The sequence below is a fragment of the Lampetra fluviatilis genome, chromosome 25, assembly GCF_964198595.1.
Source record: "Lampetra fluviatilis chromosome 25, kcLamFluv1.1, whole genome shotgun sequence".
Lineage (NCBI taxonomy): Eukaryota > Metazoa > Chordata > Hyperoartia > Petromyzontiformes > Petromyzontidae > Lampetra > Lampetra fluviatilis.
Window position 1 is genome coordinate 6,215,400 of NC_136299.1, and position 137,880 is coordinate 6,353,279.

Sequence of the window (137,880 nt, forward strand, 5' to 3'; positions counted from 1 at the left end):
CTTACCAAAGATCCATAAACAGGGTACACCCCTTCGTCCTATCATCTCCGCCATTGACTTACCCACCTACAAACTGGCCCGATTTCTGTCTGAGACCTTACAACCATTTACTGGTAAGACCACTTCAGCTGTACTTATCGTTAATTAAGGACATCTCACTATCTCCAGGTGGTTTGCTCGTAGGTAAAGTCACGTAAAATAAAAATAATGAAATGCATAAATAATAAAATAATACATGCAAATAAAAAAATTACCACGACGTTTCGACCACTTTTATTGCGATCGAAACGTCGTGTTTATTCTATTTATTCTACGTGACTTTACCAAAAGAACCAAAGTTCCTGTGCCTGACACCATTGCAGTCATTGAAGATTTGGTCAAACAAGTGTAGTACGAGCATAAATGGGGTTGTTGCTGGACTCTGGCCCAATCACACGGCCCAGGGTATTGGGGGGCGGAGCCTGGTCTGCAGGGCAGTATGGGAAGGCCGGATCTGACAATCCGGAAGGGGAGGAGTCAGGGTCAGGTGGGAAAGAAGATATAAGTGGAAGCCCGGAAGAGATCGTGGTCAGTTGTTGGAGTGAAGAAGCGGGACCACGTTGGGTGGCCGCCGCGCCATCAGCCACTTGGCTGAAGGGGCTTCGGCACACCGTCGGCCAGCGGTGTGCGGAGCAGGGAGGAGTGGAGCGACTGACGGGAGAGCGTGTGCGAGGCGCACGCGAGGAGGAGCTGACGGAAGAGCGTGCACGGCACGCGAGAGGAGCGTGCGCGGCACGCGAGAGGAGACGCTGGTCGGAGCTAACGGAGGAGCATGCGTGGCACGCGAGAGGAGCGTGCGCGGCACGTGATAGGAGACGCTGGTCCCTTGTCAGGACCAGCGGGGTGTGAGGAAGAGTGGAGGAGCTGAGGAGGAAGCGCGTGCGGGGCGCGCGCGAGACGACGCTGGTCCGTGGAGGAGAATAGCGGGGAACGGAGAAAGAACTTGAATTAAAGACCAACGGAGACCAGCAGTGCCTGACGGAGTCTTTTATTACACTGGAGTCAGAAGTGGACTTTTTCAAGGCAAAATAACTTCGAGGAAGATGGCCGAGAACTTGAAAAAGCGTAACCCACTTGTTACATCTTCTGACGACGAAGAGACAGCCACCGGCACACGTCCTCCAGCGACCACGTGGCAGGACGCCGCCATCTTGAACATCGCGGTGGAGAGGCGGCCGTGCGCTGGCATTTCGGAGGCGCCACGTGGTGTGCATCCTGCTGCTAAGCAGCTGTTTTGTGGGAAGGAGCCGCAAGGAGAGGACGCCGACGCTGCTTCACCACCTTCAACGAGAGAGGCCGTAGCCACGGGGGAAGCCGCCGTTGCTGCTGCTGCCTGGGCGGGAGCACCCCCGTCCTGGCTCGTGTGCGAGACACCAGAGCAGTCAAGGGAGGACGCCGCGCTCACCGTCCGAGTTCTTCGAGGCATCTCAAGTCACCACCCTGCCGTCCTCTGCTCGCTGCAGCCCCGAGCGAGTCGTGACGATATGCGCACGGCCCTAGCACACACCTCACCCATCTTGCGTGTGCCGGGGTGCGATTGGTTGTTATGGCTTGAGATTGCGGAACGCAGTTCGGGCTGTGTGTGTGTGTTGAGGATGGACGCGCTGTCTGCTTGTGGTTGCTCTGTGTCAAATAGTGTTTATGCGTTGCGGCATGGGGATGTTATCTCGATGGCGAAGTTAATTTTTAATTCGGTTGCGTCGAGTCGCCATTAACATCCCGTGGGTTGCCGTGTGCGACGTGTTTATTTTTATGATTTTTTTTTGCTGCAAGGTACGACAGGGTTAACGGTGTGTTGTCTGCCTGCAGTTCTGCTTGCGATTGTGTATAATGTGGGACCTGTGTGGAACTTTGCTGCTTGTAATCGCGATATCCTGACTGCACGTACTGTATAGACTGTCTTTCTGTACGGATACGGAGTGCGGTGCATTGTTCTGACCATTGGGTTCGGGATTGTTATTAGTTGTGCGTACCTGTTCGGAAATTTGTCAATTCGTTGGGGGACCCTACATTTTGGTTGTATGGGTGTTCGTGCACACGAGATTGCATGTGCGTTCATAGGAAATTGCGAGTGTTGAGGGATGAGGGCGTTGTTGGTGGCTCTGCCTTCAAGGGTGATGGGGCCGTAAATTGCCGCCAAGTGGCGTCGCTCTTTCCGTTGATTGCGTGCGACCAGGGGTTGCATTGCGAGTTGGTGTGTATGAGCAATGTGTCTTGGTCAACTATGGGTTAAAAATTTCCCCGATACGACTGCTGTGAGCAGCGGCGATGCGTTGTATCGTTGGGGGTTGTTTAAACGTGACAGGGGATGTGTGTTGTGACCCCCAGCAAGGGGCAGCTGGGGTGCACGCACGAGAAAAACTGCCGAATTGGTCGCACGTTGGGCCGCCATTTTGGCTAGCGTGGGAAATCGCGGGGATGCGCTCGGCGCATGGGGCCGCCATTTTGAGCACGCGAGGGCGTGCGTACCGCTGCCATTTTGAGCGCAGGAAACCTCGGTGGGGGCGCTTCGCGTGTGCCGCCGCCATTATAAGGATACACGTCGAGCCGTGGGGATGCGGTTATGGATCTCATCCCTTGACTCTTGTGTGCGTGCATTGCGTGTTGTGCGCAATGCTGGCGTGTTGGCGCCCATCGGGGTAACAGCAGCATAGTGGCCCGTGTCTGACTAAGGGGGAGGAGTACGTGAGATGTCTGTGCTGGTCCTCAAGGGAGGACTGCTGATGGGCAAGAGCAGGAAAATTTTTGTTGTCACGTGTAAATAATATTCTTTTGCTAAAATGTAGATACTGGGGCATCCATCGCGTCGATTTTTGTGTATTTATTGGGTTTCTCCTCACGCCGGGCGGATTACGTTCATCTCCACTACCCTGGGGCCGGGTGGCTTTCGTGTACGACATGCGGATGTGCGTTCGTGGTGCTATGCCTCAGGGGGTTGGGTTCTCCTTCTCGTCACAGATCTTCGGTGCCTGCCACGCTGGGTGTCACCGGTTGTGCTAACCGGATGTGGACTTGAAGGGGGAGTGGAGCGCCTGTTCGTCACTCCTACTCTACCAGTTGTTCTCTGAAGTTAGACTTGAGCCAGGCGGATGGACCAGCAACACGGACACGCTCTAAGACACCGCATTCCTGATTTATGCGAGTCTGCCGTTCTTGCGTGTCGGTTACCGTTGTTGTGCATTGCCTTCCATTCCTTAATTCTTTCTTGCTTGTTGCACCGAGGACGGGCCGGTGTTCCGTACCGGATCCTAATCCCTTCCCTTTCGTTAATTGTGTTGTCATTGTACTCTCCGTTGTGTCTGGTGATTCCTGATTGTGATGCTGTCGCTCGCATTATTTTATCCTATTGCAGCCGGGACGGCTGGCTTTTTCATCAGGGGGGGGGGGTCATGTATTGCGAGCGTAAATGGGGTTGTTTGCGGGCTCTGGCCCAATCACACGGCCCGGGGTATTGGGGGGTGGAGCCTGGTTTGCAGGGCAGTATGGGAAGGCCGGATCTGACGATCCGGAAGGGGAGGAGTCAGGGTCACGTGGGAAAGAAGATATAAGTGGGAGCCCGGAAGAGATCGGGGTCAGTTGTTGGAGTGAAGAAGCGGGACCACGTTGGGTGGCCGCCGCGCCATCAGCCACGTGGCTGATGGGGCTTCGGCACACTGTCGGCCAGTGGTGTGCGGAGCGGGGAGGAGTGGAGCGACTGACGGGAGAGCGCGTGCGGGCGCGTGCTAGGAGGAGCTGACGGAAGAGCGTGCGCGGCATGCGAGAGGAGCGTGCGCGGCACGCGAGAAGAGACACTGGTCGGAGCTAACGGAGGAGCGTGCGCGGCACGCGAGAGGAGACGCTGGTCCCTTGTCAGGACCAGCGGGGTGTGAGGAAGAGTGGAGGAGCTGAGGAGGAAGCGCGTGCGGGGTGCGCGCGAGACGACGCTGGTCCGCGGAGGAGACCAGTGGGGTACGGAGAAAGAACTTGAGACCAGCAGTGCCTGACGGAGTCTTTTATTACACAAGGACTGAATGCTGATGTACCATTCATGGTGGAACACTGCCTCACCACACTTACTTCACCTGGAATGGAACTTTCTCCAAACAAGTTGAAGGTACCCCAATGGGTTCTCCCTGATCTCCAGGTGTAGCTAATATTTTCATGGAAAACTATGAGCCAGATGCCATCCAGGCATCCACACCAGGCTCTCAAGATGAATGGATATTCAGACTACACAATCCGTAAAGCTATCACCCCAACCGTTGGGAAATAACCATCTGAGGACCCGTTCATAACCATCAAGTTGCCATACATAGTAGGGGTCACTAAAAATATTTCCAAAATCATGAGCAAACACAAGATGCAGGTTCGATTTAACACAGTACATAAAATTCGTGATCTGATCCCATCTGTGAAGGGTGTGATCCTATGCAATACCCCAGCATCTACAAACTAAGTTGTGTCTGTGGTAGGAGTTACATTGGGGAAACTAAGCGACATGTCTCGGACTGTGTTCGTGAACATAAGGCAGATCTGAAACACGGTCGGACCAATACCTCAGCTGTGGCTGATCATTGTTTTAATGCGGTCGGCTCACACAAAATTGATTTCACCTTGATAAAGGTACTTTGCAAGCCCACTGGCTATCAACAAAGATTTGTAAGCGAGGTTTTGTCGCTCAGCTCTGGGCCAATCAGACGGCCCGGCGTATTGGGAGTGGGGCCCAGTAATGTGGGCATATGGGAAGGTCCATCGACCACCTCCGGTCCAGAAGATCAGGGGCGGAGCGTAAGGGCGGAACCGGGGGGGGGGCGCTAAGTGAACGGCGTAATCTGGAAGGTTCGGAAAGGGCGTGGTGTAAGTTGGAGACAGGATGACGTGTGAGGGGCAGTTGGCGTAGTCACGGAGTGGGACCACATTGGGTCGTGGGAGGTCTTCTGCACCATCAGCCATGTGGCTGGAGACGACTCCAAGCAATCCGTCAGCCAACGGTGTGCGGGAGCAGGGAGGAGGGCGATTGATGGGAAGGGCGCGCGGGGCGCGCAAGAGGAACAGCCGGTCCACTATCGGGACCAGCAGAGTGTGAGCGGCATAACAAGGAATAAAAGAGGGACGGAGACCAAGCTGTGTGTTGTCAGCATCATTTATTACACATATATATAGACACAGACACAATTTCAACCGAGAATATGGGTACAAACTGATCAATCATTGAAAGAACGTTACCAACCAGTTTAAGTCGTAATTGGCTTTGATGTTCCCATCCCACCAATTTCCGATGTTAGTTGTTCTTTACGCCCATTTCAAACTTGCGCGTTCACATGATTCAGACCAACACAGCCACTTCGCGCGCCAACTACCCCTCGGTTGCGTGCTTTACGATTTCTATTAACATGCTAATCTCTCATAAAAATGCTAATTCTTAATTTAGGAGCTTTCGTGACTGCAGGAATTATTCTTTGGTTCTTTTCTGTTAAGTCACGTCTAAAAATAAAATAATAAATTAAAATAACATATTACGACGTTTCGATTGCAACACAAGCAATCATCATCAGGTATAAAAGAAATGGCAACAAAAATCTAACTAGAAAACTATAGACAGACATACAAGCAGACAGACATCACAACGGCACACAGAGAGAGGACACAAATCGGCACAAAGAGAGGGGTCGTTTCTGTGACGGTCCCTTAAATATAGAGAGGGGGGGCGGGGACGGAGAGAGGGAGGGGGCAGAGAGAATTAGCATATCAATGAGTGTACGGCAACGTACTGCTGTTGCAAGTAAGATGACAATGTGGAACGGGCACGCAAAATTGAAAACGGGCACGCAAAATTGAAAATTAGGAGACAGGCACACGAAAATTAAATAACCTAGCAAAATATCGAAATGTGATGTAATACAACACAGAGAGTCGGTTAACACACAATTAACGCATAGCCTGGTTGATTACGTGTTTCAAAATTTGCTAAGTTAGAATTTTAAGTGTGAAAATTCCAAAGAGAGGACACAGGTAGAGAGAACAAATAGCCAGAAAGAAAAAGGATAAGCTTAAAACTTCCCCGTAGAAGTGGTTCAATCTTAATTTAGGAGCTTTCGTGACTGCAGGAATTATTCTTTGGTTCTTTTCGGTTAAGTCACGTCTAAAAATAAAATAATAAATTAAAATAACATATTACGACGTTTCGATTGCAACACAAGCAATCATCATCAGGTATAAAAGAAATAGCAACAAAAATCTAACTAGAAAACTATAGACAGACATACAAGCAGACAGACATCACAACGGCACACAGAGAGAGGACACAAATCGGCACAAAGAGAGGGGTCGTTTCTGTGACGGTCCCTTAAATATAGAGAGGGGGGGGGCGGGGACGGAGAGAGGGAGGGGGCAGAGAGAATTAGCATATCAATGAGTGTACGGCAACGTACTGCTGTTGCAAGTAAGATGACAATGTGGAACGGGCACGCAAAATTGAAAACGGGCACGCAAAATAGAAAATTAGGAGACAGGCACACGAAAATTAAATAACCTAGCAAAATATCGAAATGTGATGTAATACAACACAGAGAGTCGGTTAACACACAATTAACGCATAGCCTGGTTGATTACGTGTTTCAAAATTTGCTAAGTTAGAATTTTAAGTGTGAAAATTCCAAAGAGAGGACACAGGTAGAGAGAACAAATAGCCAGAAAGAAAAAGGATAAGCTTAAAACTTCCCCGTAGAAGTGGTTCAATCTTAATTTTGGAGCTTTCGTGACTGCAGGAATTATTCTTTGGTTCTTTTCGGCTCCTCCGTGGCCGGCTCCAGCCTCTAAGCCAATCGGGTGACAGGGAGTATCTGGGCTAGAGTTCAAGGGCAGAGCCGGAGGGTGCTAGTGGGGTACCATCTAGAAGATTCGTAAGGGGGCGTGGCTAGTAGTGGGGCTTGGTGACGCAGGAGGGGGTGATAAGGGGAAGCTGGAAGGGACTCTGGGTCAGTGTGGGAAGTCTGGAAGTGGGACCACGTCTCGCGCCTCCGGGACGCCATCGGCCACGTGGCGGTCCGGAGACGGTCTCCCTGCGCGCCGTCTGCCAGCGGTGCGTGGGAGCGGGAGCGGGAGAGTGAGCGAGTGCGGAGGATACCAACTCACGCCGCGCAACGCGTAGCGATGGAGATAGTGTGGAATAACGCGGAGCTGTCTAGCGGCGATAAATAAATAAATAAATAAGCAAATAAATAAATAAATACGACAGTCTATTGTCGTCGAAGTTTTTATTACACCTATCTACGTGACTTTACCGAAAGTGTTCTGCCTCACGGCAGGTGTCTTGCCTCACGGCAGATGTGGGGCTTATGTACACAGGAATTTCCTGTTTTTGATGCTAAGTTTGGTCACGTGACCAGGAAGTTGCGATTTAAGATTCCCGCTCAACCACGCGGGCGTCGGCCATTACACACATAATTCAAGATGGCGGCACACATCGCGTCCCAGTGAAGCCAGCCGCAATTGTCCATTGTGGGACTTTAAGAAGCATTGTCTGTAAGTTCGTTTATGTTCTTATAATATTGGCAATGCTGTTATGTTAGAATGACCGGTATAGTGATGTAAATGCCTTTATAATGCTGTTAAAATGTTACGATAACTACAAGGCCTAGTTAACGAAGCCTGCAACTTTCCTTATTGTGAATGTTACTTGTAATTTCATAAGTCGAGTCAAACTTGTACCCAAGAAACTTTATTGCGATCTGGAGAGCAAGGATGACAAAATGTCTCATTCATAGTGCAGGGGCTGCTCGATGTGGAGTGACGTCACGAGCGTTCAGACATTCCTGGGTGATTATAGTAGGTAGAATAGGTTTTTGAGTTAGATCGCGTAGATGTTGTTAAGCCCGCAACCACCCAACAGACTAGTATGGGTTGTCACGTAAACAGAACATGCCAATTCGTTACTAGTACAGCACACCGGTGTGTTGGAGAGCCAAGCCGCAACATTTACAATCAAAGTACGACGTTTCGCCAGTAATTAGAAATAGCTTCATCAGGCGATAGCCCGATTTGTGGAGAAGTCCACCTGTTTCGGTCCTGAACGGCATAGACGTGGTGACCACTTGGCTATCCATCACACCGGTGTGCTGTACTAGTGACGAAATCGCAGGTTGTATTTAGACAACCCTTAAAAGTTGGCCGTATCGGGTTTAACGACAGGTCTATATTTACGAGATCCAAACGAAAACCTCTTATAGTCAGCTTCCGTACCGCAGCGTGAAAAACCTCGACACGACCGCTACTCAGCACGATGGCACGCACTCCCTGCGCGAGGCAGACTCATTACATCTCGCAGAGGATCGCGCCTTTAAAGCATTTTTTTACGTGGCAAGTGCGAGTTTTTGCGTTGAGTCAATACCAATTTGTTTAACATTTCAACGAAGCTGGTTAGTAAGTAGAGGATCGCCTGTAGAGTGGGCCTCTATACATTGCTAGGAGTCATGAATAGCTCCAGGTGTCTATACGGGGGGTAAGTTTGCGACGAATTTCAGTCGGCTCTTGCTGGGGTTCATTAGTCACGTTGCGCAATGGACGTCCCCCACACGTGGAGGCTCTGCACCGACTGATGCAGCCAGCAGTGCTCGCGCTCAGGCCGTTACACGCGCAGTGTCTGGTCAAGAGCCACAGCGGTATCGCCAATTGCCTCCCCCCACAAGTCAAACGGGAAGATTCCACCCATGCTCCTAGAGCACGTGCGTCAATCGTCCACCTTCGCATGAGCAACGTCCATGAACCCCATGGTGTGAAGGCCACCAAGCTCCTCGAACCCAAGGATACTGTGGCATCATGAGACAAAGGACCTCATTGAAAAAGCCTCCAATCCCTCAGTGGATAAAACAGCTCATGGCTTGGCAACCGCTTTGCGGTTCACAAAATAACCTTTCACGTTGGAGGGCGGTGCAACTCACGCAAGTTAAACCACGAATCGGGACGCAGCATCAAGTCAAGATCATCTTTATTGAGCAATTGGGACAAAGGAGCGGGATTAGGGATGCCCAGAGCGTCAGAATTAACGACCGGCTAAAGCGGCTCCAAAAAGGGATATTTGGCCCCACGTGCGACCCGGAGGAGGAGCCTCCAACAGCCTCCGGCGTCAGAAAAGCTGCAATGGCGTTACTTGGGCTCCTCCGTGGCCGGCTCCAGCGTCTTGGGCTCCTCCGTGGCCGGCTCCAGCGTCTTGGGCTCCTCCGTGGCCGGCTCCAGCGTCTTGGGCTCCTCCGTGGCCGGCTCCAGCGTCTTGGGCTCCTCCGTGGCCGGCTCCAGCGTCTTGGGCTCCTCCGTGGCCGGCTCCAGCGTCTTGGGCTCCTCCGTGGCCGGCTCCAGCGTCTTGGGCTCCTCCGTGGCCGGCTCCAGCGTCTTGGGCTCCTCCGTGGCCGGCTCCAGCGTCTTGGGCTCCTCCGTGGCCGGCTCCAGCGTCTTGGGCTCCTCCGTGGCCGGCTCCAGCGTCTTGGGCTCCTCCGTGGCCGGCTCCAGCGTCTTGGGCTCCTCCGTGGCCGGCTCCAGCGTCTTGGGCTCCTCCGTGGCCGGCTCCAGCGTCTTGGGCTCCTCCGTGGCCGGCTCCAGCGTCTTGGGCTCCTCCGTGGCCGGCTCCAGCGTCTTGGGCTCCTCCGTGGCCGGCTCCAGCGTCTTGGGCTCCTCCGTGGCCGGCTCCAGCGTCTTGGGCTCCTCCGTGGCCGGCTCCAGCGTCTTGGGCTCCTCCGTGGCCGGCTCCAGCGTCTTGGGCTCCTCCGTGGCCGGCTCCAGCGTCTTGGGCTCCTCCGTGGCCGGCTCCAGCGTCTTGGGCTCCTCCGTGGCCGGCGCCGCGGATGTCGCAGTTTCGTCTCCAGTTAGCAAGTGGGCAGCTTCATTTTGAACGTGGTGCCGGACCTGGCATAGGGTCAGGGGACAGTACGCGGGTCATCATGAGTCAAGACGCAGCTTCCCACAACACTGCCATTCCCTACTAATTTAGCTGCACTCACCCGTGGCATGTCAGATGCACATTTCGGCCAGTCCTGGCAGAGAGATTCGCTTACACTCATAACAAGATTGTAGTTTTTAACAGACCAAGGCGACCGGCAGATGCACCACAGAATTCCACCGAGCTTTCCGAATCGTTTGTCACACGATGCGTTACTCACAGCCAGGTTCAGTTTCGAGATCTCCCCGGACTGGGCCACCTGCCGCCACGCTCCTGGGTCACCACGAATCGTCGCGGCGTCCACGCAGCCCCTCGTGGTCCCTGGGATCGGGGTGGGAATTGGCGATGGTAAATCAAAGCCCATGGATTCGCGAACTAGTACGACCGCATTCGTTGTTGGTAGGAGAAATGGCACAAAAATGCACGCAAGTAGCCACTGTAGAACAATGGTAATGGAGTCGGCATCGGGGACGGTTGGTGGTGAACAGTAAAAGGGGAGAAAGTAAAATAACCAAAATGGGTCTCTAAAACCATCGTAGCTTCGAGCCCCCTTCGATCCAAATCGATCCCTGGGTGCCTGGCAGCAGCGCGAGTACTCACAGCCTCCCAGCGCCATCAGCACCGCGCCCACCAGCATGAGACTCGCCGATGACTGCATCTTTTCGTAGTGTTGCTAGCGATGAGGCTGGAAAAAGCGAATCTGTGTCCCTCACACCTCCTCGCCACATCTCTGCTTTATACCCAGCGAGGTGCGGGCTTTTGGTGGGGGGGGGGGGTGATGATTGGAGCCACGTGCCCAATAAACTCGCGGCCAATGAGCGCGAGGAGTCAATGGCGCATTGGGGCGCGCGACCATCCCGGTGCGTGCGTCGTGGTGCTTAATGGCGCGACCAACGAGTCGAGCGCCTCAATGAGTGGCGCGGCAGGCACTTGCTCAGGTGGGGCTCATTCACTCGGCAACGCTGATGGATCAGAAACCATCCCCACCTACACCACCCCCCTACCCATGCCCACCTCCACCAACCACCCATCTCCACCTCCGCCCCACCTCCCCCACCCCCTCCAGAGAGGAAGCGGCGAAGTGACTTCTCGATGGGAATCTCGCATTGGTGGGTGGGGGGGACGGCGTGTGTTGGTGTCGTCATAATCATCATCAGATATTGATCAATCCACTGCTGGTGGAACGTCTCCCAGCCTCGTCGCCTCTCACGATGCATGCAGCTCGCGCCTTACACGGGAGCTGATCTCATTGGACCCTCTGTTTGCTTCTATATCTCAACAGCGTTACGGAGATCGCGTGACGTGAGGGTTCTGCCTTTGTAGTGAGGGTTGTAAGTTGACGCTGAGGAGGGGGGAGGAAGCGCCTCGGCCCCCCATGTGGAGTGACGTCAGCCGTTTATTATTATGAATGGCGGGGGGTGTCCATTTGGAGGACGTTACCTTATAATGATTATTAATGAGGGGGCTGTTCGATGTGGAGTGACGTGACCTGCTCATGATTATTAGTGAGGGGGGGGGTGCTCCATGTGGAGTGACGTCACCTGCTCATGATTATTAATGAGGAGGGGGTCCATGAGGAGGACGTAACCTGTTAATGATTATTAATGAGGGGGCTGTTCGATGTGGAGTGACGTGACCTGCTCATGATTATTAGTCAGGGGGGGATGCTCCATGTGGAGTGACGTCACCTGCTCATGATTATTAATGAGGAGGGGGTCCATGAGGAGGACGTAACCTGTTAATGATTATTAATGAGAGGGGCTGGTCGATGTGGAGTGACGTCATGCGCGTTAAGGACAGACATTCCTTGGTGATTTTACTAGGTATAGTTTTTTTGGGTTAGATCGCATAAATATGTCGTTAATCCCGCCACCACCAGACACAGACAACCAGTAAGGGTTGTCACGTAAACAGAACATGCAAATTCGTCACGAGTACAGCACACCGGTGTGTTGGAGAGCCAAGCCACAACAAAGGATTGAATTTCGCAGTCACCCCTAAACACATCCCAGTTGATGACATCATTGCCCAGGTTTACATAGCCCTCAAAGGTTTGGGATACATCATTACAGACGTGGCAAGATCGGAAATCGCTACAATCCTAAAAAACTCTAAGTCACCTATGATAAACATCAGTATGGATGAGCGCTTTGAGCTTTCTTAATAAAAAAAAGAGATGATATCGTCATCCTCTCAGCCGACAAGGGCAATGCCACAGTCATCATGGACAAAACCACATAAAATAACAAAATTCAGGCCCTACTTAATGATGGTAGTTATACTAAAAGTAAAAGAGATCCCACGAACAGCCTCGCTACGAAAACCAACAACATCATCACCGATTCGACATTTTTAATCGAACCAACCAAGCGGGTTTCCTTAAAACCCTCTGATGCTTGACCACCCAGATTGTATGGCTTACCAAAGATCCATAAACAGGGTACACCCCTTCGTCCTATCATCTCCGCCATTGACTCACCCACCTACAAACTGGCCCGATTTATGTCTGAGACCTTACAACCATTTACTGGTAAGACCACTTCAGCTGTACTTATAGTTAATTAAGGACATCTCACTATCTCCAGGTGGTTTGCTCGCAGGTAAAGTCACGTAAAATAAAAATAATAAAACGCATAAATAATAATATAATACATGCAAATAAAAAAATTACCACGACGTTTCGAACACTTTTATTGCGATCGAAACGTCGTGTTTATTCTATTTATTCTATGTGACTTTACCAAAAGAACCAAAGTTCCTGTGCCTGACACCATTGCAGTCATTGAAGATTTGGTCAAACAAGTGTAATACGAGCGTAAATGGGGTTGTTGCTGGACTCTGGCCCAATCACACGGCTAGGGGTCGGCACGGTTTGAACCGACTCAAACTGGTTTCAAATTGAGCAATCCAAACCAAACCAGCGACGACTGAACCAAACCAAACCAAAACCAAACCAAACTAAGCTAAACCAAACCTCTTAAGTTGGCTTGAACCAAACTAGTTTGAGCCGGTTCCACCCTGTCCGAGCCAAACCGAGTCGGTTTTCGTAGCCCCAAACCAAACCGAACCAGTTCAAACAGAGCCAAACCAAACCGATTTGGTTCGGTTCAAACCGCGGTTTGGTGGTTTGAGCCAAACCGTGCCGACCCCTACACACGGCCCGGGGTATTGGGGGGCGGAGCCTGGTCTGCAGGGCAGTATGGGAAGGCCGGATCTGACAATCCGGAAGGGGAGGAGTCAGGGTCAGGTGGGAAAGAAGATATAAGTGGAAGCCCGGAAGAGATCGTGGTCAGTTGTTGGAGTGAAGAAGCGGGACCACGTTGGGTGGCCGCCGCGCCATCAGCCACTTGGCTGAAGGGGCTTCGGCACACCGTCGGCCAGCGGTGTGCGGAGCGGGGAGGAGTGGAGCGACTGACGGGAGAGCGTGTGCGGGGCGCACGCGAGGAGGAGCTGACGGAAGAGCGTGCACGGCACGCGAGAGGAGCGTGCGCGGCACGCGAGAGGAGACGCTGGTCGGAGCTAACGGAGGAGCATGCGTGGCACGCGAGAGGAGCGTGCGCGGCACGTGATAGGAGACGCTGGTCCCTTGTCAGGACCAGCGGGGTGTGAGGAAGAGTGGAGGAGCTGAGGAGGAAGCGTGTGCGGGGCGCGCGCGAGACGACGCTGGTCCGTGGAGGAGACTAGCGGGGAACGGAGAAAGAACTTGAATTAAAGACCAACGGAGACCAGCAGTGCCTGACGGAGTCTTTTATTACACTGGAGTCAGAAGTGGACTTTTTCAAGGCAAAATAACTTCGAGGAAGATGGCCGAGAACTTGAAAAAGCGTAACCCACTTGTCACATCTTCTGACGACGAAGAGACAGCCACCGGCACACGTCCTCCAGCGACCACGTGGCAGGACGCCGCCATCTTGAACATCGCGGTGGAGAGGCGGCCGTGCGCTGGCATTTCGGAGGCGCCACGTGGTGTGCATCCTGCTGCTAAGCAGCTGTTTTGCGGGAAGGAGCCGCAAGGAGAGGACGCCGACGCTGCTTCACCACCTTCAACGAGAGAGGCCGTAGCCACGGGGGAAGCCGCCGTTGCTGCTGCTGCCTGGGCGGGAGCACCCCCGTCCTGGCTCGTGTGCGAGACACCAGAGCAGTCAAGGGAGGACGCCGCCCTCACCGTCCGATTTCTTCGAGGCGTATCAAGTCACCACCCTGCCGTCCTCTGCTCGCTGCAGCCCCGGGCGAGTCGTGACGATATGCACATGGCCCTAGCACACACCTCACCCATCTTGCGTGTGCCGGGGTGCGATTGGTTGTTATGGCTTGAGATCGCGGAGCGCAGTTCGGGCTGTGTGTGTGTGTTGAAGATGGACGCGCTGTCTGCTTGTGGTTGCTCTGTGTCAAATAGTGTTTATGCGTTGCGGCATGGGGATGTTATCTCGATGGCGAAGTTAATTTTTTATTCGGTTGCGTCGAGTCGCCATTTACATCCCGTGGGTTGCCGTGTGCGACGTGTTTATTTTTATGATTTTTTTTTGCTGCAAGGTACGACAGGGTTAACGATGTGTTGTCTGCCTGCAGTTCTGCTTGCGATTGTGAATAATGTGGGACCTGTGTGGAACTTTGCTGCTTGTAATCGCGATATCCTGACTGCACGTACTGTATAGACTGTCTTTCTGTACGGATACGGAGTGCCGTGCATTGTTCTGACCATTGGGTTCGGGATTGTTTTTAGTTGTGCGTACCTGTTCGGAAATTTGTCAATTCGTTGGGGGACCCTACATTTTGGTTGTATGGGTGTTCGTGCACGCGAGATTGCATGTGTGTTCATAGGAAATTGCGAGTGTTGAGGGATGAGGGCGTTGTTGGTGGCTCTGCCGTCAAGGGTGATGGGGCCGTAAATTTCCGCCAAGTGGCGTCGCTCTTTCCGTTGATTGCGTGCGACCAGGGGTTGCATTGCGAGTTGGTGTGTATGAGCAATGTGTCTTGGTCAACTATGGGTTAAAAATTTCCCCGATACAACTGCTGTGAGCAGCGGCGATGCGTTGTATCGTTGGGGGTTGTTTAAACGTGACAGGGGATGTGTGTTGTGACCCCCAGCAAGGGGCAGCTGGGGTGCACGCACGAGAAAAACTGCCGAATTGGTCGCACGTTGGGCCGCCATTTTGGCTAGCGTGGGAAATCGCGGGGATGCGCTCGGCGCATGGGGCCGCTATTTTGAGCACGCGAGGGCGTGCGTACCGCCGCCATTTTGAACGCAGGAAACCTCGGTGGGGGCGCTTCGCGTGTGCCGCTGCCATTATAAGGATACACGTCGAGCCGTGGGGATGCGGTTATGGATCTCATCCCTTGACTCTTGTGTGCGTGCATTGCGTGTTGTGCGCAATGCTGGCGTGTTGGCGCCCATCGGGGTAACCAGGCGGATGGACCAGCAACACGGACACGCTCTAAGACACCACATTCCTGATTTATGCGAGTCTGCCGTTCTTGCATGTAGGTTACCGTTGTTGTGCATTGCCTTCCATTCCTTAATTCTTTCTTGCTTGTTGCACCGAGGACGGGCCGGTGTTCCGTACCGGATCCTAATCCCTTCCCTTTCGTTAATTGTGTTGTCATTGTACTCTCCGTTGTGTCTGGTGATTCCGGATTGTGATGCTGTCGCTCGCATTATTTTATCCTATTGCAGCCGGGACGGCTGGCTTTTTCATCAGGGGGGTGGTCATGTATTGCGAGCGTAAATGGGGTTGTTGCTCGGCTCTGGCCCAATCACACGGCCCGGGGTATTGGGGGGTGGAGCCTGGTCTGCAGGGCAGTATGGGAAGGCCGGATCTGACGATCCGGAAGGGGAGGAGTCAGGGTCACGTGGGAAAGAAGATATAAGTGGGAGCCCGGAAGAGATCGGGGTCAGTTGTTGGAGTGAAGAAGCGGGACCACGTTGGGTGGCCGCCGCGCCATCAGCCACGTGGCTGATGGGGCTTCGGCACACTGTCGGCCAGCGGTGTGCAGAGCGGGGAGGAGTGGAGCGACTGACAGGAGAGCGCGTGCGGGGGCGCGTGCGAGGAGGAGCTGACGGAAGAGCGTGCGCGGCATGCGAGAGGAGCGTGCGCGGCACGCGAGAGGAGACACTGATCGGAGCTAACGGAGGAGCGTGCGCGGCACGCGAGAGGAGACGCTGGTCCCTTGTCAGGACCAGCGGGGTGTGAGGAAGAGTGGAGGAGCTGAGGAGGAAGCGTGTGCAGGGCGCGCGCGAGACGACGCTGGTCCGCGGATGAGACCAGTGGGGTACGGAGAAAGAACTTGAGACCAGCAGTGCCTGACGGAGTCTTTTATTACACAAGGACTGAATGCTGATGTACCGATCATGATGGAACACTGCCTCACCAACACTTACTTCACCTGGAATGGAACTTTCTCCAAATAAGTTGAAGGTACCCCAATGGGTTCTCCCTGATCTCCAGTTGTAGCTAATATTTTCATGGAAAACTATGAGCCAGATGCCATCCAGGCATCCACACCAGACTCTCAAGATGAATGGATATTCAGACTACACAATCCGTAAAGCTATCACCCCAACCGTTGGGAAATAACCATCTGAGGACCCAATCAAAACCATCAACTTGCCATACATAGTAGGGGTCACTAAAAATATTTCCAAAATCATGAGCAAACACAAGATCCAGGTTCGATTTAACACAGTACATAAAATTCGTGATCTGATCCCATCTGTGAAGGGTGTGATCCCATGCAATATCCCAGCATCTACAAACTAAGTTGTGTCTGTGGCAGGAGTTACATTGGGGAAACTAAGCGACATGTCTCGGACTGTGTTCGTGAACATAAGGCAGATCTGAAACACGGTTATTGCTCCCTTGAAAACTTCAATGATGACAAGCAAAATCAACAAAGGCCCTGAGTATCGGCGTCCTTTAAATAGGACAGGGGTGCTAAGAATCTCCGAGCTTGTGTCAAAGAACCCTTTCAAAGTAGCAACTTGGAACGTTAGAAGTTTACTTCAAGCAGGGAAACTAGCCAATGTCATACAAGAAATGGATCGACTTAAAATCAACATAATCGGTCTAAGCGAAACTAAATGGCCTGGAACAAAAAAGTTTATATCGAGCGAACACCACATCTTCTGCTCCGGAGGAGAAGAAAACACCAAACAAACATACGGTGTCGCCTTTATAGTACACAAGAAATTAGCGAATAAAGTCAACAACTTTTCCCCAGTATCAGAACGAATAGCACTACTACAATTAGCAGGCAACAAAGTCAACGTGAACATTCTACAGGTTTATGCTCCAACAGCAGATAAACAAGATCATGAAATCGAATCGTTCTATGAGCAACTAACCAACACGCTGAAGCCGCTGAAGAAGCAAGACATCACTATAATCCTCGGCGATTTCAATGCCAAGGTTGGCCACGGTCGAATGCAGAACATTGTCGGAGAACACGGACTAGGAACAAGGAATGAACGAGGCGACAGACTGGTTCAATTCTGCCAAGAAGAACGTTTCAGTATTGCTAACACGTGGTTCCAATTACCACCTCGACGACTGTACACGTGGACCTCGCCGCAAGACTCCGACAACAACATCGTCAGGAACCAAATCGATTATATCCTAATTAACATCAGGTTTAAGTCCAGTGTGATTACAGCAAAAACCTACCCTGGAGCCGATATATCGTCAGATCATAACCCAGTAACAGCTACAATAAGACTCAAATTGCGATCAATACAATGTACAAAGACGAGACGAGCAGACTTGGAGAAACTGAAGAACAGCGCCGATAAAAGACAAGTACAGCAACATCTCAACGATAGCATCCGCTCAATAACAACAGAAACAGCAGATGTTCAGGAGTACTGGCGCTCGTTCAAACAATGCATCACAGAAACAACAGAAGTCATGCTGGGACATCAGCCACCGAAAAAGAAACAACGATGGATGACACATTGTATTCTCGATCTAATGAGCCAACGAAGAATGTACAAAAACAACAACTTGGAGAAGTACAAACAAATGCAACAGAAGATCAGAGAAGCAATCCGACAGGCAAAAGAAAAGTGGATGGAAGAACAATGCGCCGAGATTGAAGAACTAATTAAAAAACATGACAATTTTACTCTGCACAAGAAGCTCAAAGAAGCTGGTAACATCTACAGACCAGCCCCAACAGCTACCTTGTATGCGGACAACAACCAACCAATCCTAAATAAACAAGAAAAAATGGACACCTGGACAAACTATATACACAAGCTCTATGGCGCCATGAGAACACCTGCAGAAAAAGACCAACAGATGTCGAAAGACGCTCTACACATTTTAACATCAGAAGTAGAACATGCAATCAAAACAGCTAAGTCAGGCAAAGCGTGCGGGCCCGACACAATCCATGTAGAATTGCTCAAACTATTAGACAGTAACAACATACGACAACTGACTAATTGGTACAATCAAATATACAATGGCAATCAAATTCCATCCGACTGGCTACAATCCATCTTTGTGGCCATACCAAAGAAAGCAACAAGCCGGAAATGCGAGGACTACAGACTGATAAGCTTGATGAGCCACGTGCTGAAAGTCTTCCTGAAGGTGATCCAACAGCGCATACGCTCCACATGCGAAAATGCATTGAAGAACACACAGTTTGGCTTCTGCAAAGGACTAGGCACAAGAGAAGCAATCTTCTGTCTACAGATACTACTACAGCGATGCTACGAACATCAGAAAGAAGTGTACATCTGCTTCATAGATTACGAGAAAGCCTTTGACTCAGTAGACCACGACCGACTAGCAGCTCTATTAAAACAACTGGGACTAGATAAAAAAGACATCAACTTCATCATTGCTCTTTATTGGAAGCAAACAGCCCAACTCCGATATGACAACGAATTGACAGACCCAACACCAATACAAAAAGGTGTACGACAAGGCTGCCCACTTTCACCCAGTCTTTTCAACATCTACTCGGAGCAGATTTTTGATCGAACACTAGCAGATAAAAACATTGGTATTAAAGTCAATGGACAATACATCAACAACATCAGGTATGCCGACGACACTGCACTGCTGGCCGATTCGGAACAAGACCTACAACAAATCTTGGACGAGGTTGCCACAGAGAGTCAAATATGGGGCTTACGAATTAATAAAAATAAAACAAAGGTTATGAAGGTCAGCCGAACTACAAGCGATATAACAATCAAGCTTGGTAGCGAAAAATTGGAACAAGTACACCGATTTAAATACCTTGGTGTAATCATTGACGATCAGTTGAACCATGAAGTCGAAATCAAGAGCAGAATTGAACAAGCAAGGCAAGCATTTATTAAATGGAAAACACTCCTTGCAGACCGCAACTTGAGTACATCACTGAAACTGCGCACACTGAAATGCTACATCTGGTCAATTTTGCTGTACGGAGTTGAGACGTGGACACTGACAATAACAGCAACAAAAAGGCTCGAAGCTTTCGAGATGTGGCTGTATCGAAGAATGCTGAAAATCCCATGGACAGCCAAAACCACCAATACACAAGTTCTGCAAGATATGGGCACTGACAGGCAACTGCTGAAGACCATCATTAGCAGGAAGTGTTACTACCTAGGCCACATTGCCCGAAACGACCACAAATACCAGCTATTAAAGCTAATCCTGGAAGGAAAAATCGAAGGGAAAAAACGACCAGGACGGCCAAAAACGACATGGCTCAGTAACATCAAAACATGGCTACAATTAACAACAGCACAAACTTTACACGCCGTGCTAGACCGGGACCAATATCATCGTGAAGTCGCACACGCCGTTAGGCAGCACTAAAGAAGAAGAAGAAACACGGTTGGACCAATACCTCAGCTGTGGCTGATCATTGTTTTAATGCGGTGGGCTCACACAAAATTGATTTCACCTTGATAAAGGTACTTTGCAAGCCCACTGGCTATCAACAAAGATTTGTAAGCGAGGTTTTGTCGCTCAGCTCTGGGCCAATCAGACGGCCCGGCGTATTGGGAGTGGGGCCCAGTAATGTGGGCATATGGGAAGGTCCATCGACCACCTCCGGTCCAGAAGATCAGGGGCGGAGCGTAAGGGCGGAACCGGGGGGGGGGCGCTAAGTGAACGGCGTAATCTGGAAGGTTCGGAAAGGGCGTGGTGGAAGTTGGAGACAGGATGACGTGTGAGGGGAATATAAGGGGGATCCGTAAGAGGCTCGGGGCAGTTGGCGTAGTCACGGAGTGGGACCACATTGGGTCGTGGGAGGTCTTCTGCACCATCAGCCATGTGGCTGGAGACGACTCCAAGCAATCCGTCAGCCAACGGTATGCGGGAGCAGGGAGGAGGGCGATTGACGGGAAGGGCGCGCGGGGCGCGCAAGAGGAACAGCCGGTCCACTATCGGGACCAGCAGAGTGTGAGCGGCATAACAAGGAATAAAAGAGGGACGGAGACCAAGCTGTGTGTTGTCAGCATCATTTATTACACATATATATAGACACAGACACAATTTCAACCGAGAATATGGGTACAAACTGATCAATCATTGAAAGAACGTTACCAACCAGTTTAAGTCGTAATTGGCTTTGATGTTCCCATCCCACCAATTTTCGATGTTAGTTGTTCTTTACGCCCATTTCAAACTTGCGCGTTCACAGGATTCAGACCAACACAGCCACTTCGCGCGCCAACTACCCCTCGGTTGCGTGCTTTACGATTTCTATTAACATGCTAATCTCTCATAAACATGCTAATTGTCACATGGCAGCCCTTTGTTTGGTGTAAAACCAACCACCGTCAGGTTGGCTGCCTTAACATTAACATTGGTTGCTGACATTTGGGCTATGCCCATTTCAAACCGTTATACTGTTAATAGTTTGCCTTTCGAAGACGACCGCTTGTGTTGCATATGCTGACGGTCGCCGAACGGTGGGATAGACTTCGTCGATTCAGCCTCTAAGCCAATCGGGTGACAGGGAGTATCTGGGCTAGAGTTCAAGGGCAGAGCCGGAGGGTGCTAGTGGGGTACCATCTAGAAGATTCGTAAGGGGGCGTGGCTAGTAGTGGGGCTTGGTGACGCAGGAGGGGGTGATAAGGGGAAGCTGGAAGGGACTCTGGGTCAGTGTGGGAAGTCTGGAAGTGGGACCACGTCTCGCGCCTCCGGGACGCCATCGGCCACGTGGCGGTCCGGAGACAGTCTCCCTGCGCGCCGTCTGCCAGCGGTGCGTGGGAGCGGGAGCGGGAGAGTGAGCGAGTGCGGAGGATACCAACTCACGCCGCGCAACGCGTAGCGATGGAGATAGTGTGGAATAACGCGGAGCTGTCTAGCGGCGATAAATAAATAAATAAGCAAATAAATAAATAAATACGACAGTCTATTGTCGTCGAAGTTTTTATTACACCTATCTACGTGACTTTACCGAAAGTGTTCTGCCTCACGGCAGGTGTCTTGCCTCACGGCAGATGTGGGGCTTATGTACACAGGAATTTCCTGTTTTTGATGCTAAGTTTGGTCACGTGACCAGGAAGTTGCGATTTAAGATTCCCGCTCAACCACGCGGGCGTCGGCCATTACACACATAATTCAAGATGGCGGCACACATCGCGTCCCAGTGAAGCCAGCCGCAATTGTCCATTGTGGGACTTTAAGAAGCATTGTCTGTAAGTTCGTTTATGTTCTTATAATATTGGCAATGCTGTTATGTTAGAATGACTGGTATAGTGATGTAAATGCCTTTATAATGCTGTTAAAATGTTACGATAACTACGAGGCCTAGTTAACGAAGCCTGCAACTTTCCTTATTGTGAATGTTACTTGTAATTTCATAAGTCGAGTCAAACTTGTACCCAAGAAACTTTATTGCGATCTGGAGAGCAAGGATGACAAAATGTCTCATTCATAGTGCAGGGGCTGCTCGATGTGGAGTGACGTCACGAGCGTTCAGACATTCCTGGGTGATTATAGTAGGTAGAATAGGTTTTTGAGTTAGATCGCGTAGATGTTGTTAAGCCCGCAACCACCCAACAGACTAGTATGGGTTGTCACGTAAACAGAACATGCCAATTCGTTACTAGTACAGCACACCGGTGTGTTGGAGAGCCAAGCCGCAACATTTACAATCAAAGTACGACGTTTCGCCAGTAATTAGAAATAGCTTCATCAGGCGATAGCCCGATTTGTGGAGAAGTCCACCTGTTTCGGTCCTGAACGGCATAGACGTGGTGACCACTTGGCTATCCATCACACCGGTGTGCTGTACTAGTGACGAAATCGCAGGTTGTATTTAGACAACCCTTAAAAGTTGGCCGTGTCGGGTTTAACGACAGGTCTATATTTACGAGATCCCAACGAAAACCTCTTATAGTCATCGCTTCCGTACCGCAGCGTGAAAAACCTCGACACGACCGCTACTCAGCACGATGGCACTCACTCCCTGCGCGAGGCAGACTCATTACATCTCGCAGAGGATCGCGCCTTTTAAGCAATTTTTTACGTGGCAAGTGCGAGTTTTTGCGTTGAGTCAATACCAATTTGTTTAACATTTCAACGAAGCTGGTTAGTAAGTAGATGATCGCCTGTAGAGGGGGCCTCTATACATTGCTAGGAGTCATGAATAGCTCCAGGTGTCTATACGGGGGTAAGTTTGCGACGAATTTCAGTCGGCTCTTGCTGGGGTTCTTTAGTCACGTTGCGCAATGGACGTCCCCCACACGTGGAGGCTCTGCACCGACTGATGCAGCCAGCCGTGCTCGCGCTCAGGCCGTTACACGCGCAGTGTCTGGTCAAGAGCCACAGCGGTATCGCCAATTGCCTCCCCCCACAAGTCAAACGGGAAGATTCCACCCATGCTCCTAGAGCACGTGCGTCAATCGTCCACCTTCGCATGAGCAACGTCCATGAACCCCATGGTGTGAAGGCCACCAAGCTCCTCGAACCCAAGGATACTGTGGCATCATGAGACAAAGGACCTCATTGAAAACGCCTCCAATCCCTCGGTGGATAAAACAGCTCATGGCTTGGCAACCGCTTTGCGGTTCACAAAATAACCTTTCACGTTGGAGGGCGGGGGTGGTGCAACTCACGCAAGTTAAACCACGAACCGGGACGCAGCATCAAGTCAAGATCATCTTTATTGAGCAATTGGGACAAAGGAGCGGGATTAGGGATGCCCAGAGCGTCAGAATTAACGACCGGCTAAAGCGGCTCCAAAAGGGATATTTGGCCCCACGTGCGACCCGGAGAAGGAGCCTCCAACAGCCGCCGGCGTCAGAAAAGCTGCAATGGCGTTACTTGGGCTCCTCCGTGGCCGGCTCCAGCGTCTTGGGCTCCTCCGTGGCCGGCTCCAGCGTCTTGGGCTCCTCCGTGGCCAGCTCCAGCGTCTTGGGCTCCTCCGTGGCCGGCTCCAGCGTCTTGGGCTCCTCCGTGGCCGGCTCCAGCGTCTTGGGCTCCTCCGTGGCCGGCTCCAGCGTCTTGGGCTCCTCCGTGGCCGGCTCCAGCGTCTTGGGCTCCTCCGTGGCCGGCTCCAGCGTCTTGGGCTCCTCCGTGGCCGGCTCCAGCGTCTTGGGCTCCTCCGTGGCCGGCTCCAGCGTCTTGGGCTCCTCCGTGGCCGGCTCCAGCGTCTTGGGCTCCTCCGTGGCCGGCTCCAGCGTCTTGGGCTCCTCCGTGGCCGGCTCCAGCGTCTTGGGCTCCTCCGTGGCCGGCTCCAGCGTCTTGGGCTCCTCCGTGGCCGGCTCCAGCGTCTTGGGCTCCTCCGTGGCCGGCTCCAGCGTCTTGGGCTCCTCCGTGGCCGGCTCCAGCGTCTTGGGCTCCTCCGTGGCCGGCTCCAGCGTCTTGGGCTCCTCCGTGGCCGGCTCCAGCGTCTTGGGCTCCTCCGTGGCCGGCTCCAGCGTCTTGGGCTCCTCCGTGGCCGGCTCCAGCGTCTTGGGCTCCTCCGTGGTTGGCGCCGCCGATGTCGCAGTTTCGTCTCCAGTTAGCAAGTCGGCAGCTTCGCTTTGAACGTGGTGCCGGACCTGGTATATCGTCAGGGGACAGGACGCAGGTCATCAGGAGTCAAGACGCAGCTTCCCACAACACTGCCATTCCCTACTAATTTAGCTGCACTCACCCGTGGCATGTCAGATGCACATTTCGGCCAGTCCTGGCAGAGAGATTCGCTTACACTCATAACAAGATTGTAGTTTTTAACAGACCAAGGCGACCGGCAGATGCACCACAGAATTCCACCGAACTTTCCGAATCGTTTGTCACACGATGCGTTACTCACAGCCAGGTTCAGTTCAGAGATCTCCCCTGACTGGGCCGCCTGCCGCCACGCTCCTGGGTCACCACGAATCGTCGCGGCGTCCACGCAGCCCCTCGTGGTCCCTGGGATCGGGGTGGGAATGGGCGATGGTAAATCAAAGCCCATGGATTCGCGAACTAGTACGATCGCATTCGTTGTTGGTAGGAGAAATGGCACAAAAATGCACGCAAGTAGCCACTGTAGAACAATGGTAATGGAGTCGGCATCGGGGACGGTTGGTGGTGAACAATAAAAGGGGAGGAAGTAAAATAACCAAATTGGGTCTCTAAAACCATCGTAGCTTCGAGCCCCCTTCGATCCAAATCGATCCCTGGGTGCCTGGCAGCAGCGCGAGTACTCACAGCCTCCCAGCGCCATCAGCACCGCGCCCACCAGCATGAGACTCGCCGATGACTGCATCTTTTCGTAGTGTTGCTAGCGATGAGGCTGGAAAAAGCGAATCTGTGTCCCTCACACCTCCTCGCCACATCTCTGCTTTATACCCAGCGAGGTGCGGGCTTTTGGGGGGGTGATGATTGGAGCCACGTGCCCAATAAACTCGCGGCCAATGAGCGCGAGGAGTCAATGGCGCATTGGGGCGCGCGACCATCCCGGTGCGTGCGTCGTGGTGCTTAATGGCGCGACCAACGAGTCGAGCGCCTCAATGAGTGGCGCGGCAGGCACTTGCTCAGGTGGGGCTCATTCACTCGGCAACGCTGATGGATCAGAAACCATCCCCACCTACACCACCCCCCTACCCATGCCCACCTCCACCAACCACCCATCTCCACCTCCGCCCCACCTCCCCCACCCCCTCCAGAGAGGAAGCGGCGAAGTGACTTCTCGATGGGAATCTCGCATTGGTGGGTGGGGGGGACGGCGTGTGTTGGTGTCGTCATAATCATCATCGGATATTGATCAATCCACTGCTGGTGGAACGTCTCCCAGCCTCGTCGCCTCTCACGATGCATGCAGCTCGCGCCTTACACGGGAGCTGATCTCATTGGACCCTCTGTTTGCTTCTATATCTCAACAGCGTTACGGAGATTGCGTGACGTGAGGGTTCTGCCTTTGTAGTGAGGGTTGTAAGTTGACGCTGAGGAGGGGGGAGGAAGCGCCTCGGCCCCCCATGTGGAGTGACGTCAGCCGCTTATTATTATGAATGGCGGGGGGTGTCCATTTGGAGGACGTTACCTTATAATAATTATTAATGAGGGGGCTGTTCGATGTGGAGTGACGTGACCTGCTCATGATTATTAGTGAGGGTGGGGTGCTCCATGTGGAGTGACGTCACCTGCTCATGATTATTAATGAGGAGGGGGTCCATGAGGAGGACGTAACCTGTTCATGATTATTAATGAGAGGGGCTGGTCGATGTGGAGTGACGTCATGCGCGTTAAGGACAGACATTCCTTGGTGATTTTACTAGGTATAGTTTTTTTTGGGATAGATCGCATAAATATGTCGTTAATCCCGCCACCACCAGACACAGACAACCAGTAAGGGTTGTCACGTAAACAGAACATGCAAATTCGTCACGAGTACAGCACACCGGTGTGTTGGAGAGCCAAGCCACAACAAAGGATTGAATTTCGCAGTCACCCCTAAACACATCCCAGTTGATGACATCATTGCCCAGGTTGACATAGCCCTCAAAGGTTTGGGATACATCATTACAGACGTGGCAAGATCGGAAATCGCTACAATCCTAAAAAACTCTAAGTCACCTATGATAAACATCAGTATTGATGAGCGCTTTGAGCTTTCTTAATAAAAAAAAGAGATGATATCGTCATCCTCTCAGCCGACAAGGGCAATGCCACAGTCATCATGGACAAAACCACATAAAATAACAAAATTCAGGCCCTACTTAATGATGGTAGTTATACTAAAATTAAAAGAGATCCCACGAACAGCCTCGCTACGAAAACCAACAACATCATCACCGATTCGACATTTTTAATCGAACCAACCAAGCGGGTTTCCTTAAAACCCTCTGATGCTCGACCACCCAGATTGTATGGCTTACCAAAGATCCATAAACAGGGTACACCCCTTCGTCCTATCATCTCCGCCATTGACTTACCCACCTACAAACTGGCCCGATTTCTGTCTGAGACCTTACAACCATTTACTGGTAAGACCACTTCAGCTGTACTTATCGTTAATTAAGGACATCTCACTATCTCCAGGTGGTTTGCTCGTAGGTAAAGTCACGTAAAATAAAAATAATGAAATGCATAAATAATAAAATAATACATGCAAATAAAAAAATTACCACGACGTTTCGACCACTTTTATTGCGATCGAAACGTCGTGTTTATTCTATTTATTCTACGTGACTTTACCAAAAGAACCAAAGTTCCTGTGCCTGACACCATTGCAGTCATTGAAGATTTGGTCAAACAAGTGTAGTACGAGCATAAATGGGGTTGTTGCTGGACTCTGGCCCAATCACACGGCCCAGGGTATTGGGGGGCGGAGCCTGGTCTGCAGGGCAGTATGGGAAGGCCCGATCTGACAATCCGGAAGGGGAGGAGTCAGGGTCAGGTGGGAAAGAAGATATAAGTGGAAGCCCGGAAGAGATCGTGGTCAGTTGTTGGAGTGAAGAAGCGGGACCACGTTGGGTGGCCGCCGCGCCATCAGCCACTTGGCTGAAGGGGCTTCGGCACACCGTCGGCCAGCGGTGTGCGGAGCAGGGAGGAGTGGAGCGACTGACGGGAGAGCGTGTGCGAGGCGCACGCGAGGAGGAGCTGACGGAAGAACGTGCACGGCACGCGAGAGGAGCGTGCGCGGCACGCGAGAGGAGACGCTGGTCGGAGCTAACGGAGGAGCATGCGTGGCACGCGAGAGGAGCGTGCGCGGCACGTGATAGGAGACGCTGGTCCCTTGTCAGGACCAGCGGGGTGTGAGGAAGAGTGGAGGAGCTGAGGAGGAAGCGCGTGCGGGGCGCGCGCGAGACGACGCTGGTCCGTGGAGGAGAAAAGCGGGGAACGGAGAAAGAACTTGAATTAAAGACCAACGGAGACCAGCAGTGCCTGACGGAGTCTTTTATTACACTGGAGTCAGAAGTGGACTTTTTCAAGGCAAAATAACTTCGAGGAAGATGGCCGAGAACTTGAAAAAGCGTAACCCACTTGTTACATCTTCTGACGACGAAGAGACAGCCACCGGCACACGTCCTCCAGCGACCACGTGGCAGGACGCCGCCATCTTGAACATCGCGGTGGAGAGGCGGCCGTGCGCTGGCATTTCGGAGGCGCCACGTGGTGTGCATCCTGCTGCTAAGCAGCTGTTTTGTGGGAAGGAGCCGCAAGGAGAGGACGCCGACGCTGCTTCACCACCTTCAACGAGAGAGGCCGTAGCCACGGGGGAAGCCGCCGTTGCTGCTGCTGCCTGGGCGGGAGCACCCCCGTCCTGGCTCGTGTGCGAGACACCAGAGCAGTCAAGGGAGGACGCCGCGCTCACCGTCCGAGTTCTTCGAGGCATCTCAAGTCACCACCCTGCCGTCCTCTGCTCGCTGCAGCCCCGAGCGAGTCGTGACGATATGCGCACGGCCCTAGCACACACCTCACCCATCTTGCGTGTGCCGGGGTGCGATTGGTTGTTATGGCTTGAGATTGCGGAGCGCAGTTCGGGCTGTGTGTGTGTGTTGAGGATGGACGCGCTGTCTGCTTGTGGTTGCTCTGTGTCAAATAGTGTTTATGCGTTGCGGCATGGGGATGTTATCTCGATGGCGAAGTTAATTTTTAATTCGGTTGCGTCGAGTCGCCATTAACATCCCGTGGGTTGCCGTGTGCGACGTGTTTATTTTTATGATTTTTTTTTGCTGCAAGGTACGACAGGGTTAACGGTGTGTTGTCTGCCTGCAGTTCTGCTTGCGATTGTGTATAATGTGGGACCTGTGTGGAACTTTGCTGCTTGTAATCGCGATATCCTGACTGCACGTACTGTATAGACTGTCTTTCTGTACGGATACGGAGTGCGGTGCATTGTTCTGACCATTGGGTTCGGGATTGTTATTAGTTGTGCGTACCTGTTCGGAAATTTGTCAATTCGTTGGGGGACCCTACATTTTGGTTGTATGGGTGTTCGTGCACACGAGATTGCATGTGCGTTCATAGGAAATTGCGAGTGTTGAGGGATGAGGGCGTTGTTGGTGGCTCTGCCGTCAAGGGTGATGGGGCCGTAAATTGCCGCCAAGTGGCGTCGCTCTTTCCGTTGATTGCGTGCGACCAGGGGTTGCATTGCGAGTTGGTGTGTATGAGCAATGTGTCTTGGTCAACTATGGGTTAAAAATTTCCCCGATAGGACTGCTGTGAGCAGCGGCGATGCGTTGTATCGTTGGGGGTTGTTTAAACGTGACAGGGGATGTGTGTTGTGACCCCCAGCAAGGGGCAGCTGGGGTGCACGCACGAGAAAAACTGCCGAATTGGTCGCACGTTGGGCCGCCATTTTGGCTAGCGTGGGAAATCGCGGGGATGCGCTCGGCGCATGGGGCCGCCATTTTGAGCACGCGAGGGCGTGCGTACCGCTGCCATTTTGAGCGCAGGAAACCTCGGTGGGGGCGCTTCGCGTGTGCCGCCGCCATTATAAGGATACACGTCGAGCCGTGGGGATGCGGTTATGGATCTCATCCCTTGACTCTTGTGTGCGTGCATTGCGTGTTGTGCGCAATGCTGGCGTGTTGGCGCCCATCGGGGTAACAGCAGCATAGTGGCCCGTGTCTGACTAAGGGGGAGGAGTACGTGAGATGTCTGTGCTGGTCCTCAAGGGAGGACTGCTGATGGGCAAGAGCAGGAAAATTTTTGTTGTCACGTGTAAATAATATTCTTTTGCTAAAATGTAGATACTGGGGCATCCATCGCGTCGATTTTTGTGTATTTATTGGGTTTCTCCTCACGCCGGGCGGATTACGTTCATCTCCACTACCCTGGGGCCGGGTGGCTTTCGTGTACGACATGCGGATGTGCGTTCGTGGTGCTATGCCTCAGGGGGTTGGGTTCTCCTTCTCGTCACAGATCTTCGGTGCCTGCCACGCTGGGTGTCACCGGTTGTGCTAACCGGATGTGGACTTGAAGGGGGAGTGGAGCGCCTGTTCGTCACTCCTACTCTACCAGTTGTTCTCTGAAGTTAGACTTGAGCCAGGCGGATGGACCAGCAACACGGACACGCTCTAAGACACCGCATTCCTGATTTATGCGAGTCTGCCGTTCTTGCGTGTCGGTTACCGTTGTTGTGCATTGCCTTCCATTCCTTAATTCTTTCTTGCTTGTTGCACCGAGGACGGGCCGGTGTTCCGTACCGGATCCTAATCCCTTCCCTTTCGTTAATTGTGTTGTCATTGTACTCTCCGTTGTGTCTGGTGATTCCTGATTGTGATGCTGTCGCTCGCATTATTTTATCCTATTGCAGCCGGGACGGCTGGCTTTTTCATCAGGGGGGGGGGGTCATGTATTGCGAGCGTAAATGGGGTTGTTTGCGGGCTCTGGCCCAATCACACGGCCCGGGGTATTGGGGGGTGGAGCCTGGTTTGCAGGGCAGTATGGGAAGGCCGGATCTGACGATCCGGAAGGGGAGGAGTCAGGGTCACGTGGGAAAGAAGATATAAGTGGGAGCCCGGAAGAGATCGGGGTCAGTTGTTGGAGTGAAGAAGCGGGACCACGTTGGGTGGCCGCCGCGCCATCAGCCACGTGGCTGATGGGGCTTCGGCACACTGTCGGCCAGTGGTGTGCGGAGCGGGGAGGAGTGGAGCGACTGACGGGAGAGCGCGTGCGGGCGCGTGCTAGGAGGAGCTGACGGAAGAGCGTGCGCGGCATGCGAGAGGAGCGTGCGCGGCACGCGAGAAGAGACACTGGTCGGAGCTAACGGAGGAGCGTGCGCGGCACGCGAGAGGAGACGCTGGTCCCTTGTCAGGACCAGCGGGGTGTGAGGAAGAGTGGAGGAGCTGAGGAGGAAGCGCGTGCGGGGTGCGCGCGAGACGACGCTGGTCCGCGGAGGAGACCAGTGGGGTACGGAGAAAGAACTTGAGACCAGCAGTGCCTGACGGAGTCTTTTATTACACAAGGACTGAATGCTGATGTACCATTCATGGTGGAACACTGCCTCACCACACTTACTTCACCTGGAATGGAACTTTCTCCAAACAAGTTGAAGGTACCCCAATGGGTTCTCCCTGATCTCCAGGTGTAGCTAATATTTTCATGGAAAACTATGAGCCAGATGCCATCCAGGCATCCACACCAGGCTCTCAAGATGAATGGATATTCAGACTACACAATCCGTAAAGCTATCACCCCAACCGTTGGGAAATAACCATCTGAGGACCCGTTCATAACCATCAAGTTGCCATACATAGTAGGGGTCACTAAAAATATTTCCAAAATCATGAGCAAACACAAGATGCAGGTTCGATTTAACACAGTACATAAAATTCGTGATCTGATCCCATCTGTGAAGGGTGTGATCCTATGCAATACCCCAGCATCTACAAACTAAGTTGTGTCTGTGGTAGGAGTTACATTGGGGAAACTAAGCGACATGTCTCGGACTGTGTTCGTGAACATAAGGCAGATCTGAAACACGGTCGGACCAATACCTCAGCTGTGGCTGATCATTGTTTTAATGCGGTCGGCTCACACAAAATTGATTTCACCTTGATAAAGGTACTTTGCAAGCCCACTGGCTATCAACAAAGATTTGTAAGCGAGGTTTTGTCGCTCAGCTCTGGGCCAATCAGACGGCCCGGCATATTGGGAGTGGGGCCCAGTAATGTGGGCATATGGGAAGGTCCATCGACCACCTCCGGTCCAGAAGATCAGGGGCGGAGCGTAAGGGCGGAACCGGGGGGGGGGGCGCTAAGTGAACGGCGTAATCTGGAAGGTTCGGAAAGGGCGTGGTGTAAGTTGGAGACAGGATGACGTGTGAGGGGCAGTTGGCGTAGTCACGGAGTGGGACCACATTGGGTCGTGGGAGGTCTTCTGCACCATCAGCCATGTGGCTGGAGACGACTCCAAGCAATCCGTCAGCCAACGGTGTGCGGGAGCAGGGAGGAGGGCGATTGATGGGAAGGGCGCGCGGGGCGCGCAAGAGGAACAGCCGGTCCACTATCGGGACCAGCAGAGTGTGAGCGGCATAACAAGGAATAAAAGAGGGACGGAGACCAAGCTGTGTGTTGTCAGCATCATTTATTACACATATATATAGACACAGACACAATTTCAACCGAGAATATGGGTACAAACTGATCAATCATTGAAAGAACGTTACCAACCAGTTTAAGTCGTAATTGGCTTTGATGTTCCCATCCCACCAATTTCCGATGTTAGTTGTTCTTTACGCCCATTTCAAACTTGCGCGTTCACATGATTCAGACCAACACAGCCACTTCGCGCGCCAACTACCCCTCGGTTGCGTGCTTTACGATTTCTATTAACATGCTAATCTCTCATAAACATGCTAATTCTTAATTTAGGAGCTTTCGTGACTGCAGGAATTATTCTTTGGTTCTTTTCTGTTAAGTCACGTCTAAAAATAAAATAATAAATTAAAATAACATATTACGACGTTTCGATTGCAACACAAGCAATCATCATCAGGTATAAAAGAAATGGCAACAAAAATTTAACTAGAAAACTATAGACAGACATACAAGCAGACAGACATCACAACGGCACACAGAGAGAGGACACAAATCGGCACAAAGAGAGGGGTCGTTTCTGTGACGGTCCCTTAAATATAGAGAGGGGGGGCGGGGACGGAGAGAGGGAGGGGGCAGAGAGAATTAGCATATCAATGAGTGTACGGCAACGTACTGCTGTTGCAAGTAAGATGACAATGTGGAACGGGCACGCAAAATTGAAAACGGGCACGCAAAATTGAAAATTAGGAGACAGGCACACGAAAATTAAATAACCTAGCAAAATATCGAAATGTGATGTAATACAACACAGAGAGTCGGTTAACACACAATTAACGCATAGCCTGGTTGATTACGTGTTTCAAAATTTGCTAAGTTAGAATTTTAAGTGTGAAAATTCCAAAGAGAGGACACAGGTAGAGAGAACAAATAGCCAGAAAGAAAAAGGATAAGCTTAAAACTTCCCCGTAGAAGTGGTTCAATCTTAATTTAGGAGCTTTCGTGACTGCAGGAATTATTCTTTGGTTCTTTTCGGTTAAGTCACGTCTAAAAATAAAATAATAAATTAAAATAACATATTACGACGTTTCGATTGCAACACAAGCAATCATCATCAGGTATAAAAGAAATAGCAACAAAAATCTAACTAGAAAACTATAGACAGACATACAAGCAGACAGACATCACAACGGCACACAGAGAGAGGACACAAATCGGCACAAAGAGAGGGGTCGTTTCTGTGACGGTCCCTTAAATATAGAGAGGGGGGGGGGCGGGGACGGAGAGAGGGAGGGGGCAGAGAGAATTAGCATATCAATGAGTGTACGGCAACGTACTGCTGTTGCAAGTAAGATGACAATGTGGAACGGGCACGCAAAATTGAAAACGGGCACGCAAAATAGAAAATTAGGAGACAGGCACACGAAAATTAAATAACCTAGCAAAATATCGAAATGTGATGTAATACAACACAGAGAGTCGGTTAACACACAATTAACGCATAGCCTGGTTGATTACGTGTTTCAAAATTTGCTAAGTTAGAATTTTAAGTGTGAAAATTACAAAGAGAGGACACAGGTAGAGAGAACAAATAGCCAGAAAGAAAAAGGATAAGCTTAAAACTTCCCCGTAGAAGTGGTTCAATCTTAATTTTGGAGCTTTCGTGACTGCAGGAATTATTCTTTGGTTCTTTTCGGCTCCTCCGTGGCCGGCTCCAGCCTCTAAGCCAATCGGGTGACAGGGAGTATCTGGGCTAGAGTTCAAGGGCAGAGCCGGAGGGTGCTAGTGGGGTACCATCTAGAAGATTCGTAAGGGGGCGTGGCTAGTAGTGGGGCTTGGTGACGCAGGAGGGGGTGATAAGGGGAAGCTGGAAGGGACTCTGGGTCAGTGTGGGAAGTCTGGAAGTGGGACCACGTCTCGCGCCTCCGGGACGCCATCGGCCACGTGGCGGTCCGGAGACGGTCTCCCTGCGCGCCGTCTGCCAGCGGTGCGTGGGAGCGGGAGAGTGAGCGAGTGCGGAGGATACCAACTCACGCCGCGCAACGCGTAGCGATGGAGATAGTGTGGAATAACGCGGAGCTGTCTAGCGGCGATAAATAAATAAATAAGCAAATAAATAAATAAATACGACAGTCTATTGTCGTCGAAGTTTTTATTACACCTATCTACGTGACTTTACCGAAAGTGTTCTGCCTCACGGCAGGTGTCTTGCCTCACGGCAGATGTGGGGCTTATGTACACAGGAATTTCCTGTTTTTGATGCTAAGTTTGGTCACGTGACCAGGAAGTTGCGATTTAAGATTCCCGCTCAACCACGCGGGCGTCGGCCATTACACACATAATTCAAGATGGCGGCACACATCGCGTCCCAGTGAAGCCAGCCGCAATTGTCCATTGTGGGACTTTAAGAAGCATTGTCTGTAAGTTCGTTTATGTTCTTATAATATTGGCAATGCTGTTATGTTAGAATGACCGGTATAGTGATGTAAATGCCTTTATAATGCTGTTAAAATGTTACGATAACTACAAGGCCTAGTTAACGAAGCCTGCAACTTTCCTTATTGTGAATGTTACTTGTAATTTCATAAGTCGAGTCAAACTTGTACCCAAGAAACTTTATTGCGATCTGGAGAGCAAGGATGACAAAATGTCTCATTCATAGTGCAGGGGCTGCTCGATGTGGAGTGACGTCACGAGCGTTCAGACATTCCTGGGTGATTATAGTAGGTAGAATAGGTTTTTGAGTTAGATCGCGTAGATGTTGTTAAGCCCGCAACCACCCAACAGACTAGTATGGGTTGTCACGTAAACAGAACATGCCAATTCGTTACTAGTACAGCACACCGGTGTGTTGGAGAGCCAAGCCGCAACATTTACAATCAAAGTACGACGTTTCGCCAGTAATTAGAAATAGCTTCATCAGGCGATAGCCCGATTTGTGGAGAAGTCCACCTGTTTCGGTCCTGAACGGCATAGACGTGGTGACCACTTGGCTATCCATCACACCGGTGTGCTGTACTAGTGACGAAATCGCAGGTTGTATTTAGACAACCCTTAAAAGTTGGCCGTATCGGGTTTAACGACAGGTCTATATTTACGAGATCCAAACGAAAACCTCTTATAGTCAGCTTCCGTACCGCAGCGTGAAAAACCTCGACGCGACCGCTACTCAGCACGATGGCACGCACTCCCTGCGCGAGGCAGACTCATTACATCTCGCAGAGGATCGCGCCTTTAAAGCATTTTTTTACGTGGCAAGTGCGAGTTTTTGCGTTGAGTCAATACCAATTTGTTTAACATTTCAACGAAGCTGGTTAGTAAGTAGAGGATCGCCTGTAGAGTGGGCCTCTATACATTGCTAGGAGTCATGAATAGCTCCAGGTGTCTATACGGGGGGTAAGTTTGCGACGAATTTCAGTCGGCTCTTGCTGGGGTTCATTAGTCACGTTGCGCAATGGACGTCCCCCACACGTGGAGGCTCTGCACCGACTGATGCAGCCAGCAGTGCTCGCGCTCAGGCCGTTACACGCGCAGTGTCTGGTCAAGAGCCACAGCGGTATCGCCAATTGCCTCCCCCCACAAGTCAAACGGGAAGATTCCACCCATGCTCCTAGAGCACGTGCGTCAATCGTCCACCTTCGCATGAGCAACGTCCATGAACCCCATGGTGTGAAGGCCACCAAGCTCCTCGAACCCAAGGATACTGTGGCATCATGAGACAAAGGACCTCATTGAAAAAGCCTCCAATCCCTCAGTGGATAAAACAGCTCATGGCTTGGCAACCGCTTTGCGGTTCACAAAATAACCTTTCACGTTGGAGGGCGGTGCAACTCACGCAAGTTAAACCACGAATCGGGACGCAGCATCAAGTCAAGATCATCTTTATTGAGCAATTGGGACAAAGGAGCGGGATTAGGGATGCCCAGAGCGTCAGAATTAACGACCGGCTAAAGCGGCTCCAAAAAGGGATATTTGGCCCCACGTGCGACCCGGAGGAGGAGCCTCCAACAGCCTCCGGCGTCAGAAAAGCTGCAATGGCGTTACTTGGGCTCCTCCGTGGCCGGCTCCAGCGTCTTGGGCTCCTCCGTGGCCGGCTCCAGCGTCTTGGGCTCCTCCGTGGCCGGCTCCAGCGTCTTGGGCTCCTCCGTGGCCGGCTCCAGCGTCTTGGGCTCCTCCGTGGCCGGCTCCAGCGTCTTGGGCTCCTCCGTGGCCGGCTCCAGCGTCTTGGGCTCCTCCGTGGCCGGCTCCAGCGTCTTGGGCTCCTCCGTGGCCGGCTCCAGCGTCTTGGGCTCCTCCGTGGCCGGCTCCAGCGTCTTGGGCTCCTCCGTGGCCGGCTCCAGCGTCTTGGGCTCCTCCGTGGCCGGCTCCAGCGTCTTGGGCTCCTCCGTGGCCGGCTCCAGCGTCTTGGGCTCCTCCGTGGCCGGCTCCAGCGTCTTGGGCTCCTCCGTGGCCGGCTCCAGCGTCTTGGGCTCCTCCGTGGCCGGCTCCAGCGTCTTGGGCTCCTCCGTGGCCGGCTCCAGCGTCTTGGGCTCCTCCGTGGCCGGCTCCAGCGTCTTGGGCTCCTCCGTGGCCGGCTCCAGCGTCTTGGGCTCCTCCGTGGCCGGCTCCAGCGTCTTGGGCTCCTCCGTGGCCGGCTCCAGCGTCTTGGGCTCCTCCGTGGCCGGCTCCAGCGTCTTGGGCTCCTCCGTGGCCGGCTCCAGCGTCTTGGGCTCCTCCGTGGCCGGCTCCAGCGTCTTGGGCTCCTCCGTGGCCGGCGCCGCGGATGTCGCAGTTTCGTCTCCAGTTAGCAAGTGGGCAGCTTCATTTTGAACGTGGTGCCGGACCTGGCATAGGGTCAGGGGACAGTACGCGGGTCATCATGAGTCAAGACGCAGCTTCCCACAACACTGCCATTCCCTACCAATTTAGCTGCACTCACCCGTGGCATGTCAGATGCACATTTCGGCCAGTCCTGGCAGAGAGATTCGCTTACACTCATAATAAGATTGTAGTTTTTAACAGACCAAGGCGACCGGCAGATGCACCACAGAATTCCACCGAGCTTTCCGAATCGTTTGTCACACGATGCGTTACTCACAGCCAGGTTCAGTTTCGAGATCTCCCCGGACTGGGCCACCTGCCGCCACGCTCCTGGGTCACCACGAATCGTCGCGGCGTCCACGCAGCCCCTCGTGGTCCCTGGGATCGGGGTGGGAATTGGCGATGGTAAATCAAAGCCCATGGATTCGCGAACTAGTACGACCGCATTCGTTGTTGGTAGGAGAAATGGCACAAAAATGCACGCAAGTAGCCACTGTAGAACAATGGTAATGGAGTCGGCATCGGGGACGGTTGGTGGTGAACAGTAAAAGGGGAGGAAGTAAAATAACCAAAATGGGTCTCTAAAACCATCGTAGCTTCGAGCCCCCTTCGATCCAAATCGATCCCTGGGTGCCTGGCAGCAGCGCGAGTACTCACAGCCTCCCAGCGCCATCAGCACCGCGCCCACCAGCATGAGACTCGCCGATGACTGCATCTTTTCGTAGTGTTGCTAGCGATGAGGCTGGAAAAAGCGAATCTGTGTCCCTCACACCTCCTCGCCACATCTCTGCTTTATACCCAGCGAGGTGCGGGCTTTTGGGGGGGTGATGATTGGAGCCACGTGCCCAATAAACTCGCGGCCAATGAGCGCGAGGAGTCAATGGCGCATTGGGGCGCGCGACCATCCCGGTGCGTGCGTCGTGGTGCTTAATGGCGCGACCAACGAGTCGAGCGCCTCAATGAGTGGCGCGGCAGGCACTTGCTCAGGTGGGGCTCATTCACTCGGCAACGCTGATGGATCAGAAACCATCCCCACCTACACCACCCCCCTACCCATGCCCACCTCCACCAACCACCCATCTCCACCTCCGCCCCACCTCCCCCACCCCCTCCAGAGAGGAAGCGGCGAAGTGACTTCTCGATGGGAATCTCGCATTGGTGGGTGGGGGGGACGGCGTGTGTTGGTGTCGTCATAATCATCATCAGATATTGATCAATCCACTGCTGGTGGAACGTCTCCCAGCCTCGTCGCCTCTCACGATGCATGCAGCTCGCGCCTTACACGGGAGCTGATCTCATTGGACCCTCTGTTTGCTTCTATATCTCAACAGCGTTACGGAGATCGCGTGACGTGAGGGTTCTGCCTTTGTAGTGAGGGTTGTAAGTTGACGCTGAGGAGGGGGGAGGAAGCGCCTCGGCCCCCCATGTGGAGTGACGTCAGCCGTTTATTATTATGAATGGCGGGGGGTGTCCATTTGGAGGACGTTACCTTATAATGATTATTAATGAGGGGGCTGTTCGATGTGGAGTGACGTGACCTGCTCATGATTATTAGTGAGGGGGGGGGGTGCTCCATGTGGAGTGACGTCACCTGCTCATGATTATTAATGAGGAGGGGGTCCATGAGGAGGACGTAACCTGTTAATGATTATTAATGAGGGGGCTGTTCGATGTGGAGTGACGTGATCTGCTCATGATTATTAGTCAGGGGGGGATGCTCCATGTGGAGTGACGTCACCTGCTCATGATTATTAATGAGGAGGGGGTCCATGAGGAGGACGTAACCTGTTAATGATTATTAATGAGAGGGGCTGGTCGATGTGGAGTGACGTCATGCGCGTTAAGGACAGACATTCCTTGGTGATTTTACTAGGTATAGTTTTTTTGGGTTAGATCGCATAAATATGTCGTTAATCCCGCCACCACCAGACACAGACAACCAGTAAGGGTTGTCACGTAAACAGAACATGCAAATTCGTCACGAGTACAGCACACCGGTGTGTTGGAGAGCCAAGCCACAACAAAGGATTGAATTTCGCAGTCACCCCTAAACACATCCCAGTTGATGACATCATTGCCCAGGTTTACATAGCCCTCAAAGGTTTGGGATACATCATTACAGACGTGGCAAGATCGGAAATCGCTACAATCCTAAAAAACTCTAAGTCACCTATGATAAACATCAGTATGGATGAGCGCTTTGAGCTTTCTTAATAAAAAAAAGAGATGATATCGTCATCCTCTCAGCCGACAAGGGCAATGCCACAGTCATCATGGACAAAACCACATAAAATAACAAAATTCAGGCCCTACTTAATGATGGTAGTTATACTAAAAGTAAAAGAGATCCCACGAACAGCCTCGCTACGAAAACCAACAACATCATCACCGATTCGACATTTTTAATCGAACCAACCAAGCGGGTTTCCTTAAAACCCTCTGATGCTCGACCACCCAGATTGTATGGCTTACCAAAGATCCATAAACAGGGTACACCCCTTCGTCCTATCATCTCCGCCATTGACTCACCCACCTACAAACTGGCCCGATTTATGTCTGAGACCTTACAACCATTTACTGGTAAGACCACTTCAGCTGTACTTATCGTTAATTAAGGACATCTCACTATCTCCAGGTGGTTTGCTCGCAGGTAAAGTCACGTAAAATAAAAATAATAAAATGCATAAATAATAAAATAATACATGCAAATAAAAAAATTACCACGACGTTTCGAACACTTTTATTGCGATCGAAACTTCGTTTTTATTCTATTTATTCTATGTGACTTTACCAAAAGAACCAAAGTTCCTGTGCCTGACACCATTGCAGTCATTGAAGATTTGGTCAAACAAGTGTAATACGAGCGTAAATGGGGTTGTTGCTGGACTCTGGCCCAATCACACGGCCCGGGGTATTGGGGGGCGGAGCCTGGTCTGCAGGGCAGTATGGGAAGGCCGGATCTGACGATCCGGAAGGGGAGGAGTCAGGGTCAGGTGGGAAAGAAGATATAAGTGGAAGCCCGGAAGAGATCGTGGTCAGTTGTTGGAGTGAAGAAGCGGGACCACGTTGGGTGGCCGCCGCGCCATCAGCCACTTGGCTGAAGGGGCTTCGGCACACCGTCGGCCAGCGGTGTGCGGAGCGGGGAGGAGTGGAGCGACTGACGGGAGAGCGTGTGCGGGGCGCACGCGAGGAGGAGCTGACGGAAGAGCGTGCACGGCACGCGAGAGGAGCGTGCGCGGCACGCGAGAGGAGACGCTGGTCGGAGCTAACGGAGGAGCATGCGTGGCACGCGAGAGGAGCGTGCGCGGCACGTGATAGGACGCTGGTCCCTTGTCAGGACCAGCGGGGTGTGAGGAAGAGTGGAGGAGCTGAGGAGGAAGCGTGTGCGGGGCGCGCGCGAGACGACGCTGGTCCGTGGAGGAGACTAGCGGGGAACGGAGAAAGAACTTGAATTAAAGACCAACGGAGACCAGCAGTGCCTGACGGAGTCTTTTATTACACTGGAGTCAGAAGTGGACTTTTTCAAGGCAAAATAACTTCGAGGAAGATGGCCGAGAACTTGAAAAAGCGTAACCCACTTGTTACATCTTCTGACGACGAAGAGACAGCCACCGGCACACGTCCTCCAGCGACCACGTGGCAGGACGCCGCCATCTTGAACATCGCGGTGGAGAGGCGGCCGTGCGCTGGCATTTCGGAGGCGCCACGTAGTGTGCATCCTGCTGCTAAGCAGCTGTTTTGCGGGAAGGAGCCGCAAGGAGAGGACGCCGACGCTGCTTCACCACCTTCAACGAGAGAGGCCGTAGCCACGGGGGAAGCCGCCGTTGCTGCTGCTGCCTGGGCGGGAGCACCCCCGTCCTGGCTCGTGTGCGAGACACCAGAGCAGTCAAGGGAGGACGCCGCGCTCACCGTCCGATTTCTTCGAGGCGTATCAAGTCACCACCCTGCCGTCCTCTGCTCGCTGCAGCCCCGGGCGAGTCGTGACGATATGCACATGGCCCTAGCACACACCTCACCCATCTTGCGTGTGCCGGGGTGCGATTGGTTGTTATGGCTTGAGATCGCGGAGCGCAGTTCGGGCTGTGTGTGTGTGTTGAGGATGGACGCGCTGTCTGCTTGTGGTTGCTCTGTGTCAAATAGTGTTTATGCGTTGCGGCATGGGGATGTTATCTCGATGGCGAAGTTAATTTTTTATTCGGTTGCGTCGAGTCGCCATTTACATCCCGTGGGTTGCCGTGTGCGACGTGTTTATTTTTATGATTTTTTTTTGCTGCAAGGTACGACAGGGTTAACGATGTGTTGTCTGCCTGCAGTTCTGCTTGCGATTGTGAATAATGTGGGACCTGTGTGGAACTTTGCTGCTTGTAATCGCGATATCCTGACTGCACGTACTGTATAGACTGTCTTTCTGTACGGATACGGAGTGCGGTGCATTGTTCTGACCATTGGGTTCGGGATTGTTTTTAGTTGTGCGTACCTGTTCGGAAATTTGTCAATTCGTTGGGGGACCCTACATTTTGGTTGTATGGGTGTTCGTGCACGCGAGATTGCATGTGTGTTCATAGGAAATTGCGAGTGTTGAGGGATGAGGGCGTTGTTGGTGGCTCTGCCGTCAAGGGTGATGGGGCCGTAAATTTCCGCCAAGTGGCGTCGCTCTTTCCGTTGATTGCGTGCGACCAGGGGTTGCATTGCGAGTTGGTGTGTATGAGCAATGTGTCTTGGTCAACTATGGGTTAAAAATTTCCCCGATACAACTGCTGTGAGCAGCGGCGATGCGTTGTATCGTTGGGGGTTGTTTAAACGTGACAGGGGATGTGTGTTGTGACCCCCAGCAAGGGGCAGCTGGGGTGCACGCACGAGAAAAACTGCCGAATTGGTCGCACGTTGGGCCGCCATTTTGGCTAGCGTGGGAAATCGCGGGGATGCGCTCGGCGCATGGGGCCGCTATTTTGAGCACGCGAGGGCGTGCGTACCGCCGCCATTTTGAACGCAGGAAACCTCGGTGGGGGCGCTTCGCGTGTGCCGCTGCCATTATAAGGATACACGTCGAGCCGTGGGGATGCGGTTATGGATCTCATCCCTTGACTCTTGTGTGCGTGCATTGCGTGTTGTGCGCAATGCTGGCGTGTTGGCGCCCATCGGGGTAACCAGGCGGATGGACCAGCAACACGGACACGCTCTAAGACACCACATTCCTGATTTATGCGAGTCTGCCGTTCTTGCATGTAGGTTACCGTTGTTGTGCATTGCCTTCCATTCCTTAATTCTTTCTTGCTTGTTGCACCGAGGACGGGCCGGTGTTCCGTACCGGATCCTAATCCCTTCCCTTTCGTTAATTGTGTTGTCATTGTACTCTCCGTTGTGTCTGGTGATTCCGGATTGTGATGCTGTCGCTCGCATTATTTTATCCTATTGCAGCCGGGACGGCTGGCTTTTTCATCAGGGGGGGGGTCATGTATTGCGAGCGTAAATGGGGTTGTTGCTCGGCTCTGGCCCAATCACACGGCCCGGGGTATTGGGGGGTGGAGCCTGGTCTGCAGGGCAGTATGGGAAGGCCGGATCTGACGATCCGGAAGGGGAGGAGTCAGGGTCACGTGGGAAAGAAGATATAAGTGGGAGCCCGGAAGAGATCGGGGTCAGTTGTTGGAGTGAAGAAGCGGGACCACGTTGGGTGGCCGCCGCGCCATCAGCCACGTGGCTGATGGGGCTTCGGCACACTGTCGGCCAGCGGTGTGCAGAGCGGGGAGGAGTGGAGCGACTGACAGGAGAGCGCGTGCGGGGGCGCGTGCGAGGAGGAGCTGACGGAAGAGCGTGCGCGGCATGCGAGAGGAGCGTGCGCGGCACGCGAGAGGAGACACTGATCGGAACTAACGGAGGAGCGTGCGCGGCACGCGAGAGGAGACGCTGGTCCCTTGTCAGGACCAGCGGGGTGTGAGGAAGAGTGGAGGAGCTGAGGAGGAAGCGTGTGCAGGGCGCGCGCGAGACGACGCTGGTCCGCGGATGAGACCAGTGGGGTACGGAGAAAGAACTTGAGACCAGCAGTGCCTGACGGAGTCTTTTATTACACAAGGACTGAATGCTGATGTACCGATCATGATGGAACACTGCCTCACCAACACTTACTTCACCTGGAATGGAACTTTCTCCAAATAAGTTGAAGGTACCCCAATGGGTTCTCCCTGATCTCCAGTTGTAGCTAATATTTTCATGGAAAACTATGAGCCAGATGCCATCCAGGCATCCACACCAGACTCTCAAGATGAATGGATATTCAGACTACACAATCCGTAAAGCTATCACCCCAACCGTTGGGAAATAACCATCTGAGGACCCAATCAAAACCATCAACTTGCCATACATAGTAGGGGTCACTAAAAATATTTCCAAAATCATGAGCAAACACAAGATCCAGGTTCGATTTAACACAGTACATAAAATTCGTGATCTGATCCCATCTGTGAAGGGTGTGATCCCATGCAATATCCCAGCATCTACAAACTAAGTTGTGTCTGTGGCAGGAGTTACATTGGGGAAACTAAGCGACATGTCTCGGACTGTGTTCGTGAACATAAGGCAGATCTGAAACACGGTTATTGCTCCCTTGAAAACTTCAATGATGACAAGCAAAATCAACAAAGGCCCTGAGTATCGGCGTCCTTTAAATAGGACAGGGGTGCTAAGAATCTCCGAGCTTGTGTCAAAGAACCCTTTCAAAGTAGCAACTTGGAACGTTAGAAGTTTACTTCAAGCAGGGAAACTAGCCAATGTCATACAAGAAATGGATCGACTTAAAATCAACATAATCGGTCTAAGCGAAACTAAATGGCCTGGAACAAAAAAGTTTATATCGAGCGAACACCACATCTTCTGCTCCGGAGGAGAAGAAAACACCAAACAAACACACGGTGTCGCCTTTATAGTACACAAGAAATTAGCGAATAAAGTCAACAACTTTACCCCAGTATCAGAACGAATAGCACTACTACAATTAGCAGGCAACAAAGTCAACGTGAACATTCTACAGGTTTATGCTCCAACAGCAGATAAACAAGATCATGAAATCGAATCGTTCTATGAGCAACTAACCAACACGCTGAAGCCGCTGAAGAAGCAAGACATCACTATAATCCTCGGCGATTTCAATGCCAAGGTTGGCCACGGTCGAATGCAGAACATTGTCGGAGAACACGGACTAGGAACAAGGAATGAACGAGGCGACAGACTGGTTCAATTCTGCCAAGAAGAACGTTTCAGTATTGCTAACACGTGGTTCCAATTACCACCTCGACGACTGTACACGTGGACCTCGCCGCAAGACTCCGACAACAACATCGTCAGGAACCAAATCGATTATATCCTAATTAACATCAGGTTTAAGTCCAGTGTGATTACAGCAAAAACCTACCCTGGAGCCGATATATCGTCAGATCATAACCCAGTAACAGCTACAATAAGACTCAAATTGCGATCAATACAATGTACAAAGACGAGACGAGCAGACCTGGAGAAACTGAAGAACAGCGCCGATAAAAGACAAGTACAGCAACATCTCAACGATAGCATCCGCTCAATAACAACAGAAACAGCAGATGTTCAGGAGTACTGGCGCTCGTTCAAACAATGCATCACAGAAACAACAGAAGTCATGCTGGGACATCAGCCACCGAAAAAGAAACAACGATGGATGACACATTGTATTCTCGATCTAATGAGCCAACGAAGAATGTACAAAAACAACAACTTGGAGAAGTACAAACAAATGCAACAGAAGATCAGAGAAGCAATCCGACAGGCAAAAGAAAAGTGGATGGAAGAACAATGCGCCGAGATTGAAGAACTAATTAAAAAACATGACAATTTTACTCTGCACAAGAAGCTCAAAGAAGCTGGTAACATCTACAGACCAGCCCCAACAGCTACCTTGTATGCGGACAACAACCAACCAATCCTAAATAAACAAGAAAAAATGGACACCTGGACAAACTATATACACAAGCTCTATGGCGCCATGAGAACACCTGCAGAAAAAGACCAACAGATGTCGAAAGACGCTCTACACATTTTAACATCAGAAGTAGAACATGCAATCAAAACAGCTAAGTCAGGCAAAGCGTGCGGGCCCGACACAATCCATGTAGAATTGCTCAAACTATTAGACAGTAACAACATACGACAACTGACTAATTGGTACAATCAAATATACAATGGCAATCAAATTCCATCCGACTGGCTACAATCCATCTTTGTGGCCATACCAAAGAAAGCAACAAGCCGGAAATGCGAGGACTACAGACTGATAAGCTTGATGAGCCACGTGCTGAAAGTCTTCCTGAAGGTGATCCAACAGCGCATACGCTCCACATGCGAAAATGCATTGAAGAACACACAGTTTGGCTTCTGCAAAGGACTAGGCACAAGAGAAGCAATCTTCTGTCTACAGATACTACTACAGCGATGCTACGAACATCAGAAAGAAGTGTACATCTGCTTCATAGATTACGAGAAAGCCTTTGACTCAGTAGACCACGACCGACTAGCAGCTCTATTAAAACAACTGGGACTAGATAAAAAAGACATCAACTTCATCATTGCTCTTTATTGGAAGCAAACAGCCCAACTCCGATATGACAACGAATTGACAGACCCAACACCAATACAAAAAGGTGTACGACAAGGCTGCCCACTTTCACCCAGTCTTTTCAACATCTACTCGGAGCAGATTTTTGATCGAACACTAGCAGATAAAAACATTGGTATTAAAGTCAATGGACAATACATCAACAACATCAGGTATGCCGACGACACTGCACTGCTGGCCGATTCGGAACAAGACCTACAACAAATCTTGGACGAGGTTGCCACAGAGAGTCAAATATGGGGCTTACGAATTAATAAAAAGAAAACAAAGGTTATGAAGGTCAGCCGAACTACAAGCGAAATAACAATCAAGCTTGGTAGCGAAAAATTGGAACAAGTACACCGATTTAAATACCTTGGTGTAATCATTGACGATCAGTTGAACCATGAAGTCGAAATCAAGAGCAGAATTGAACAAGCAAGGCAAGCATTTATTAAATGGAAAACACTCCTTGCAGACCGCAACTTGAGTACATCACTGAAACTGCGCACACTGAAATGCTACATCTGGTCAATTTTGCTGTACGGAGTTGAGACGTGGACACTGACAATAACAGCAACAAAAAGGCTCGAAGCTTTCGAGATGTGGCTGTATCGAAGAATGCTGAAAATCCCATGGACAGCCAAAACCACCAATACACAAGTTCTGCAAGATATGGGCACTGACAGGCAACTGCTGAAGACCATCATTAGCAGGAAGTGTTACTACCTAGGCCACATTGCCCGAAACGACCACAAATACCAGCTATTAAAGCTAATCCTGGAAGGAAAAATCGAAGGGAAAAAACGACCAGGACGGCCAAAAACGACATGGCTCAGTAACATCAAAACATGGCTACAATTAACAACAGCACAAACTCTACACGCCGTGCTAGACCGGGACCAATATCATCGTGAAGTCGCACACGCCGTTAGGCAGCACTAAAGAAGAAGAAGAAACACGGTTGGACCAATACCTCAGCTGTGGCTGATCATTGTTTTAATGCGGTGGGCTCACACAAAATTGATTTCACCTTGATAAAGGTACTTTGCAAGCCCACTGGCTATCAACAAAGATTTGTAAGCGAGGTTTTGTCGCTCAGCTCTGGGCCAATCAGACGGCCCGGCGTATTGGGAGTGGGGCCCAGTAATGTGGGCATATGGGAAGGTCCATCGACCACCTCCGGTCCAGAAGATCAGGGGCGGAGCGTAAGGGCGGAACCGGGGGGGGGGGGCGCTAAGTGAACGGCGTAATCTGGAAGGTTCGGAAAGGGCGTGGTGGAAGTTGGAGACAGGATGACGTGTGAGGGGAATATAAGGGGGATCCGTAAGAGGCTCGGGGCAGTTGGCGTAGTCACGGAGTGGGACCACATTGGGTCGTGGGAGGTCTTCTGCACCATCAGCCATGTGGCTGGAGACGACTCCAAGCAATCCGTCAGCCAACTGTATGCGGGAGCAGGGAGGAGGGCGATTGACGGGAAGGGCGCGCGGGGCGCGCAAGAGGAACAGCCGGTCCACTATCGGGACCAGCAGAGTGTGAGCGGCATAACAAGGAATAAAAGAGGGACGGAGACCAAGCTGTGTGTTGTCAGCATCATTTATTACACATATATATAGACACAGACACAATTTCAACCGAGAATATGGGTACAAACTGATCAATCATTGAAAGAACGTTACCAACCAGTTTAAGTCGTAATTGGCTTTGATGTTCCCATCCCACCAATTTTCGATGTTAGTTGTTCTTTACGCCCATTTCAAACTTGCGCGTTCACAGGATTCAGACCAACACAGCCACTTCGCGCGCCAACTACCCCTCGGTTGCGTGCTTTACGATTTCTATTAACATGCTAATCTCTCATAAACATGCTAATTGTCACATGGCAGCCCTTTGTTTGGTGTAAAACCAACCACCGTCAGGTTGGCTGCCTTAACATTAACATTGGTTGCTGACATTTGGGCTATGCCCATTTCAAACCGTTATACTGTCAATAGTTTGCCTTTCGAAGACGACCGCTTGTGTTGCATATGCTGACGGTCGCCGAACGGTGGGATAGACTTCGTCGATTCAGCCTCTAAGCCAATCGGGTGACAGGGAGTATCTGGGCTAGAGTTCAAGGGCAGAGCCGGAGGGTGCTAGTGGGGTACCATCTAGAAGATTCGTAAGGGGGCGTGGCTAGTAGTGGGGCTTGGTGACGCGGGAGGGGGTGATAAGGGGAATCCGGAAGGGACTCTGGGTCAGTGTGGGAAGTCTGGAAGCGGGACCACGTCTCGCGCCTCTGGGACGCCATCGGCCACGTGGCGGTCCGGAGACGGTCTCCCTGCGCGCCGTCTGCCAGCGGTGCGTGGGAGCGGGAGCGGGAGAGTGAGCGAGTGCGGAGGATACCAACTCACGCCGCGCAACGCGTAGCGATGGAGATAGTGTGGAATAACGCGGAGCTGTCTAGCGGCGATAAATAAATAAATAAATAAGACAGTCTATTGTCGAAGTTTTTATTACACCTATCTACGTGACTTTACCGAAAGTGTTCTGCCTCACGGCAGGTGTCTTGCCTCACGGCAGATGTGGGGCGTATGTACACAGGAATTTCCTGTTTTTGATGCTAAGTTTGGTCACGTGACCAGGAAGTTGCGATTTAAGATTCCCGCTCAACCACGCGGGCGTCGGCCATTACACACATAATTCAAGATGGCGGCACACATCGCGTCCCAGTAAAGCCAGCCGCAATTGTCCATTGTGGGACTTTAAGAAGCGTTGTCTGTAAGTTCGTTTATGTTCTTATAATATTGGCAATGCTGTTATGTTAGAATGACCGGTATAGTGATGTAAATGCCTTTATAATGCTGTTAAAATGTTACGATAACTACGAGGCCTAGTTAACGAAGCCTGCAACTTTCCTTATTGTGAATGTTACTTGTAATTTCATAAGTCGAGTCAAATTTGTACCCAAGAAACTTTATTGCGATTTGGAGAGCAAGGATGACAAAATGTCTCATTCATAGTGCAGGGGCTGCTCGATGTGGAGTGACGTCACGAGCGTTCAGACATTCCTGGGTGATTATAGTAGGTAGAATAGGTTTTTGGGTTAGATCGCGTAGATGTTGTTAAGCCCGCAACCACCCAACAGACTAGTATGGGTTGTCACGTAAGCAGAACATGCCAATTCGTTACTAGTGTAGTGGCGATACGCGCTGGGATAGCGATCAGGTGCCAGCGCGTCGGGATTGGATGTGTGTGTGGTGACGCGCGCTGACGGTGAGGGATCAGGGGTCAGCGCGGGATCGTGGGTTGTGTGGTGCTGATTGGCTGGGTGCCGGTGACGCGCTGGTGTGGGAGTGATCGGGTGGCAGCGCGGCGTGATTGGGTGATGAGTGGAAACACGCGCTGGGGGAAAGCGGATCGTAGAGATAGCGCGTCGTGATTGGTTCACTAAGGAGCGATGCTCACATCGAGGTCCGCATCCGCTCCGTCTCCCGGGAGGAGGGACTATATAAGGTGATGCGCACAGGCACACGGGGAGAGTGTAACCAGCGAAGACTGAAGACGGAGAGGAAGAGACAGGGCCCTGCGGTACCCAGTCCCGCTGTCCTGTGAGGACCCGGACTCTGTGTAACCCAGAGGCGGAGTGTAGGGTGAGCATGCAGTGTCAGCATGCGGAGTGTGTAGCCAGAGAGCTAGAGTCTACACGAGACGAGTGGAGTGTGTAGCCAGAGGCATAGGGTCTACACGAGACGAGTGATGTGTGTAGCCAGAGAGCTAGAGTCTACACGAGACGAGTGGAGTGTGTAGCCAGAGGCATAGGGTCTACACGAGACGAGTGATGTGTGTAGCCAGAGGCCTAGAGTCTACACGAGATAAGTGAAGAGTGTAGCCAGAGGCAGAGAGCCTACACGAGTTAAGTAACGAGTGTAGCCAGAGGCAGAGAGTCTACACGAGTTAAGTAAAGTGTGCCGTCGGAAGAATAGAGACCACACGTTGTATTGTGACAAGTCAAGATTTAATAAAAAGTGTGTTACCCGTCAAGAAGTTTCCTGCCGTCATTTCCGATACTTCAACTGGCGTCAGAAGTGAAACTGTCTTCCAAGCATGGATACAAGGAAGACCAATCGGACCCACGGGATTGACCGCGAGGACAACCTTGACGACCCGGGCCAGCTGCCGTCGGGGGGTGAGGACGAAGAATGGCCCACGCTGCAAGATCCGCCGACGGCGCCGGAGGAGCGACAGGGGACCGAGGCCGTGCTCCGTGAGGCGCACTCTCGTCTGGCGGAGCTGCTGCTCGCCGCCGCGTCCATCCTGGCGGAAATCAGCTCGTCAGCGGGAGCGGAGACGGCAGCGGACATTCTACAGGGTCGCCCCGCAGATTCCCGCCAAAATGACTTGGCGATTCCCGCCATTTCATCGGCGTCGACTTTTGGCGGGAACGGCGACCGCCACGTGGCGGCGGTTCTCCAAGCGCGCCCTCTTACGTCATCAACGCGCGCTGCGGACCGCCATCAGTCATCCGCCATTGGGGCCGCCATCTTACACACCGATGGAGCGGCGGGAAGGAACCACGACGCGGAGGACGACTTCATTTTTCAACAGCGCCTCCCCGCATTGTCAGCCTTCAAGGCGGAAGGCGGGGACTGGGGCCAATTTCAGCGCAGGTTTTTGGCGCATCAGGAGATGTCTGCCTGGTCCGATGCTACGGCGCTGCGGGCACTGCCTGCCATGTTGGACGACAACGCGCTCGCGGCCTTCATGTCTGCTCGGAGGTCGGACCGCTCCACGCTGAAGGCAGCGCTGGGTCTCATGGCCAAGGTCTACGGACCTCCCTCGGCGTGCCGCCATCATTTTTATGCGAGGCGGAAGGCGGACACGGAGACCGCGCTCGCCTATCGCACGGCGTTGCTGGCTCTCGCCGATGCTGCATTCCCTCGGATGGACGAGGAGGGCCAGGATGCGATGGTTTTGGAGCAGCTGCTTAAGTTGGCGCAGGACCTGGGGGTCCCCATCAACACGGCCGACGAGATTGACATTTCTTCCTTACGGGTCGCTACGAGTATACAAGCGCACGAGGTCCTTCAACGCAAACAGGGGATCATCTGCAACGCTGCCGTGGCCTCAGCTCCGGGTCCGGTGATCACCGAACCCCAAGTCGTCAGTCCGCGAGAGGAGGCGTTCGCCGCGGAACGACCAGGGGACTGGAGGTCGGGGGGTCGGTCGCCTCTGCGATCGGCCCGCAAGCTGGAGCAACCGAGATCACCGACGACCCTCATCACGTGCTATAACTGCGGCCTCCGGGGCCACGTGGCGTCCGGTTGCCGCGCTCCCCGTCAGCGCGCCATGGGATCTCGGCTGGACGACGACCAAGGCCCCAAGGCATCTCTACAAACCCCGGCAAGTCGCGGCACCTCACACGCTCGGCCCACACACTCGACATGCATGGGCCGTCGCGGGGCGACGGAGGAGGACCGGTTAGGGTTCGGGGATTCGGTTCGGCGAGGGGGTTTCGGCCGGGACCGGGGAGACATTAAATGGTCGGAGTTGGGGCACAGAATTGTGGCTGCTTCAGCGGGTTCATCCGTCGTCGCGGGTTCTATTGATGGGGTCGAGGTCAGGGTATTGGTGGACACGGGGGCGTCGGCGACTATTATATCGGACCTCATTTATAACATTCTCCCCGTCCAATGCCGTCCGCTGCTCCCAGTGGATGTGCCATTTTTTGCCGCAAATGGGGGATCGTTGGGCATTATCGGTCAGATTAGGGCGTCCATTTGCATTGGAGATATCAAATTGTCGGGACCCGTTTTCGTTTCGTCTTCTTTGGCGGTTCCTTGTCTATTGGGCACTGATTTTTTGGCTAAGATGCCCATTAAAATTCTAATCGATCAGCGTTGCATTGAACTACCATCGGGTCGCCGTATTTCATTTTTGACGAACCCTACTGAGATTCGGACGGCGTGCGCCACGATACAAGCGTTGGCGACGCGGACCGTGCACGTGCCCCCGGGTTCACAGATGCTAATTCCCCTCCGGTTGCGGAAACCATGGGTGGAGGGGACTTTGGAACAAGGCATGCTTTTGGGTCCTTCTAACAGGGCTGTCGGGGGGGTCGATTTGTCGGTGGCTCACACTTTGGTTCGGGCGGACAAGGATCCGTTTGTGATGGTTTTAAACGCTGGGTCGCGGCCAGCCGTCATTCAGCAGGGTACCGTGCTGGCTCACGCGGCGCGGGTTCCTGCGGAGGAGCGGCTGGTTGCGCACGTTGATCCGAGCCCCACGCAAAACATTGAACCAAGGGAGGACCTTGAATGGGTCCATTCGCTGTGCGCGGGCTCGGACGATTTGTCAGGTGTGCAGTTGGGTGCGCTGCGCGAGTTACTAATGGAATTCTCTGATGTGTTCAGTAAACATAAATATGACATTGGGTGTACGGATTTGTTGCGCCACCACATTGACACGGGCGATGCGGCGCCGGTCAGGCTAAATCCCTTCCGACTGAGTCCTGCTGAGAAGGTACATGTTCAGTCGGCCGTTAACGATATGCTTGAAGCCGACATTATTTCGCCTTCCTCCAGTCCTTGGGGAGCACCTATTGTGCTGGTTAAGAAGCAAGACGGGTCCTTGCGATTTTGCGTAGATTTCCGTCGCCTGAATAAGATCTCTGTGGCTGACGCGTATCTGCTCCCCAGGATGGACGAGTCCCTCGATGCATTGTCTGGTGCGCGATATTTTTCGACTCTTGATTTATTATCGGGATTCTGGCAGTTGCCACTCGACGAAGAGTCTAAACCTAAGACAGCATTTCGGACTCCAGGGGGCCTGTTCCAGTTTAACCGGTTACCCATGGGACTTCACTCCTCTCCAGCGACGTTTCAGCGTCTTGTGGAGTTGGTTTTGTCGGGCTTGCAATGGGAGACGTGCTTGATTTACCTTGACGATGTCATTGTTTTCAGTAGAACATTTGAGGAACACCTCCAGCGATTGAGAGGGGTGTTCTTGCGAATGCGATCGGCTAAATTTAAATTTAAACCGGCCAAATGCCACCTTTTTCGTAAGTCCGTTAGATACTTGGGTCACATTGTCGACTCTTCGGGGATCTCTACCGATCCCGCGAAGACGGACTGTGTCAGTTCATGGCGACACCCACGTCAGTTGCAGACGTGCGCAGTTTCATCGGTTTTGCTTCGTATTACCGCCGATTCGTTGAGCACTTCGCCACTATTGCAAAACTCTTGCACGCTCTAACGGCGAAAGGTGTGAAGTTCCGATGGGGACCGGAGGAGGAGGCCGCGTTCTGCTCCCTCCGGGACGCCTTGGTGGGTGCCCCACCCTTGCGTTATCCGGATTTTGCGAGTCCCTTCTTGCTAGATACGGATGCTAGCAACACGGGCATTGGGGGGGTACTATCCCAGGTCGTTGGGGGAGTCGAAAGGGTGGTCGCTTATGGTAGCAGGGTGTTGTCTCCGGCAGAGCAGCGCTACTGCGTCACCCGTCGTGAACTGCTCGCCATTGTATTTTTCGTACAACAGTTCAGACCGTATCTCTATGGTCGTCACTTTACGGTCCGGACGGATCACGCGGCGCTACAGTATTCATTGAGGGTCGCCCAGCCCTCGGGCCAATTGTCACGGTGGTTGGAAGTCCTCCAAGACTATCAGTTCACGACCACATACCGTAAGGGGTTGCGACACACAAATGCCGATGCCCTGTCGCGATTGTTGCCTTGTCAGAAATGTGCGTGTCTATCGGGATCGGCGCGCTGTAAACCGCCGGTTGGGGCATTGGTTGCGACCGCGGACACACCAATCGGGGATGTTCCCGCTACCTCTCAGGATCGGGACTCGCTGCTCTCACTGTCGCTGAGTGAGTGGGGCCGCCTCCAAATGGCGGACAGCTCCCTGCTAGCGTTGCGCCGCAGGGTGGGAGGTCCTAACGAGGACCAGGAGCGAACTGGCTCCTATGTACTTAAACAGGGCATGTTGATGAGATGGGACAGTTTGTCCCGGCGGCATGCACTGGTGGTGCCTTCTGCTGTAAGGGGGAAAGTTGTTTTGGCCGCACACGAACGCCTCTTGCATTTGGGGGTAAACAAAACGCTTGCCCTGCTTCAGCGTGATTATTATTGGCCGGGAATGGGGGGCGACGTGGTAAATATTCTGAAGGGATGCGTTGAGTGCGCCAGGCGGAAACCACCGCCCGTGGCAGCTAATCCACCGCTGCAATCCATTCAAGTCTCGCGCACTAACGAGCTTGTTGCGCTCGATATTCTGGGGCCCTTTCCAGTCACGCCTAGGGGTAATAAGTACCTGTTGGTGGGGGTCGAATATTTTACCCGGTGGCCTATGGCGTGGCCACTCGCCAACCGGTCGGCGGCGGCTGTGACGGACGCCTTTGTCCAGGGCTACGTCCTGGACAAGGGGGCTCCCGAACGCCTGCTGACCGACCAAGAGAAAAATTTTTCAAGTAAATTGCTGCAAGAGGTGTGCGATCTGTTGGGCACTAAGAAGGTGCGTACTTCCCCGTACCACCCGCAGACGGACGGGATGGTGGAGAGACTCCACAAGACCTTGACTTCTATGCTGTGCCAGCCGGTGTGTGAGGCACATGTTGATTGGGACCTGCAGGTCCCGGGGGTCCTCGCCGCGTATAGAATGGCCCCCCATGCAGCCACGGGGTTTTCCCCATTCTATCTGATGTACGGTCGGGAAGCCGACCCGCCAATGGAAACGCAGCTTGGCCTGTCCGCACCACGACCTAATTCTAAATTGGCAGAACATATTAAATTTAATATTCATAAGCTGACAGAGGCAAGGGAGGCCGCACGGCTTAATTCGCGGGCTCGCCAAATTGCTAACGAGCGGTTGCGTGCACGAAAGGTGTCCGTGCACGACTGGAGACCGGGTGACAGGGCCTGGCTGCATTGCCCTCAGGCGCCTTTGGCTACGTCGCCTAAATTGTTGAAGCCATGGCGGGGACCCGTGGAGGTCGTGCGTGTTGCACGCCCCCAGTGCGTTCAGATAAAATGGGGAAAGCGACGGTGGTACGTCCACCCCTCCCGACTGAAACCGTTCTCGCCTCCATATGGCCTCCCCTTGTGTCGTGAGGGCCGAGCATGTGACGTGACCGACGACCCAAAGGGGAAAATGTCCTTGCCTGATCCTCACATGCTTCCGCCTGATCTCCTCCCAGGTCTCTCGGAACTGACAGCTGCCGACCACCGGCGGCCGGATCTTCGCGGCGGGGCCGGTCCTTTCAGGCCCGACCCGCGCCGTCTAGAGCAACCGGAACCGCCGGACGGTCGTCAGCGTCCCGTCCCATATGACGGACCGGCCACACGGACTCGCGCCAAGTCGCGCTACTTTTATGACCTACCATGTGAGGAGTCGAGGAAGTTGGAGCACCTCGTCGCTGCGGTAGTCACGGGGACGCCGGGCGCGTTCATTTTCTGGAAATCACTTTTATTATGTTGTTCGTCGGGCTGTATATAGCTTTTTATAAGGTGTTGTATGTTATTGTTGACTTTTCTTGTGTTAATTGTCAAATTGTACATAGGTTGCTGTTGTGTTGTTGTTGTGTTACGGGGCACACTGGGGGGGGGGTGGGGGTTTTGTTGTGTTAACGTTATGTGAGGTTGTTGGTTAGCAGCCGGGACGGCTGCGAGCTATGTGGGGGGGGGGGGGGTGATGTAGTGGCGATACGCGCTGGGGTAGCGATCAGGTGCCAGCGCGTCGGGATTGGATGTGTGTGTGTGGTGACGCGTGCTGACGGCGAGGGATCAGGGGTCAGCGCGGGATCGTGGGTTGTGTGGTGCTGATTGGCTGGGTGCCGGTGACGCGCTGGTGTGGGAGTGATCGGGTGGCAGCGCGGCGTGATTGGGTGATGAGTGGAAACACGCGTTGGGGGAAAGCGGATCGTAGAGATAGCGCGTCGTGATTGGTTCACTAAGGAGCGATGCTCACATCGAGGTCCGCATCCGCTCCGTCTCCCGGGAGGAGGGACTATATAAGGTGATGCGCACAGGCGCACGGGGAGAGTGTAACCAGCAAAGACTGAAGACGGAGAGGAAGAGACAGGGCCCTGCGGTACCCAGTCCCGCTGTCCTGTGAGGACCCGGACTCTGTGTAACCCAGAGGCGGAGTGTAGGGTGAGCATGCAGTGTCAGCATGCGGAGTGTGTAGCCAGAGAGCTAGAGTCTACACGAGACGAGTGGAGTGTGTAGCCAGAGGCATAGGGTCTACACGAGACGAGTGATGTGTGTAGCCAGAGAGCTAGAGTCTACACGAGACGAGTGGAGTGTGTAGCCAGAGGCCTAGAGTCTACACGAGATAAGTGAAGAGTGTAGCCAGAGGCAGAGAGTCTACACGAGTTAAGTAAAGTGTGCCGTCGGAAGAATAGAGACCCCACACATTGTATTGTGACAAGTCAAGATTTAATAAAAAGTGTGTTACCCGTCACGAAGTTTCCTGCCGTCATTTCCGATACTTCACTAGTACAGCACACCGGTGTGTTGGAGAGCCAAGCCGCAACATTTACAATCAAAGTATGACGTTTTGCCAGTAATTAGAAATAGCTTCATCAGGTGATAGCCCGATTTGTGGAGAAGTCCACCTGTTTCGGTCCTGAACGGCGTAGACGTGGTGACCACTTGGCTATCCATCACACCGGTGTGCTGTACTTGTGACGAAATGGCAGGTTGTATTTAGACAACCCTTAAAAGTTGGCTGTGTCGGGTTTAACGACAGGTCTATATTTACGAGATCCAAACGAAAACCTCTTATAGTCATCGCTTCCATACCGCAGCGTGAAAAACCTCGACACGACCGCTACTCAGCACGATGGCACTCACTCCCTGCGCGAGGCAGACTCATTACATCTCGCAGAGGATCGCGCCTTTAAAGCAAATTTTTACGTGGCAAGTGCGAGTTTTTGCGTTGAGTCAATACCAATTTGTTTAACATTTCAACGAAGCTGGTTAGTAAGTAGAGGATCGCCTGTAGAGGGAGCCTCTATACATTGCTAGGAGTCATGAATAGCTCCAGGTGTCTATACAGGGGTTAAGTTTGCAACGAATTTCAGTCGGCTCTTGCTGGGGTTCATTATTCACGTTGCGCAATGGACGTCCCCCACACGTGGAGGCTCTGCACCGACTGATGCAGCCAGCCGTGCTCGCGCTCAGGCCGTTACACGCGCAGTGTCTGGTCAAGAGCCACAGCGGTATTGCCAATTGCCTCCCCCCACAAGTCAAACGGGAAGATTCCACCCCAGCTCCTAGAGCACGTGCGTCAATCGTCCACCTTCGCATGAGCAACGTCAATGAACCCCATGGTGTGAAGGCCACCAAGCTCCTCGAACCCAAGGATACTGTGGCATCATGAGACAAAGGACCTCATTGAAAAAGCCTCCAATCCCTCAGTGGATAAAACAGCTCATGGCTTGGCAACCGCTTCCTGGTTCACAAAATAACCTTTCACGTTGGAGGGCGGGGGTGGTGCAACTCACGCAAGTTAAACCACGAACCGGGACGCAGCATCAAGTCAAGATCATCTTTATTGAGCAATTGGGACAAAGGAGCGGGATTAGGGATGCCCAGAGCGTCAGAATTAACGACCGGCTAAAGCGGCTCCAAAAGGGATATTTGGCCCCACGTGCGACCTGGAGAAGGAGCCTCCAACAGCCGCCGGCGTCAGAAAAGCTGCAATGGCGTTACTTGGGCTCCTCCGTGGCCGGCTCCAGCGTCTTGGGCTCCTCCGTGGCCGGCTCCAGCGTCTTGGGCTCCTCCGTGGCCGGCTCCAGCGTCTTGGGCTCCTCCGTGGCCGGCTCCAGCGTCTTGGGCTCCTCCGTGGCCGGCTCCAGCGTCTTGGGCTCCTCCGTGGCCGGCTCCAGCGTCTTGGGCTCCTCCGTGGCCGGCTCCAGCGTCTTGGGCTCCTCCGTGGCCGGCTCCAGCGTCTTGGGCTCCTCCGTGGCCGGCTCCAGCGTCTTGGGCTCCTCCGTGGCCGGCTCCAGCGTCTTGGGCTCCTCCGTGGCCGGCTCCAGCGTCTTGGGCTCCTCCGTGGCCGGCTCCAGCGTCTTGGGCTCCTCCGTGGCCGGCTCCAGCGTCTTGGGCTCCTCCGTGGCCGGCTCCAGCGTCTTGGGCTCCTCCGTGGCCGGCTCCAGCGTCTTGGGCTCCTCCGTGGCCGGCTCCAGCGTCTTGGGCTCCTCCGTGGCCGGCTCCAGCGTCTTGGGCTCCTCCGTGGCCGGCTCCAGCGTCTTGGGCTCCTCCGTGGCCGGCTCCAGCGTCTTGGGCTCCTCCGTGGCTGGCGCCGTGGATGTCACAGTTTCGTCTCCAGTTAGCAAGTCGGCAGCTTCGTTTTGAACGTGGTGCCGGACCTGGCATAGGGTCAGGGGACAGGACGCGGGTCATCATGAGTCAAGACGCAGCTTCCCACAACACTGCCATTCCCTAATAATTTAGCTGCACCCACCCGTGCCATACCAGATGCACATGGAGGCCACCGGTCGTGGCGGAGAGCTTCGTTTGCACTCACAACAAGACAGTGTTTTTAAATTCTTTATATTAAGTTCGCTTGCGTGCTTGCGACCATGCCAATCTTTCGGTCGTTTTTTAACCCACTTCCCGTGATCCAATCGAGCTGACATTTTGCACAGACTCGTTGTGCGAGACAATTAATGTTCGTGAAAAAAAATAAAAAATGTTTTACACTTTTTAGGCAAAACAAATTTATTCAAATAGAACTCATTCATGGCTTTGACTGAACGTCAGTGTAGGAGCCCAGAGCGTAACCCCTCCACAGGCCGTGGCGGAGTAGCGCAGTTGGTAGCGCCCTCGCTTCCCATGCCAAAGTTCGCGGGATCGATCCCCGCGTCCTCCACAGGCGAATATATTTTTAAATCCTTTATATTAAGTTCGCTTGCTTGGGACCGTGCAAATCTTTCGCTCGTTTTTTAACCCACTTCCCGTGATCCAATCGAGCTGACATTTTCCACACAGACTCGTGTGTGACAATTAATTTTCGTGAAAAAAAATTCCCAAAATTTTACACTTTTTAGGCAAGAAAATTATTTTACATATTCAAATAGAACGCATTAATGGCTTTGGCTGAACGTCAGAGTGTAAGATCCCAGAGCGTAACCACTCCACAGGCCGTGGCGGAGTAGCGCAGTTGGTAGCGCCCTTGCTTCCCATACCAAAGGTCGCGGGATCGATCCCCGCGTCCTCCACAGGCGAATATATTTTTAAATCCTTTATATTAAGTTCGCTGCCACGCATATAAAGGATTTATAGTGAAAAACTTTGTTTTTACGGGTTTACTTGTTTAACAGACCAAGGCGACCGGCAGATGCACCACAGAATTCCACACCGAGGTTTCCGAATCGTTTGTCACACGATGCGTTACTCACAGCCAGGTTCAGTTTAGAGATCTCTCCGGACTCGGCCGCCTGCCGCCACGCTCCTGGGTCACCACGAATCGTCGCGGCGTCCACGCAGCCCCTTGTGGTCCCTGGGATCGGAGTGGGGTGGGCGAGGGTGGGGGTATATGGAAGCATATGGAATCGCGAACCAGCACTACCGCATTCGTTGTTGGTAGGGGGAATGGCACAAAAATGAACCCAAGTTGCCACTGTAGAACGGTAATGGAGTCGGTTGGTGTTAAACAGCAAAAGAGGAGGAAGGAAAATAACCAAAATGGGTCCCTAACGCCATCGTAGCTTCGAGCCCCCATCGACCCAAATCGATCCCTGGGTGCCTGGCAGCGGCGCGAGAACTCACAGCCTCCCAGCGCCATCAGCACCGCGACCACCAGCATGAAACTCGCCGATGACGGCATCTTTTCGTAGTGTTGCTAGCGATGAGGCTTGTAAAAAGTGAACCTGCGTCCTTCCCACCTCCTCGCCATATCTCTGCTTTATACCCAGCGAGGTGCGGGCTTTTGGGGGGGGGGGGGGGTGATGATTGGAGCCACGTGCCCAATAAACTCGCGGCCAATGAGCGCAAGGAGTGAGTGGCGCATTGGGGCGCGCGACCATCCCGGTGCGTGCGTCGTGGTGCCTAATGGCGCGACCAACGAGTCGAGCGCCTCAATGAGTGGCGCGGGAGGCACGTGCTCAGGTGGGGTTCATTCACTCGGCAACGCTGATGGGTCAGAAATCATCCCCACCTCCACCACCCCCCTACCCATGCCCACCTCCACCAACCACCCATCTCCACCTCCGCCCCCCTCCCCCACCCCCTCCAGAGAGGAAGCGGCGAAGTGACTTCTCGATGGGAATCTCGCATTGGTGGGTGGGGGTGACGGCGTGTGTTGGTGTCGTCATAATCATCATCGGATATTGATCAATCCACTGCTGTTTGAACGTCTCCCAGCCTCGTCGCCTCTCACGATGCATGCAGCTAGCGCCTTACACGGGAGCTGATCTCATTGCACCCTCTGTTTGCTTCTATGTCTCAAGAGCGTTACGGAGATCGCCTGACGTGAAGGTTTTGACTTTGTAGTGAGGTTTGTAAGTTGACGCTGAGGAGGGGGGAGGAGGCGCCTCGGCCCCCCATGTGGAGTGACGTCAGCTGCTAATTATTATGAATGGGGGGTCTCCATTTGGAGGAGGTCACCTTATAATGATTATTGAGGGGGCTGTTCGATGTTGAGTGACGTCACCTGCTCATGATGATTATTGAGGGGTGCTGGTCGACGTGGAGTGACGTCACGAGCGTTGAACGCAGACATTTTTGGCTTATCATAGTAGGTAATAATAAGGGGGGGGGGTGTCTATTTGGAGGACGTCACCTGCTCATGATTATTAATGAGGGAGGGGGGTCCATGTGGAGCACGTTACCTGCTCATTTATATTAATGAGGGGGGTTGGTCGATGTAAAGTGACGTCACGAGCGTTGACAGACATTCCTTGGTGATTTTAGTAGGTATAGTTTTTTTAGGTTTGATCGCGTAAATATGTCGTTAATTCCACCACCACCCGACACAGCCAACTAGTAAGGGTTGTCACGTAATCAGAACATGCCAAATCGTCATTAGTAAAGCTCACTGGTGTGTTAGAGAGCCAAGCCATAACATTTACAATCCGAGTACGACGTTTCGCCAGTAATTAGAAATAGTTTCATCAGGCGATAGCCAGATTTGTGGAGAAGTGCACCTGTTTCGGTCCTGAACGGCATAGACGTGGTGACCGCTTGGCTATCCATCACACCGGTGTGCTGTACTAGTGACGAATTGGCATGTTCTATTTGCGCGACAACCCTTACTAGTTGGCTGTCGGGTGGTGGCGGGTTTAACGACGCGTTTATACATTTACGAGATCCAACCGAAAAAAATCCTCTATTATAGATCGGGTCATCACTGCCATAGCGCAGCGTGATAACTTCTACACGACCGCTCCCCATGCACTGTGCACGAGGGCACTCACTGCCTGCGCGAGGCAGATTCATTACATCTCGCTGAGGATCGCACCTCTGAACAAAATAGTTCTGCGGTTCAGTTTGTACGTGGGAGTTCACGTTAAGTCAATACCAAGTTATTTTACATTTCAACGAAGCTGGTTCGTAAGTCGAGGACCGCCTGTAGTGGGGGCTCTATACATTTGTAATATCGTTGAGGACTCTTGGACGCCGGGGTTGAGGCACACGTATTTATTCCGCAACAGTTGTCACAACCGCGGACATACAACACTGGAGGGGGTATCGGCCCCCTCACCCGGCTAGCTGGGAATACACTGCTAGCTATCTCTGACCTACCTCCTAGTCCTCCACTAACGGGCTAGGGGAGGCTGTCGGGCCCGACACTGGTAAGTCGGGCTACGGTACCCGGAGTCCCAGAGCACTAGCTCTGGTTCTCGGGACCACGCCGCTGGCTCGGTCCTGCGCGGCCCTGACAAGGGCGGCGACCCAGGGGAGTCCAGGGCTCTAGCTAGACGATCTTCGGTCTTCACTGGTTTAGCTTTAACATTGTACCCCGAGCTCTCCGGCTCATCCCCTTTTATACCAAAACCCCCCGCTGAGGGGTGGGGCCAGCCCCCCCCAGGCTGCCCTGTGCGGACGTCGTTGAGAGCACCTCCCCGTGCACTCACGAAGCCCCGCCCACTGTGTTTGTTTCCCGTGTGATCCTATGTATACAGCCCCTCCGTAACACCCCTACATCACCCCCCCCTGTACAGCTCGCAGCCGTCCCGGCTGCAACAAACGACAATAAAAGTTTATTTACCCCTCGACCCCGCGTGTGCCTCACAATTTTTTTCAACAATAACGCGAACGAGAACAACAACAAGAACCAGAAAAGCAAGAAGGGAAAATAACCCGACGCACCCCACCCCCGAATAAATACGAAATCCGTAAAACCAACGTATATACAATTTGCAGGGAACCCCAGCACACACACAACACACAGTGAACACAACATACGTACAATCCAATGTGCCAGGAACACACCACCGACGCCGCACACAGTGAACATAACATGTGAAAAATATTTTTTTTTCTTTTTGTGCATCACAAGAGTCTGCGCATTCTTGCGCGCGTCCTTGCAGCAGGCCCGTCACACGGGGCAACCCCGGATGGCGGGCCGTCGGGTGGCAACTGTCCATTTCCAAGTGAGTCTCCTCTCGATGTCGCGAGACCCTCGGCATCCCCCGTAGGGGTTGTCGGGCGTGAGCCCGTCATTCCTGGTGCACCTGGGGGCGGGACAGCCGGCAACACGTCAGGCGAGAGCAGCGGAGACGGACCCTTTGAGTCGGTCGACCCCCCACATGTTTGGCCACACGTGTGTGGAGTGGGACTTCGCACCGCAATGAAGGGTTTCAATCTGGAGGGGTGCACAAACCACCGGCGCTTCCCCCATTTGATGCGTATGCACTGAGGCCGCAAAACCTCAACCACCTCGACAGGGCCCCGTCACGGCCGCACCAGTTTAGAGGAGGTCGCGAGTGGTACCTGGGGACAGTGCAGCCATGCCTTGTCCCCCGGCTTCCACTGTAGCACGTGCACGCGACCTAGTCTGAGCCGCTCATTAGCTTTCTGACGTAGGTCGGAATTTTGCATGGCAGCATCCCGTGCCTCTGTTAATTTCGCAAGATTAAATTTAACATGGTCGGCCAATTTAGTTTTACCCTGCGGCGCGGGGATCTGCAGCTGGGCCCGAACAGGTGGGTCAGGTTCGCAGCCATACATGAGGAAGAAGGGGGAAAATCCCGTTGCCGCATGGGGGGCCAATCTGTATGCTGCCAGGACCCCTTGAATTTGCAGGTCCCAATCGGTCTGTGAGTCCGAAACCTGCTGTGACAACATGGACGTGATGGTTCGGTGCAGACGCTCGACCATCCCGTCAGTTTGCGGGTGATAGGGAGAGGTACGAATTTTTTTCGTGCCCAGGAGCTCACAGACTTGTTGGAGCAGTTTGCCGGAAATTTTTTTGCCCTGGTCGGTCAGCAGCCGCTCGGGAGCACCTTTGTCCAGGACGTATCCCTGGACAAAGGCCTCCACGATGGCTGCTGCCGACTGGTTGGCCAGGGGCCAGGCCATAGGCCAGCGCGTAAAGTACTCCACCCCGGTCAACAAATATCTATTGCCCCTGGGGGTGGCGGGGAATGGGCCCAGAATATCCAGCGCGACAAGTTCGTTGACTCTGGAGACTCTGATAGACTGCAAAGGCGGGTTAGACTCCCGTGCTGGTGGTTTCCGTTGCGCACACCGAGGGCATGACCCCAACAGATCTGCGACATCCCTTGTCATGCCCGGCCAAAAAAAAATCAAGCTGGAGCAAGGCGAGGGTCTTTTGGGTCCCCAGGTGGAGTAGGCGCTCATGAGCGGTCCACACCACCTTACCCCGTAACCCAGAAGGGACCACCAGCCGGTGTCGATGGGATTTCCCGTCCCAATGCATCAGCAGACCCGTGACCATTTCCCATTCGTCGGCATCACCCCTCCCCCGCCCAGCATCCCCGACGCGACGACGCAACGCGAGGAGGGAGGTATCCTCCATCTGTAGGCGCCCCCATTCAGTGACAGGCAACCCCAACAGGGAATCTGATCCCTGTTGTGCGATCGAATTCGTCATTGACGCTGCGTCGTCTGCGGCCGCCAAGACCGGAACAGATATTTCACCCGGATGCCTGCAACGACCCGACCCCAGGAGGCATGCGCATTCGGGGGTGGTTGGCATGCGCGACAGAGCGTCCGCATTGGTGTGGCGGACGCCCTTACGGTACGTGGTTTCAAAATCAAAGTCCTGGAGAACCTCCAACCATCGAGACAATTGTCCCGATGGTTGTTGAACTCGCAGGGCGTACTGTAGTGCCGCATGATCTGTACGGACGGTGAAACGCTGACCGTACAGATATGGGCGGTACTGTTGGATGAAATAGACAATTGCCAACAGTTCCCGATGGGTGACACAATATCTTTGCTCCGCTGGAGACAACACCCGACTACCGTACGCGACTACCCGTTCCACGCCGTCAACCACCTGGGAAAGCACGCCCCCAATACCTGTGTTGCTCGCATCGGTGTCGAGCACAAAGGGTTTAGAAAAATCGGGGTAAACCAAGGGAGGAGCTTTAACCAGAGCGTCCCGAAGGGAGCGGAAAGCAGCCTCCTCCTCCTGTCCCCAATGAAAGCGGACCCCCTTTGATGTCAAAGTGTGTAGGGGCTTTGCAATTGTCGCAAAATCCGCGACAAAGCGTCGGTAATACGACGCGAATCCAATGAAACTCCTGACCTCCCCCACAGAGGTGGGAGTCGGCCAGGAGCTGACGCACTGCGTTTTGGCGGGATCGGTAGCAATTCCCGAGCGACCAACGATGTGTCCCAAATAACGCACAGATTCGCGTAACAGATGACATTTTTGGGGTTTAAATTTCAAATTAGCAGCCCGCATTTTGAGGAAAACCGCCCGCAACCTCTGGAGATGCTCGTCAAATGTTCTGCTAAAGACGATAACGTCATCCAAATAAATTAAGCACGAGTCCCATTGCAATCCAGCCAAAACCAATTCCATCAATCGCTGGAAAGTCGCCGGTGCCGAGTGGAGTCCCATCGGCAACCGGTTGAATTGGAAGAGACCGTGCGGTGTACGGAATGCAGTTTTAGGCTTAGAATCATCGTCCAGAGGAAGCTGCCAGAATCCCGAAAGCAAATCCAATGTGGAGAAGAATCGCACTCCCGCCAAAGCGTCCAGCGATTTGTCAATCCGTGGGAGCGGGTATGCGTCGGCAACAGAAATTTTGTTGAGGCGGCGAAAATCGACGCAAAACCGCAACGAGCCATCCTGTTTCTTAACCAGGACGATCGGCGCTCCCCACGGGCTGGTAGAGGGAGAAATGATGTCGGCGGCTAACATGTCATCAACAGCCGATTTGACATGGTCCTTTTCGGCGGGACTTAACCGAAAAGGATTTTGGCGTATTGGCGCGCTGTCACCTGTATCAATATGGTGACGCAGCAGATGGGTACAGCCCAAATCGAATTTGTTCTGACTGAAAACGTTGGAAAATTCACGCAGCAGTGTCCTAAGCTTTTGACGCTCTAAATCCGACAGGTCCGTCTATCCCGCACAAAGCGCCTCGAGCCACCCTTCATCAGTGTCCGAATGTGGATGCGGCAGAGGGACAGTGCCTACGTGATTCGCGACAGGTTCCTCACAGGGCACCGGCGTTGCGTGAGCAAGCACGGTCCCTTGAGGAACCACCACTGTCTGCGACCCCACATTGAGGACCGCGATGAAAGGGTCCCCGTCCCCTTTTACGATGGTCTGGGCCAGAATTAAATAAGGTCCGCTAACCCCGGCCCTAGATGGCCCCAGCAGAATTCCCTGGTCTCCAATGCCTTTAGCGAAGGGCCGACGAAGTTTGAGAGGCACCAACATTTGTGCCCCCGGCGGTACGCGAACCGTTTTAACGACGAACGCCGGTACCGTCGCGAACGCCGTCCGAGCCGCAGTAGGGGACGGCAGAAACGCCATGCGTCGTCCCGACGGGAGCTCAATGCAGCCCTGGTCTATTAAAATACGAATCGGCATTTTGCCCAAGAAGTCCGTCCCCAGCAGGCACGGAACCGCCAGCGAGGAGGAAACAAAAATCGGGCCGGACAATTTGATATCACCGATACAAATTTGTGCTCGAATCTGTCCAATGATGCCAAGTGAGCCCCCGTTAGCAGCATAGAATGGGACGTTAACCGGCAGTAAAGGACGGCTCTGGACAGGGAGAATATTGTAAATTAGTTCCGAAATGATGGTCGCCGATGTTCCTGTATCGACCAGGATGCGCACCTCAACCCCGTCAATGTGCCCCACCACGGCTGACGACCCCGACGATGCAGCCACAACGCGATGGGCCAACACGGACCACTGCCTGGGTGCGATCTGAGTCCCCATAGTGGTGCGTGTTGGCGCGATGGTGTGCAATGTCGGCCCCCCGTTCGTTGCGGTGTGCGAGTGTGTGACGGGTGTGTGCGTGGGCCAAACATGAGGGGTGCCGCGACTCGCCGGGTTATGTTGATCGAGCTTGGGAGGAGGGCCGGCGCCCTGTCGAGGCGTCGTCCCGCGCTGCCGAGGAGAGCGGCACCCCGAGGCGACATGGCCCCGGATGCCGCAGTTGTAACAGCGCGGGAGCGCAGGCGGCGATGACGGATGGTCGGAGCGGCTCGATCCATCCCGGCCCGCCCGTACTCCCACCCTCTGCTGCAGTCGATGGTCGATGGCGCAAACTTCCTCCGCCGGGAGGGTGGCTGCAGCCACCGTACCCCCGTCCGCTGCCCTGCTGGCCTTCCGTCGCTGCGACAGCAGGTTGGCGTGGAGGAGCCGCGCAGCCTGGAGGGAACCCATTTCTGTGTCCTCCTGTGCAACGACGGCGATGTCCAGGTCGTCCGCCAGCAGGAGGATCTTTTCCGTTACCATTGCGTCCACGCCTTCGTCGTCCATTCGTGGGAAGGCCGTCTTCGCCAGCGCCAGGAAACTCGTACGGTACGCCAGGGGCGACTCCTTTGCACCCCGCTGGTGATCATAAATAAGCTGCCTGCATTCCGACGATCGTCCGTAGACCGCAGCCAGCAACTGCAGCGCCATCTGTAGCGTGGAGCGTTTGTCCTTCGGCGCCGATGTAAGAGCGGCGAGGGCGTCGCTGTCGAGGAGCGCCGGCAGCGCGCAGAGAGCCTCGGCATCCGACCACTGTGCCATTTCCTGGTGCGCGAGGAAGCGCCGCTGGAAGCCGCCCCAGTCGCCCTCCTCGCCCACAAACTCTTTGAGTGGAGGTAGCCGTTGGTGCAGCGCAGCGGCCGCCGTGGAAGCTCGCACTCCGCTGTCCCCGTTACTCGGCTGGGCTTCGGCGCGAACGACGGATGGCATCGCCGGTCGCACCAGTGGTGACGCTCTGTCCGCTGGTGATGACGCGGCAGCCCCTGTGAGGCCGATGTCGGACCCGAGGTTCAGGCCGGCCACGCCCTCAGCAGCTGCTGCGGCGATGGCGGGAGATTCAAAGTTGTGCTCCGTTGGCTGTCCTCGCCCCGTGGCGGTCCACCAGCCCCCAGCCGTGTGATGTGTTCGAGCGTGGCGGCAGCAGCGTACAGCAGCTCCGCCAGTCTGGCGTGAGCCAGCCTCAGTCCGTCTGTTGACGGCTCCCCTTCATCCCGATGCTGCGGTAAGGATGCGTCCGGGCCCGGCTGCTCGATGCCTTCTTCAGCCGTCTCGGGCTCCACAATTTCAGCGGTGTCCTCCGCCTCCGGTACCCCGGCTCGAGCTGTCCGGCGCGTGTCCATGTTCGTGGTCGTTCACTTCTGTCACCAGATGTAATATCGTTGAGGACTCTTGGACGCCGGGATTGAGGCACACGTATTTATTCCGCAACAGTTGTCACAACCGCGGACATACAACACTGGAGGGGGTATCGGCCCCCTCACCCGGCTAGCTGGGAATACACTGCTAGCTATCTCTGACCTACCTCCTAGTCCTCCACTAACGGGCTAGGGGAGGCTGTCTGGCCCGACACTGGTAAGTCGGGCTACGGTACCCGGAGTCCCAGAGCACTAGCTCTGGTTCTCAGGACCACGCCGCTGGCTCGGTCCTGCGCGGCCCTGACAAGGGCGGCGACCCAGGGGAGTCCAGGGCTCTAGCTAGACGATCTTCGGTCTTTACTGGTTTAGCTTTAACATTGTACCCCGAGCTCTCCGGCTCATCCCCTTTTATACCAAAACCCCCCGCTGAGGGGTGGGGCCAGCCCCCCCCAGGCTGCCCTGTGCGGACGTCGTTGAGAGCACCTCCCCGTGCACTCACGAAGCCCCGCCCACTGTGTTTGTTTCCCGTGTGATCCTATGTATACAGCCCCTCCGTAACACCCCTACACATTTGTAGCGACTTGTAGCGTCACTATGGTGTACGCATGTCTACACACACACACATGACGTCATCCTGTCTGGAGGTGGGAATGACGTCAGGACCGGTTCAGGGATCTGGAGGCCGTGGGTGAGGGTCATGGGGGTTGAGTAAGGCTGTGGCACTCTGAGTGAACCCGGCTGGACACGTGACCGGATCAAGGTGGGAGACTGGGGGCCCGGGAGCACCTTGGGGGGGGGTGGGGGGTGGAAGCAGGTGAACAGCCGGGCAGCTTCGAGAGAGTTCTCGAAGGAAGGCGTGACCGGGGTGGGGACAGGACACGCCAAGGCAGATATAAGCGGCCTCCTCACCGGGTTCGAGGCTGCTCGTGTTAAGAAAGAAGATGCATCGTGAAGACGCCTTGTGAAGAAGAGTCAAGCCTCCAGTCAGCGGACCAGCCAGTATCCCTCCTGGCTGGGTCACACTAGTTGTATCCGAGAGTCTGTGTTAGTGAGGGATGGGGTGTGTTAGTTAGAATAGGTCAGTGTTCACTACCCTATGTTAAGTCTACGTTGAGTTAATAAATAGTGTTGCCTCCCAAGAAGTTGTGTGCGCCTATTTCGAGCCCATTACATTTGGTGCCAGAAGTGGCAAAAATTAATGTTAGACATACCTTGAGGCACAATGATCACACGCCGTAGGCAACCTGCGAGGCACTCCTGGAGAGGAGGACGACGACAGAGTTCTCGTATCGCCGACAGCTCCGAGGATGGAAGCCCCGGAGAGCCCCGCCGATGAGACACCGGCGGTGGAGCAACGTGGTGCGGTCCAACCGGCGGCCGACGATTGCCGACCGACGAGCGTCCGCCTCGCAGAGTTGCTGGGAGCCGTGGCGGAGCTGGTCGCCAAGCTCGACGCTGGCCAGCCGTCGACAGAGGAGCCGGGGCCGGGACCACGTGGCGACGCCGATGCCGCGGCTGCGATCCGGCCGCGTGAATCTCCTGCCACGCCGGCGGGCCACGCGGCAGCCATTTTGAAAGGAACGTGCAGGGAGGAGGCCGCTATTTTCCCTCACCCGCAAGCCGTGCAGAGGGACGTCCCTGCGCTGCATCGCCGACTCCCCTTCCTGCGAGAATTTACAGCAGCTGGCGGAGATTGGGAGGTGTTCAAACGCCGGTTCTCCACGAGCTGCACCTTGGCAGGGTGGACTGACGACGAAGCATTGAAGGCGCTCCCCACGACACTGGATGACGACGCGTTGGGGGCATTTTGCGCATTCTGCCTGCACGGCTCTCCACACTGGCGTTGGCCTTCAAGGAAATGTCCACCATTTACGACCCGCCGTCCACTCTCTGAAACAGATTCGTGGAACGACAGCGGGGGAAACCGAGTCGCACCTTGTCTTCAGAAGCACTTTCTTGTCGCTGGCTCAGACGGCATTCCCGAAACTTGGGCCGACGGGTGTCGACTCCCTGGTGATGGACCGGTTATTGGGGCTGGCTAAGGTGCTGAACGTCTCCCTGCCCGCGTCCGAGGATGACGATCCGACATCCCTCGTGATCGCGCGGTGTATCCAGTCCCACCTCGGGTTGAAGAAACGCTTGGGCCTCGTGGCCTGTGCTACACCAGAGGGCGAGACGTCCGAGGAGGACGAGTCCGCCCCTGTTTGTGCCTCCGTGCTGCCGAGCGCCAAGGGAGGCGCGATTATCCTCCACGTTTACCTCCCCGATCAGGCTCCACTCGTGGCATCTGCTTCAACTGCGGGCGGCCGGTACACGTCGTTGTGGAGTGCCGGTCGTCACATCGAAGATGTCCTGGGCCGCTGTCCTCGTCTCCTCACCCGCTTTCAGCTTCCAGGGGTCCCCAGGCGAGTCGCGGTGCACCACACATTCGGCCCTCGTTCCCACCTCACCCATCTTTCGATCGTGTTGATCCGTGTACGGTCGTCACTCCTTCGCGTCTAGTCTTGCCGCGCGGGGGTTCCGCCGCGTCGGGTGAGATTTGGGCCTTCGGGCGCGCACAGTGGTCGCAGTTGGCCCGTCGAGTCATAGCTGCGGCCATCGGGTCATCTACGGTCGTTGGTACCATTCAGGGAATTGATGTGAGCATCCTCATTGACACCGGCGCCTCTGCCACCATTATTTTAGAAGTGATTTTTCTATATTGCCGGCCCATTGCCGTCTGTTACTTCCCATCCACATTCCATATTTTGCGGCTAACGGGAGTTCGCTGGGAATTTTGGGACAGATTGTCACGGAGGTTTCCATCGGTGGCATTTCATTGCGGGGGCCTGTCCTGGTTTCCGATTCCCTGGCGGTGCCGTGTCGTCGCTTCTGCGTTGACTTCCGAAAACTCAATAAAGTTTCGGTGGCAGACGCCTCCCCCCTGCCCTGTATAGATGACTCGTTGGATGCGTTGGGAGCGGCCCAATTCTTTTCTACGCTTGACCTCCTTTCGGGGTTCTGGAAGTTGCATCTTGATGACTCCTCCAGGCCTAAGACGGCTTTTCGAACGCCGCAAGGCCTGTTTGAATTCAACAGACTTCCGATGGGCTTATACTCCACCCCAGCTACCTTCCAGAGGTTAATGGAGTTGGTCTTGGCAGGACTCCAGTAGGACTCCTGCTTGATTTATTTGGACGATGTAATTGTGTTCGGACGAACGTTTGAGGAACACCTCGGTCGGTTGCGTGCTGTTTTTCTCAAAATGAGACAGGCTAATCTAAAATTCAAGCCACAAAAGTGCCATTTGTTGCAGAGGTCGCCGGCCTGAAACTGGATTATTTTTGGCCTGCCATGGCGGCGGACGTTACGAATATTATCATGGGTTGTGTGTAGTGTGCACGCCGGAAGTCGCCACCTGTTAAATGCTGCCCACCCTTGCAGTCAATTACAGTGTCCCGCATTAATGAGCTTGTGGCTCTTGATATATTGTGTCCTTTCCCCACTACGGCCTGGGAGAACAAATATTTGCTTGTAGGGGTTGAATATTTCTCGCGGTGGCCTGTTACTGGGCCGCTTCCCAATCAGACGGCTGGCAGTATTTCTGAGGCGTTCCTGCATGGGTACGTGCTGGATAAGGGGGCCCCGGAGCGCCTCCTTACTGACCAAGGGAGATATTTTTCGGCCAGCCTGCTCAAGGAGGTGTGCAACCTTCTGGGCACCAAGAAGGTTTGCACCTCGCCCTTCCACATCCAAACAGATGGAATGGTGGAAAGGCTTAATAGGACCCTGGTTTCAATGTTGAGTCACCAGGTTGACAACTCACAAAAAGATTGGGACCCGTGGATGCTTGCGGCCTACAAGATGGCCCCCCATGTATCTACGGGCTACTCGCCCTTCTTCCTGATGTACGTCCGGGAACCTAACCCCCCGATTGACATTCAGCTTAAGGTGGGCCCTTCTAAGGCCAAAGTGGCCATTTCTGATCTGATGCGGTTCACCCTTCAGCGTGTCTCGAAGGCGTGCGAGCCCTCCAGGGAACATTCAGCCGCCAGGCAGCGGGCCAACGAACGCTTGCGGGGCCGTCGGGTAAGCAGTGCCTGGAGACAGGGCTTGGCTGCACTGCCCACAGGTGCCTGTCGGCACGTCCCCAAAGTTATACAAACCCTGGCGTGGGCCGGTCGAGGTTGTGGAAGCCGACCGCCCCCAGTGTTTCAAAATAAGGTTCAGTCGTCGGACTTGGTTTGTTCACTCGTCGCGATTTAAACCGTTCGTTCCGCCCCGGCGCGTTCATTCATCCCCAATCCTTGAGGGCCGAGTGTCTGGTGCGCCGGGCGAGCTGGGGGACGCACCAGTTGGGGTGCTCTCTCAGGGTGGCTCTGTGGTCCCGCCCTCAGGATCGAAGCTCATGATCCCCTCCACGCCGTCGGGAGCTGCTCGTCCAGACGCCCCCCTTCAAGTGGTGCGGCGGTCAAGCGATGGACTTCCACCAACCGCGCCACCCCCGTCGGAGGGGCCACGGCTGCCCACCTGGGATGACATTACCCCCTTGCCCTCCGGCGTGCTTCAGTCCGCCTCGCCTGGGGGTCCGGCCACGCGGACTCGTTCCCGCACCACTCACTTCAAATAACACTTTCACACGTGCGGGGTGTTCCGCTGTTTTTTATTATTGCGAGCACGTGTCATCCTTGTTGTGTGTTCACCCGCAGGGTTGGCGTTTAGGGGTGGTTGGTAATTTCATGTTGCCGAGTTCATGGTTCGTTGTGTGTTCTGTTATACATATGTTCTTGCGTTATACAGGTAGGAACAACAGTTCCACACTGCCCACCAGGGATTATTTGTCTGTCTGTCTGTCGTGCATGGCCCTGCCCCACCAGAGCCCTCCCATTGGCTCGGGGGCGCCGACCAATGGGAGCAGTGGGTTGGGGTTGGTAGAGGGGGGGGGGTAAGTGGGGAGGGGGGGGACACCGCCGCGACTCGGGGCAATCAGGAGACGGGCGATGTTTCATTCACAAAATGGAACTGGGAGAGGGTGGCTCCATTCATAAAATGGAAGCCTTGAAAAGAAAAAAGCTCTCTTTTTGCCTCGTGTTTATTTCAACATTCCCAGCCTTAAGGTGATTCAGTTGGGGGTGGGTGGGGTGGGGCTGGGTGGAAAGAGGAGTGTGGGGAGGGGCTGGGAGGGTGGGGAGGGGAGGGTAGGGAAAGGCTGGGTGGGGAGGGGCTGGGTGGGGCTGGAGCGGGGTGGGGCTCGTCACCCCGTGGTGCCCTTATAAAACTCAACGTTTAACCTACACACGACACATACAGGTAGGAACAGCTGCTTCCACACTGCCCACCAGAGGTTATTTGTCTGTCGTGCACGAATGCGCTGTCCAACCAAGTTCCTACCTGCCCACTCCGAAGGAACGTGTTTTATTACCCTTGGTTATTTACGGACGTTGTTGGGGGCACACGGGTTTTTGGTATTGTCACAGCCGGGTCGGCTGAAATATTACGTGGGGAGGGAGGTGATGTAGTGACTTGTAGCGTCACTGCTGTGTACACACACGCACCGTGCGACGTCACTATACGGGGGAGCATCACTACCACCCGGGTCAACAAACGCATGACGTCATCCCGTCTGGAGGCAGGAATGACATCAGGGCCGGTTCAGGGATCTAGAGGCTGTGGGCAAGGGCCACGGGGGTTGTGCAAGGCCGTGGCACTCTGCACCCCGCTGGACACGTGACCTGATCAAGGGGGGTGGGGGCGCCTTGGGGGGGGCTAGGTGGAGTTTCCAGAGAGTTCTCAAATGTGTGACCAGGGTGGGGCCCAGACCCACAAATGCAGATAGAAGCGGCCTCCTCAGTGTTCGAGGCTGCTCGTGTGAAAAAAAGAAAATGCATCGTGAAGAAGAGTCAAGCCTCCAGCCAGTAGCCCTCCTGGCTGGGTCACGCTAGTGGTTTCCAAGAGTCCATGTTAGCAAGGGATGAGGTATGTTTGTTACAATAGGTCGGTGGTCACCACCCTATGTTAAGTCTACGTTGAGTTAATAGTGTGGTCTCCCTAGGTGCGCCTATTTCGAGCCCATTACACATTCCTAGGAGTCAAGAATAGCTCCAGGTGTCTCTACGGGATACGTTTTCGACAAATATTAGTCGGCTCTTATTATGGTTCTTTGGTCACGTTGCTCACGACACGTTCCCGGCACCTGTAGGGTGTGCACCAACTAATGCAGCCAGCCGTTACACACAGGGTCTGGTCAAGGGCCACAGCGGTATCGCCAAATGGGCCCCCAAAAGTTAACCGGGAACATTCCACCTCAGGTCCTAGAGCACGTGTGTAAATCGACCACCACTACCTTCGCATGAGCCACGTCCATGAACCCCATGGTGTGAAGGCCACCAAGCTCCTCGAACCCAATGATACACTGTGGCATCATGAGACAAGAGACCTCATTGGAAAAGCCTTCAATCCCTCGGTGGATAGAACAGCTCATGGCTTGGCAATCGCTTCACAATACAACCTTGAACGTTGGAGGGCAGGGGTGGTGCAACGCACGCAAGTTAAACCACGAACCGGGACGCAGCATCAAGTCAAGATCATCTTAATTGAGCAATTGGGACAAAGGAGCGGGATAAGGATGCCCAGAGCGTCGGAATTAACGAGCGGCTGAAGCGGCTCCAAAAGGGATCTTTAGCCCCACGTGCGACCCGGAGCAGGAGCCTCCAACAACTGCCGGCGTCAGAAAAGCTGCAATGGCGTTACTTGGGCTCCTCCGTGGCCGGCTCCAGCGTCTTGGGCTCCTCCGTGGCCGGCTCCAGCGTCTTGGGCTCCTCCGTGGCCGGCGCCGCAGTTTCGTCTCCAGTTAGCAAGTCGGCACCTGCGTTGTGAAAGTGGTTCCGGACCTGGCATAGGGTCAGGAGACAGGCCGCAGGCCATCAGCAGTACAGACGCAGTTTCCCACAACACTGCCATTCCCTACTAATTTAGCTGCACTCACCCGTGGTATGTCAGATGCACATTCAGGCCAGTCCTGGCAGAAAGATTCGCTTGCACTCATAACAAGATTGTAGTTAAGACCACAGCGACCGGCAGATGCACCACAGAATTCCACACCGAAGTTTCCGAATCGGTTGTCACACGATGCGTTACTCACAGCCAGGTTCAGTTTCGAGATCTCTCCGGACTGAGCCGCCTGCCGCCACGCTCCTGGGTCACCACGAATCGTCGCGGCGTCCACGCAGCCCCTCGTGGTCCCTGGGATCGGGGTGGGAATGGGCGATGGTAAATCAAAGCCCATGGATTCGCGAACTAGTACGACCACATTCGTTGGTAGGAGAAATGGCACAAAAGCACGCAAGTAGCCACTGTAGAACAATGGTAATGGAGTCGGCATCGGGGACGGTTGGTGGTGAACAGTAAAAGGGGAGAAAGTAAAATAACCAAAATGGGTCTCTAAAAACCATCGTAGCTTCGAGCCCCCTTCAATCCAAATCGATTCCTGGGTGCCTGGCAGCAGCGCGAGTACTCACAGCCTCCCAGCGTCATCAGCACCGCGCCCACCAGCATGAAACTCGCCGATGACTGCATCTTTTCGTAGTATTACTAGCGATGAGGCTTGGAAAAAGTGAACCTGCGTCCTTCACACCTCCTCGCTACATCTCTGTTTTATACCCAGCGAGGTGCGGGCTTTTGGGGTGGGGGTGATTGGAGCCACGTGCCCAATAAACTCGCGGCCAATGAGCGTGAGGAGTGAGTGGCGCAGTGGGGCGCGCGACCATCCCGGTGCGTGCATCGTCGTGCTTAATGGCGCGACCAACGAGTCGAGCGCCTCAATGAGTGTCGCGGGAGGCACTTGCTCAGGTGGGGCTCATTCACTCGGCAACTCTGATGGTTCAGAAATCATCCCCACCTCCACCACCCCCCTACCCATGCCCACCTCCACCAACCACCCATCTCCACCTCCGCCCCCCCTCTCCCACCCCCTCCAGAGAGGAAGCGGCGAAGTGACTTCTCGAAGGGAAACTCACATTGGTGGGTGGGGGGCGGCGACGTGTATTGGTGTCGTCATAATCATCATCGGATATTGATCAATCCACTGCTGGTTGAACGTATCCCAGCCTCGTCGCCTCTCACGATGCACGCAGCTCGCGCCTTCCACGGGAGTTGATCTCATTGCACCCTCTGCTCGACGGAATTGTGGACGTGTTCCATTCGTTGGCTGCCACTTTGGTCACTCTTCTTGATCGCTGGCCATCATCATCGCTTCCTGTGCCGGTGCATGATGGTAATTGGTGTGTGTGTGTGTGTCGGCGGTAATTGGTGTGTGCGTGTCGGCGGTAATCGGTGTGTGTGTCGGCGCGGTAATTAGTGTATGTGTGTGTAGGCGGTAATTAGTGTGTGTGTGTGTGTAGGCGGTAATTACTGTGTGTGTGTGTAGGCGGTAATTAGTGTGTGTGTGTAGGCGGTTATTAGTGTGTGGGGTGTAGGCGGTAATTAGTGTGTGTGTGTAGGCGTGCAACTGTCCCGGTCTTTCTTGGTGCGTAGGAGTGTATTGTGTGATGTGTATTGGTGAGTTGTTCTCTGGCGAGCAGGTGGATTCAATGAGAAACGACAATGCGCTGGCAGTTCCTCATCCCCGGCGGGCGCTTTGTTACGTAGACACCCACAGACCCATAGACTGACAGAGAGAACAATCATTTAACGCATAGATATCCACTGAGAAGCTTGGCGCCTTCATCGTCGTGTGCCAATTATTGATAATTATCAATGAGTTCCACCCACACGCCTCATCACCTGAGATTGATGGGTTGGTGTGTGTTGCTGTGTGTTGCTGTGGGTGTGCGAATGCAGCTTGGGGAGCGGACTGTGCTCCAGACCCGGCTACCCGAGTTAGATTCCCACTCACTTCCAACATCGGTGACGAATATCTGAGACGATCTTGGGTCGCCCGTAGGTCGACTCAGCCTTAAATTAGTACCCGGTGCGATGTGGAAATACCCGCATTCGGGAGACGAAATCGGCCGGGCGTCGTGCCGTTCCGGCCTTAATAGATGCTGGCTAACAGCACTTGCCACAACAGCTCGTTAAAGGCTACATGTGGTAGCCCTGTCTTCGTCGTTGCATTGATGTGTGTAGTGGTTTTGCCGTGATGAGTCTATTGGTCGGTGAGTATTGATCATCTGGAGTAGTAATTAATCCTGGGTGTGGACGAGGGGACAGTGGTGAGAAAGAGGAGACAGGATACCCCCCCACCGCTCTTTAAATCATCATGGATTATTTCAGCACAGCTGAGACTTCGAGTTGCAGCCACGTGATCGTTTCCTGTGGTGAGAATCAGAGTGAAAGCTCGACATCCTCATCCGTGACATAATCACTCGTGACAGCCTCACCCGTGACAGCTTCACCCGTGCCAGCTTCACCCGTGCCAGCCTCACCCGTGCCAGCCTCACCCGTGACAGCCTCACCCGTGATAGCCTCACCTGTGATAGCTTCACCCGTGACAGCTTCACCCGTGACAGCCTCACCCGTGACAGCTTCACCCGTGACAGCTTCACTTTCATTACTACCAAACTCACATGCGGACTTCAGCCGCGGTCACTCAAGCAGCGTAGGAGTCTCGAGTGGCATCGGAGTGTCGAGTGCTATCGGAGTCTCGAGTAATATCGAGGCGTCTCCTTGAGGCAAGGCACTCCGTGCCCGCAGATTTGGGTTAGGCGACTGACGGTGAGTATCGTAGCGGCTCGCTCAGCCACTCACCCATGCACCCTTTCATCCACCATCACGACTCATTGATTCATTCATCATCAATGACAGCTCACCCACTCATAATCAGAATATGTATTTACCCTGGACATAGGTCTTCATTTATCCACCGACAACAGCACACCCACCCTTTAACTAATCCTCACTTGTCCTTTCTTCATCACGAATAACTCACCCACTCATTCCACCCATCCGCTCACTCGGGGAGCGAGTGAGTGGTGATTGTGTGGGATGGATTCATAAGGGAGAGAGGCAAAGTCCCCCGAGTAATTATCAAATCCAATGCTAATAATACCTATAATTATTATAATACTATAATTATATTTAATACAAAAATATGATATCATAATATATAATTACAGTATAAGAATGTTCTCGTGCCTGGCTTATCCTGAGCAGTCGCCCTCACTCCTCGTGTTTCTCGTGTTTAACCAAAAAATTAAGCAGACGATGTCTCCTTTGTACGCATGTCCGTCTCTTCACACCGGGTTAGACTCGTTTGGCAGGTAGCGATAGATGTTGTACTGGCTATGGGTGCATCACATATTGGACGATCACCCCCCCCCCACTCCACAATCCAATAATAGATGATGCCCCCCCCCCACACAGCCACCACTTGAAGGCCTCTGTTTACTATGTCCTAGAATAGCGGCTGGTTTATTGGCCTTGGGCGTAGAGTTTGGTAGCCTACTGTGAGTGCAGTCTCGGGGGTAATTGTGATGACAGTTTTTATTTTTTGAGAGCGCCACCCTCCTTAATGTTAAGAGCGCGTGGGGCGTCTCGGAGGGAGCTACAATCTCACATCTCATCTCAACCACATTTGAAAGGGGCACCCCCTGTGGCAGCTGTTCCTGGGGCAGAGGGTGACTCGCCGGCACGTGGCCTACAACCGGGCTAGCCATCTAACATCCCGAATGTATGGAGGAGTTTCAGGGCGTGTGCATTTGTACATTGTGTAGAGTATGTGGGAGTGGTGTCTGTGTGGGAGTATGGAGTCTGTGAGAGTGTGGAATCTGTGGGAACGTGGAGTCTGTCGAGGAGCGATAGCGCTGTTCTGGGTTGGGGTGCGGTTAGTGAGTAGGAGGAGGGGAGGGGGGAACACCGAGTTCCAATTGGGGTCAGCGCCGATCGGACTCGTTTCTGGGTAGGGCGGGGGGGGTGGTCATCACTGTCAACAGCATCATTATCATCTACCCCAAAATCTCTGGGTTGTAGATGGCGGCGGGCTACGCGCCGTGACCCATGGTCCAAGAATAATGAACACCCAACAGAACCAAGTTTCTTTGGGAGAAGACTTCCAATCCACCACGTGTGATGCCAGGCCTTCGCCTCCACCTTGAGTTACAGGAGAGTTGCAGATGCCGCGTGAGTGAGAGTTGTCGCGTTAGTGAGAAATGTCGCGCCTTCTGGCCTCTAGGGTCTCGCTTTCTGATGTCGGGGTCTCGGGGTATTGGGGGGGGGGTGGGGGTCGGGCTCTCTGGGGGTTTATTGTTGTGATCCGTGGAACGGAGGGAGGGGACGAGTGGTCCTTGTCTGGCGAGTTCGCTGGCTCGACACCGGCGTGTGTGTGTGTGGGGGGGGGGGTGGTCCTGCTAGACGGGTGTGGACACTCGCGCTCTCGCCGGCAGTCCCCTGCCGCCCGTGCGGGGTCCGGCTTTCGCACAGCGACTTCGTTGACGCGAACCCTTCCCTTCGCTGCCGACTCGGAGCAACCTCGCTCTACCCACATCGCCGTGGCGAGGCTACGACTGGCGAGCGGCTGGAGAAGATTCGCGCCGAGCCAAGTCTGCCGCTGGTCGCCCATCTCTTGAGCCCGCCCGCTGCCCGGCTGTCATCGGGGCAACCCCCGCTGTGAAACGACGCGCCGTGACCGGACCTCTGCTCGACAGAGTTCCGCACCGGCCAAGGGCTCGTGGGAGGGCGCAGCGGAGCCTGCCGACGAGGTGCGGCTCTGCGCAGTGAATTTGAACTGCGGCTGTGGCGCAAGACGGACGGCGTTGTAGCACGTCGCGTCCGCGAACTGAGCTTAGAGGCGGTGTGAGGACCACGCCGCGTCCTGCAAACGATAACACCACTGCTGCTGCTGCTCGACTCGGTGCAAATGCACTCCCCGAATACTTTGCGGTGACTATTTGTGAAATACTTTGGTCAGTCGCAGCTGCTGCTGCTGCACGTAATAACTCAAACTGAGTCGCCGATTTGCGGAACTGGGCGCCGCGATGGTGACGAAATGTCACCTCCCTCGCCTGGTTCGCAGCGGGACGTGGGTTCGATGCTGGACCCTGACGATGCCTGCTCTGCATTTCGAGTCCGCGTGATCTCTCTCCCCGTGGAGGTCTCGAGGATGTTTCTCGGGGGTCCCTGCTCCGGTTTTGCCCTCCACATTTAGAAACAACACGCGTTCAAATTATTTGGCCGCTACTATAAATGCCCACGTGCGATGATGATATATGCCATGTGTGGCCAAGTCGCCTCTGAAAACGAGCTCATAGCTCAGTGGGCTTTACCTTCTAAATATTTTAATTAATAAACACACGAGAGCGGGAGGGGTCGGGTCGCTGGCGAGGTTCGCGGACGCGAGACGGAGCTCTCACTGCCGCCGCTGCTGCCCGTAGCCGATCCACAGCTCAGCCGGAGATGACGCGGCTGCGTGAAGAGACGATCGGAGCAGCAGGTGAGACGCGGAGACCCGACATGGCAAGCAAGTACAAAACAACAACACTCACCACTTCAACACACAACGGGCTGACGTTTCACATCCTTATTAAGTCATTGCCTCCTCGTAAGTTAAGGTGAAGTTGCCCCTGTGGTTTAACCCTGCACACCCGCTCTTTAATCGTCTCGTAAACAAGTCCCCGCTTATGAGTTGCGCGTGCAGCAGCGGGGTGGAGCGTCAGCCAGCTGCAGTCACCGCTCCACGTGCGGGCGGGCGGGCGAGCGCGGGACAGCGGTAAACACAATGGGAGCGCGCGGGGGAGGGGAGGCCAGCGCGCACGCGACGTGCCTCGAGGGGGCACAGCCCCTACCCCCATCTGTGCCCCTACCCCCCCCCCGAATGCGAGTTCCAGTCCCGTGCGCGAGTGGGGGGGGGCAGGAAGGGGGCAGCCACTGGGAGCGTCGGCTTGCGCAGCCGTGGCGCGCAAACAGAGGCGGCAGGAATGCGTGCCAGCTCCTCCTCTTCCTACCTCCTCCTCCTCCCCCGCTCCTCCTCCCCCTGCCCACACCCACATACTCCTCCCGCACTCCCTATCGAAAGCAGCGGCGAGGGCTTGTCGCCTGTCCTCTTTCCTCGCCTTGTAAACTCACCATGAGGTTCTCGCCCCCCCCCTACACTCCCCTCCCCCTTCGGGCCCCTCCCCCTCTACCGGGACAAAAGACCCCCGAGTTGGCCACTGCTCCATGCGCTCACTTGGGACAGGCGGGGACACGGCGGGAACTCGACTTTGGCGCGCTCTGCTGGGACGAGACTCGAGCTCCCCCCGCTACCCCCGGGGGTCCTCTGCCGTCGCGTAAACACTCCTTGGGTGCCACTTGGCGCGCAGAGTCCAGCGGAACCCCCGCCGCGAGGGGGCTCGCAGCGCTTCGGGTTCGGAAGGGGCTGCCTGGGACTCGCAAGACACGGGGACCTGCAGGGGAGGTTCGTGAGGCCGAGCGGGCAAAGAGCGGCGCATCCGCCCGGTGAGTGAACCCCTCACTTTGATCCGAACCTCCGGCTAAAGTAGCGAAATGACTTAACAGCCAAACCGCCAGTGCCACCATCACCAGTTTTCTTTTTCCACGTACCAGGCGCACCTTCAAGCGCCGCGACTCGTTTAACAAGACAGTCCAGCGTGAGATTCAGCTTTCAAACTTGGTACAGTGCCACAACTCCAGTTAGTAGCAGTGAACTCTGGCTCGGTCTGAGCCACTCCCTCGCTCCCGCATGTCTCGCGGAGTCTTCTCAATGGGGGGCGGTGCGCAGCAGCATGGGCAGTGGAGCCGCTCACCGAAAGCGGCCGTCACGTCGCGGTGTGAGCTTGCGGGACCGGTTCCGTCAAAATTCACGAGACCTCTCTCCCGTTGGGGACCCCCTCTCTCCCGTTGGGGACCCCCTCTCTCCCGTTGGAGACCCCCTCTCTCCCGTTGGAGACCCTCTCTCTCCCGTTGGGGACCCTCTCTCCCGTTGGGGACCCTCTCTCTCCCGTTGGGGACCCTCTCTCTCCCGTTGGGGACCCTCTCTCTCCCGTTGGGGACCCTCTCTCTCCCGTTGGGGACCCTCTCTCTCCCGTTGGGGACCCTCTCTCTCCCGTTGGGGACCCTCTCTCTCCCGTTGGGGACCCTCTCTCCCGTTGGGGACCCTCTCTCTCCCGTTGGGGACCCCCTCTCTCCCGTTGGGGACCTCTCTCCCGTTGCGGACCCTCTCTCTCCCGTTGGGGACCTCTCTCCCGTTGCGGACCCTCTCTCTCCCGTTGGGGACCCTCTCTCTCCCGTTGGGGACCCTCTCTCTCCCGTTGGGGACCCTCTCTCTCCCGTTGGGGACCCTCTCTCTCCCGTTGGGGACCCTCTCTCTCCCGTTGGGGACCTTTCTCACCCCCGTTGGGGACCTTTCTCACCGAGGCCATCCGCGGGACCTTGCTGTAAATCATCTTCCAGCTGAATGGTTTTTCACCCGTGCGTAAACACATAAAGGCAACAGTAAATCGTGGGGCCACGCAGCCCTGAGGCTGGAGCCGGCAAACAGGGGGTCGTGTTAGGTCGCGCGGCGCGTTCCCGGGCGAGGAGGCGCGGGGGGCGATAACGGAGACGGCGAGGGAGATGCTGATGAAACGAGTGGCGAGCACGCAGATTGTCTCCCTCAGTAATCGCCCTCGAACGTACAGCCATGTGCCAGTCCCCTTCTGGACGAAGGGCTCGCCCGCCGCTATTGGTCGACGGGATTGTCTAGCCATACTTCACCGCGCTAGTCGATGCAGGTTGGTGATTGCGGTGGGAGAGGTGTTGGGGGGCTCCAGTTCAGAGGCCTTTCGCTGTTGAAGTTACCGGTGGCCGTGAATCGAACTCGCGTGACCGGATTCATGGCACAGTCGCGAATCTTAGACAGCTGTATAGCACTGCACATAGCCCCGCCGTCACTCATCGCAGCATCCAACCGCCTGCTGCGTTGAACAGGGCCCTGGTGTGTAGTCACGGTGCTCTCGCCAATAACATCTGGCGAACCCGGCAGTGTGTCGGTGCACCTGACTGCTGATGAGTCCCAGAAGGCGGAAACCCGGCGGACACTCTGCGTGCTGAATAATAATGCCACTGGGTGATTGGCGTTGAAAGACAAGAGGCCGATGGGCTCTAGCGGGGTCTGTTCGTGCGCAGGGGTTTCCCCCCGCGAGATCTGTGGCGCAACTCTCCCGCGCGTTGTCGAGCACGATCTCCGAACTGAAGTTCCCGAAGCGGCACGCGAAACGTCGGACAAAATGCCGAACGCCCGAATACACGTGGGAGATGCAAATAACGAGGGTTTAAAAAAAAATATGCGCTGAGAAGTGAACAGAGGCCACGGTTGTTTGGATAAATAATTTACTAGCTGTAGCCTCGGGGGTCGATTCTGAACAAATACGAACTCGCCTCGGATCTCCCCGTGCGCCCGGCACAAGAGGAGGGGGGGGCTGTGGGTAGCGCTGGGCTCCGAGGCTGTGATGGGGCTCGGCCTTAGATGCGCAGCTGCTGATTAAAACAAACAAGCACCACGCGAGCCTATAGGCGACATTTGTTTCGAGCAACGGGCATTGTTCATGGCGCATACCAATTATATTGAAGTTGCGGGAAGGAGACCGCGGGCCGCGCGTGCCGTGCGCGGTTCTGATGTCGCGGGGAGGCACGGCGTGGGCTTCCCGTGGACATTGCAAAACTCGCAATGCTGATGGCGTAGCGGATGATGATGGTAATTATGGGGGTGACTGCCATACCTGATGCGGATGACGACCAAGGCCGTAATTATAATATATATTGGGACACACACACACACACACCCCCCCCCCAATATATTGCTATAAAATAGATATCTGTTTATATGATTGTGGTTATGGTTGTACTTTATCAATCCCTAATCTCTGCCATTACATACAATGAAACAAGAAAAGAAAAAAAAGAAAAAAACAGCAATGTAATACAATACACTATTAGACATTATTGTAAAAAAATAAAGAAAAGTCCATCCTATGTGTTAGTGATTTTTTAAATATTTTAGCCAGGAAATGGCAAGAAATGAGTTTTCAGATTGAGATTTTTTTTTGGGGGGGGGGGGAGACCCCCAGGAATATTTGGTTCCCCCCCAATATTGACTCAATGGCTACGGCCTTGATGAGCACTGATGTTGATGTAGTGAATATTGATGATGTGGATGACTATGATGCGTGGGGTGATGGTGACGACGAGAATGAAGAGCACATCCCACGCAAGGTGTCTTCGTAGCAGTTCGTTACAAAAACCAAAACCGCTTGCAGGGCGCGAGCGAACCAGACAGTGATGGTGGCACTGATGATGGTGATGTTGATGATGGCGATGTTGATGGTATTGATGATGGTGGTGGTGATGGTGATGATGGTATTGATGATGATAATGATAGTGGTGATGTCAGCGCGCCCGGAATGCTACCCCCGCCCGCAGCGCGGTGGCGTGGAATTCAGCACCACGCCCAAGAGAAACTTACTCACCACCACAGCCTTCCTCCCACAGACAATTCCCCCAACGCGTGCTCGAGGAACGCTCAGCGGGGTAACGTTTTAGGCAATTGCCCTTCTTTAATGGTGTTGTTTTATTGTTGTAAGGACAAGGAAAAGCGTGTATTGAACGACTTTTGGAATTCCCTCCCCATCGATTCTAAACTCGCGTGAGCCACCAACCCCGATGGTGACGCACACGCCCGGCGATCGAGCGCTTGAGGGGCAAAGTGGGATCACAAACACATCCGTGCATCCCCTCGTACGCGTGATGGGTTTATTTCTGATATCCCCAAGCGGTTCGCACGAGCCCCTCTACCTCGGGCCTATGTAGGTTGAGCCTGGATGAAGCCGACACCCACCCCGAGCTGACCCGAGCTGACCCGTGTCTCCCGGCAGTAGCGGCGACGGCATCGGCATTGGCATCGTCAGCGGGGATCGTTTTCGTCCACGATGGTCGCCGACGTGGGAGAGCGGGCGGAGGAGGCCCCATCACGGGTGCGCCGTGGGCCCCCGTGCTGCGGACCGGGGACCCGGGCGCGGCAGCTGCTGCACCACCTGGCCCCGCACGCACTGCTCACGACGCTTCTCGTGCTGTACGCCCTGGCGGGGGCCCTCGCCTTCAGCTACCTGGAGCGCCCCGCCGAGCAGGAGGCCCACGAGAACGCGAGCGAGGAGGCCCAGCGCACGCTGCGTCACCTCGTCAAGAACATCATCGACGCGGTCCACACCAACGTCTGCTGCACCGGTCAGCCACGGGAGGATGCGGCGGGGCGGTGTGGGGGGGAGTTGCCAAGGGGGGCTTGGATGGGATTATCAAGGGGATACCTTAATCAGGGGTCTGGGGTGGTGACACCGCGATGATGCGGGAGAGTTCTGGTGCCGCTTCATGTCTCGTGCTCTCCCGTAGGTGATGACTTGGAGAGGCCTTCATCCAGCAGTGGATTGACAAAGAGCTGTACGTTATTATTTATAAAGATTGTGACTATCTCATCGCCCTTCAATGTGTTTCTGGGCTGTACCGCCTTGTGTCATGTCCGTCGTTTAGCTGCACCTGCTGTGCGCTTCTTCAGAAGCTATTTCCAGCGCTGAAGAAACTCCCAACATGCAGAGCAAAACGTCGGACATCGTGCCGAACGACACCCAGCGGTACAGCCAGAGCATTCGCCGGAGGGAGAGCACACGGGGGGGGGTGTAGCGTGCAGGGATGGAGGGGTGGTGCACAGCAACGGGGGGAGGGGGTAGCATGCAGGGATGTGGAGGGGGGAGGCGTGCAGGGACGGAGGGGGGGGCTTCTCGCCTCACTACCCGGGGCTTTCCTTGCAGGGGAGGTGTGGAACAGCAGCATGAGCGGCGCTCTGGAGGAGACGCTGCGCCTGCACCTGCTGGGGGCTGGGGTGGGCTCCACGCCCCCTGACCAGGCCAAGTGGAGCTTCATGGGCGCGCTCTTCTTCTGCTGCACCATCTTCACCACCATCGGTGAATGCCGGCGCCGACCAATCGGCCCTCGGCCACAACTCTCATTGTTTATGTTCACTATTGATATCGAAGCGAAACAAAGTCGTGGCTGCTGATCCACATTGATAATTATTAATTGGACTGATTGTGGTCAACGCCGTTGATGATGGACAGTGACACCCTTGCAAACGAGACGTTTCAGATGAAATATTTAAATTTAAGATGATACATAAATTCCACGGTCATGAATTATGGCTCCGATAATTAATCCAAATGGACAATAACGACAACTGACCAACCACTGATGGCGATTGATGACGACCCTCCCTCTCGCCCTGCCCTCCCTCCCCCCCCACCCCCCGGCAGGTTACGGTAACATCTCCCCAGTGACGAGCGTCGGTAAGGTGCTGTGCATGGCCTACGCCACGCTCGGCATCCCCATCATGCTACTGGTGGTGGCCGACGCGGGCGACCTATTGGCCGCCGGACTCACGCGCCTCTACACCACGTGCCGCGACCGCTGCTCCTCCACCCTCGAGCGTTGGAGACGACGGGAGAAAGGCCACGGCGTCGACAAGAAGGGTGCGCGGGAGCAGCGCCGGTGGTGGTGGGCCCAGAAGCGCCGCTCCCGCCGTGGCGGCGGTGAGGGAGAGCCGGATGGGCTCCGTGGCGCGGACGGGCCCGCGGGAGCCCTCGTGGGAGAGAACGGCCTCACCGAGCTGGACGGTCTGCTTCTGTCGGCCAAACCTAGCAATGGCGGTGGCGGCGCGCCGCCCGCTTCGGACACCGCGCCGGACCCCTGCTCGGAGCAGAGGTCGGGCTCGGTGCGGAGGTCGGGGTCCGTGCGCAGTGGCGACCACGTCCTGCTCGAGTTCCAGGCACTGCGGCGGCTCAGGTCGCTGAGGAACAGCATAGCGGCGGCGCCGGACGAGACGTCGCTCTTCGGGACGACCGGCGCGCTCCGGGGCGTGCGCCATCGGTCGCCGAGCGACGCCGTGGGAATGGTGGTGGCGCCGGGCGGGAGGTCCGTGGTGGTGGAGTTGGAGGAGTTCACCGGCGTCTGGGCGGCGCCGGCGGCGTCGGACGGCGCGACGCTCCTCCGCGCCGGCGTGGGGCAGCGCCGGCTGTCAGAGGGCGGCGGCGTTCGGCCCGTGGCCGGAGCCCGGCTGGAGCGCAGCCGCTCGTGGCCTGGCGTGACGGGCGTGGCCGACGCCGCCACCAAGATCCGCTGGATCGGGGAGCTGGCCGAGCAGCTGGATGTGCCGGTACGGCTCATCTTGGCGACGCTGGCGGCGTACGTGGCGCTGGGCGCCCTCATGATGCCCTTCTGGGAGGAGTGGAGCTACCTGGACGCCTTCTACTTCTGCTTCGTGACCATGACCACAATCGGCCTGGGCGACATCGTGCCCAGCCACCCCAACTACTTCCTGCTCATCTCCATTTACATCGTCTTCGGCATGGCCGTCATGTCGGCCGCCTTCAAGCTCACGCAGGACCGCATCTTCGCGTGCTACCGCCGGCTCGTCACATCGCGGCACCGCCTGTGCCGCCGTTGCCTGGCGTGCGGGAGCGGCCCGGGCGCGGGGGCCGAGGGGTGACCCCCGCGTGAACTCCAGCGTTCGACCTGGACCCCCGTTCCCCCCTGCCGTTAGCCCTGTGGGGCCAGGGCGGGGTTTGGGTGGAAGAAACGAACAGACGTGGCAACGGACAGATTAAAAAAGTGCACCCAGGCGCGAATATTTTCACGGAACTGTAATGCAGATCTTGATTTGAAGCTTTCGTGATGCAGATGTAGAACGTGAGCCGGTGGTGACGCCGGCAGTAGTGGCAGTAGCGGTGGCAGCGTTTGCTGGGCCCCCACGGCCGCTTGTGCGAGGGCCCCGCGGCGCTTGTCGTGTTTGGGCGCGACGGAGACCCACACCACGTGCCGCCCTCTTCCGCCCCAGTTGAAAATAGCGGCGAATTAAAAATAACATCAAACGAACAAACCTCATAACCCCATGGGGAGTGGGGGGGGCAGCGTGGGGGGGGGGGGGCAGCGTGGGGAGACATCTCAATTTAGCAGGGCCCTCCTGAAAACATTCTTCAGTGAGGAGGCTCTCCTGGGTAAATACATGGCACTGTTATTGTTGTTATTGATTGCAGCGATTAGTGAGCCATTCGAGCGGTCCATGGTGTGATGGTGCAAGTCCCATTGTGGGGGAGGGAGGGCTAGATCCGAGGACGGGGGGGGGCTTGAGCAACGTCAGATCTCGTGCGGTGTCGTCATTGCTAACCAGCTTGTGAGTGAGTAGCTAGTTAATGAATCGATTGTAGTTATGATTTAAGCTCCGCACGCGACTGCAATAACCTCTTGATTCGTCATGAGCAGCTGCTGGTGACGTCACTCAGGGAGACCCCGTGCGGGGCGGGGTGGGCGGGGGGGTGTGCGGGGGATGCCCCCCCCCCCCCAGACCGCGATACTGTCGGGTCGCCTAATTGGAATAGGATAACGCTATTTAATAATAATTATTATTATTATAGCACGGGTTATAGCCATAAGCGCACAGAGGATGGAGGAGGGGTGGGGTAAAGTAAAGCGGAGGGAGTCTCAGTGTTAGCGCACGTGTGCGTGTGTAACGTTTGTACTGGCGATTTATAAAACTTCCGATTTCTACTTTTCGTGCTGCGTGGGCCCCGTGTGCTGTTTTCCGTGCTGCGTGGGTGAGGTCGAGCTGCTGCGGTGTGTAAACATCGCCACTCCGGAGACAAAGGCGGCCGGGTATGTTGCTGGCAACCCAACCCAACCCCCTCGTGTGCCGCTTTGACCTTCACAGTTGCTCGCTAAGATCGCTCGCTCCCAACATTCTGGCCAAGTTAGACATGGTGGTGGTGGGGGGGGGTTGTTTGTGTCTCTGTGTGGTCGAACGTGAGGCGAAGTGTGAACTGTGAGTCGTGAGGGAATGTTGTTGTTGTGTTGCTCATGAGTGGAGATGCTTCAGAGTCCAGGTCTGTCGCAATTCTCTTTAACTCTCAAGTTTGGCAATAAATGCCCCCCCACCACCACCACCCATTCCCCCTCCCCCATTCTGACCCACTCCGCCCATTCAACCCCACAAGTATTGGTTTGTAACGTAGTGCGCTAACCACTGCGCCACCGCTCCCCACTCAGACACCCCCCCCCCCCCCTTCACCAGCACCCAAAGATCCCCCGTGTAGCTTTAACATGCTTTTGGAACGAGTGCCGCTCGCGAGCACCAATGAAGGCCGGCACGGTACACAAGGCGGTGGGTGGCCAGCACCATGCCCAGTCGCATTTGTCTCCCCAGTGTTGTATGCATGATGGACTTGTTTCGCACCGAACTGGCTCCTCAGTTGAGGATAAGTAGACCTAGGGGAGGCCCAGGACCCGTTCAGATAATCGTCAATGATGTTGACCGTGAGCGGGAATCGACCTAACGTGCCCGCATTCGCAGCGCGACGCGCTAACCGCTGCGCCACCACTCCCCCTCCCCCACCACTCCCTCCACCCCCTCCCCCACCACTCCCTCCACCACCACTCCCCCATCGCTGGCGTCGCCACGAGCGAGTCCTCCGCATGGGGGGCCCCCTTGTGGCCGCTGGTGCCACCAACTGGCCGGTGTCGCGCGCTTGCGGCATTCCACGTCAATTTGGGAACCCAGCACGTGGACTCCCGCGAGACCCCATCGCTCTCAGCCAACAAACAGCTCCTCTGTGCCCCGTTACCACATGGCCATCACTCCAGCCCATCGCCTCCAATCCCTCATCCACCCACCATCATCATCAACCCCTTTCGAACCACCCCTCTCCCTCCCTCATCAGCCCACGCCATCGCCTCCACCTTGCGGTGAAAGCGTTAGAAATGTTTGTCCTAAAAGAAAATGAACTAATTTAATCTTTTATTTATGACTTTAAATTAAAATCAGCATCCGGCTGCGAACACAAATCGCGTTTTCTTCTTGTTGCAAAAGTAACGAGGATCATGGCGCGTAAAACAATTAACTCGTTAAAACAACGACGGGTGGAGCCGAGTCGAAGTGCCGACGATGGCGGGAATGGTGCGGCGTGAGTGCATGGACACGAAGACCTCCTCCCCCACCTCCTCCTCCCCCACCTCCTCCTCCCCCACCTCCTCCTCCCCCACCTCCTCCTCCACCAGCACCACACGGACCGCGTCGGTTCGTCCGGATTCACCTCGACGACTCCGGCGCGGTGCTCACGCCACGGAGGGAGCGATCGAGCGCGCTGCGTTTAGACCCGGGCCACGTTGGCTTTGCGGGGCTTTGCGGGGATGCGCTTTGACCATACTTCACCACTCACACGGCAGCCTCGCGCTTGTCAGCATGAATGGCGCCGAATATCATTAAGTGTACCTAATTATTGTTGCTATTTTGACGTGAGTATAGCCGCCTCTAGTGGCTTACAGGGATCGCGCGAGAACCCATTTCACGCAACGATTTTAAATGAATCAAAAGGTATTCATTACACTATGTAGAACAATATTTGTTCCTGGGTACTCGGTGTTATTTTTTTTATTGCTTATGCCTAAAAAGTATAGAACATGGCTATTGTTCCCCACAAACTTTTGCTTTTGTGACCAGGACTTTATGTGAACGAAAGACAAATGCACACCAAGTTTTCTCATTGAAAATAGGTTCATTTCAAAAGATCAATGTCCTGGTCACAAAAGCAAAGTTTGTGGGGAATAATAGCTATTATCTGGACTTTTCAAGCATAAGCAATTAGGAAATTACACGTACTACCCAGGAACATTTTGTTTTGTTACAGGGTTATTAACGCACGCGGTGTGACGCAAGTATCCCGAGCCTGACACCGACATTGACATCGATTACCCATTCGGCTTCTACGCGGCGACCATCTCTACCCAGCGGGTACTAACACCCCCAAAACCAAACCAACCCCCCCTGCTCTTCTGTATCACCCGGGGCGCCTAAACTCTCGTGGTGCCAATCCACATGGCCACGAAAGGTGAATCGCGTGATTACCGCGTGTGCACGGACAGCCCTCCCGTCAACTACTGGACCGAGGACTCTTCCCCCCACGCCGTGCGGGTTCGTGGGTTGTGTGGGGGGCGGTCACACTGCCCGTGCATGGCCACGCTGGTCGGTGCGAGTTGGTGAAGGCGGGGAGCGTACACCGTGGGAGTTGGGAATCGCACAATTCGCTTGTAATGATCCACATACGCACGAAGTACAATATAACCAAACTGGTACCAATAAAGTGTCAGTTTCAGCCCTCACCCTAACGTGGGACCCATTGGCGTTAGGGTCACGCGACGGCGGTCAGTTCCACCGAGGTGGGACTTGCAGGTCAGTGCAGGGAGAATATTCAGCTAGAGCTGTTCGGGGCTGAACTCCGGAAAAAAAATACTTCACGAGAAAATGAAACCCTGGGTTCATGTCGAGTGCGAGCGAGGCTCGAGTTGACCTGGTGGAACTCTGCGTGAACCCGGGTGGACGCGAGGTCGGAGGACCGAGCCGGGCGCGAGGTCGCCTGAGGTTGGATGAGATCCTCTTTAGAGCGGATCGAGTCTCCCCGCCTGACCATCGGAGGCACGAGCGAGATGCGCGGTGGACGAGCGGCTGTAGCAGCAGACGATTTTTTCCGGGACGGGACGGAGCTGGGAGCATCAGTGGACAACAACCTGGCCACGATCCGGAACTTTAAACTCGCTCCACTCAGTGCCGGACATAAACGAAGTGCACCCCAGTGGGTCTACTTTACACGGTGCACCCCAGTGGGTCTACTTTACACGGTGCTCCCCCAGTGGGTCTACTTTACACGGTGCACCCCAGTGGGTCTACTTTACACGGTGCACCCCAGTGGATCTACTTTACACCGTGCACCCCAGTGGGTCTACTTTACACGGTGCACCCCAGTGGGTCTACTTTACACGGTGCACCCCAGTGGGTCTACTTTACACGGTGCACCCCAGTGGGTCTACTTTACACGGTGCACCCCAGTGGGTCTACTTTACACGGTGCACCCCAGTGGGTCTACTTTACACCGTGTACCCAAGTGGGTCTACTTTACACGGTGCACCCCAGTGGGTCTACTTTACACGGTGCACCCCAGTGGGTCTACTTTACACGGTGCACCCCAGTGGATCTACATTACACGGTGTACCCAAGTGGGTCTACTTTACACCGTGCACCCCAGTGGGTCTACTTTACACAGTGCACCCCAGTGGGTCTACTTTACACAGTGCACCCCAGTGGGTCTACTTTACACGGTGCACCCCAGTGGGTCTACTTTACACCGTGCACCCCAGTGGGTCTACTTTACACGGTGCACCCCAGTGGGTCTACTTTACACCGTGCACCCCAGTGGGTCTACTTTACACGGTGCACCCCAGTGGATCTACTTTACACGGTGTACCCAAGTGGGTCTACTTTACACCGTGCACCCCAGTGGGTCTACTTTACACCGTGCACCCTAGTGGGTCTACTTTACACGGTGCACCCAAGTGGGTCTACTGTACACCGTGCACCCCAGTGGGTCTACTTTACACGGTGCACCCCAGTGGGTCTACTGTACACGGGGCACCCAAGTGGGTCTACTGTACACGGTGCACCCCAGTGGGTCTACTGTACACGGTGCACCCCAGTGGGTCTACTGTACACGGTGCACCCCAGTGGGTCTACTTTACACGGTGCACCCCAGTGGATCTACTTTACACGGTGCACCCAAGTGGGTCTACTGTACACCGTGCACCCCAGTGGGTCTACTTTACACGGTGCACCCCAGTGGGTCTACTTTACACGGTGCACCCAAGTGGGTCTACTTTACACGGTGCACCCCAGTGGATCTACTTTACACGGTGCACCCCAGTGGGTCTACTTTACACCGTGCACCCAAGTGGGTCTACTTTACACCGTGCACCCCAGTGGGTCTACTGTACACGGTGCACCCCAGTGGGTCTACTTTACACGGTGCACCCCAGTGGGTCTACTTTACACGGTGCACCCCAGTGGGTCTACTTTACACAGTGCACCCCAGTGGGTCTACTTTACACGGTGCACCCCAGTGGGTCTACTTTACACAGTGCACCCCAGTGGGTCTACTTTACACAGTGCACCCCAGTGGGTCTACTTTACACGGTGCACCCCAGTGGGTCTACTTTACACGGTGCACCCCAGTGGGTCTACTTTACACGGTGCACCCCAGTGGGTCTACTTTACACGGTGCACCCCAGTGGGTCTACTTTACACGGGTGCACCCCAGTGGGTCTACTTTACACAGTGCACCCCAGTGGGTCTACTTTACACGGGTGCACCCCAGTGGGTCTACTTTACACGGGTGCACCCCAGTGGGTCTACTTTACACGGTGCACCCCAGTGGGTCTACTTTACACGGTGCACCCCAGTGGGTCTACTTTACACAGTGCACCCCAGTGGATCTACTTTACACGGGTGCACCCCAGTGGGTCTACTTTACACAGTGCACCCCAGTGGGTCTACTTTACACAGTGCACCCCAGTGGGTCTACTTTACACGGGTGCACCCCAGTGGGTCTACTTTACACGGTGCACCCCAGTGGATCTACTTTACACGGTGCACCCCAGTGGGTCTACTTTACACGGGTGCACCCCAGTGGGTCTACTTTACACAGTGCACCCAGTGGGTCTACTTTACACGGGTGCACCCCAGTGGGTCTACTTTACACGGTGCACCCCAGTGGGTCTACTTTACACGGTGCACCCCAGTGGGTCTACTTTACACGGGTGCACCCCAGTGGGTCTACTTTACACGGTGCGCCCCAGTGGGCCTACTTTACACGGTGCACCCCAGTGGGTCTACTTTACACGGTGCACCCCAGTGGGTCTACTTTACACGGGTGCACCCCAGTGGGTTTACTTTACACGGTGCACCCCAGTGGGTCTACTTTACACGGTGCACCCCAGTGGGTCTACTTTACACGGTGCACCCCAGTGGGTCTACTTTACACGGTGCACCCCAGTGGGTCTACTTTACACGGTGCACCCCAGTGGGTCTACTTTACACAGTGCACCCCAGTGGGTCTACTTTACACGGTGCACCCCAGTGGGTCTACTTTACACGGTGCACCCCAGTGGGTCTACTTTACACGGGTGCACCCGAGTGGGTCTACTTTACACGGTGCACCCCAGTGGGTCTACTTTACACGGTGCACCCCAGTGGGTCTATTTTACACAGTACACCCCAGTGGGTCTATTTTACACAGTGCACCCCAGTGGGTCTACTTTACACCGTGCACCCCAGTGGGTCTATTTTACACAGTGCACCCCAGTGGGTCTATTTTACACAGTGCACCCCAGTGGGTCTATTTTACACAGTGCACCCCAGTGGGTCTACTTTACACGGTGCACCCCAGTGGGTCTACTTTACACCGTGCACCCCAGTGGGTCTACTTTACACGGTGCACCCCAGTGGGTCTACTTTACACCGTGCACCCCAGTGGGTCTATTTTACACAGTGCACCCCAGTGGGTCTACTTTACACCGTGCACCCCAGTGGGTCTATTTTACACAGTGCACCCCAGTGGGTCTACTTTATACCGTGCACCCAAGTGGGATTTTACACAGTGCACTAAGTGGGGAAAATGTAGAGCGTAACATTCCAGGGGAGCTCGTGTGGTCATGGCTATTCGGTGTTTTTTGTTGCACTCTTTGAAGCGTGTTATCATGAGGTGGTCGCTGAATGGAAAGAGATCGCGGGGATTTTACGCGGTGACCAGGGGGAGGCCTCTTTAAGTCTGACACTCAACGTCGCTCGGTTCTGCACAACAACAACAAAGCACGGACAAAAGCAGGCGGCTTCGCCTAAATATACTCTCGATTTGGGAAGAAAAATACGTGTTTTTTTTAATCAGTTTAAAATTTATAAAAACGTTTTACAAATAACAGTGTAGAGAATAACATTTCTTAAATTAAATAGAAAAAAAACGCATTAAATAGAGGCCGCAGTTAACTGCACTAATGTCACTAATGCATTTAAATAATTAAATAATAACCATACATAATCATTTTTTCTTCTACATCAGTCACGTGGTGCAAAAACAAAAGCGCGAAAAATTTTCCACCGAGTGCGGCGACCTGGGACCACGGGGATTCGACTCTGAGAACGCGACCCCAGGCTCCCAGGTCCCTCTACTGCTCCCTCCTCCACTGGCTCATCTGAGCCGAGTCAACGCGGGGCCCTCGCGGTGCCGGCGGATTCTCCACTGGCTCGTTTCTGTGCCCAGCCAGAACCAAACCGTCACAAGACGTCGGAATCTGGCTCGAGGCCAAGCAGGGCCAGGGGCGGAGCTAATGGCGCGGTCGTTGCGAGCGAAGTCGGTCGGCGCACAGCGGAGAACCACCGTCACGGCGTCATCTGCACGAGTCTCGACTCGCGACTCGTTCATTCCTTGTGATGTCGGTGGGACACGGCTGGGCTCCTGCAGTGGATGAACGTGGCGCCTCCTGGGCCGTGCCAGAGCTGGCTCGGTTGTGCAGTGGAAAGAGAAATAACAGTCAGAACCAGACACTGGCCCGACCCCAAGTAGCCTGGCCACGGGGTCGCTGGCCTCGCTGGCATCGCTCCCCAGAGGGGGACCCCGCGTGCCACGTGCGCTGCAGTGGGACACGCGCTCCCCCTTGCTGTGGATAACAGCACTGCAGCCAATCAGGAGCCCTGACCCAGCTCTATCCTTAACCCCAACCCCAGCCACATCCATCTCTGCACGGATATTGCGCTGCTAACACCAAACCTGAAAATGGAACGAAAAGTAAATAGGGTCTGGCGAAGCACAGGAAGTTAGGTCTCCAGGGTAGGGAGGGTTAGGGTGAGTGGGAGGGCTGGTACTCGTGGGTGGTTGGCTAGTTGGTTGTGGGTGGGGCTCGAGTTTTGTTGGCCGTCTTCATCCCCATGACAGTGCAGTCCTGGCAAAGGTCACTCCTCCAATCTGGTGCTCACACCATGCCTCCAAGTCACGACGCCAGCTCTGATTAGTTTGCTGCAGTGTTTTACCACTCCATCTCCCCTCTCCGCAGTCCAGGGGTAGGGAGCAGGGTCAATTAAATCTTCATCATCATCATCTACTCGGGGACGCTATGAGCCAAGGACATAATTACAAGAGACGTGGGGTGTGGGGGTCACACAAGGTCCTCGGCGCGCTGCGCCCCCCACACGCGGTTGTCCCTCTTGGCGAGCCGGTTGGGCTGCTTGGGCTGCAGGGCGATGATGGAGGCCGCTGGGCCTCCGGGCCCCTCCCCGCCGGGCCCCACGCCGGGCCCCGACGCCCTGTACTCCACGGCGGTGGCCGCCGCGGGGAGTCGCGACTTCCTGTCCACGGCCGCCAGAACGTCGGGCCGCAGGCCGCGGGCCCCGGGCCTCAGGGCCACTTTCTCCTCATCCTCATCCTCCTCATCGTGGTGGTGATGATGGTCGTGATGGTCGTGGTTATGATCGTGGCGGTGATCGTGGTGGTTGTGGTCGTGGTCACCCACGCCCCTCTTCTCAGGGCCCGCGTCTCCCGCGGGCCTCTCTGCGGCCCCTGGGTCGGCCCGAGCGATCAGGTTCTTGATGCGGTCGAGCGGCAGTCGCTGGTTGTTGGAGGTGGCGGCGGCGGCGGTGGCGGCGCTGTCGGTGGCGGCGGCGACGCCGGTGGCACGGGGGACGCCGGGGGCGATGGTCACCGGAGGCCTCACTTCGGCGGGCAGCACGGACACAAAGGCCTTGTGCTCCTTTGCGCGGCGCTGGCGGCAGAGCCAGAGCAGGCCGAGCGCGAGGAGGCAGGCGAGCCACAGCACCCCGATGAGCACGGCGAGCAGCGGCAGCAGGAAGCCTGGAGATCAGCACCATCAGCAAAATCATCGGGACGGTCACGGCTACAACACTGCATCAGCACCATCACTCACTGCACCATCACCCACTGCATCAGCACAATCACCCACTGCACCATCACCATCACCCACTACATCAGCACCATCACTCACTACATCAACACCATCACCCACTGCATCAGCACCATCACCCACTGCATCAGCACCATCACTCACTACATCAGCACCATCACCCACTTCATCAGCACCATCACCCACTGCATCAGCACCATCACCCACTGCATCAGCACCATCGCAGACGTCCTCAACACCACCCTCTCACCTGGTTCCCGGGGTGCGCGGTCCAGAATCTCCACCTTGACCTCGGCCAGCGCCCTGAGTGCCGTGCCGTTCACCTGCAGCTGCTGGATCGCCTCCAGAAGCTGTCCCGTGACGTCGCGCAGAGACCCGGGGCCCTGTGGGCCTGGTCCCCCGCGGGATCCCGACAGGACGCTGCCCACGGACTGCGGGGTAGGGTTGGGGTTGAAGGCAAGGGTCGAGAAAAGGGTCACAGTTAGGGTCAGGGGGCTGATCCCTGCAGTGGAGACCCATCTGACGGCAGTGGTGTGAGCCAGCAATTACAGGGCTGTACCTCTACCTTGACCTTATATCTACACAGCAGAGGGCAGTGCAGCAAATCTATTGTTGTACTGCACTTCGCTATTGACCCTGCGTGTTTAAGGTGTTCATGCGCATGTGCTTGGGTCTGTCCGCGTGGGGGAGTGGCGGTGCTGTGGTTGGCGCATGGCACTACCCTCCCCCTCCACCCACGCCATCGATGTCGGCCGTGGCGTCCCGGCAACGGCCGACATCGGTGGCGTAAACATGAACCGGTGGAGCCGGTGGAGCCGGTGGAGCCGCACTCACCACGGTGACGGTGACCTGGCCGGGCCCCGGTGTGGCCGCCTCACAAAGCAGCACGACGGGCCGGGCGGGGGGCAGGTCCCGCAGCGCCGGCGAAAAGCGCAGCTCCGAGCACACCTGCTCCACCGTCAGGCCCTGCGAGTGTGGGGGGCATGGGGGTGGGGGGGGGCGACAGGATCACAGGTCACACGGGGGGCTACACTCACTGTGACGGGACAGCGCACACAAGTGGACGAGCAACCACATCAACCAATTCAACAAAAGGAAAAGGATTCCCCCCCGTATAGCCTTAACAGACTGTTGAGGCAAGTGCTGTTAATGAACATCTATAAAGGTCCGGCACCACGCCGGGCCGCCTTTTTCTCCCGAGTACCAGATACTCACACTTGAGGTTGAGTCAACCTAGGGGAGGCCCAGAACCGGTTCATATAATTATCGTCACCCATGTTGACCGTGAGCGGGAATCGAACTCGGTTCGCCGGGTTCTTACAGACATATACACCCGCACACAGCCACATGTGCACACACCCACACGCGTGTGTACGCACACACACACACCCATGCTGCGCGTGTGCGTACCGGCTGCATGTGTGCCGGGTTGAAGTAGAGCGTGATGCGAGAACAGCGGGCGTCGCTGTGTGGGGGGTCACTCGGGAGGCACGCGTCCCTCGGGGGCTCCCTCGGGGGCCAGCACTCCCCCCAGTCAGCGCAAGGTGGTGCCAGGCACCCCCGCGGCCCCACGGGGCGGCACGTCTGGTGCGAGCCGCACCGCGCCCCCCCTCTCAGCGAGCACGGGCGATCGCCACACCACACCTGGGCAGGGCAGAGGAGTTCGGTTAGGGGAGGGGGGGGGCACGGGGACATATGTGGTACAGCTTTCTCAGAGCGACCATCCTATCCCACAATGACCAGCCTGTTATACATTGCATTTTCTTTTTTTTCAATGTCAATCCTGTTATAGCCATCCCATAGTAACCATCTCATAATAACCAGCCTGCAATTCAGAGCCATCTCATTCATAACCATCACACCCATTAATAGTCACTTAACAATAACCCTCTCATTTTAACCATCCCAATGATACGCGTCCAGCAATGTTCCGTTTAATCCCGCGGCGGCAACGGCGGCGGCGTAGTCGTTGACCTGGCTCGCTGGTGGACTGACTCACCCTGGTGCAGTTGATGAGCCCGCCCGAGCACTCGCACGCGTTGCACTCGTCGTCCCAGCGCGAGCCGTGCGCCCGCAGCCGCCCGTGGTGGAAACACGGCCGCTCGTGCGCGGCTAACGGGGGAGGGGGGGGACAAGGGGGGAGACATGGGTGAGACCGACGCAGCTGATGCACCGCACGCAGGAGACGCAGGTGACGCGGGCGTACGCGCGGATGGGCGGTGGGTTTACGGCGGCACGGTCACCGATGGTCCGGTCACGGGGGGGGGGGGGGGGGGGGGGGGTTACGGGCGGCACGGCCTCCGCCCATGGGCGCCGTCGCGTCACTCACCTTCCTGGCAGAGGCTTCCTGAGCGGCCGAGGGGACAGACGCAGCGGAACGCGTTGATCTCGTCCATGCACGTGGAGCCAGCGGCGCACGGGCTCGACTGGCACTCGTCGATGTCTGCACGGCACGGGCACAGCGCAGAGTCAAGGCTGGGCGTCATGGGACGGCTTGCCGTGCATCGGGATAGTCACGGAGGCACCACCGGAAGGCAAGCGCATTCATGAGCGCGCAACTCTTACAACACCGGTTTGGGGGAGATGAGGAGGACCACGATTTGAGTGAACGTCAAAACACTGGACGGGACGGAAGCGGTCTCGGTTCAAAGACGTCGCAATGGACGGACAGGAGTGGAGAAACGACGTGAGGAGACGTCGGTGAAGGACACGGTCACGGCCCACGGTGAAAAGCCCACGAGTAGAATGGAGAGGAGGATGATGTGCACTGCGGGCTCAGCGTTTCCGCGCGTTACGGGAAAGGCAAAGGCATCGGCCACTCACTGATGCGGCAGTCGGGCCCCGCGAAGCCCGGGGAGCACTCGCAGCGGTACCAATTGTCCCCGTCCACGCACGTGCCGCCGTTGTAGCTGCAGGAGGAGAGCACAGGGGCACAAACTCGTCACGCACCTCGTCGCGCACTGGCGCCAGGTTCTGACTTGGCTCTCGTCAACCCGTGTCACCGCGTGCGCCGCCGCCGCCCAACGACGCCGGGCGCCCCCGAGCTCCGTGGCTCCGTTGCGTTTATTTAAGGAGACAAGAGGAAAAAATGTGTGGCTCACATCCAACTCACCAGGGGTGGGGGTTGCAGTCGTTGGTGTCTTTGGCAGGACGTGGGAGCGAAAGGAGAGGAGAGAGCGGAGAGACATGAATGATTAATATTCCATAACGTAAAGCGTCGGGCACTGCGCGCAACACGACACGGCGGCTAAATGCGGAGCGACTTGGTGGGGCAGAGCGACGGACAAAGGGATCCGGAGGCCTGGAAAACACCAGCCCAGCCACACTGGGCCGGGCTCGCCAACCTCACGCTCATCAAAAACACCACCACCCGAACCCCAACACGAACCCCATTCCAAATCCTAACTCGACCCTAACCCATAACCCCTAATCCCAACACTGACGCTACCCTAACACATAACCATAACCTCTAATACGAACACGAATTCTACCCTACCCCGAAACCCTAACCCCTCATCCCGAAACGAACCCGACCCCACCCTAATCCCAATGCTAATCCTACCCTAACTATAACCCCTAACCCTAAGCATTTCCTATCCTGACCCCTAAGTCTGACCACAGACAAAACCCCGTCGGTCATAGTGTGCGGTGGTGGTCATCGGGCAAAGTGTCCGCGCTGGTTGCGCTGCTGTTCGGTGGAGGTGTTGGCGATTGTGGTGGTGGGGGGGGGGGTCACTGGGGCGGAGTGTCCCTGCTGGCTGTGTCGGTGTCCCGTGAGTGGAGTGGTGCGCTGCGGGCCCTCACTGTGCGCACACGTGGGGCCCTCCCAGCCGTCGCGGCACACGCAGGTGAAGGAGGACGAGTCGGCGCCCCCCACGCACGTGCCCCCGTTCTGGCACGGGCTCGACGCACAGCTGCTGTTCCTGGCTGGGGGGGGCGGGGGGGCAAGGGGGAGGGGCGCGTCGCGTTTGTGAGACAATCAATGTTTGTGCCTTAATGGAAAAAAGCGTGCGCATGTCGGCAAGCGACTTGCGGGGGAACGGGGGGGGGGGCGGGGGCGTGCTGGCGTGGAAGTGAACGTGTGCGGGCGCGAGAGTGTACGAGTGGTTGTGTATGCGAGTGTGCAATTACGTGAGAGTGTAACCATGGGAGTGTGCAGGGTGCGAGTGAGCGAATGCGCGAGTATGTAAGCGTGTTTGTGTGAGCGTGTGAGTCAGTGTGTGAGCGTGTGTGTGTGAGTGTGTAAGCGTGTGTGTGAGTGTGTGAGCATGTGAGTGAGTGTGTGAGCGTGTGAGTGAGTGAGTGCATGAGCGTGTGAGTTTGTGTGTGCGTGTGTGTGAGTGTGCATGTGAACGTGTACCCACCCACGCTGCAGGTGCTGCCCTCCCACCCCAGGGGGCAGTGGCACACGAACGAGTCCCCGTGGTCGTAGCACGTGCCGCCGTTGTGACACGCGGTCTCATCGCACTGGCTCTCACCTGCCACACACACAGCCGTGTACATTGGTCCACATGCACACGCAAAGATCCCCCGCTCCGGTCTGCCCCCACAGGCCGGGGGTTGCAGGCTGGAACGGCGCACGAGGAAGTAGTGTGGCCAGCTTCACGCCTTTGTCTCCCCACCATTGACGTGCACACACCGTTCATGTGACCAATTTATAGCTGAGTCGACCTAGTAAAGACCCAGGACCGGTTCAGATATTCACCGCAAATGTTTATCGAGGCTGGTAATCGCAGTGCGCAGACTACTGCTCTACAGCGCACACACACAGCTCCCCCGTATAGCTTTAACAGACTGTTGGGGCAAGTGCTGTTTGCCAGTACCACCTTTGAAGGCCGGCACGGCACACAAGGGGATGGGTGGCCAGCACCACGCCCGGCAGCCTTTCTCTCCCCATAACCAGTTTAGATATTTGCCACTGTTATTGGTCGTGAGCGGGAATCGAACTCGGGTCGCCGGGTTCATAGCACAGACTCAAGACGCACACGTACACACACAAATCCACACGCACACACACGCGCGCACTCTCATCATCACGACAGAGACCCCCCGTAGGGTTGACGCAGTGAGGCTGGGGTGAACATGAGACATGGGTGAGTCGGCACAACCCCTGGGAGAGGGGGCTGGTACTAGGAAACCCAGCTAGAAGGTGTGGGGGGCAGGATGGGTGAGCTGGGACCAGTGGAGTTTGGACGAGGGTCCGGGGGGGGGGAGGGGCTTCAGGGGGAGAGGGGGGGGGGGGTACTCACGTGAGTGGCAGGTGCGCCCCTTCCAGCCGTTGCGGCACTGGCACTGGAAGTCGTTGACCAGGTCGCGGCAGCGCCCGCCGTTGTGGCACGGGTTGGGGTGGCAGTCGTTGATGTCTGCCCGAGGGTGGTGGTGGTGGTGGGGGGGGGGAGGGAACGATCATTGGTGATTGCGCTTTGGGATAAAGAGTGGCGGGGGTGTCCCGCGAGAGTCGTCACGACGCGAGTGTGCCAGGGCGTGTGGGCAGTGTGCGCTCTGCGGATGCGTGATTGTAATGTCGTGGGCAAGTTCTTGCGTATGTGCGTGTGTACGTGTATGTGCACGTGTGTGTGCACGTTTGTGTGTGTGCGCGTGCGTATTCGTGTACCGTGGCGGCCTTCATAGATGCTCGCTGACATCACTTTCCTAACAGTCTGTTAAAGGCTATACGGTGGATCTTTGGAGTGTGTGTATGTACGTGTGTTTTCTTTGTGTACGTGTGTGCGCGCGCGTGCCACGCACCGGTCTGACAGAGGTCGCCCTCCCAGCCCTCGGGACACACGCACTGGAAAGCGCTCACGCCGTCGATGCACGTGCCTCCGTTGTGGCACGGGTTGAGCTGGCAGTCGTTGATGTCTGCGCAAGGTCACGGGCGAGAGAACCGGGGGGGCGCCATCACACTCTCAGCGTCGTCAACGCGATCGTCATTCAGTGGATGGACAACTTCTATCCGTGCCTTGCTGTCTTCCCATCTTCCCTATCTCCTTCGCTCTCCAGCTCTGTCCTTCCTTTGCCGTGTCCCCCACGACACCGTCTCTCCACCTCTCCCTTGTCCCATCTCTGAGTCTTAGTCCCCAGATCCTCACCTCGTGTGACTAAACAACTTCAGCCTGGTGCTAGCCTTCCGTGCGTTGCTCCTTCCCCTACCACGCACCCACGTGTGTGTGTTCTCCATCCGTGGCGTGGTGCTGGCCACCCACCCGCTTGTTTACCGTGCTGGCCTTCACAGGTGCTCGCTATCAGCACTTGCCCAAACAGTCTGCTAAAGTTATAGGGAGCTCATTGTCTTTGTCTCCATCCGTACACCCAGCCAGGTCTCGTTTTCATATCTGCCACCACCACGCTTCTATGAAATTAAACGTCTACAGTGCGCGATCCAAGAACGCGTGGCTATAAGAGCACGTGGTCGTGCCAAGCGGAACCCCACGATGCGTGTCAAGGGCAAACAACGTTTTCAATCGGCGAACATTTCCAGCTGCGATGTACGGACGGGAACCCGGGACGCCAGCGAACACGGAGCAAGGAGTCCACGAGGTGGGGCAGACGGGGTACAGAGACAGCGCGCTTGGAACAGCGCCCAGAGTCAGAAGCACCGAACACGAATGATGGAAACAACTCGGAAAAAACCCCCGTTGGCCGCCGAGCGGGTTTGGCCGAGAGGGACGAAGGGCCGACAGGGATGACGGGCCGTCAGGGACGAAGGGCCGACGGGCGAGACTAGCGACGGGAAAGGCAGCCAAGCGAGACAATGCGACTGAGAAAATGACCAGGGCAGAGGTGAAGCGATGAGATGAGTTCGGAAGCGAGACGGATCGCGGTGTCCGCAGGACCGTGAGAGATGTAGAAGCGTGGAGAGACCACGAACGAGGACGATGGTTTTAAAAAAAATCGGAAAGAAAAGTCGTCACCTCGTGTCCGTCCTGATCGGGCGGGAATGCGAGAGCGGAAGAGAAAGCGGAGAGGGGTTTACGGCGCGGCCACCGGACGTCGGGATTCACGTTCACGCACGCGAATACAGCAGCAGTGGAGAGAGCATGTCCGCACACCCACACACGTCCACACAACCACACGTCCACACAATCACACGTCCACACGACCACAGGTCCACACAATCACACGTCCACACGACCACACGTCCACACACGTCCACACAACCACAAGTCCACACAACCACACGTCCACACAACCACACGTCCACACATTCACACACGTCCACACATCCACACACGTCACCACAACCCCACGTCCACAAAACCACACGTCCACACAACCACACGTCCACACAACCACACGTCCACACGTCCGCCGAGCCGAGTGGCTCCGGTCAATATCGCGATGCGTGAGCGGTGCCGCGTGTCGCAGGTCTCACGTGAAACCCTGCAGCCACTAGAGGCGCTGTCGCCTCACCGCAACTTCAACAGAATTCGAGGTTCTCGATTCGAAGCGCGACCCCAAAGTGGGACGAGTGATCGACCCCCGCGAAGGAGAGTGGACTCGAGTGGGCCAAAGGGACATTGGTTGGTGAACCGGCCCTGATCAGCATCATTAGCAATCATAATAATTAAAGTTTATAAAGCTCTCTTAAACAATGCAGGATCATCAGCGGGCCAAAGGGACATTGTTGGTGAACCGGCCCTGATCAGCATCATCAGCAATCATAATAATTAAAGTTTATAAAGCCCTCTTAAATAATGCAGGATCATCAGCGGGCCAAAGGGACATTGGTTGGCGCACTGGCCCTGATCAGCATCATCAGCAATAATAATAGTTTAAGTTTATAAAGTGCCCTTAAACAATGCATGATCATCAGCAACCGCAGCAACAGCATCACCAATCATCAGCACCCCACTTGCACCCGGTCCTGGAGGGGCATTGTTGTTGTCGTTGCCGTCGTTGTGGAGGCCACTCACTCTGGTGGCAGTAGGTGCCGGTGAAGCCCTGCAGGCAGGAGCAGCTGAAGCGCCCCCCCGGGAGACTCGCGCAGCGCCCGTGGGGGCCGCACACCCCCGAAGACACGAAGCGCACGCCCCCCGCCGTCGTGTTGGAGGCCACGGCCACCGTGCAACTGTCAATCACTTGGTGGGGGCGGGGTGGGGGGGGTGGACCACATGGGGGGGGGGGGGGTGGCGTCGTCAGGACCGATTATGTTTTTACTTGGAACCTGCAACCTATATTGGGATGTCTGATTATGTTATTGGTAATATGGTGGTAATAATGGTGGGGTTGGTGGTGATGATGGGACTGGCGGTGATGGTGGGGCTGATAGGGCTGGTGGTGATGATGGGGCTGGAGGTAATGGTGATTACGATGGAGCTGATGGTGATGCGGGGGGATGATGACACCGTACCCTGGCAGGGAGCCGTGTGGCAGTGGTCGCGCAGCTTGGAGCAATCCGCGCCCTCGTGGTCCTCTCCGCACGAGCACTCGAATCCGGTGCCAGTCGCGGTGCAAGTCCCCCCGTTCCGGCACGGAGCCGATGAGCAGGGGTCGCCCCCCGTGGACACCCCCACGGCATTCTGGGAGAAACGCGTGCACACACGTGTTCATTGCGGGAGTCCGATTCCCAACCACGGCTAACGCCAGTGGCGAGTGATACCCGAACTCATCCTGGACCCCTCCAAACCCCATCTGCCTTTTCCTTCACTGACCAAGGTGGTGAAGTATGGTCACATTTCCCCTATTACTGGCATGGCGTGGTGAGGCATTCGTCCAGCAGTGGATTGAGAAAGGGGCTGTGTGTTCCTGCCAGTGACTGCAGTGAATGCGCGGCAGAGAGTGCGTGGCGTGACTACAGTTCGAGAGCACTTTCCTCTCTTCGCATTCACTCCGCACTCACTCCGCACTCACTCCACACTCACTTCGCACTCACTCCGCACCCACTGCGCACTCACTGCACACTCACTTCACACTCACTCCGCACTCACTCCGCACTCACTCCGCACCCACTCCACACTCACTCCGCACCCACTCCGCACCCACTCTGCACCAAACCGAGCGAGACCCCAGGTACAAAGCAGCAGCAGCAGCAGCGGAAGCCGAGACCCCCTCACCTGGCAGCGGTCTCCAGCGAACCCCGGGGGGCAGTCGCAGCGGGAGGTCCCCCCAGTTTCGGACACACAGCGGCCCCCGTGGAAGCACGCGCCAGAGGGGCACGGCTCGGGCCCCCCGGGTGATGACGGGCCCCCCACGGCTCCGGTCTCACCCGAAGCCACCACGCCCCCCGGTCCGACTTGGCAGAGAGGCCCGGAGAATCCCGGGCGACACTCGCAGCGGTAGCCGTTCACCAGGTCCTGCGGGCAGAGACCGCGTGAGCTCCGAGTCCCACCGACCGATCAGAACCCGTGGCCAGAATTGCGAATAATTGACGAAGAGAAACGCGGTGCGAGAGAGAGGGACATAAATAACGAGACACAGAGAGATGTACACAAAGAATGCCAAAGAGAGAGACGCAGAGACAGATGTGGACAAATGCAGCCAAATGCAGACACAAAGACAGAGGCAAATATAACTTTGGGGATCTCTAAATAAGAGGGGGGGGGGGGCTGTGGGCGTCGGGAGTGGAGACGGCACAGGAGGGGAGATTCCGGTGATGTTGATGGGGGGCAGGCGGGGTTGTAGAGAGGTGGGTGGGGGGGGGTGCGGCCGTACCGTGCAGGAGCCACCGTTCCGGCACTGCCCGACGCAGTCGTCGATGTCTGGGGGGGAGAAACGGGAGGGCAACGATCAGCGACCTCATCCCACCCCGACGACCAAAACCAACCGGACGACGAAATTCGCACCGCGGGCCGCCAGAGGCCTCGTCGGAGTGGAGGGGCGCGTGAGCCGTGGGCGGGAGCGCCGATGCGTGTATTTATCCAGAACAGAATCTACGGCTACGCTCACGCTGCGTGCGTGGAACTATGCGGTTGAGACGCGGATGAACCCTGAGAATAGCGAAGCCCACGGAACCGAACGGATGATACGAGAAAACAAGGCAGTGAAAACTAGACATTGCAAAAACGAGTCAAATCTTCGATCGACTTGTAACTCAGGATCGTGACTATTCATCGCATACTTTGGGGGGACAGTGTGGGGGACTTATTTATCGTGGTGTTGGTTAGAGTGCAGGCAGATTGGTTGGACACACAGGGCGCCTATGGTTCCGTTGGTTAGGTGCAAGGTAATGGGTTAGGGTCCAGTGGGTGAGCAGACGAGCGAATGAGTGACTGGACAGTTGGATGAGAGGGTGGGTGACCTGGTGAGACTGTGGGCGAGTGAGTGGATGGGTTTGCGGGTGCGAAGAGATCGGCACGCCGTGGCGAAGTGGCAGCGGATTGTGTTGACTGGATGAGGATGCGGGCGAATCGACGGGACACGTGGTGGTCGTAATGGGTTGTGGACCACAGGGGCCGGGCATGCAGTGCGGGCACTGACTGGTGTCACAGTCGTGCCCGGTCCAGCCGGGGAGGCAGTCGCAGTAGTATCCACCAATGAGGTTGCGGCAGGAGTGAGCATTCACACAGGGGCTGCGTTCACACTCGTTAGCGTCTGCACACGCGGCCATGCACACACGTTTGCACGCACATGCACGGACACACACACATGCACACACATGCACAGACACACGTGGGTTAGTGGGGCCTGAGCACATGCGCTGCTCACCCACGTCCTCACTCACCCACCCACCAACTCTACTAATAAATCATTCACTCACTCACCCACCAGCTCAACTTCCCAATCATTCACCCATCCAGCCACCCAAAACCCAACCACTCACCGACACTCACCTACTCATTCACTCGTCCAGCCACTCAATCAATCACCTACCCGTCCACCCACCCAATCACCCACTTCAACTGAGACACCACGGCATACGTTGCTGATCAGGCACAGACGCACCTGCTGCGCCACACGCACGACACAACTCACAGGCCACGCATTCGCGAGAATTCCGTGGGTGTCCCGCAAAAGGAGAGACTGGCTCCTCACCCGAGGAATGTGGAATTTCAACCCGACGAGGAGGATCACATTGCTTTTATTCCTGAAAACCGTCACTCTGAAGAGACGGGTTTCTGCTATAAAGGACCATTGCCCGAAACGTCTCGTATTTATTATTGTGAATGTATGAGGTCAGCGCAGCGTTTATGACGAATGCATTTTTTGTCTCTACGGAGGCGCCGCGCATCCGCCACGCCTGCTGCGGGAAGTAGGGGGGGCATGGGGAAGATAGGTGAGACAAAGGCGGGGGTAAGAAGCTGGGGGGGGTGGGTGGAGGGGTTACCCCCCAGGGTGGATTCCTCGACTCCACCAAACCGCCCCCTAGGGGGTGGCAACGGCAGACACAGAAGGGGTCACGGAACAGCAACAGGGGGGCGGCACGAAGCGCGTGGCCCCGCATAACTGCGCGTCCCTGCGGGGCCCAAGCGGCCGTTCCCACGTGGTTATTTTTGGGGCCACCGGTGGCGGCCGCGCTCCGATGGAAATAGGGGCTGGAAAGCGGAGCCACGGCCGCAGTGAAATTACCCGCGAGCGCGACCACAAATCACGGGCGCCGTGTGTCCACAGCGAGACATCGCGGCGCGATCAACGCTCCCGGCCACGGCAGCGGAAAAGGGTGGTCGGTGGGCGCGGTGGTGACAATTGTGGCCGATGGTTGGTGGTGGTGTTCGTGATTGGTCCCCTCGCCCATGTAACCACCAACGAACAACCCGTCCCACACAACTTACCAACGTGCCCACACGATGACCAACAAATGTACCCACCGACTCCCACCAATTCACAAACTCGCCCACCCACTGACTCACAAACGCACCAAAACCCACCCACTAACCCGATCATCCCCGTCACACCCTCCCCCCACCAACCCCCAACAACGGCAGCAGCCCCTGCCCCCGTCGCTTACCGAGCTGGCACGTGCGGCCCCGCCACTGCGGGAGACACAGGCACTCGAATCCGCCCACGAGGTCGCGGCACGTGGCGCCGCGTCCGCACGGGTTCGGCGAGCAGTCATCCACGTCTGGGAAGGAGACACGCGGCGAGAGGACGCGAAGTGAGTGGGCACCGTGGCGCAGTCACCTGCGGCTCACCTCACTCACCCGACTCCTCTCACCCAACACCCTCTCACCTACCTGCAGGCTCAAGCTCACCTGGCACCCCTCACCAAGCCCCCTGCATTATTCATCGACGTTTCATCGCTCAGCAGCGCAGGTAAAATGCTGCACCCCCCCCCCCTCGTTAACCTGATCCCCTCCGCTATCCTTTTGGGAGGGATGGATGGGGGAGGGGGGAGGGGGATCAGCGGCACCTGGAGGCAGATGGGGGCCGCGGGCCTAGAGGCGGCACCACGGGCTCTGTCCTCATCACTCAGGCGCCTCTAAAACATTCATGTCGCCACCGTGTAACAGCCCATGTCTGGCAGCTAATTAGTGCGATATGGGCGAGAAGGGGGGGGGGCAGTGGGTGGGAAGGGAGGGGGGTCGTTGAGAAATGGGGGGGGCGCAGTGGGGGGGTCGAGGCGCAGGGCTGCATCCGAACTCTGTAATTTCAGACGTGAGCGGCTATGAAAACGTGTTGTGCGTAGAGACGGGGGTGAGGGGAGGGGTGGAGGGGGTGTTGGGTAAACTCTGGTCGCGGCGGAGACGAGATGAGGCTTAATGAGTCGATAATTCCCTGGCAGGTGCAGCGAGCGGGGGGGGGATCCCAACACCCCGCCAGCGAGGGGGGCGGGGTGAGTAAGGGGAGTGGGGGGGGGTGACTTGTTGCTTTGTAATCGCGGGTGAGTGAGCTCCACAGGTGAGTGGGTGAGTGGGTGACGGAGTGAGTGAGCACAGAATATGGGGGGGGGGGTGAGTTTGAGTGGGTAAGTGGGTGAGTGAGCATGTGAGTGAAGTGAGTGAGTGTGAGCGAGTGGGTGCATTAGTTAGCGTGTGAGTGAGTGTGAGCGAGTAGGTGAGTGAGCGTATGAGTGATTGAGTGAGTGCGGTGAGTGAGGTGGCGTCCTCACTGTCGGCGCAAGTGGCTCCGCTCCACCCAGGCCCGCACTGACACTCGAATCCGTGCGGCGTCTCCACGCACGTGGCCCCGGGCGCGCAGGGCCCCGAGAGGCAGGCGTGCTCCGCTGCAACAGCAACAACAGTAACGGCCGGTGACCACTAAGCGGCGGTGACGTCAACACGGCATTCGCGCCAGGCTAGGTGCACTTGGAGTGTGGAATTCTCGCTTCTGGAAGGAGGGCGTCACGGGACAGACCCGGCTGGTTGCTGTGCGTTAACTGTTTGCACACGCGGCTAGTTGGGTTACAATCCAGCAGTCATCATCATCGGCCAGACGAGTGCGATGAGTTGTCACTCACTCGCTCCGTCACCCACCCTCCCACTCACTCGCTCACTCACATCCTCACTGACGAACTTGTTCACTCATCCACCCACCCACTAACTCAGGTGCACTCCACACTCGCCGGCAACTGCTTTGTCTCCATCTGAGCAAGCAGTTGCGCTATGATGAAATTATGCAGCTCGGTCAGGATTGCATAAAATGTGCACGTGGTGAAACTCATTGCTAAATGCTCGCAACGGGTTGCAGAGACCTCCACATATAAGCGCCGTCATTGCGAGCCCAGGAGTTGTGAAACTAATCGCTCAGGTGAGGACCCAGCTGAACGATCAACCATCAATCCCTCCACGAGTCTCCCTCACAAGAGAGACCCATCATCTCATCTCACCTGGCTCTGTATTATTACATAGAGGCGACTTCTGACGGACTGACTGGCGGCTTGATTTGCCAATCGATGGAATGACTGATTGAGTGCTTCATGGAATTGATCTAGTTATCGATTCATCGACAGTTTGCCAGCTTAACTGATAGATTTAGCGATTGGTGGAACGACGGTTAATCAAATTTCCGGGAATTTAGCCGACCCGTTGAATGGCAGGCTGCTAACCAGGATGATGAACCAGTTTAACGATTTAGTTGCTGATTAATTTCTTGATCAGTTGACTGATTGCTGCAGCATCGACAAGACTGATCAGTTGACGTCTCACCGATCTCGCAGTTGCGGCCCGACCACCCCTCGGGACAGACGCACTCGAACTCGTCCGGCTCGGGGTTGATGCAGGTCCCCCCGTTGAGGCAGGGCGAGTGCGTCCCGCAGTAGTTGAGGTCTGCGTTTGAGATGGGGGTTAAGGGTCAGAGAGGTCCGGCCGTTTGACCGCGCACACAACGATCAAGATCGCCCCTCTAGCATTTAACAGGCTGCTGATGGCAAGTGGTCTTCACGAGCACATATGAAGGCTGCCACGGCGCACAAGAAGGTGGGTGGACAATACTACGCCCGGCCGCCTTTGTCTCCCCAGTGTCGATGTTTTCGCACACTGCACCAAGTACGCGTTTAAGACTGGATGAGCCCCCCCCCCGAACGCTTGTTTGTACGGGTCGTGGGGGTTATTTGACCATACTTTACCATGCTGGTTAGAGCAGGTGTATGACGGTGGGGAGCATTGACATTGCAGCAGAGTACAGTACAACACTGAATTTTACCGCAGTGCCCTATGTTCGTCTGCTTCTTTATAAAGGTGACGCGGGTCTCCGTGGTAGTGTTGGCTCAACGTGCACCCCAAGTTTCCCCTGAATTGCCCCGTGTTCCCCCCAAGTTGACCCGAGTTGCCCCGAGTTGCCCCAGAGTTGCTCCCACCTTTGTCACAGAGAAGACCTCCCCAGTTGGTGTCGCAGTGGCACTGCCAGGGCTCGGAGCAGGAGCCGTGCACGCAGCCCGGGTAGGGGATGCACTCCCCGCACAGCGCTCCCTGCCAGCCGTACTGACACCTAGCAAGGGGGGCGGGGCGGGGTGAGAGGGGGTGGGGAGTGCCGGTGAGCCGCAAGTTCACAGTCACACCGCAGCGCACACGCACAGACGCCACCACTTAAACACAAAGCCAACGACACACAAATAGATCCCCCGTGTAGTCCACACGGACTGTTGGGGGAAGTGCTGTTAGCGAGCACCTATAAAGGCCGGCACGGCGCACAAGGGGGTGGTGTGTCCAGGACCAGTGCTGATGTTTGACACACACACACCACAGCTCACTTAAGGCTGAATCGACCTAAGGGGGGCCCAGGTCCGGTTCAAATATGCACCACCTATGGTGGCCGAGAGTCGAACTCAGGGGCCAAGTTCGTAGCACAGGGCGCTAACCACTACACCGCCGCTCCCCAACTCGCACACCCGCCCCCGCCCGCTGGTCTCTGCTCGTTCTCACGCCTGGGGGGGGGGAGGTAACCGAGGAAGGGTGGGGGGGTGACCCTGGCTCCTGAGTTTCCCACGCACCTTATCTGCGCAATCTCATGACGACCGCGACCGACAGCTCTGCTGGGCCTCCTCCCCACCCTCAGACCCCCAGACCCCCAGACCCCCGCCACGGAGCCCCCCCCCTCTCGTCATTTCACCCCAACGTCCCCGATATGCCCGCCCCCTAATGCCGCCTTTCGCTCGGACTCCGACACTTCATCACGAGTTCGCCCCAACGGGCGAGGCGCGCTGTGGAGACGGTCACTCGCACGTGACGTTGGCCAACTCTCGACAAGGAAAGGGGGTAATTAGACTTCCCAAGCCAGCCCCCCCATCCCCACCCCCGTCCGTGAAAGTCGCGGGGGATCGGTTCCCACGACTCGTTATCTGGGGGTGGAGCCGCAGCGGCAACGTGGACCCTGGACTCCGGGACGCGCGGAACTCAGAGAGACCCTCCCCCACCCCGCATCACCACCCCCCCCCGCTCACCCCTACACAACCTGACCCCCCCCAACGCCCGCTTCCCCAAACCCCCCCCCCCCCGAATCCACTATCCTCCCGTGGACCACCCTGTAGCCTCGAGGTCCAATCTCTCCCTCCAGATCACCCTCCTCATCCTCCTCCTCCACAGACCACCCTGCCCCCTCCCTCCAAGGACATCCTAGACCACCTCCTTGCCCCCCCCTCATCCCCCCGACAATCACCCAGATGAGCGATGAGGTCACGTGAGCGCGCTATCGGGGCTGCGATAACTCGCGCCAATCGCCCTGCTCACGCACAAAGACAAAGATTCCCCGTATAGCGTCAACAGACTGTCGGGGCAAGTGCTGTTAGCGAGCACCTAGGAAGGCCGGAACGGAGCACACGAGGGGGCGAGTGGTGAAACACCACGCCCGGCCGCCTTTGTCACCCCAGTGACGATGTTTACATATCGCAACCAGGTGCAAATAATCGTCACTGGTGCCGTGAACGGGAAAGAACCCGGGTTGCCAGGTTCCTAGTGCAGCGCGCTAACCACTGCGCCAGTGCTCCAGCCATACGGGGCGCGCCCGTGTGTGCGCGCATGCTGATGAATTGGCGAGAACTTGAATGACATGTTGAGTCTTTGGCCACACAGGTGCAGCAGGTAGGCGCGGTGTGTAGCCCGCAGCAAGGGGTGGGAAACAAAGACATATCTCTCTGTATTAGGAATCATCAGTGAGCCAATGCCCAGGAATAGACAGCCAAGGGCTGCGTAATATGATATAGATCACTAGGGCTCATTAGTGAGTCATGCCCAGGGGAGCTGGAATTGCATGAGATGAATGCACGTGACACACAGAGGCAGAGAGGGGACCACAGGTCTATACAGGTGAACACGTATTTACACGTGAACACGGGTGTATACAGATGAACGCAGGTGAGGCTGTTGAACACAGACCCAAAGGCCCAAAACTCCAAGTGGCCAGCGACAAACAGCACACACGTGTACAAGAATACAGGTGAACACACATGCACACATGGGTGCGCACAGGTGAACACGGCCACAGCAGCACAACACGGGCGCGCTCCAGAGGCCCGGTCTGTACCTGCACTCCCCAGGCACGTTGCAGTAGCCGTGGACCCCGTCACAGCCCTGCTTGCAGATCGCTGTGGGAGACACAGACGAACATAAGCACACACACACGCACGTAAGTAAGTACACACACGTGCACACAAAGACCAAGTGCTGTTAAGCGAACACCTATGAAGGCTGACACGGCGCACAAGAAGGTGGGTGGACAACACCACGCCCGGCCGCCTTTGTCTCCCTAGTGACGATGTTTACACACCGCACCAGGTACTCATTTGAGGCTAAGTCGACCTAGGGGAGGCCCGGGACCGGTTCAGATAATCGTCACTGGTGTTGGCTGTGAGCGGGAATCGAACCCGGGTCGCCAGGTTCATAGCGCAGCGCGCTAACCGCTACACTACCGCTCCCCGCACGCGCACACGGGCACGCGCGCGTGCGTGTGAAGCGACCACCCGCGGGGGCCTCGCTGCAGCTGCGGGTTGAACCTGTCAGTCCATAACTCAGGGGCTCAGGCTGCTTCGAGTCCTTTGTTGCACCTGCCAAGTGGCACTGATGCATCCGATGAGACCCCAACGAGGCGATGCCCGTGAGGGAGAGTGTGGGTGGATGGTAAGGACGCAGGGAGATACTTGTGGATGGACCCCCCCCCCCAAATCCATGCACCTACCAAACTCATCTCCCCCCGTCTCCTCCTGCCATCGCCCCCCCCCCCCCCTCTCAGTAACATTCAGTGGCGTAGCTCTCGAGTGTGCAGGCGGTGTAACTGCGCGGACCGAAGGGTCGCGGGCGCTGGGCTACAAAGAGGGGAGGGGAATTGGAAAGAGCAGGCCCCGTGTCCGCCGCACTGGGCCGCTGCTGGTGACAGTGACCGGGGCTCGTACGGACGAATGAATGCACGGCTGGGAGGTCACCGTGATGGCCGGTGACGGTTACAAGGGGAATAGACGGCCGGTGCTAAGAGAACGGCGGGGGAGGGAGGGTGGGGGGGATCCAATGGGTCGACAGTACTCAGGCACGTGATGTTGTTCAGAGCCAAGCGACGAGTGACCGCAGGCGTCGGATGGGGCCGTGAGAAAATCTAGCAAATTAAACCGGGTCCGGCGACATCCAGGGATTCGGTCCAACTATGACGCCCTCGGCAGTGCGGATTACGCACTTTAATCTGCGGCACGCATCATCACCCATCTCGTTATCAATGCGTCTCATCAGTCATCAACATCGCCGTAATAATTATCCCATCTCTGTCTCGCTTCCCAAATCATCATCATCATCATCCCTACCCATCATCATGCCTACTCACCATCATCCCTACCCATCATCATCCCTGCCCATCATCATCGCTGAACCAAACTCCAGAGGATGACTCAATCCTGGTTAAAGCTGGGTCACATCCACACATCAACACACACCTCATGACGATGAAGATCCCGTCTAATAATTATCATCATCATCATCTCTACCCATCATGATCCCTACCGATCATCATCATCATAATAGACCACTCCCCTTCCCGCCCACGCCCGCCCCGACCCGCACCCACGCGTACCCTGGTTGCAGCTGGCTCCCATCCACCCGTCCACGCACGCCTTGTCGCCGTGCGCGTCGCACGTGTAGTGCCCGAAGAAGTCGTCGCGCGGACGGCACAGTTTGTTGCACGCGGCGCCGTAGTAGTGCTCGTCGCAGCGCACGCGCACGCGGTACTGGAAGTGCGCGGTGGCGCCGTGGTGCTGCAGGCTGCGCCACGCCTCGCCCGGGTTCATCATCCCCGAGTGCACCGAACGCTCGATCAACTCGCTGCCGCCTGGGGTATATGATCATCACAATAATAATGAATGTATTGTATCTATCCTATAAAGCCACGCACACCGAGTCGTAGGACTCGTTTTTTTCTCCAGGAGGGTCCTGCTGCTGCTGCTACATCAAGGTTTGTATTCATAAGATGTTTTCAGCTAATTAATAATGCGTCGTGTTAATTCATTTTATTATTCACGTGGGAGGAGGAAGCCGGAGCACTCGGAGTAAACCCACGCCTTGCGCGAGGGGACAACGCTCTATCCCCGTACAGATGGGATAAACGGATGGCGATTAGTCAGAGCCAAGGTAGGGCTCCTCTTCCTCGGCGGCCACCACCGCCGCCCGGTTATGTGGAGGTACAGCAGGGGTGGAGCACACCAAGGTGGAGTACATCAACACGGGTGGAGCATAGAACAAGAGTACACGAGGGTGGAGCACGTCAAGGTGGACTACATCAACTAGGGTGGAAAACGCCAGGGCTCGCTCACCGGCCGTGGTGTCGTTGTCCTGGTCCCAGGCCTCCAGGATGAGCGTGAAGGCTCTCTAAGCAAACACACACACACATACAGGTACATATACACATACATTATCACACACACGCATGTATAGAGTATACCTGGTGTGGTGTGTGAACGTCAGCACTGGAAAGACAAAGGCGGCCCGGTGTGGAGCTGGCCACCCAACTCCCCGTGTGCCGTGCCGGCCTTCATGGGTGCTGCTCGCTAGCAGCACTTGCCCCTACATTCTGTTCAGGCTACAGGGTGGATCTTTGTCTTTGTACACGCGCGTGTAGAGGATCGCTGTTCACTGTGGGTCTCGGGCCGCGTTCCTCGCATCGCTCCCGGCGCTCCACGCGCGAAGGGCGGGTGTGGGGGGTGTGGGGAGAGCAGTGGGGGATGAGAGGGAGCGGGGGAGGTGGGGGGATGAGGGAGGGGGGGTTGCTATGATAGGAATCCCACGCCGCTCCCAAGAGACCGGGGGGAGGGGGCGGGGGTAAAATAAATAATTAACTAGCAAATCTCTCTCAAATAATTAAATAATGTCGCCCGCTATAGTTAGGCGGTAGATGCTGGCGGTAATTCAAGAATAGACGGATAAACAAATGGTGGTGGTGGTGAGAAGCTCTGCTACTATTAATACTAATAATAACGGTGGCGAGCGGGCCGTGAGCCCGAGCCGTGCGGTGCACGGGACGCGGCGCGGGTCCCGAGAACAGCGCCGAGGCCGCAGCGAAGACGACGACGGCGCCGGCGGCGGCCGCTCTCGCGAAATCGCGCCCACGGGACGCGGCGCCGTTCACTATCGATGACCGCACGAGGAGAACGAGGATGAAGGACGAGGATGGAGGACGAGAAGGACGGAGGAGGAGGGAGGATGGGGGACGAAGAGGAGGAGGATGACGAGGAGGAGAAGGATGGAGGACGAGGGAGGAGGAGGAAGGAGGAGGATGGAGGACGAGGAGGAGGAGGGAGGAGGAGGGAGAGTAATGTTTCAGTGTATTTGATTTGGTACATGCGTGAGGGGCCCGTCTAACCATTTGCCCGGCTATTTTTCAAGAACACGAGGACAAAGACACCGAGGGAGTGTTGCCTGTTGAACTCGAAGGCGTTCACTTCCGATTTTGATTCGTGATAAAGTGTTGTTGGGGTGAGGTGGCGTCAATGTAAAGTGTCGCACACCCGCCCGATGATGCTGCTTGTAACCACCAGCGAAACGTCGTTCACTCAAATCGCAAATGTGTGTTTTGATTTTCTCTCCGACACACAATCGGTGCGCTGAAGTAGTCCTACTTTGGCACCTTCTGTTCACGTGACAAACCTCGCCGATTGGCTGTGTCCGGGTGGAGGTGGGCGTACGACACATTCACATTGACGCGACCTAACCACCCCCCTCCCTCCCCCCCAAAACCAAACGTTACCCTGAATCAATATCGCAGAAAACGAGTGCAGGGCCCTTAAGGAATATTGCACAACCGACTAACGAGGTATCTGACGGTGGTAAACGAAGCCCACGAGAATCGAAAAAAAACTACGAATACACTATGAGAGCATGATGTGCTATAAAAACAAAGTTCGGAGCATGTGCAAGTACGCTTTGTGTGAGTTAGTCATTACCCCGGTGTAATGCTCAGCGCGCTGGACTGGTACCCAGAGGTGCGACTTTGTTGAATTCCAGGTCACGGCTACTATCAGTGGCGATGGAGAAGTGAACCGGTAACCGCGTAGCACCTCGTCCTGCCACAGGACGAGGTGTGAGGAGGCAATCTGCGATATTTATCTCGTGCCAGCATTTGCGGCGCTCCTTGCCAAAGAGCCACACGCAGCTCCACGGAGCTGCAGTTCCGCATCCCCCTCACTATCCCGGCATCTCAGAGCCCCTCTCACACCCCCTTCCCCTATCTCATCCCCTTACCCTATTCCTACCCCTATCCCTATCTCATCCCCTTCCCCTATCCCTGCCCCTATCCCGGCATCGGAAACCAGTGCGCAAGAATGTGTGAGTGGAGCCGCTCGCGGTCCGGCATAGCTGTGAGAGGGGGCTTCTGGGGGGATAGGTGGGAGATGGGCGAGTCGGGAGAGGAAGGGGGTGGAAGGAGCGAGAGGGAGGGGAGGGGGTGGGGGAGGGGCTATGTATAGGTCTCGGGGGAAACAACGCGGCTCCAGACACAGGGACTGAACACGGTGGTGCTGCTGCTGCTGCTTATGGTGGTGATGGTGGCAATGATGCTGGTGCTCGCTAACGATGACGAGACTGTGGCAGCCGATGGTGTTACCGATGTTCCTGGTGAAGCGCAGTAACGATTTGGACCTCATGGGTTCCCGTGCCAAACCCGGGACCCTCACTACCGGACATCTGCGAAAAAGAGCTTCATAGCTCATCGGATTCCTTCACTACAAATACATATTCTGACTCCGTGGTCCACCCCCGCCCCTCCCACGCCCCCACCTCTGTCCCGTTTATAACGATGGACCCCTCCCCCACCTCCCCTTACCCCCCCCCCCTTCCTCACCGGCCAGGCGAAGTGGAAGGTGACGAGCATCCTGGCGGCGCTTCCGCGCGGGCGGAACGAGTTCCCCCCCAGCACGGAGGTGGCGCCGCTCCCGTAGGCGCAGGCGCCCCCCGCGGGCTGCACGCGCGCCTGGTACTCGCGCAGGCAGCCGCGGAAGAACGTGTCGCACTCATCCCGCGTCGAGCAGCGGCCCTGGGGCTCCCCGCCCGGCGGCGCGGGGCCAGGGGAAGCCGGGGCGGGGGGGTCCCCCCGATCCCCGTCGCAGCAGCCGCCGTCCTGGAGTTCACCGTCCGGGTTGCGAACCCAGGAGATCTCCAGCTCGAACTGACCCGAGCACTCTCCCTCCTGGTCGGGGAGGGGGTTGGTGGGTGGGGGGGGAGGTGGAATCAGTGGTGTAGATTTTGAGTGTGCAGGCAGTGCAACTGCACCGTGACCCAGATAAGCGGGAAGAATGTCACTGAGCAGGACCCTCCTGGAAGGTCGCCTTGAGACTGAGGCAAGTTTTTGTCGACACACAGATACGTTGCCTCCTTCATCACCACCAAGTAGTAATGGTCGTCATCGCGATGCCTAATCGTGATTATTCTGAGAGCTACTAACTGGACGTCTCACCGCTCGAGCCAGCAATTGGCCGGTGGTCAACTCAGTCAGTGGCCCTGAGTCATGTGTGAAAATTCCACATTCCCATGGCAGGAACTAGTGCATCCGCTGGTCAGTGATGCCATCGCCTCGCTTACCCCCCCCCCCCCCGCCTTCTACCCAGCGATGTTTTTGTAATCACAATGATGGTAGCAGCGACGATGGTGACAGTGATGGATCTCTACGTGGCATCTCGATCTGTATTCTCTCCGCTTCAGAGATTATCTAAATTTAGTGACGGGAGGTGGTGGAGGGGGGGGTGGAGTGACGCGCGCAACACGTGCAACCAAGGGCAACTCTCCTCCAAGTTGCATCGACGCGAGAAACGTTCAACAACGCAACGACACCACGACTTGTGTCTTGCGAACGCGACGGCGTCCCGGGGCTGCGTTCTATTCGCAGGAGGAAGGGAGAGGCGCCCATCACGGGAGCTTCAAAAGGGAGTCCTCGTTAGAGGCTGGGTGAAGCAGAGCCCGGGTGTGGAAATCCCGCCGGGCAGAGAGGGAGGCGAGCTGGCAATGCGGCGGGGAGAGTGTGAATAAAGACGCGACACGCTTCTTCATTCACATTTCCCTTCTTCTTCGAGAGAGAGAGAAAAGGGAGATCAATGTCTCGAGCCTGGAGTTGATCCTTGCCAGGGCCATAGGTCAGTGGCGTCAACTGGCGGAGTAAAGGGGGGAGCTGTAGCCGGGGGGGGGACGGAGCGCGAGGCGGCGCCTTCGGCTCCACTCGCCCAGGACGCGCCAGGTCCGAGTCTCCGTCTCGGGTTTCCCGGCACCGTCTTCCACTCAGCGCCCCCCGGCCACAGCGCCCCTCGAGCGAGCCACGTCGTGTTTAACCCTCATTCGTGAAGCGAGGTTATAAATGTTGTTTAATTCGTAAGACGAATATTCACCGTAGCATTCAATCAGGTGGTCACTCAACACCACACCACTCAACACCACACCACTCAACACCACCCCACTCAACACCACCTCACTCAACAGCACACCACGTACCACCATACCACTCAACGCCACACCACTCAACACCACCCCACTCAACACCACCTCACTCAACAGCACACCACGTACCACCATACCACTCAACGCCACACCACTCAACACCACGCTACTCAACACCACGTTATTCAGACCGAGACCACGCCACACCATTCAACACCACACCACGCCGGATGGAGCGTCGACCTGTCTTGTGATAGCGTGCGTATGGGTGTGAGAGTGAGTGTGTGAGGCAGTGAGATAGTGAGAGTATGTGAGGTAGTGAAAGCGTGAGTGTGTGAAGCAGTGAGAGAGAGAGAGTGAGGGAAAGAGTGTGTGAGGCAGCGAGTGAAAATGAGTGAGAGAGCGTGAGGCAGTGAGAGAGTGAGAGCGTGAGAGAGTGTGAGGCAGTAAAAGAGAGAGAATGAGTGAGGGAGTGAGCATGTGAGTGTGTGTGAGGCAGTGAGAGCGAGAGAGAATGAGTGAGAGAGTGTACGTGTGTGAGGCAGTGAAAGAGAGAGAATGAGTGAGAGAGTGAGCATGTGAGTGTGTGTGAGGCAGTGAGAGCGAGAGAGAATGAGTGAGAGAGTGTACGTGTATGAGCCCCACTTACCCTCTCCGGATTCTGAAACGTGAGTCGCGACCAGAAGAGGGAAAGGAGAGACGAGAGCGAGGCAAGGGGACCCGACGCACACCACAAACAAAACACACGCGACTACGGTCCACAACACGCCACCACCACCACCACCACGATACATCACCACGATCCACCACCACTACCACAATCCCCACCAGCCCGAGCTGACAAATTATCGCGCACGTTTAAGGAGAGGTGGGGAGGAGGCACGCTGCTTCCACCCGGGCGCGAGCTGCTTATACACAGCGGGGCACTTACGCTCCTCAGCTCCATAGCAACCACGCACCTGGGTACCACAACGACCTCGCACCATGGCAACCGTGCACCTGCGCACCTGAGGCACCACGCCGAGACTCGTGGAGCCGGCTGGAAGAAGGGGGGGGGGTAGAGGGGGCGGGCGATGCCCTGGTGTGGCTCGATGAGAGCCAGGCGCATCCATTGTGAATCCTAAGCGCGCGGCCGCGGGATGAGGTCCGCTGCCCCGTGTCCCTAAAAATAGCGCGCGGCGCCCGTGGAGGGCAGCGCGGGGGAGGCCGGGGGGGGAGGGAGGGGAGGCGTGGACCCCGTCTCTGATTCATCAGACGCGCCACTCGCCCAGCGTGTGTCCGTGCGCGCGTGTGCACGCGCGTGTATGCGCGTGCGTGTCTCTGTCTGGGTGTATGCGTCCGTTTGTCTTTTATATGTGTGTGTGGGTGAGCACGTGTGTGCTGTGTCCCTGTGTGGGTAGCGGTAGTGTAGGGGTTTGCGCGCTGCGCTATGAACCGGACGACCCGAGTTCGAATCCCGCTCACGGTCAACAACAGTGACGCTTATCTACGCCAGTCCTGGGCCTCCCCTAGGTCGACTCGGCCTCAAATGAGTACATGGTGCAGTGTGTACCCATCGCCACTGAGGAGACAAAGTCGGCCGGGTGTTACTCGCGAACAGCACTTGCCCCAGCAGCATGTTAAGGCACGTGGAGAGATTGCGAGAGGAGCTGGTGGCACAAATTGACAGTCGACCTCCGAACCCGGAGCTCTGACCCCCCGGTGGATGGATGATGCTACCGCTGCGGCTGCTGCGTCGTCGTGTGTATAAATAAATGCATCACGACAACGGGGGTCTGCGACCCCGCCTGCGGGAGTCCGTGACGCAGATTAAGTGCGAGTGTGTTTGTGTGTCTGTGTTACCGAGGGGAGCGATAGTAGTTAGTGCCCTGCGCGAGTTCTATCATATTGGTGAATATTTAAGCCAGTGATGGATCTCCTCTAGGTCAAGTCAGCCTTAAATTATGGATTGCTTGATGCGGTGTGGAGCCAAACGTGGGTGGGTATGATTCTGGTCTCGCTAACATCACTTGCACCAACAGCCCGTATGGGCTACGCGGGGAATCTTTGTCTTTGAATAGTATATACTGTAGGTGTATACTGTCCCCAGAGCACGCGCCAGAGGGAACGTGCGCGGAATTCCGCTTAAAATAGCGGCCAGGGCTCGCGAGTGCGCGCGTGTGTGTGTGTGAGTGTGTGGGGGGACGGTGGCGAAGTGGTTAGAGCTACAAAATCGGTGATAAGATTTCGATTCCAGCTCGTGACCAATATCGGTAGCTAATATCTGAGCCGGTCCTGGCCCTCCTCTAGGTCGACTCAGCCTTAAAATAGTACCTTGTGTTGTTGTGTAAACATCAGCACCTGGGAGACAAAGGCGGCCGGGCGTGGTGCTGCCCAACTATTACGGCTTTACCGGCCGTAATAGGTGCTCGCTCAAACACTTGCCCAAATATTTTTTTCAAAACTACACGGGGTATTGTTGAATTTGCGTTTGTGTGTGTGTACGAGGGTGAGTGTGCGAGTGTGTGAATGAGTGCGCTGTGCGTATTAATGAATGGTGAACGAATGTCAATGAGTATAGACGAGCATGTACACAAGTGTGTGTGCGTGCGCGCGTAAGCATGGGCAGTATGAGTGTGCGTGTGTGTGATTGTGGGGAGCAGCAGCGTAGTGGCCCGCAAACTACGCTGAAAGTCCAGTGCCACAAGTTCTTGACTTACATCATTGGTGATTATCTGAATCGGCCCTAGGCATCTCCTAGTGCCTACTGCTGTGTATAAACATTAGCAACGGGGAGACAAAGGCGGCTAGGTATGGTGCTAGCCACACCACCCCTCGTGTGCCATTCCGGCCTTTATAGATGCTCGCTAACAGCACTTTCCCCAAAAGTCGTTTAAAGGCTATACAGGGGATCTTTGTTTTTGCTGTCGTATTTATGGAAGACGGCGTTTTGGAAGAGCCAGGTTGCGATGTCATTCTCGGCCCGGTGCCCGATTCCCCTTGCAGCGGGGGTCGCGGGGTTCTCACTCTCCAACGCGCTCCTCTACCCGTCCCTCGCGTTTTAAGGGGGTGGAGGCGGGGGGTATAGGCGGCACCTTTGACGTGGAGGGGCCCCGCCTCACCTGGACCCGTGAGCCCCGGGCCAGCGTACCCAGTTAACCGTCGCGTCCGCAGAGCACCGCGCACACGCACACACACGCACACACACGCACACACTCACACACACGCACGCACACACACACGCACACACACACGCACGTACACACGCACACACACACACGCACACACACTCACACACACGCACACACACGCACGCACACACGCACACGCACGCGCGCGCCATGGCTACACCACGCCGCCGAAAACCGCGCCACATGCACCACCACAGTCGCGCTGCCTTCGGTGGACCCCGACGGGTACCTGGGATCCCCCGTGATCCTATCAAGGGTGACCAGCGGCTCCCATCATCGTTATTGTCAGCGCGCGCACGCGTAAATTGCGCGCGTGCCTCCGATAAATTGCAGCAGCCACACGACTTATCATAGCGACCACACCAAGCGACAGCAACCACAACGGGCATTTAGAACAACATCAAGTACCCAGCAATCTCGCCGAGTTAATCAGCGACCGCACGTGCCTTTATTAACTTCACCAAGCTCCGGCACCGGCGCTTGGATGCGGTAACCACGCCGAGCATGCACGGGCACCCGAATCTCCGGCGACAACACAGGGAACTTCGTCAACCACATTCCAAGTTTCCAGCAACCACACCACTGGGGCTCCGGCACCTCGGCTCACCACGACGCGGTGGCCGAGGGCTGGCACCGAGAGACGCATGCGCGCACCCACCACTCACCCGCACGGGGATGAGAAGGCAGAGGAGCACAGCCGCCGACACGACAACCGCCACGCGCGTCGCTCCGCTACCGCCGAGGGACGTCATCCCCTCCGCGCGGGGTCCGGGAGGGGTCCCGTGAGGTCCCGAGAAGTCGATCCCGCGGGCACAGAGGACGCCGCGAGGGGAGCCGGAGGAGCAGGACTTCACCAACGCTGCTAGAGCGAGCAACGAACGTTGCTGGAGGAGCAGGGACTTTCCGCCAGATTTGTTCAAAGAATGAGCAATTGCTGGGTCAACTAAAGTTGCTGGAGTTGGTAAGAGTTGCTGAAGAAGCGGCAGAAATTTTGGGTGGAGTAAAAGAGATTTTTTTTTGTTTTACTGGAGCAGCAAAAGTATTGAGAGGAGCCGGAGAAAACTGACTCTCACTGGAGTTTCTGGATCACTCGAATTATGTGGAGCAAGCGGACTTGACGGGGGCTTTTGCTGGCGTCCCCGTGCTCCCACCGCAGGCTCCTCGTGTGCACGAGCCCCCGGTACTCGGGGGGCCCCTTTATAAGGACGCGGGGTTCGCGAGGCGAGCCCTCAACTCAATATCGAACCCCCGCCCACGCGAACTCTCATTGGTTGACACACCGCCTGCACCACGCCCACTCCCTCTCGGACCACGCCCACGCCAAAATGCGATTGGTCAGGTGTGAAGAGAGCCCTGCCCCAACCCCCCCAAAGGAGGCGTGGCTGGCGACAAACACGTGGTTTGTGACACGCGGGAGGGGCCTCGTGTCAAACACGCACACATGGGAGTTTAAATGCCACTTTGTGAAACGTAAACAATGGCTGTTTTCATGGATGTGGACCGACCCCGGCCATGCTAATGCGGAATTACCACCGCTAAACTCAGAGCTGCTCACGCCGATTTGCAACGACCCGCACGCTCTTGGGAGCAGCGTGACACTTTTGAGGTGACTTTTGAGCGAAAATTAAAGCTGGAGTTTAGGGTATTGCCGAGATGAAATGAATGTCAATATACTTACACAACAGCCGTTCAATTCGCGTCGCTCATTCTCACCCTCCATCGCTCTATCACTCTCTCCCTCACTCATTCTCCCTCTTCTTCATTCACTCACTCACACTCTCTCTCTCTCTTCCTCCCTCTCACACCCTCTCAATATATTATCGGACACTCACTCTCCCGTCTCGCACTTTTCATGATCGCTCACTTACTGTCTCCTTCACTCATTGTCCCTCAAGCATTTCTAACGCTGATTCTTTCTCTCTCCCACTCACACACACACATTCTCCTGCACTCGCTCGCTCTGTCCACTTAAACTCAGCGACGTTTCGATCAATGGCCCTTCTCCAAAGCAAACAGTCGGAGCGGTCGTGTATCTCAAAACAACCATGTGTCAACATAACCACACCCTTTATCATCATTACTATCACAGAGACCAGCATCGTTACCATCATCATAAACAACAACTTTATCGACACCGTCATTGCCACCATCTTTATGATCACTGGCACCTTCACCACACTGATAACTGACATAAATCATATTCATCTTTGTCAACATCAGAACCACCATCATATTGATCATCATCATGAGGCTTAGTACCACTGTCGCCATCGACACAAATGAAACGTGTTTAGTTTTCTGTCCTTCCCCCGCACCTCTGATTAGCACGGTTGGCTACGCACGGTGCGAAAGAAGTTCAATATACAATCTGTACATCGATGATGGCGATCTATACCATCAACACTTTCACCATCACCCTCCAGACTCGCTGAACGCGCATCGCTCCACGAGCCCTCCTCGCTCACCACGCGGTAGCGGCCGTCTCGGAGACAAAACGTGGAATATGCACCAACGTTTGGCTGTGGTGCCGGCTCATGGCCGGCCACTAACCCGGTGCTCCGTGACGATTGTGAGACTAGGGGCGACAGAGCGAGTACCCATCGGTGAGTGAGGGGCTCAGAAGTCGCCTCTACAACTTGAAGCATCACTCACTGGACTCCCTCACCACTCACTCCCCCCCCCCCCCAGAGAGCGCTGTGCGGGGAGTGTATCCCCTACTCAGGCTGCGTGTGTACGGCTCCTGCTCCGAGCACTGCCAGTGCCACTGCGATACCAACTGGGGAGGCATCCTCTATGACAAAGGTGGGAGCAACTCTGGGGCAACTCGGGGTAACTCTGGGACAACTCTGGGGCAACTCATGGACAATCTGGGAGAAATTCAGGGAAAACTTGGAGGGCAACTTGAGCAGCATGACTGGAATATAATATATTTATTGTAAAGGACACGAACATCGCTATTGGGTTAAAGTTGGGGCCACGGCTGGGACAGGCCCGGGGCTGGTGTTGGGCAGGCTGGGAGCCACGTTGCTCAGGAACCACAAGAGTCCGTAGAGGACGCCCAGGGGCCGCTCTATGTCCGCGGCCTCCATGAACTGAGCGGCGTGCTCCAGCGGGAGTTCCATGAGTTCGATGAGCTCCCCCTCGTCGTACCGGCCCCCGCCAGGCCCCGTGTGCATCGCGTCGGTCACGGCCGCGTAGTACAGGGTCTGCCTTGCCCCGGACACCCCCACGCCTGTCCTGTATGGGGTGGGGGGTGGGGGGGGCACACGGGAGGCACACAATGGGTGCATATGGGTTACACTGTGAGCACATGGGGGTCACGTCGGGGGACACACAGGGATCGCACGTGATTCTCGCTGGCTGAGGTTCAGAGGTCTAAGTTGGCTCCGGGTTTGGATCTCTACACATCCCGCCCCTGGCCTCCTCTACTCCTTGCCACCCGTGTTGGCAAATCCTGAGTCCCTCTGCTGCGCCGTGCGGTCACGGCGTGCCGACCTCTCGCCCCCTGCCCGTGCACCTTCACCTGCAGGGTGCTCGGCTACGGCCGCACAGCCACATCTGGCAAGCTAAGCAGAACCGGGCCCAGAAAGCACCGACACGGGCGGCGAGCGCCACGCACCTGTAGGAGGTGACACAGTGGAGCTCCTCGAGCGGCACCTCATAGCCACACTCCTCCATGAGCTCGAGGCGCGCGGTCTCCGCCGCCGAGACCCCCGGGTGGTCTAGGATGCCCGCGCACAGCTCGCACGTCACCCCCGCCGAGCCGGGCAAGGCCGGGCCCCCCTCGTCGCCAACGCTCTCCCCTGTGACCCCACGCAGCGTCCGAGTCCCCGCTGCCTCGGTCGCCTCCATGAGTCGCTGCTTCCGCCTCCACTCGCGCTCGTTCACGTAGACGGCTGCGGACCGACAGTTGCCGCGAAATGCACTCTCACCATGATACAGGTCCCACAGGGCACCGTGGCACGGCTCCCGCTGTCTCTGCTTGGTGCTCTCTCAGATGCTGTCGCGTTCAACTGTATGTTGTAAGAGGAGGGTTATCTTTCAGTGCCACGTGCAGAGACACAGCTTCCATTACTGTTCAACACTTCAGTTTCTGTTCAGAACCCAGTTGTCTGTTTGGTAACCCCAATACCCATTTGCGACATCACACGCAAATTCCTTAATTGGGGAAAATTACAAAATTACATTCGCAGGCAGGAGATGTATACACACCCTGTACCACGTGGAGACGGCTGCCACTGGGGGTCCCCTAGGCTAGACTGCCGCAAGGCTACAACGGTGGAGGTGCGATGCCGATCCAAGGCGCTTTGAGCGCCACTGTAAATTCCAAATCCCCATACCTGCTCAGGACGCTGATACCTGTGTAGAAGCCTAGCACTATGTGTGGAACGCAGGGAGAGAGAGAGAGAGTTGTCGGTGCTGGGAGCCACGGCGCGCCTACCTGGCCGGAACTGCTTGACGAAGACAAAGCAGCGGCGCGTGGTGTTGAAGAGGAGGACGGCAACGCTGGGGGAACACGGACACACGGACCCTGGGGTGAACTCATACGGGAGCGCTCCCCTCGACCCCCGCCACGGGGGCCACACCCGGAGGTCACCTTGCCGGCGGAGCTATCCCCGAGAGAGGATGGTGGTCCCCTGCGGCAGACGGGGTCTCTGAGCCGGCAAAGCAGGCGACGGCGTTGCTTTACCACCGACAACAACACGCTGACCGCGAGTGACCCGAATGTAGCCCTGACCCCAACACGAACCCAGGCAGTCACAGGTCTGGCACTTGCACGGGAACAGGGGCAGGGAGTCGACAGCACGGACGGCTGGGGGAAGTGAGCTACAAGCCTTGGGGACAGCGGAGGAGAATGAGCGTTCAGACTAACACTCACCCCTGAGTCTCAACCCTGCCTTGACGCGGCCTCCAACCCCAACCCTGGAGCTCACTGCTCAGGAGTTGCCCCGTGACCACGCCTGGGAGACACTTCTGCATGCACACGGGACTCGTTGCAGCTGTGTGTGAGCCCAATTGAGTAATTTGCAGGTAAAATTATTTATGCATTGGGAGAGTTTGGCCGATACCGGTTACACTGTGTGGATTTTTTCGTGTCAATTACGCTGAGGGTTAGGAGTGAGTGGGGGTAAGGAGGAGGGTGAGGAGGCAGTGGGGGTGAGGAGTGGGGGTAAAGAGTGGGGGTGAAGAGTGGGGGTGAAGAGTGAGTGTGCGTAGGGGTTTGGCAGCAGGCTCTCTCTCTGTCGTGGACCGCTTGGCCTCACCTGTCATGAGTTTCCATGAAGTCCCACGTCTTTCTCACCCCGTTCTGTGGGAAAACCAGAACCATCGCACAGACGGAGGTGGTCGATATGAAGTCAGTACAGCAAGTAGGTTACCAGACAGCAATCCATCCCAGAGGCATATTGACCATCCACTCAGCTCATCATGAAACGTTAAACTCCCAGCTGACGGTCGACTTAGCTCTGCATAATAATTTTGTTCCAACATGTTTGACTTGATTGTAAGAGAGGGGCTGTGCCGTCAGCAAGGGGGGGGGGGGCACGGCCCCCCTCCATCCACTCCCACCCGAGACGCTCCGGGCCTGCCACTGCCCCCCCTGTTTATTGCACCCTGGCACCGCGCCTGCTCCCCATCATAGACCACGTGTCACGTCACAGTGCGGAGAGTGAGTTTAAGTCGATTTCGTTGACCTTGGTGAGAAGTCGAGAGAGACCCAAGGTATGGGTGCCTCGGTAGCGAGATGTTAATTACCTCGCCTGGTATACAGGAGGTTTTGTGGGTTCAATCCCGACCCTGACACCTGCTGTATATTTGGAGCTTGCATGTTCTGTCCCCGTGGTCGCGTGGATTTTTCTCCGTGTCCTCTTGCTTTTCCCTCCACATTTAATATCAACACGCGTTTAGAGTATTTGGCTGCTATACATTTCCACGTTATACGCCACTTCGTTGAGCTATCATTTGTGGCCAGGTCGCTTTTAAAAAGATCTGAATAGCTCTGTGGGCCTTACCTGATAAACTAAGAAAAATGTATAGTATTTTTTTATATATACAGTCGCATTTGCAAAAGTGCCCTATGAGCACCCGTCTGCCATAAGGGGAGCGTGACTGCTGCTGCTGCTGCGTGTATTCCCTTTTGAGTAATTTGCGGTGTAATTTTTCAAATTGGGTCAATTTGTACCCTGGCACAATGGCCCCCTCTTGCGAACGACGCCATGGGGGTTCGTCACTGTGAGTGAAGCAGAGGCGGTCGCGTGGGTTCGCGGCAGGCACCACCCGGCGGCATTGATTGACCACGCCGATGGGGGGATTGGCGAGTGGCTCCGGCATGCTCATTGACCGCTGCTCGGCCGGAGTGAAGTGGCTCGCGACTACAGTCACCACAGCCAAAAGCGCGTGGCGTCCTGGTCGTGGTGTACCGGCTCGCGGGCCCGGCTGGAGATCAGCCTCTGGGCGGCTACCTGCGTGTAGGAGATGCGATGGGGCCGCAGGTATCGCGAGGCGGCGCACGGCTCCACCGACACCCCGCTCACGTCGTCCATCTCCCCAACTCCCTCCGACTCCGCCTGGGTCGCACAAGGGAACCAGCCGGCTCCTCGACGCCGTTTGTCTTCCGGGAGGAAGTGAAACCGCGGAGCGGGGGGGTCGAGTTTCGGATTCCGGAGCAGAGGGCGCAGAGCGCAGAGGGATGTGCGCCGCCCAGCGTGGGTCAGGACGGGGACAATTTTGTTTATTGTGCCTCCCAGGGAGGCCTCCCCGAGTCTCAAGGCTCCTTTTCAGGAGGGTCCTGGCAATGTATTCGCAGTATGGAGTGATACTTCTATGCGTAATCCCAATTGAGTCGTATTTTATTTAATTTCTAACTACGTGACTTTACCGAAAGAACCAAAAAGTATGACTCGTGGTAATTGAAGGCATTTCAAAGTGGTGGGCAGACCCGGGTGAAGCTGCGTGCTCGGGCGAGTCGGAGCCGTTCCCCGTTCACCGTGGGGTGCTACGGGGACGCCTTTTGGTCTCTCCACTGTCCAGTATAACATTACGTGACCGTATACTGGAGTGTGAAAATATTGATATGGCTGTACCAGAAGGGGGTTTACGTCAGGCACATATGACACTGGTGAGGTCCAAGGATGGTGTCACAGGCGTGGTCTTGTGGAGGCGTATTCAGTACGGTGTGCAGTGCGGGGCATTTAATTGTGTGGAACGTGGTGGTATGGTGTGGGCTTGGTGTGTGAAGTGGGGTGTAATAAATGCGGTGGTCTTGTGTGCGGTGGTGCTGAGTGCGACGTGCGGAGGGGTGTGTGGTGGTCTGGCGACATGTGTGGCAATGCGAGTCACAACGTTTTCTTAATTCTCTATTGGGCTGCGGGATAGCACCCCCCCCCCTCCCCGATCCACCGCGCCGCGTTTTGTCTCACAAATTGGGGTGAGGGGGGTCGAGGCTCGGTGAGTGACTCCGCGCCCCGCATTCAACTCGGCCCCGCAGGTTCATTACGGCGCGCGGCGCAAGCGGCCCAGATGGTCTCCTCGGGCTCCGCCAGCGTCCGCAAAAAGAGAACTTTTGTCGACAAAGTTTCACTCCCCCCTCCCCACCGCCCGCCCCTCCGTCCATCCAAGAGACACACCACGCCTTTGTGTCGAACCCTCGGCGCGGCGGTGGCTGAGCCGCTGTCCCAGGCGGGACGCGCCGCCTTTTCATCCGCACGGCGATTGAGCGCCGGAGTTGTGAATCGACTTCTTTATGAGCCAGGGGTCTTTTGTGATGGCACAATTAATTAAGCCACTTCTAAACGCCCACCGCCCCCGTCCCGTCTCCCTACCCCGCCTCTGCCCCCCCCCCCCCACGTTACCCCCCCCCCTCCATCTTTTACCACGGGCATTCAGCGTGACCCGCTCCAGCGCATTGCAATGAATGTGAAGCTCATGAAATTCACGTTTCAAGGTTTGGCTGTGGTGGTTGCCGTCGTTGTTGTTGTCACTTTGGTTCATGGGATGATCGAGGTAATTATGTCGCACGAGCCGCGTGCTATCCACTGCTGGACGAAGGCCTCCCCGAACCGGTGACATCCCCCATGGGTCTTGCGACGCCGCAAGCAATCTCGCTCCTACGCACGAACTCGGCTCGCCGCTCCGTCTCCGCGGTGGGACGACCCCCTCCCCTCCGCGAGTGTGCTCCTTCCTTCGGCTGCCATTCCCTCGACAGTCTGGACCGTCCGCTATCATCCGTTCTTACAGCCAGCGCGGTGCCTACAGCACGTGCTCTTTATTCCATTTCCCCATTCCTGTCTCTGAGAGTAACTCCGTAACGCCCTTCCCCGCCGTTTTGCGCACTTTTCAGCCGTTATTCCACTTCGTCATCGTCCGCGTTCGATGAGTCAAATGCAGCAGCAGTACCATCAGCGTCATCATCAGTACGGCGATGAATTGAATCCATCTGTGCAGAGCTTTCAGCGGGTTTCCCTCGTATGCGTTCACTCCCTAAGGAAAATCGGGCAAATCGCCTGCAACGTCTGAGACTGTTCAGGATTACTGCAGAAGTCACGCGGACCCCACCGATACCCCAGGCGCTCGTCATGCCCATTGCAGGAACACTCAACAAGAACCGCCTTAGCGTTTGAGTTGTCCCTCGGTTGCCGGCCCACGGGACGGCAGTACAGCAAGTGGGTTCGTGAGCCGTCTGTACAGTTTGAGTGTTATCCACTCGTCTACAGCCCAGCGCTGGGCTTCCTTCGGGTCCTATGGATTCCTCCTCCCACAGGAAGCCAAACTCCCATTAGCAATGGAGTTCATGGCCAAACATCCCAAAGTAGTATAGCAGGACCTTGCTGAAAAAAATATTATTGAGATTCGCTGAGAATTTCTTGTATTCAATTAATTATTGTGATCATCATCAGCAGAAGCATTATCAACAACATAACCATGAGCATCAAGATCAGTAACAACATCATCCGCATCATCAAGAGCAGCATTATTAAAAAAAAAATAATCAACAGCAGTCAATATTGCCATCGAAAACATCTTCAGCTGCAAAAGAATCGTCTCCATCAAAAGCCTCGCCATCAGCAACAACAGCGGCATCGTGAACAACAGCGGTATTATCAATATCAGCAACAGCAGTGGTGGTGGTGGTGGGGGGGGGGGTGTGCAGCCCCGGGCAGCTGCTCTTTTCGCCGCCACGCCCGCCCGCCTTTGTCTTCCTCTAAGCGGGGCCCGCTTCACTGCTGCTCAAAAGCATTGAAAGCAGCGGCACTAAATGCATGGCCCCGCCTCCTCCGTTGTTCAATGAGGCTTGAGGTGGGGGGGTGTGGAGCAGGAGCTGCCATTGAGACCCTCATCCATGCCCTTCATCGCATCCCGACTCGACCACTGCAATTCTCTCCTCTCCGGCCTCCCCACATCCCTACGCCTCCAAACTCCAGATGACCCAAATTGTCACTGCCGGACTGAGTCCGAGTACTCGGATCCCTGCCCTGGCCCCCAATGCACGTTCGTGCGCGCCCCGCCCTACGCGAGCCCTCAGCCTCCTCGGTGCGGTGGAGGTCACTCGTCCACCTCAACATCTTGGAGTAGGAGGGCTTCCGAGAGAGGCGACTGAGACCGAACTCCAGTAAATCGATTGTCCGAGGCCGCGCCACCTTGGCGTGACGCTTGACGAGTCGCCGTGGCTTTCAACGAACGCCTTTGACCATCGACCCTGAGATCTGCACCCCAGTGTTGGCCAAAAGCGGCCGCTGTGGGTTGCGCTCGCAGACACCCGGGCTGACGACCGCGGCGCGGACCGCCACGGGAGCGATAGCATCTACAGCCCGGCCTTGGCTTGCTGCGCCGTCAAACATTGCACCGCTGGATGCTCTTCCGCGATGCCGCGACACGCAGTTGTGAGTGTTCGTGCCGTGCGATCATTAGCCTGGTGACCCCGCGAGTCACAAGAGCGCTCACCCGTGCACACACACAACCCCGACGACGCGTACACTCACATTAGTTTATGAAGCAAAAACAGCGACAGTGTCACGAACGCCATCATCTCTCGCACCCTCTCGCTCTGCGGTCCCTGGGGGGCCCCGCCCCTCCCCCCCCCCCCCGCTTGTCCTCTGCGGCAGAATGCCCCCCCCCCCCCACGAATGGCCGCGTGTGCTGAAAAACGCGGTTTGATACAGTTCCTTAAGCTCCATTAATCTCCATTCATCTCACTTTCATTTGATTTTATTTCTCTTTAGCTGCCGCTGATCTCTGCCCGCCCCCCCAGGGAGTTAATCCCAAGGGACAGGTGCCGGCGCAGGAGCCAATGTCAAACTGCGTCGAATTGTGAAGCGAGTGGCTGTGGGGGGGTGGACAATGGTCATGGGGGTGGACAATGGCAGTGGAGGGAGCGAAGGCGCGGGAGCTTAGAGGGCAGCAGATGGGAGACGGGCGGGTGGAGTTGGGGCGGGGGCGGGGAGGGAGGGAGGCGGGGCAACTTCTGTTACCCACGAGACGGCACGAGTCTTCACTTGAGAAGATGCGAGAAGGGTGATGGACGATGGGATGGTGGAGGTTGACGGAGGGTGGGTGATGGCGATGGAGAGGATAAAAATAACGGTGGAGGGTGGATGTCAGTGTTGGAATATGTCAAGAGGGTGGATTGAGAGTGGTGGAGAGTGGTTGATGAGCGCAATTCACTCAATATCTTGACACTGGGAGAGACCGGGTCTCAGGATATTGAGACTCGGGGAGACTGGGTCTCAGGGTCTTGAGATCCACAGACTCCCGGCCTCAGAGTCTTGAGACCTAGGGAAACTCGGTTTTATGAGTCTTGAGACTCGGGGGTATCTTGAGACTCGGTCTTGAGACTCAGGACCGTGAGATCTGGGGATACTGGGTGTAAGAGTCTTGAGACTCAATGTTGTGAGACTCGAGGAGACCGGGTCTCGGGCTCTTGAGGCTACGGACGGTGTCTGCTGGGAATGTGCGCTCTGCCGTGGGGTGCACTCAGGGCCGAGGGCGCGAGGCAGAGTGTTTGCCAGATTAAATGTGCGTCGCACATCGTGGGGAAGTCGATGATAATTATATGGGTAGACTAGTTTCCGACAAAGGAAGGTGTCATTTCCACCACTGGCTCAGGGGTGTAAACAGATCATCACCGCCTAAATGTTAATTTGAGGAAGGAAATAACTTCGAGTTATAATGGAGGGTGTACGCATGTGTGTTGAGTTTCTTTAGCACTGTTCGTCCGAAACCATGCCAATCGGAGGTGCGGGGGAAGGACAACAAACTAAACACAAACAGCAGTTCTAAATAGATGAGTTTCCAATCTAGATGTACAAGTGCACAGCTCCAGTGGCTTCCTAATATCGGAAGGAAGAGCGTTCCAGACGGCCGCAAAAGCGCATCTGAAAGCGCGCGATGCAGTGACCGGAGTGGATGAGAATTATGATGGGGGCGGTGGATGAGGGTCATGGGGAGGGTTGATGAGGATGATGGAGGGAGATGATGGGTGGACGATGATGGAGATGAGATAAGGATGATGGAGGTTGGATGAGGATGGTGGGGGATGACGAGGTATGATGGAAGGTGAATGAGGATGATGATGGGGGATTTTGGGTGCGTGAGGATGCGGATGAAGGAGGTCGCGTGCGCCCTCGCGCCGCGCGCACAATCGCGCATTGTGATGGGGCCACTGATGCTATTCAAAGCGCGAACACATGGGGATACCCCCCCACCACCCCCTTCTGCCCTCCTCCCCCTCGTCACGCCTTCACAGGAGAAAGCGGCGCCGCGCCTTGCACCCGCATTGTGGCCATCTGCCGCTAATTGGATAATTGGATAAGTGAGTGTGAAACGATCGCCGTGAATGGAGACGCGCGGGTCCATGGCTTCACGGCCATGAATGCAGTGCGCTTCATTATCCCCTTCATTACAAGGGGGTCCGGGAGGCACCCCCTTTGTGCCCGCGAGGGGCTTTACATTCGTAATGGAGATTAAATGGCCCTTGAATGGTCCCTAGCGGCATTGTGCGCGTGAATTGATGATGTATACATTCGCTCACACACAGAGGCGCGCGCACACAAACGCACGCACAAAGCGCACGAATCCTGAGATTAGCCCGATACAAATCGTTGGGGGGAAATAATAATGGTGATGCTAATACGGAGCGAGTTACCCAAGGCAAGCTTCGGCGAGTCACAGAACCCCTTTTGTCAGGAAGGTCCTACGTTGGGATGTGACCAATTCCATCAATATATTATATTAGTGACCACGATCGGTCGAGAAAGAATCCGCCACGGCTACGCTGCAGGGAATGTTACTATTCAACATTCATTAATGTTTCGTGTAATATTTTCGACGTCTCATGGTTATACTGTTCTTTTTTTGCGCTGGTTTCTATTCGCGTCGTCGTTGTACTTTTTGTTGTTTTGCTTTTAAAATGTTCGTGACCCAGGTCACTCTCGCGAACGAGACTCGCTATCCTGGTCTCTTGAGCTCTCACCACCCTGGTGCAACAAATTCACTTGAATACTCGACACATCCTTCAATTACGCTGTGGCCTTAAAAGAAAAACATATATAATAGGCGACGTTTCGGGCAATGGCCCTTCTTCACAGCACACTGCTCCAACTGTGCAGCCTCTTCATGCGTTGTGAAGAAGGGGCATTATTGAGTCGTTTGTGTGGCTGTGCTTTTGCAGCACAAATGGAACATCTTCGCCGGTTAGAAACATTCAGGCTGGCCTGCCTACGATCCATCCTGAGTTTAACCCGGCTGAATTGTGAGGAGCTCACAAATCCTCGAAATATCTGGACAAAGTACCATCGGTGAGCTCCTCCAGCAGGCAAGGCTGCGTTGGCTGGGTCATGTAGCCCGCATGCCCATCCCACCGCATGCCTAAACAACTTTTGTTCGACCGGATAGAGGAGGCTAAACGGGCGCGGCACGAACTAAAGAAGAGATGGAGTGATGTGGTACAAGAGGATGTGGAGCTGAGTGGACTTGCCGATGACCGGTACCAGCGGTGTCAAGATCGGCCTCTGTGGAGGAGGCTCGTGAAGGACGCTGCTACTGGGCATTTAGAGGCAGTCGCCCTCCGGCAACAACGGGAGGCAAAGGAGCGACGCTCACAACGAGCGGAGCGCCGGGCGGCTAAAACACAGCAAGTTGGCTCAGTAGGGGGCACAGGTGGTGCATCGGCCAGTCATCTCAGTCAGTCAACCCATGGCACCTGGGTCTGTCCTGTGACCTTCCAGCGGGCGTTCGACACTTCACGTGGCCTTGAAGTGCACGTAGCCTGGCACAAGCGTCGAGATGATGTCACCGCCACTTAGTGGCGAATGGCGGTTGTTGTTGTTGTGCAGCACTGCTTGTGCTCTGCAGCAGCAGCAGCATCACGAGGGTTTTTTTTAGGTGAAACACGAATGAGTGTTTTGGTTCGTCGTGTAGACCAGCACAGGGCATTCGATTTGTCCAACTTTTCGCGAAAACGGTTAAAATTGGACGAAGTAAACCAGATTTTTAAAAAAAACTCCCACTCGACTCTCCTCCACACGCTCCGCTACTTCGAGGTCTCAGTTATCCTTCACTCGGTTCGGTGGGAGGGGGGGGGCAGGAGTCGCTCGTTCACCGCTGCTTCCCCCACGCTCTGGAGCAACTCCTTTCCCCAGCCGTCCGTGCTGTCGACTCATTGCTCCCGTTCAAGTGCGCGTGGTGGCAACTCTCCGACGTCCCACGCATTTGCTCCACTTGCAAACCGACCCGAGACCACATCGGAGGGGGGGGGGAGCTACACAGCGCCGCCGTCAATGCCTACGCAGTGGTTTGTGATGGCAACCTTCGCACGCCAGCGGCGCGTATAGGCACTCTTGTTTAAAAGATGTGAGAAAACTTGATTTGGAGCTTTCGTGACTGCAGGAATAACTCTTTGGTTCTTTCAGTAAAGTCACGTAGAAAGAAAATAAATTAGGTAATAGCATACGACGTTTCGATTGCAACACAAGCAATCAACATGTGAGAAAGCTTCCGAGGTGACCACGAGATGGCAGTGCAACAAGTAGGTTCGTATGCGAGGTCAAGTTTTTTTTCCCGGGTTCCTTCCATACACAACACACGTGTTGAGACTCGGCGCGTCTTTGCCTGCTGGGTAATAAGTGTCAATCTGCTGATAATTGTCCTGAACAATACACGTGCCCTCTCTGCGTAGTATGCACGTGCCGATGATTCATCGATTCTAGATTTGAAGTTTTCGTGACTGCAAGGATTCATACTCTTTGGTTTTTCGGTAAAGTCACGTAGGTAAAAAATAAATAAATGAAAAACAACTAAATTAAATCACGACGTTTCAAAATCATTCTAGTGAGTGATTTTGGCTGTAACGGTTCCACCTGAAGACCGAAGCTTGTGTTGCTTCCGAAACGTCGTGATTTAATTTAGTTCTTTTTCATTTATTTATTTTTTACCTACGTGACTTTACCGAAAAAACCAAAGAGTATGATTCATCGATTATTACGCTGTCGATACATGCATCGAATCAGTGTTAAACTCGTTGACTCCGAAAAGACTCACTGAGTCTCGACCATTTTTTTTATTGTCGCCCGCTCCTGCGAGAGATTTTGCCGTAGGGGACGATGATTGCTTTGCGTTTAACTCTTAAGTAATGTGCCGGCACCATAACAGAGTTACACGGCTATTTTGTGCGTACTTGAGTATGGTGGCAGCAATATGTTCAAGAGCTAAACGCCAATGTCGAAGTCTGCTGGTCACGACGAGAGGGCTTCAGCAGAGAAAAGCTGGCGTAGTTTTCCTGTTCCCTCGTTGAGGAGCGCAGACTAGAGTGGTGTTACTTCATGGTGCATAGTTAGTTTCCATTCCTTCTCTTCGCTCTTCCCCGACAAGGAACCTCCTTCCCGTGGTGCAGTACAAGGCAACGATTTGTAAACCAGAGCAAGCATTCAATCCTCGAGGGCGCTGTAGTTGAGTGCGCAACTTTGTAGGCTTTGACAACAGGCGACCTGGGTTGGAATCCTTCAACTGGTAGCTTTTTGTACGATTATTTGTGTTTTGCACAAACATGTAAATAAAGCCGGAACACTTTAAAAAACACTTTTAGCAGCGTTATTCCGACGAAACAATGTTTAAATAACCGGGTCATGCACTGTCTTCACCAGGGCTTTGCAGCGTAAGAGCTGATTTTGTTCTCTCTGATGCAGGCGGACCCGGGTGCGGAACCCACGAATAACTTTTTGAAGAAGGGGCGGTCTCGCGTCACTAGGGGGAGCTCTATCACCACTGGGAGACGCTCTATCACGACAGGGAGACGCTCTATCACCACTGGGAGACGCTCTATCACTACAGGGAGACGCTCTATCACCACAGGGAGACGCTCTATCACTACTGGGAGACGCTCTATCACCACTGGGAGACGCTCTATCACCACAGGGAGACGCTCCATCACCACAGGGAGACGCTCTATCACTACAGAGAGACGCTCTATCACCACTGGGAGACGCTCTATCACCACTGGGAGACGCTCTATCACCACAGGGAGACGCTCTATCACTACTGGGAGACGCTCTATCACTACAGGGGGACGCTCTATCACCACAGGGAGACGCTCTATCACCACTGGGAGACGCTCTATCACTACAGGGAGACGCTCTATCACCACTGGGGAGACGCTCTATCACCACTGGGAGACGCTCTATCACCACTGGGGAGACGCTCTATCACCACTGGGGAGACGCTCTATCACCACTGGGAGACGCTCTATCACCACAGGGAGACGCTCTATCACCACAGGGAGACGCTTTATCACCACAGGGAGACGCTCTATCATCACAGGGAGACGCTCTATCACCACTGGGAGACGCTCTATCACTACAGGGAGACGCTCTATCACCACAGGGAGACGCTCTTTCACCACTGGGAGACGCTCTATCACCACAGGGAGACGCTCTATCACCACTGAGAGACGCTCTATCACTACAGGGAGACGCTCTATCACCACTGGGGAGACGCTCTATCACCACTGGGGAGACGCTCTATCACCACTGGGAGACGCTCTATCACCACAGGGAGACGCTATTTCACCACTGGGAGACGCTCTATCACCACCGGTGATAGAGCTCTATTGAAAACTGCCCCCTTCCCCCATTCAATCCTCGTCCTACAAATCAACGACCGTAATCTGTTTTTCAACATTCACGCTGGCAAGCACGGGGGCTGAGTGCCA

The 137,880-nt window shown here is 55.4% G+C and overlaps 6 protein-coding genes across 7 annotated transcripts; 1 reads left to right on the plus strand and 5 right to left on the minus strand.

The window, feature by feature from the left end:
- Nucleotides 1-9,015: 9,015 nt before the first annotated feature.
- On the minus strand, nt 9,016-10,654 carry LOC144941879 (uncharacterized). The gene is made up of 3 exons (XM_078868379.1): nt 10,550-10,654; nt 10,170-10,270; nt 9,016-9,915 (listed from the first exon to the last, which is right to left on the minus strand). Exons 1-3 carry the CDS (start codon nt 10,605-10,607, stop codon nt 9,163-9,165), a joined length of 912 nt encoding a protein of 303 aa, XP_078724505.1. The 5' UTR covers nt 10,608-10,654; the 3' UTR covers nt 9,016-9,162.
- A 16,208-nt stretch (nt 10,655-26,862) lies between these two features.
- On the minus strand, nt 26,863-58,615 carry LOC144941614 (uncharacterized). Its single transcript, XM_078867935.1, has 13 exons — nt 58,532-58,615; nt 58,162-58,262; nt 56,938-57,129; nt 56,554-56,895; nt 55,868-55,934; nt 47,007-47,106; nt 41,875-41,956; nt 39,777-40,016; nt 39,276-39,354; nt 36,436-36,536; nt 35,540-36,181; nt 27,398-27,637; nt 26,863-26,973 (listed from the first exon to the last, which is right to left on the minus strand). Exons 1-13 carry the CDS (start codon nt 58,587-58,589, stop codon nt 26,863-26,865), a joined length of 2,355 nt encoding a protein of 784 aa, XP_078724061.1. The 5' UTR covers nt 58,590-58,615.
- Nucleotides 58,616-73,039: 14,424 nt separating this feature from the next.
- LOC144941880 (uncharacterized) lies at nt 73,040-74,095 on the minus strand. The gene is made up of 3 exons (XM_078868380.1): nt 74,026-74,095; nt 73,650-73,750; nt 73,040-73,398 (listed from the first exon to the last, which is right to left on the minus strand). The coding sequence occupies exons 1-3, from the start codon at nt 74,081-74,083 to the stop codon at nt 73,255-73,257; spliced, it is 303 nt and encodes a 100-aa protein (XP_078724506.1). The 5' UTR covers nt 74,084-74,095; the 3' UTR covers nt 73,040-73,254.
- Nucleotides 74,096-77,972: 3,877 nt separating this feature from the next.
- On the plus strand, nt 77,973-86,403 carry LOC144941881 (potassium channel subfamily K member 18-like). Of its 2 annotated transcripts, none has more exons than XM_078868382.1 (4): nt 77,973-78,932; nt 83,350-83,698; nt 84,277-84,429; nt 84,775-86,403. In XM_078868382.1, exons 2-4 carry the CDS (start codon nt 83,404-83,406, stop codon nt 86,004-86,006), a joined length of 1,680 nt encoding a protein of 559 aa, XP_078724508.1. In that variant the 5' UTR covers nt 77,973-78,932; nt 83,350-83,403; the 3' UTR covers nt 86,007-86,403. The 2 variants fall into 2 exon arrangements, with proteins under 2 accessions (XP_078724508.1, XP_078724507.1); XM_078868381.1 differs by lacking the exon at nt 77,973-78,932 and adding an exon at nt 79,617-79,936.
- A 7,197-nt stretch (nt 86,404-93,600) lies between these two features.
- On the minus strand, nt 93,601-122,510 carry LOC144941882 (protein jagged-1-like). Its single transcript, XM_078868383.1, has 26 exons — nt 122,348-122,510; nt 116,930-117,274; nt 114,408-114,462; nt 113,672-113,926; nt 112,142-112,202; nt 109,980-110,110; nt 109,330-109,449; nt 108,294-108,407; nt 107,193-107,306; nt 105,725-105,838; nt 104,960-105,006; nt 104,362-104,601; nt 103,659-103,827; nt 103,222-103,386; nt 101,054-101,167; nt 100,555-100,668; nt 99,670-99,783; nt 99,110-99,232; nt 98,418-98,445; nt 98,129-98,214; nt 97,635-97,748; nt 97,305-97,417; nt 96,716-96,949; nt 96,140-96,271; nt 95,556-95,736; nt 93,601-95,235 (listed from the first exon to the last, which is right to left on the minus strand). The coding sequence occupies exons 1-26, from the start codon at nt 122,432-122,434 to the stop codon at nt 94,544-94,546; spliced, it is 4,062 nt and encodes a 1,353-aa protein (XP_078724509.1). The 5' UTR covers nt 122,435-122,510; the 3' UTR covers nt 93,601-94,543.
- Nucleotides 122,511-123,819: 1,309 nt separating this feature from the next.
- Nucleotides 123,820-128,285, minus strand: NUDT14 (nudix hydrolase 14). Its single transcript, XM_078868384.1, has 5 exons — nt 128,144-128,285; nt 126,947-126,990; nt 126,124-126,188; nt 125,302-125,578; nt 123,820-124,919 (listed from the first exon to the last, which is right to left on the minus strand). Exons 1-5 carry the CDS (start codon nt 128,222-128,224, stop codon nt 124,637-124,639), a joined length of 750 nt encoding a protein of 249 aa, XP_078724510.1. The 5' UTR covers nt 128,225-128,285; the 3' UTR covers nt 123,820-124,636.
- Between the last annotated feature and the right edge of the window lie 9,595 nt (nt 128,286-137,880).

What these genes read in the sequence shown, in the direction of transcription:
- LOC144941879 (XM_078868379.1), bottom strand. Translation starts at nt 10,607, where the DNA reads ATGCAGTCATCGGCGAGTCTCATGCTGGTGGGCGCGGTGCTGATGGCG. An exon ending in GCTGATGGCGCTGGGAGGCT is followed by an intron (nt 10,271 to 10,549) that starts GTGAGTACTCGC and finishes CCCCGATCCCAG; the next exon opens with GGACCACGAGGGGCTGCGTG. An exon ending in TCTCGAAACTGAACCTGGCT is followed by an intron (nt 9,916 to 10,169) that starts GTGAGTAACGCA and finishes ACCCTATGCCAG; the next exon opens with GTCCGGCACCACGTTCAAAA.
- LOC144941614 (XM_078867935.1), bottom strand. Translation starts at nt 58,589, where the DNA reads ATGCCGTCATCGGCGAGTTTCATGCTGGTGGTCGCGGTGCTGATGGCG. An exon ending in AGCCCAAGACGCTGGAGCCG is followed by an intron (nt 56,896 to 56,937) that starts GCCACGGAGGAG and finishes GCCACGGAGGAG; the next exon opens with CCCAAGACGCTGGAGCCGGC. An exon ending in ACGTGGTCGCTGGAGGACGT is followed by an intron (nt 39,355 to 39,776) that starts GTGCCGGTGGCT and finishes CTCTTCCGTCAG; the next exon opens with CTCCTCCTCGCGTGCGCCCC.
- LOC144941880 (XM_078868380.1), bottom strand. Translation starts at nt 74,083, where the DNA reads ATGCAGTCATCGGCGAGTTTCATGCTGGTGGGCGCGGTGCTGATGACG. An exon ending in GCTGATGACGCTGGGAGGCT is followed by an intron (nt 73,751 to 74,025) that starts GTGAGTACTCGC and finishes CCCCGATCCCAG; the next exon opens with GGACCACGAGGGGCTGCGTG. An exon ending in TCTCGAAACTGAACCTGGCT is followed by an intron (nt 73,399 to 73,649) that starts GTGAGTAACGCA and finishes ACCCTATGCCAG; the next exon opens with GTCCGGAACCACTTTCACAA.
- LOC144941881 (XM_078868382.1), top strand. Translation starts at nt 83,404, where the DNA reads ATGGTCGCCGACGTGGGAGAGCGGGCGGAGGAGGCCCCATCACGGGTG. An exon ending in CACCAACGTCTGCTGCACCG is followed by an intron (nt 83,699 to 84,276) that starts GTCAGCCACGGG and finishes CTTTCCTTGCAG; the next exon opens with GGGAGGTGTGGAACAGCAGC. An exon ending in CACCATCTTCACCACCATCG is followed by an intron (nt 84,430 to 84,774) that starts GTGAATGCCGGC and finishes ACCCCCCGGCAG; the next exon opens with GTTACGGTAACATCTCCCCA.
- LOC144941882 (XM_078868383.1), bottom strand. Translation starts at nt 122,434, where the DNA reads ATGACGTCCCTCGGCGGTAGCGGAGCGACGCGCGTGGCGGTTGTCGTG. An exon ending in CCTTCCACTTCGCCTGGCCG is followed by an intron (nt 114,463 to 116,929) that starts GTGAGGAAGGGG and finishes GTGTTTGCTTAG; the next exon opens with AGAGCCTTCACGCTCATCCT. An exon ending in GCCAGGTCACCGTCACCGTG is followed by an intron (nt 95,737 to 96,139) that starts GTGAGTGCGGCT and finishes CCTACCCCGCAG; the next exon opens with TCCGTGGGCAGCGTCCTGTC.
- NUDT14 (XM_078868384.1), bottom strand. Translation starts at nt 128,224, where the DNA reads ATGGACGACGTGAGCGGGGTGTCGGTGGAGCCGTGCGCCGCCTCGCGA. An exon ending in ATCGCATCTCCTACACGCAG is followed by an intron (nt 126,991 to 128,143) that starts GTAGCCGCCCAG and finishes GTTTTCCCACAG; the next exon opens with AACGGGGTGAGAAAGACGTG. An exon ending in CACTGTGTCACCTCCTACAG is followed by an intron (nt 124,920 to 125,301) that starts GTGCGTGGCGCT and finishes CACCCCATACAG; the next exon opens with GACAGGCGTGGGGGTGTCCG.